The 116,587-nt window shown below is 41.6% G+C and overlaps 8 protein-coding genes across 16 annotated transcripts; 2 read left to right on the top strand and 6 right to left on the bottom strand.

Annotated features, from left to right (window-relative positions):
• Positions 1–16,992: 16,992 nt before the first annotated feature.
• Positions 16,993–36,309, bottom strand: LOC310802359 (calcium-independent phospholipase A2-gamma-like). Its single transcript, XM_083666664.1, has 10 exons — positions 36,172–36,309; positions 34,413–35,747; positions 33,301–33,450; positions 32,555–32,706; positions 32,220–32,314; positions 30,559–30,730; positions 30,199–30,256; positions 29,363–29,557; positions 20,108–20,303; positions 16,993–18,802 (listed from the first exon to the last, which is right to left on the bottom strand). The coding sequence occupies exons 2-10, from the start codon at positions 35,679–35,681 to the stop codon at positions 18,522–18,524; spliced, it is 2,568 nt and encodes an 855-aa protein (XP_083522790.1). The 5' UTR covers positions 35,682–35,747; positions 36,172–36,309; the 3' UTR covers positions 16,993–18,521.
• Positions 36,310–37,301: 992 nt separating this feature from the next.
• dnajb9a (DnaJ heat shock protein family (Hsp40) member B9a) lies at positions 37,302–39,941 on the top strand. Its single transcript, XM_083666594.1, has 3 exons — positions 37,302–37,439; positions 37,809–38,035; positions 38,223–39,941. Exons 2-3 carry the CDS (start codon positions 37,819–37,821, stop codon positions 38,654–38,656), a joined length of 651 nt encoding a protein of 216 aa, XP_083522720.1. The 5' UTR covers positions 37,302–37,439; positions 37,809–37,818; the 3' UTR covers positions 38,657–39,941.
• A 358-nt stretch (positions 39,942–40,299) lies between these two features.
• dnm1l (dynamin 1-like) lies at positions 40,300–54,494 on the top strand. Of its 2 annotated transcripts, XM_083666593.1 has the most exons (19): positions 40,300–40,504; positions 43,598–43,742; positions 46,849–46,895; positions 47,525–47,596; positions 47,789–47,875; positions 48,014–48,176; positions 48,432–48,552; positions 48,720–48,851; positions 49,057–49,263; positions 49,449–49,569; positions 49,740–49,895; positions 50,128–50,217; positions 50,317–50,409; positions 50,525–50,578; positions 50,859–50,936; positions 51,468–51,611; positions 51,866–51,975; positions 52,225–52,384; positions 53,066–54,494. In XM_083666593.1, the coding sequence occupies exons 1-19, from the start codon at positions 40,403–40,405 to the stop codon at positions 53,120–53,122; spliced, it is 2,139 nt and encodes a 712-aa protein (XP_083522719.1). In that variant the 5' UTR covers positions 40,300–40,402; the 3' UTR covers positions 53,123–54,494. The 2 variants fall into 2 exon arrangements, with proteins under 2 accessions (XP_083522719.1, XP_083522718.1); XM_083666592.1 differs by lacking the exon at positions 50,859–50,936.
• tnnt2d (troponin T2d, cardiac) lies at positions 54,082–57,717 on the bottom strand (the record flags this gene model as incomplete). Its single annotated transcript, XM_083666508.1, has 11 exons — positions 54,082–54,170; positions 55,070–55,107; positions 55,688–55,778; positions 55,963–56,075; positions 56,273–56,386; positions 56,555–56,632; positions 56,721–56,837; positions 56,980–57,037; positions 57,247–57,268; positions 57,402–57,419; positions 57,711–57,717. The coding sequence occupies 11 exons, from the start codon at positions 57,715–57,717 to the stop codon at positions 54,125–54,127; spliced, it is 702 nt and encodes a 233-aa protein (XP_083522634.1). The 3' UTR covers positions 54,082–54,124.
• A 2,090-nt stretch (positions 57,718–59,807) lies between these two features.
• cald1b (caldesmon 1b) lies at positions 59,808–90,637 on the bottom strand. 8 transcript variants are annotated; one of them, XM_083666126.1, is made up of 17 exons: positions 90,595–90,637; positions 78,241–78,347; positions 70,635–70,772; positions 69,984–70,446; positions 69,849–69,887; positions 69,061–69,753; positions 68,516–68,557; positions 68,250–68,383; positions 67,766–68,015; positions 67,402–67,527; positions 66,694–66,737; positions 66,431–66,509; positions 66,114–66,251; positions 65,909–66,004; positions 64,173–64,241; positions 63,222–63,258; positions 59,808–61,763 (listed from the first exon to the last, which is right to left on the bottom strand). In XM_083666126.1, the coding sequence occupies exons 2-17, from the start codon at positions 78,312–78,314 to the stop codon at positions 61,747–61,749; spliced, it is 2,439 nt and encodes an 812-aa protein (XP_083522252.1). In that variant the 5' UTR covers positions 78,315–78,347; positions 90,595–90,637; the 3' UTR covers positions 59,808–61,746. The 8 variants fall into 8 exon arrangements, with proteins under 8 accessions (XP_083522252.1, XP_083522253.1, XP_083522254.1 ...); XM_083666127.1 differs by lacking the exon at positions 90,595–90,637 and adding an exon at positions 78,806–79,383 and having other exon boundaries at positions 68,516–68,548; positions 69,055–69,753; XM_083666128.1 differs by lacking the exon at positions 90,595–90,637 and adding an exon at positions 78,806–79,383 and having other exon boundaries at positions 68,250–68,380; positions 68,516–68,548; positions 69,055–69,753.
• Positions 90,638–94,179: 3,542 nt separating this feature from the next.
• Positions 94,180–95,676, bottom strand: bpgm (2,3-bisphosphoglycerate mutase; the record flags this gene model as incomplete). The annotated part of the gene is made up of 2 exons (XM_083667433.1): positions 94,180–94,421; positions 95,076–95,676. 2 exons carry the CDS (start codon positions 95,674–95,676, stop codon positions 94,255–94,257), a joined length of 768 nt encoding a protein of 255 aa, XP_083523559.1. The 3' UTR covers positions 94,180–94,254.
• A 1,296-nt stretch (positions 95,677–96,972) lies between these two features.
• Positions 96,973–102,242, bottom strand: LOC310801810 (troponin I, cardiac muscle-like; the record flags this gene model as incomplete). The annotated part of the gene is made up of 4 exons (XM_083665963.1): positions 96,973–97,341; positions 97,532–97,705; positions 101,919–102,008; positions 102,138–102,242. The coding sequence occupies 4 exons, from the start codon at positions 102,240–102,242 to the stop codon at positions 97,261–97,263; spliced, it is 450 nt and encodes a 149-aa protein (XP_083522089.1). The 3' UTR covers positions 96,973–97,260.
• A 3,884-nt stretch (positions 102,243–106,126) lies between these two features.
• LOC310802215 (troponin I, slow skeletal muscle-like) lies at positions 106,127–109,764 on the bottom strand (the record flags this gene model as incomplete). The annotated part of the gene is made up of 7 exons (XM_083666507.1): positions 106,127–106,314; positions 106,411–106,584; positions 106,683–106,772; positions 107,108–107,239; positions 107,355–107,396; positions 109,431–109,520; positions 109,660–109,764. 7 exons carry the CDS (start codon positions 109,762–109,764, stop codon positions 106,228–106,230), a joined length of 720 nt encoding a protein of 239 aa, XP_083522633.1. The 3' UTR covers positions 106,127–106,227.
• Between the last annotated feature and the right edge of the window lie 6,823 nt (positions 109,765–116,587).

The following is a 116,587-nucleotide window of genomic DNA, read 5'->3' as shown; positions in this document are numbered from 1 at the left end:
TGGAATGCAGAATGCAAATGGGTGGCGTTTTTTCACAGTCAGTCATTTCATTATCACATCACAACAGGCTGATTAGATATGCCCACACTGTCATATTTCAAAGTGTTGTATTTCATTTTGACTAGTGAAATATATTTTTATCCTGTCTCTATGGGTTGTCCTACAAGTAATCAACATCTGATTGAGTAGGGTTTGTGGTACAAAATGCCAAATGCAAATGCCAGACTAGGTGCCCTAAAACATCTACGCCTAAATAGGCTTTAAACTCAACTGAATGCTAAAGGTAATGGATTCCAATATGTACCTTAACCCTGTCAGCTAGCATTACCATACACATTTAACAGTGAAAAAGCATTGATATTGATCAAACTCCCATTAGCACTTTGAAGCGACCCTTTATAGGAAACACTTGTAGTGGATTCCTTTAAAATGTTTTGTTTTTTTAACCAAATGGATCCTGGGCCTGCCTGCACTTCCCTCACGGGTTGATGCACTGACGGTGATACCAGACTCCATTAGCACCAATGTCAAAATTAACTGATCGGTTGTTGAGGAAGCATAAAATGGATGGGTGACTTAGGAGTTTGGCCTGCTTTCTTAGAACACAAATATTGTATTTTTACTTTATGAGTTCCAAGGGGGGGGCTTACATTTCGTAAGTAATTTATTCACTTCATGAACGTCAGGCTTAAGGGAGCTGGAATTTTGAGGAGTCTGTAACAATTGAGCTTTTCTTTCCAAATCTGCATAATTATTGAGGTTAATTCAACACAAAGTAGATGCTTGCATGCCATTGTCTTTGAATATGCCTGCCACTGCTTAAGTGAATTAATTACTTACAAAGCAAGCAGACAGATGAGAGCTGAATGCAAGATGTCATCTTTGAGACTATAGCTAGCTCCTGGAAAAAAATAGGCCTCCATGTGGGTAGTCTGAGAGACAACAGCATTTCTATTTGAATGCAGTCAGGCCTGAGCCCTCAGTGACACTATTTCTCTGGCATCTGTGCTACATGCTCACTGATCCACAGCCTAGAAGGAACCCATTCCTAATGTGTTTCTCTACAGTACCCTTCACTTCATTAGCACAGCACACATCACCGCAAAGCTGTGCTAACAATGCACCTCACACTGAGCCACAGAAACAAGATACCTGGAAAGGATATGTATTGTATTCGGTAGACTAACTTGATGACAGCATCATGTCTCCACTCTGTTGCAGTATGTAAAATGACACATTTCTGCTGAGCTGGTAAAACACACTTAACAAAAAGGTATTGGTAAATTTTTAGCTTAAAATGAATTATCCAAACAACTGTCATTCTTTGCAAGTCTATGAATAAGATCAGGACTAGGATAAATGCACTTAAATATGTGCCTGTCATTTAAGCTCCAAGTGGCCCAGTTGTCGTCTCTTGGCTCTTAACATGGCTGATGCATGTTCTTGACATGACTCATGCCCAGGTGGTCCATCTGAAGGGAGGGACCAAAGAGAACTCTTGTCAGGGTGGATAAGCTGTCTAAGTGGGGCCACAGCGGCACAAACACAGACCAGAGTGCTCCCTGACTCCAGCCTGTGTCCTTGGCTGTAAAGTCAGGTGGTAGGCCTGCTCAGACCAACCTGTCTGGAGTAATACTAGGTCTTTCAAGCCCTCTCTCCTTGAGTGGTCAATTAGCCAATAAGAGCACTGACTGAGGACCCAAGGCCTTTCGGTTGCCGGTAAGTCGGCAGGGGGGGATGCATCATCAAGACAAACCCTTAAGACAGACGACTCCAATAGTCTCCAGGAGTCTCTGAAACCCAATACAATCACACAAACACAACAGTCAATCACACAAAGGAAGCTAATCATTTAACTGGAGGGCTTTTTGTTCCCCAAGTTAAGCCTCTAGTCATATTATTTGAGCACTTTCAGCTGAGCTCTTGATTTGTTGACTCATGGAGCGAGACACTGCTATAGGATCAGTCGTTCCATCTCTCTGACAGCACCTGCTATGTTTAGATCAAACTGAAGGAAAAACAGCACCAGAGAAAGGAAAGGAGTGCTGATAGCAGCATCGCCACCTTACAAAATGTAAAGTGATGTTGGGCTATTGACATTTTTGGAGGCTCTACTTTTCCCTCTGCATTTTTAGGAGACAAAAGCTGAAATCCGAAGTTTCCTGCCCACTTATCTGGCGCTCGCAAGTGCTGACAGGCTCATTCTCCGCCATGGTAATCTATGTATTCTCCCATGGAAGAAATGTCCTGCCCTTATAAGAATAGCCTGGATCAGCACTTTACATTGCATTTCCTCCTAACATAAAGTGATCACAAAACAGGTCTGAGTCGCCCGCTCTTTTTTGGGCAGTGCACTCATTATAGAGTGGAGAGTCAAAAAGCCCCACACCGTGATGGGTATTCTGACCCGGTGTGCCTTTCACATGGTAAACAGTTTCAGAAGGTCCCTGCATTGTCCTGCTATAATACAGCATCTGCTTTATGGCATGGAAAAAATGCATTGTCCCCACAGGGGTGGCAGTGAAAGAGCCATTGAGGGTAGCAGTGGCGGGACTCCTCCGGAGCAGCAGGGCTTTGACCGTGACACTGCTAGCTGGTGGGTGGTAGTCTGGTCAACCGCCCTGTGTACAGCCCCAATACATCCTGTGGTTGAGAAAGAGACCATCCACGGAAAGAGCTTTGAACAGTTCAACCTAGTAATGCGAAATCGAGCAGCTCTCATATGACTGCAGGTGAACAGAGGAACATCATGTCAACATCAACACTGTATGTCAAGGAAGGATACTGCATCACAGACTGTTCAATACAAGCTCTAACAGGCCTCCAGATACTGTTTCCCAGCAGAGTCCTATGGTCTGAGTCAAATATGTTGCTGGGACCATATATACTGAAAATGTATGCACTCACTGTAATGTAAGTTGCCTTGGATAAAAGCGTCAGCTAAATGGCATATATTATTATATTATATTATTATTATGATATTATTATATTATTGTATTATATTATTATATTATTATTATTATTTTAAAGTGCTGCAGTGTGCTCTGGAGCAAGGCCAGGTGGGAAACAGACACTATGCAGACAGAGAGAGAGAGATACCCCTTAGCTCTTACTTCTCCATTAAACATTTAGAGCAGCAGGCCTTTGCTCTCTGCGACACTGTGGTGTTGAAAGCTACTCCATGGGCCTCAGGGGTGTTGGGAGCCCAGAGGAGGTGTTGGCTGTTGGGAGACTGGGCTAATTACTGTGCAGTTTATAGAGGGAGCTATCATATATGATATGATGAATATCATAGAGAGCTGAAATCCACCAATATGCTCATCCATATTACTATGACGATAAATACACTTTGTTATGTAATGCTCAGTCTTACTGTACATAGGTAATATGTTTGACTTTACCTGGCTTTTTATTTTATGTTTTTACATTACTGAGTTTGGTCTTGACTCAGGGATGAGTTGGAGGTAATGGACAAGGGAAGGCTGAATGGTATCATAGCAAAAGCCACTTAAGCACCGCTCTGTTTACTGGCTTAGCTTAGCCATGCTCAGTGATTACGCTAATTATAGTGATCCGCAAATGTTGATGCTAAACAGATGACTAGCAGGGTTGTACTGTCTGCTGGATTCAACAGCTTTGGCTCCTGAGGGCAACTTAGGATCATCCTCATTGGCAATAATGGGGGTCTATGTAGCTGACAAACACAACAACATTTTCTAATATGTAATCACTGATTTATTTCCTTCAACTTTAGGTTATTTTCTTTCACTTCAAATAGCACAATCTCAAATCAAAGATCCATGCTAAATGGGAAATTAACAATTGAGTGCTATGTTTCTTTCTTCATTATTTCCATATTAATCGCTTGTCACAGTTGTGGTTAAATTTAGCATCACAAAACACAGAAATGTGAGGTCGCTCTGGTTTGGATTCACTGAGGCACAACGTAGGGGAGTTAGGTATGCAGTGGTCTAATGTTATGTAAAAGAGTCACTTTTAGACCATTTTACCATGTCTGATGAGAAAAAGAACCGCCATGTCAATCAAACTGACTGAGGCGGTATGACAAGGTGTCCCTTTATTATCCCTCAGTCCCAAACAATATAAGTCAGATGTGAAGAACAGGACTGTGCTTTCAGATATTATAGACCAGAATGGATCTCCATCACAGTGGTGCATTATTAGATCAATGCAAGGCTTTATTTAGCTTCTCTTTCACTGCTTTCGTCAGCCATTTGAAATGATGTGATTCACCAAAGTTGTCTTGGATAGGCACCTGCCACTGCTCCACAAGCTCTATTTCCACTGGAAATTCACATCTAGACTCTCATTTACACTAGCTCAATGGTTCTGAAGGGCAAGGATTGAAAGAGACCATAATACAATAGTTTCAATCTCATATTTTTGAATTCATTCAAGGACAAAACACAAACAATAGCAAATCCTGGAAACTGTTGTGCTACTGTAAGAAAGGAAGCCATTGTTTGAGTAAAGTTACCCATAAATGAGTAGTGGAATATTGAAACACTATATTAGCGGGTATAGGCCCTGTATAACACAGAGACAGGTGGGGAGGAGGGAGGGACATGGTTAGAAACAGCCTTAGGCCTCCAACAGCTACATTGTTTGCACCATCAAAGCCAGAGCCATATTTCAGACAGTTTAGGTGGTGCACCCCGGTGAGATGGAGAGCAGGCTCCGGTCACTACCTCTTGTCTCTCTTTCACCCCACCCTGACCCCTCATTCTCCTCCCATCCTCCTCACCCCTTTGCTACCCCCTCACCTGACCTCATTTAGAGATACATGAGGCTTTAACCTTTGCAAAAAGAGTGTCCTGGTGTGCATTAGCCTCTTCAAAATGAACAGTTAAATAGTATGACTGTAGTAAGCATGTACTTTCATTCATGGCTCTCAAGCTAAAGGAAACTAAAGGAAAAAGTCAATAAAGTTTACAGGCAAATTATACCCACATCATAAAGCTGTTAACAAAAGGAGGAACTACATGTTGTGTTCTATTTACATGCAGAACTAGATCAGAGGATGGGGAGGATTTAAGTCTGAAAACCCCTACAGAAGCAGGCTGCTAGCTCTACAGGGTGTCTCCCTCCTAGTCACACAGTCCACATCAAAGTGTGGATGTTTTTAGATATGGCAGGCAAACTCAAGAAAATTCAAGCACTTCACTCTATCATTATCTCAGCAAAACATACATGGCGGTAACTACAAATAAAACTGTGACCAAGTTAGTTTTTAATCTAATATACTTTATAAATCTGAATGCTAACAGTTTGTTGTTGACACAGATGTGGATAGATAGATAGAATCCCCTTACCCCCAGGTATAGAGGAAAGGGAACTGAGATTGATAGAGGTGGTTTACGTGGGAGACAGAGAGGGGCTACAGGCAGGGGGAGTAGTGGGAGTCATGTTGTTGTGTTGATCCGTCAGCAGTGGCGTCAGATTAGGGAAGCGTAGTTATCACTCTCTCCCAGGGTTGGGCTTGAGTATACGGGCCGGGTAATCCAGAGGAGTTTGACTTGGGGCGCCCAACGCTTTAATTGGATTTTTTTCATTGAAGAAGAGCATGGAGAATCCAATCAGCACAACCCCCATGTAGTTAGTCTATTCTAGTCTGCTTGGTAACTATCAGTGTGGGAATATAACTCTATAGTATAACTATAATATTTAGGATGCAAATTTAGGAATCACAGAAAAACATAAATTGAAATGTACACGCATAAATAAATGAATCAGATATCTGCATGTATGTTCATACTTGGCTGTAGGCTTTAGTTTTCAGTATTAAGCAGCAGTAAGATGTGCTACTCCATCTCCATGAATCATAATATTGTACCTTTTATCAGTATGAAGTATCGATGTACAACAACTGAAACTTGAGAGTCCTGTGTCTCAAATAGATCTGATGAGTTGTGTTTCAGGTGAACAAAACAGTGTGTCTTCCGTTACCACAGATGGGTGTGTACCACATCCTTTTCACAGCCAGGAAGAAGAGATCACACACCCCAGAAAGGAAATACAGAACCACTTTTCCCTGTGACTTCTGGAACAAACAGTTGGACCAAGCACAGCACATATTAGCAAACTGAGGCACATTCAAAGTGGAGGTTTGTAATGTAACCGTAGTAATGTACGAGATCGGAAATGAATATTCTATGGTATGGACTCCAGAGAGGACTATTGAATGGCCTTCAATCATCTCCTAAAGAGAGCAGCAAGGTTCTCTGTAAAGATAAAAAGCACTTCTAGAGAGGGAGAGAAAGAGAGTCAAGGTGTGTAGAGATCAGAACGTAATCTGCTCTTGGGGAGGTGATTGTTCCTTTAATCTGGGAAGCTCAGCGATAAGCTCAGATTCTAGAACCCAATTTATAATTCTATAAGCGCACTGATATCATCCCCTCAAAAGATGCATAGGAAATGAAACCACATTAAATCTTCTATATCTTTCAGTCATCCCCCATTCCATCATGTAAATTGCCATTTCTAATTAATAAGAGTGACAAATGTAAAATTCTGTAAAATCATAGGGACCACATATACTGTAGATTGTTAACATTAGCTTAGTGTGAAATGTACCTGAACTGCGAGAGAGCCACACTAGCTCCTTGAGCTTTCCTACATACAGCATAGCCACAATTCCATACATTATTCTACAGTACATTTGATGAAAGGGTTTCACTTTGACTTTGAGCTGACTCTTCTACATACCTCTAAATGTCAAACACCATACGACTTCAAAACCAGCTATATGAATTCCCACTCAATGACCCATCACAAGTGGCCATAAACTGAAAGCGTTTCATTTTCCTTCCGTGGAGGCATGCACTCTGTCATGCAGTAACCCCTTTGAGTAACATGTCCGCCACGGTCGCTCCACTCAAAGGGAACTGTGGTCATGTGTCATTGTACTAGGGGTGCAGAGAGGCCCCAAACCAGCCACCCTTGAAGGCCCAACCATTAGGTCTGGTTCAAACTGCACTCCTTTCAACCTCAGCCAACACTCAAATAGTATGACAAAACAACAGAGGAGATGCCTGCTAATGTGACCAAAACACCATGGTGAATAACTGACTCAACTCAAATACATTTAGGAACACATTACAAAGAATAGTAGCGCTTGTAGCTCTGTCAATGTTCAGCAACTACATTTGAAAGGACCAGATCCGCTGGGTAGAAGAGGAAAAAGACCCTGTGGCATCTCCACTGCTTTGTCGAATCTGGTGCCTGCCCACAATCGACCCGTTCTCAAAGCTCTAAAAATACAGCCCAGCAACCAGGGCGTGTTGAAAGGCCTGAGAGCCCACAGACAGACAGGCCTCCGGTGCCCCAGACAGACCTCAGACACGCTGGACATTTGATTGGGTTATCAGTGCAGCCAGCCTCTTGAGGGGTCTGATAAATTAAGTCTCCATTCGTCCATCGTCCTCCTCACTGCTGAGGATGGCAAGTGGAGGGAATTATCTTAATGACAATGACATTCTTTCAGCCACCAAAGAGCTAGGCTCTCTGAGAAGCAGGGAGGGACAGACATGGAGGAGATTACACTGATTGCTATTCCACTGTAGTGTTTGATCTTACATTGCTCTGGCATAGGGTGTGAGTGCAGCCAACTCTTCATGGCTGTTGTCCTGGGTTTTGATTATCAAGTCCAATTCATGTTCCAGTTTTCTCACACAAAGTGGCGAATTTTGTGGTCCATGAAACAGAACAAAAAAAAAACTTTTGGACCCCTTGAGATGAAGACTATCCATGTGCATCTATCAAGAGCAGTACTATGCGTTACTAAGTGTAATATATATATATATTTTTTTTAAATCAATAAATGACATCTAAATCCTTATATCTGGATTATGAGTAATAGGGTTATTCATAGTATCAATTAAAATCTATGATAATGAGATGACTGCTCATAATGATCATTATGTGTATGAATATTAGGAATACATAGAGGTATTAAAAGTCCTCTCAGATATGGAGAAAAACAACGTTCAGTGTCTTTCTCCCCTTTCCAAGTGCTAACTGGAGAACTCAGCGGCAGCACACTGGCCAGGCAGCACACTGGCCTGAAAAAGAAGAATTTACCATAGCTGACAGAGTGAATTAGGCTCCTGGCAAACATGTCTAATGCTCATTGTTCTGATGCTGGAAACCATTGGTCTGTTTAAATGTCTCTCAACATGTGACCTCAGAATCCCTCACCGATTGGTGTTGTAGAGAAAGGGGGGACTGGTTTTACAGCACTAATTTTATGATTCTAATGGGTTTTTGACCTCAATCTTCTCTAATCATTTTGAAGCCTAGACAAAGATTATGTGGGTATAGATTATGCTTTAAACAACACGCAACACGAGAACAACAGAAAAACACACCCAGTGGTATTAATTTGGTTTAAAATCTGAAAGGACATGCACATTTATCTTGTGCTTGAATGAAGAGGAATCTCAGATTCGAAGTAGGATTTATTTACCATCCCATTTCTTTGTGATCCCCTGGGAGAATTTTCCCAGGATTCCTGTGACTGTGTTTGGGAGGCTTTAAGGGATGAAAAAGGGGGAAGAAAAGCCCTTTGGTCTCAGCACCCCAGAAACGGGATAGAGAGCCAAGCTGTCATCCCTGTTGGATTAAGGGCCCTTCAGCGGTGGCTGTTGAGCTGCTAACATGGTCTCTAACCCTGGACTGGGGTCTAGGGTCTGGGGAGGTGGGGTCAAAAAAAGGAGCATTAAGGAACCTGCCCCAAATGAGTCAGAGAGGGGTCACTCAGCCTCCTGAACCATAGCAAAGCCACTTTGTGAATATGTCACCTTTATTCACATGCTGACAGCTAAGTGTCCCCCTCCTTCCTGTTGAATCAATCACTGTTGCATGTGCCCGAACCAGGCTAATCTACACTCCCACTCTACTTCCCACACAACTCCCAAACACCGCGGTGAGCCATAGTAAATATACAGTGGTTACATTGAATAAGAGGCTGCCGCAGAGTGGAGCATGGGAGTGTGGAAACCGTTGAGTTTAATTTGCTCTTCCTTAGCACGGCCGCTCTTTAAATCTCCAACTTGAAAAGCGGGATAAGGGCTGTGGTGGCATATTTACTGAGCAATTAGACAACACAAGTGGGCCGAGCCGCTATGCCAACAGAGGGGGGGGTGGAGGCGTTCTTCTTAAGCCTATGCAAATGGAAGGAATGAAGCATGAGAACGTACATGGGAGCGTTCAAGTGTAGGGCAGTGCTGGTGGGGCAGTGCCTCCTATCCTGTTGTCTGTGTTCCCTCTGTTCTCTCAACAGTCAAGCAGAGAAGACAGCAACATTCTACTGGGAGACTCTCCAAAGCAGCTGTCTCTCACACATCTGTGGGCCATGAAGGGTTGGCCAGAGCCTGGGGCTAGGGCTGGGGCTGGGGCTTGGGCCTGGGCTTGGGCCTGGGCCTGGGCCTGGGCCGGGGCCGGGGCCGGGGCCGGGGCCGGGGCCGGGGCTGGGGCTGGGGCAAAGGCTGGGGCTTGGGGCTTGGGGCTGGGGCTGGGGCTGGGGCTGGGGCTGGGGCTGGGGCTGGGGCTGGGGCTGGGGCTGGGGCTGGGGCTGGGGCTGGGGTTCTCCTCTAGAAGGAACTACAGTGTGTCCAGACAGAGCTCCAGCACCCAGACTTCTATTGTGGTGCTCCTCAGTCCCTGACGCAGCATCTCCCTCCAACTTCACAAGAAAAGCAAGAACAACAGTCCAGCTATCGGGGACTGAGAAAACAGACCCCCCTTTGTTCGCCCTGCGCCTTCTCAACATCCTATTGAGGTACATGATCCCCCCAAAGCTTCTAACCCCTCCCTCCTCTCCCCATCCCTCCTCCCCTACTCTCTACTGGGTGGTAATAAAATAGCAAAGTTATTGTGAGGACAAGCATACCCTTCTTTCTTCTCTTGCATCTTTATCTTGTTCATATCACAGAGAATAAATTAAGCAACTAGAGTATAGATGTATGTCCCCAGTTAACTGGAAGCTCAAGTGGGTTTATTCACAGAATCAAAGATGGTTAGCCTGTCAGGCAGTCTATGGGGGAGAGAACATAAAACCCACAACATCACATTTCATTATCCTCACCACCCACTTCAAAAGGGAGCTCTTTGCAGTCGATCCCTCACAGTTAGTTTGAACAAAAAAGAGCATTGCTCTGTCTTTGTTCTAACTAAGGGGTATAATAACCTCACACGGCCAATAAGTTTGTTCCCCGGGTAACCTTGAGTGATTGGGCCTGACCACTATAATGGTGTAATAACCTGACATGGGTGATCAGTCAGTCACAGTGGGCTGCTGAGGGAGAGTAGGACTGACCACTCCTGCTGTATCATCTGTCCTAGTAACCACACCACACTATGGCTTGAGACACCTGACCACTTAGCTAAACATCTAGTTAATATAGAGCACACATAGAAGCATATGATATACTGTAAACAAAATTACAAAAAGCTTTAATTATCATTCATGTTAGATTGTCTTACAACCAGCCAAATAAAAGCCAATTAAAATTCAAGCATATACTGTGAGTACTGCCAGAGCCATTTAGCAACCAAAATAAAACAGTCAACGTGTTTAATTAATTCAGGCAATCATTTTTAGGTCCAGCAGCATACAATGCATGGATCACCTACATTCCCCCTATTTTTCTAAGTCATCAGTCTTCATCCACTCAGGATAATTTAATACAGGTCTATGATGTAAACAACAACAGTTGCAGCTGTGTGGAGAGGGCTCACAGGAACGTGTCAATCCCCATTAGCTTCAGTGTCTAACCGAGTGTGAAACTCTAATTGCACTCACCAGCTTTCCACTATTTTATCATATTATTTGAGTGTGAGTGTGTGTGTGTGTGTGTGTGTGTGTGTGTGTGTGTGTGTGTGTGTGTGTGTGTGTGCATGCATGCAAGTGTGCGTGCATGCATGCCTTCATGCATCCATACATACACTTGTATGTGTGTGTGTGTGTGTGTGTGTGTGTGTGTGTGTGTGTGTGCGTGTACCCGCCCATACAGACTGTAAATGTGTAACAGTGGCACTTCAAAGTATATTCCAGTATGTGAGCAGAACCACCTATCAGAGGGACACCAATCACACTGTGGTCCCCTAATGAGACATTCATTTGTCCCACACCAAAGGGTTAACAGAGTCTCCATCACTGTCACTGTGACACCTGCATGGCCCTGTGGGAACACACTCAGACCGTGGTGACACTAATGGATGTACATGGGCCTCCATTAGTCCCCTGAGATTCCTAACACCAGAGGAGGGGAGCATACTGACTACATTCACATCATTGTTGGATCATCTCCTTTCAAAGCAAGAATACACCCCTCTACAACCTGAGTGACCCGTGATGATGCATTAATAAACATATACAGGTATATCCTGTGGTAGTTTGTATTACGCAGGAGAAATGATAACTAGCAAACATAAATGTTGCTGACAACCTATGAGATGCTCAGAATCAATACTGTAGGTCATGGTTGTTGTTTTTTCAAAACCTGCAACGTCTGCAATGTCATAGCCTACTTTTCAGAGTACAAATCTCTGCCCTTATGAAACGGATGCACAACTGAAAGTGGTCTTCAAAGGAATACAAAGACGTATCATTAATGTTATTGGTCATAACTTTTAATCAATTCCTCAGACGAAACAACTATGACATCAGCATGACTGGGGCATGAAGCCTGAGTGTATGTATGAGACACATTGTCCTGCCATTGGGGGAGTTCACAAGCGACTGGCAGACGACATAAGAGAACGAATCACTTCTCACAGAATAGTCTGCGTGCTTCTCCAGCCCACAGGGCCAAATAAGTGGCATTTTCCCTCTGCCACCCAGGCCTTTCCCATACATAGCTAGTCACTGACTGGTTCTAGGTCATCAGTGTGACTGGAACTCTCACAATGATACCACAGCTTACGTGTGTCATGATAATCCCTTGGTTATGCAAATCTCTCTGTAGTGTCGTTTCCAAAAGTGGGAAAGTTAAATTTGAGCCAAATATGTAGGTCACTACAGTATGTACCTCGTCCCATTTTCAAACATTGGCCAAGTGAGCTTTGCATTGTCCAGTGAAGTCGACACAAGCAGTAGCAACTGTGGCAAGAGCTGGTCTCGGGGTCACGCAAATGTCAAAACACTAAATTGGTAACAAACCTGAAAATATGGTTGGATAACAGTAATAAGGAACACAACAATAGGAGAAAAATACACATAAAGACAGTTTTGTACATTTGGCGCTCTTCCAAAATTAATGCAAAGACCTGCCATACGGTAGGTCAGGATATTGTTATCTACTTCAGGAGATTAACAATAGACTGCTTAGACTGAATAAACATTAATAGAAAGTGTGTCAGCCTTTTCATAGAACAGCTAAAAGAGCGCCACAGACAATAAAGCATTAGTCATTCGCATTGTATTAATTGGACTATCTGACTGGAAAGTGAAAGTGTGTGGCGTGTGTTTGGGTGTGTCTGAGTGTGTGTGTGTGTGTGTGTATTTGTGTGTGTGTGTGTGTGTGTGTGTGTGTGTGTGTGTGTGTGTGTGTGTGTGTGTTTGTCTGTCTGTGTTGTATGGAGGATTGAAGAAGGGGGGCTTCTGGGTGGGTACACTATGAATGAAGCTCTGACAAGGGGGAGACAGAGTGGGGGGAGGTGGGACTGGGTGGGAATGTTTTGCCAGTAATGCAATTGTTTGGTTTCAGCATTAACGTCCGAAATAAATTACATCAGATGGAACATAAAAATGTCCTGGATCTATCATAATCACATTTGCCTCATGTTGAGAATAGACTAGATAATAGACGAAATAGACCAGACGAAACAGTGGCCAAAACAAAATAAAATAAATGAATACAATTATATTATAGAAACAGGACAATTTTACTATGATCATTTAGCAGCATAAAATCGATATATATATCAAACTGTGTTATGTGCATAGGCTCAATTTATACAACGACATTATACGGGCCACTGGTCTCGCTATAGACATTATAGCCTAACCAAGATTGAAAACCCTGCAATAATAATAACACATATTTTGTTTTCAGATTTTAACATTGTGGTTGAGCGCAGGGTTGTCTCTATGATTTTCACTATGTAGTTGATTGTCAGCTTGAGTCAAACATTATTGACTTGACAGCTGAGCACAGGACGAGGCAGTCACAGATGTGGGATGTGCACCTGTTTTGAGTAGCCTACCTAATTTATGGTTTGCTTAAAAAGTCAGTGACTATCCAGTATTTCCAAATGTCATTCAGTATTTCTCAATGCATTGCGTCCGTGAATACGCGACGAATGAGGACAGTTTTTGGATACACACATCCTACATTCGCTGAACAACTCTAATGACTTACAGATACACGACTTGTCCAAAAACAGTGTGTGCTCACCTTGTCTACTGTAGTCTCAACGGTGCTCAACGCGATGGATGCTTTCAGCTATCTTCTCCTGCGACAGATATCTCTCCTGTGTGTATTTACGATGGAGCCCTGTTAAGCGCCGAGCTTCCACTTGCCTCTGCTTCTACCACTGGTCCTCTCCTCTCCCACCAGTTCAGACGGGCGCGAGCAGGGACACTCTTTGCGCACGCTCTATGCGCGCGCTGCAGCGCCGCTGCCGATGAATGGTGGCATCGAGACACTGAACCATTTTGGCAAAATATAGCCTAATAGGCCTGGTAATAATAACCGTACATTTACAGCAGTATCACAGATGGACAACAGCTGGATCATACAAGCTAAAATAATGTAGCATGCTGTGTTATAAATGTTTACCACTGTACCATAATCCCCCTCTTGAAATGAGTGAGAGGCTTTTGCCAACTAATATTGTGTTATATTGATGCATTAAAACAATGCTCGAAGTTCATACACAAAACAAAATGTTTAAACAAAAACTGGGCACCGGTAATGTACTGTTCTTTCTCAAACGTTTAGCTATAGGCCTTTTATCACTCGATCATGATTCCTATGCTTTATTTCCGCTACACTGTTGAGAGGCTGCTCGTCTCAAGCGTTTCATTGTACCATTTACATCTGTATCCTGTGCATATGATAAATATATTTGTCTTTTTTTTTTCTTAAAAACCTTATACAGACAATATAAACATGGACATCATCATCACCTGGAGACAGTGAACTACTTTCCAGCTGTGATCTGTGGAGGACACTAATGGCTTTGTGCAATTTGCATGTCCTGGTGCACTCCACTATTTGCCCTGAAAGCAGGATTGCACCAATAATCATATGTAGCCAATGGGATCAACCAAGGTTCTGGTGGTTATGTCATGTGACTCCAAAGGACATTTCCTCGCAATTCAGTCTTGAGTCAGCCTGGCATGCTCTCCCAGTTCATGTTACACATATGCATTATCTCTGGCTTAGCAAAATAAGCCATCTGCAGCCAGAGAGCCAGGCACCGCATTGCAAAAAAGTTACTCAGTTATTATACTGAGGGATGAGCCTGGTTTGGCAAAAAGACAACGTACTTCCCTTCATTTTTCTTTTAACTGCCACACACAAGCTGTCTTACGAGTGGCCATATTCAGTGATGTTTTGGTGTTGAGTTCTGGAGCCTAAAATAACAAAGGATGACGCAGGATGACATGAAAAGCGGTGAAATGTCCTTTTCCTCTTATCTCCAAGCCAATTGTTCTGGCTCACAATGGAACAGTATGAGGCTTCCAGATATAATTATCTGGAAAATAACCCAACCAAACTGATCCAATGAGAGATTTATATTATAATCGATGGAAAAAGATCTCTCTGCTTTCATAGTCTTTCAGTCATCACATGCATAACCTGCTAAGGCTCCCATCCTCTTCTGAGCCCTGCAGCTCCTCTCATTATCAGCTGTATGGGGAGACAGGACTGCCCACATCTGCCCAGCGCCACATTAGGAAATATTGTAATTTCCCTTGCCTCTCATCTCAGACTGCCTGAAGATATGTCTGTGTTTACTATATGAATCCAATTAAAATATTCACTTAATTTATGCAGGTAAATTATCTGTAAAATACTCTTAGGAGTTTTTGCAAGTTCAAGTGCAGAGCATGTACTGTATGTATATTCATCATGTCATTGTTGAGATAAAAAGCACAATAATAACTTCATTTATCACTTGTATCCTCATTAGTTTTCATATGATGGTCGAGGGGTAACATTCTACATATGAATCAGATGAATTAATGCAAACTGAGAGCAGGCATCACCACCAGTCCAGTGTTCCTGAATGAACCAGTGTTTATTCACCTTATCACAACAACACACAAAACTGTCAAACCAACCATGAAATAACCTGGCCTTCTCACAAATGTGATCCTATCTGACATGATGATTACCTAACCAGATCTCCCACAGACCACTGGAATGAACTGAAGCTCAAAAAACACATCAAAACACACAACAGTCTTCTGTCAGTGACATGACACTGTATGCTCATGCAAGTAACGTGAGAGTTATGACATGGACCTCAAGAGCAGTGAATACAGTACAGATAGATAACTCTCCTCTTGTGTTTATGCACACAGGCATAGAAGAGAGAGCTGAGATACTGTGTAAGCAGAGGCATTCACACATCTCATCCGCCTATCCACCACTCACTGCAAAACCAATTAGAAGCTAATGAGCGGGGATATTCACTTCAGCTAAATTTGAGGCATAATTGAGTAGCAGACACCTCAAGCATAAACAACATTACGTAAGTGCTCAGATGGGAGAACACTGCGTCTGTCAAAATTCACTCAAGATTAGTTTTTTTTTTTACTGAGTTTGAGAAGAAGCACATTGATATGCAAGTCCCAGGGGCTTGGCTAAAGGTGACATGAAATCAAATCATTAATGTGATTATTGTTGTGTGGAACAAGTCTGTGAGTCGATTCCATTTACATCAGAGGAAGATGTATTTCCTTTGAGCCTATAATTTCATTACCACTTCTACACAGAGTGGTAGCAGCATTTACAGTCTGCCTGACTATGTAAACACATACGGGGGGCAAAAAGGCCACCTGAATTTACTCAACACACAACAGTAGTAACCCTTTGATGCCGCCATAGTTTTAATATACAGTAGAGGTATATAGCATTACACCTGCCATGGTGTGCTAGCCAGGCCTCCAAGCTGGGGAACAAGAATGCTCAGAGTCTGTACTGGCATATCGGAATGTACCTTTTATCAAGCATACAGTATGAATATATTTATTTAAAAAAACAATTACTGTCATAGGAGGACAATCAATGACTACTACTGTAACTGCAGCAGTGAGAGATGTTTATATGGAGCTAATATGCTGTAGAGGAGCCAATGTATCTTGTAATTACTACTGAGTACTTTGTGTTGTTGTTGTTGTTGTTGTTATTGGGTGTCCTCTGACTCATGTGTGGCCCTCTGTGTTCTTCCATGCGTGTCAGCAGGTGGTAGAGAGTGGTGCCTGCCTGTGCCCAGTGTGTTTATGCTGGGGGGTAATGTGAACCATTATAGGCCAGCTCTGTTACCCAGGTGTCTGAACGAGGCATGCATAGTCATATTCTACTGTCACCTTCTCCTGGTCTTCCACATGAAGGTAAATGCCTTCAAATTACCCTCATCCTCACCCTCACACACACACCAGCTGGCGGGTGCTCATGTGTCCCAATAATTATGCAGGTACTGTATGAATATGAAATCCCATGAAAGCTCAGCCGAATCCCAGTAAATTGAGCAGCCACGGTGAGAGTGTGCATATCAGTATGTATCCATGTTGCAGTGGAATTTGCAATTGGTTGTGAGCACCTGCCACACTTATGTTAAAACATGATATAAATCTTTGACAGCAAAACAAGGACATATCCTACGTTCTTAAGACAATGAGCAAGTTCTGACTATGCAAAACAGCAGTACTCAAAAGATAACCATCATTCAATCTACATAATAAATGAGACAAGACACAGAGAGCTTCTGTGATGGATTTTAATCACACACACACACCTAAATCAACATCTGCATTAATTTTACCTTCGGTCCCGGAGTGATGATAAAGACATCATTATTACACCGACTAGAAGGTCATCAACCTCAACCTGCTTCCTTTGACAGTTGAAATGACTCAAATGAACCTGTGTGTTTCATCTATATTACCATAAGGAATAGCAAGACAACTACTGTAAAAGGGGCGGAGCAGCAACAGCAGTGTAAAAAGTAGCAGCCTACATTTAATACAGTCCCTCTGCTAAACCGCCATGATTCAATCAAACTAGGATATAGCATGTCAGAGTGGGCCTGGGAAAAAGCACTTCAAGGTAGGATGGAGAAAAGAGTAACTGGAACACGGCACATCGGAGATGGGTAAAGTCTTCATTAACTGTAGTAGAGCCACAAAATCAGTGCTCATACAAAAAAAAGGTAAATGCATTTTGGAGAATAACAAAATCTCAGCTTTGATTAAAATCTCCTCTAAAGCTAAAATACAGCATAGCAAGACTTCATTCATCATTTCAATCGTAATGCATTTCAAACTATATCTACAATTTCAAAGTACGCATAGTTGAGTTATTATACTAAAGCATTCATAATACCACACAGAGGAGTGAACATTTTGCAGCTTATATGCCCTTAAAAAGGTAGCTTTGAATAGATCCCTATTCTGTGCATTTATGTAGTTCTACAGTACAGTAAGATAGCCAGGTCAATGGCTAATTTCCTGTTACGATCATTCATGTATTAACAATTTATACAGTAAACAGTGTGCCACAAATTACACCCTTGTGTACCAATATCAGCAACACCAATAAAACCATCAAATACAAGCACTAGATGCATTGGTGTAAAAAGTGAAAGATAGACAAATGCCAAACAACCAGTTATTATAACTAAAGGAATAGTGAGTCAATTGCATTCTCTTCGTTCAAGTCGTTCAAGTAAAACCTTGATATCCAACTATGACCAGCTAGTGACTTTCCACTATTTGTTTATGTTCCTGTTACAAGTGGAGTTAATTAGTGGCAGTCTGGGTTCAAGTCAGAGTGAAACAACAAACTACATTTAAATCAAACAATGTCCCATAAAAATGTTTCTGAAAATATAAATAAATACAGAGTGAGGATGAATTGGTTGTTTTAAGAACAGACTTTTTTTAACGGTTAAAAGTGCTCCCTTGGCAAACGAACCAGTCAGAGGATGTATTGTAGTCTCTGAACATCTTATCAAGTTGTAATAAGGTGAGAGTAATAAGGAGCATTTGTTAGGGATGTTGACAGTGTTTCACCATACACAGAGCTCCCTACCCGGAACATTTCTTTCCTTTGAAAGTAACAGTCCTCCCATATCAAGTGCTGCCAGAATAGTATCCAGACACACACTTACAGGTTATGGTCCCTGTAAATGGGTGTAGTAGCGTGAACTCCACAATGCTAACCTCACTATCAAAGTCTATGGGATGAGTGAGTAGGTAGGGAGCAGTGTATCTATACACGACAACATTTATTCTATATTCTACAGAGCATTCTCTTCTGTGGGGTCTAGAGCTTGGAGGAGAAGGGCATGCCATTGCCGTTGTACATGTCTGCCTTGAGCTTGGCATACTCAGCAAGCCTCTGGACGGGGCTCTTGTCCTGGGTTAGGATGCGGGCGGCCTTCTTCAGCTTCTCCTCGTTCCTGTCCAGGTAGCGGAGGCACTCGGCCTGTAGCAGGTTGAGCTTCTCGTTCCGGCTCTCGTCCAGGGCGATTTCCTCGTTCATGTAGGGGTTGAAGCGGAAGTATGTGTGGGGAGGGAGGAGCGCATCCAGCATAGTGTGGACCTCTGGGGACATGGAGGATGAGAATGGAGGCTAGAATTGAGATACACTCACATTCACACTCTCTCTCTCTTAACAAACACACTCACATTTTTACAAGTGTATAAAAATACATGACATACTATATACAATCACGCACACAAATAAATACATATTAGTCACAATATTTTTTTTAAGTCTGAAGTAAAAGTCAAGAGGGCATGTTTGTCAAAGCCATTCTGTCAGTACATTGACAGGATTTCATGTTTCAGAGGGCTAACATTTAGGGGTGAGAAACATGCGAGTGCCAGAATCAGGGTTATTTCAAGTGCAGGCGCCTTGGTTTTGTTTTCCAGAGTGTATTCAGTCATGGATGTATTGAAGGTCCATGTCTGGAGACGTAAAAAAAACATGCACACACAAGCTCACAATAATAAGCCAGATGTCTGAAGAAGTCAGCAGCTGTTTGAGTCAACGCTCCCAAAGAGAACTGAGAGAGATGCCTAAGCTAAGAGTTTAGACATGGATTCCATTCAAGAACTGCCCATTTGATTCTGTATAACAGAGCTCTTAATATACACATCTGGAGGCTATGTTCGTGTGTATGCAGTTTTTGGGGCCAAACCACAGCTCTTATGTGATTACTATCATTCTGTGACTAATTATCACATCAACTCATATCACACTTGCTCTATTAGGATTGAAAAAAAGAAGCCAACATTGTACAGTAAATGAACAGCCTGGGTAAACAAACATAAGAAAATTGCCCTTATCTCTGGCTACACCAACACAGACAGAGCTCCACTGACAGACTGAGAGGGGATGAGGATGCAGATAAGTGTTGGGCTGGAGAGTGGTTTTGAAAGAAAAGAGGAAAAATCTGGGCTGTAAGCGTGTTAATCTGGAGAGCAGGGGAATTTAATCCCAAACTCAGAAGCACCAAACTAAGAGCAGCAGCAGAACTCATCTAGGTCACACTGCACAACAGCTACTGGGAGGCGACTAGGCAAAAACGTAGGAAATTCAGAGGCTCCCCCATGTCCAGTAAGTGCATTTGTGGTGATAAAACAGACAATAGTGGTGGCAGCATTGTAGGATCACACTATGAGGAATCAAGTATCCGTGTGCTTATACTGAAGAGACAAAAAATAGCGAAATAGTCTCTTGTTAGTGAGATAGTGAGGGGGTGTTAGAATCATGAAGTTGCACAATAAAGAGATAGTGGGTTTGTATCAAGAATGTATTGCTTCCCATTGAACAAGAGGGATGTGCTACAGGCTCTAGGTAGCAGTTCTCAGAAAGTAGAGTACGAGGGTTCGGATGGCACCTACCCTCTGTGTCGGTGGCACTGCTTATGACGTTGGTGATCTTGGTCTTTAGGCTGGTGTAGGTCGCACTGTTCTTGCTGGAGGTCTCCAAGCGCCCCGTGCCCAGAGACACCACACACTGCACAGGCGTGTTGGGCCACAGGCACTTACACTCGTGGATGGCCAAAGCTGTGGGGTTATTGATCAGCAAGCCTCCATCCTGTAAATACAGAGACACAAACATTACTATACTTAATTACTACATTTCACAAATGGTGTTGAATGCGAAGGCTATAGTTATGTGCATCAATGAAATTGTTATTGGGTACAACCATAAGAATGGTAGGAAAGGCAAAAAAAAGTAAATAGACTACATTAATGATGAATATTGCAAAAAGCAAATTGGAGCAGATCTGTCAAGTTTAGTTTTAGTACAGCTTTTAGCTCTAGCTGGACACAAACAATACAGCTTCCCCTCACAGTTTCTGTCTGACTGGCTTTGGTATCAAGCAGCCACCCAGGCACAATTTGGTGTGTCTACCCAGGGCAATGGGGGGAGTACGTAGAGAGGAGAGGCTGGGGGAGAGGAAGCTGTTGAATAGGCATGAGGCTGGGGGGCCGGGGGCTGGCTGCAGGATCAAACACAGAGGGGCCAGTCCTCATTAGAGAGGCCAGGCTGGGGGGTGGGAGCTCTAGGGCCTGGGGTGTCTGGGGACTTGCCGGGGGAGAGTGGGTAGTGCATTTGTGTGTGTGTGTGTGCGTGCGCGTGCGTGCGCATGCGTGTGTGTGCGTGCATATGAGTGTATGGGAGGGGCAGCCAGGCCTTTGGGGGTCTGTCCCATCTCTCCATCCCACTCCAACAGCGCTGTGGCATAATGAGAATGCTCCCTGTACAAATCAGTGACGGAGCACACGGTATGATGAGGGATATGAGGGCTGCCTACCAAGATGCAGGTCTGTTAATCATCTGGGGAGCTGGACTGAGAAATTGTGTCATTGCCTCAAGGTTCCAGATAAAAAAAGAAAGAAAGAGGGAATTGGATATGGGAGAATGAGGCCCTAGCACAATGCGTTAACCCTGTGGAGAGAGCCCACATTGATAGTGGCCAGCAAATGAGTTGTGTGATCTTTAGCTCCGTGGATCACAGGCCAATAAAATGAAAGAGAACTGTGAATGACATTGAGGAAATGCTGGACATGTGACAAAGCCCTACGACCAGGAGAAAATTAATTTAGCAGAAGCTAGTAGCTAAAAATGGAATGGAGTTATAAGTTATAATTAAAATGACAAAAACCAACCTTTTGGGTCACTTGGAGTCACACGTCTCATCAAAAAGGCTATTATTAATGTTAACACATTAATCATTTAGAACCTGATATGATATTATGTTTAGTTCAGGTGTTATTTGTTTAATACACATTCATAATACTAGATAATTAACCACCTAACCACTAGGATGTGCCTGCGTCATGGACGTGGTTTTCCTTCTCAGTTATGATAATGCATTGAGCATAAGACATTTATGGTTTTTTTTTACCGCAGTAACATTATATGCCGTTTGTACTATGTAGTCTGCTGTTTCTTCTATCAGGGAATAAAGCACAGCTTCAAAACACCTCTCGGCTAATAATAATGCTTGCTCTGATCAAACCTTCCATAAAGTACATTAAAGAACCCGAAGCTCTACCAGTGTGTGGTTGATGATGGTGATGTGTGTGGCAAGCTTTTACACAGGCATCATTACTGTTGTAGCAGGAGAGCCTGTGGGGATTCAACCATCAACTCAAAACGTTGTCTTAGAGACATTTTTCCAATTATTGCTCAAACAGAAGCTCTGTAGTGACACTAAGGCACCTCAATGAGCACTCATCTCATCTCAGTGACTGAGACTGAAGTCAAACAGAAGCCTTCCCGTCCTGCCACACAAAGCCTAGACAGGAACTGCTGAGGTGGCCGTTTGCACCGCCAGAGCACGTCATTATACGGCAGCGGGGCGTCTGGCGGTCCGAGGAATGAATCAGGAAAGGGGAGAATCGTCTGGATTGCCTCCTAATGGAGAATGAGGGAGGGAATAATGCTGCAGCTAGCACTGGACGAACCCAGCTGGAAACAAAACAGCTCAGCACTTTTCTTATCACTAACACCACTGTAACTCCATTTGCTACACTCAGTGGCAATTATGCCTGCAGTCTGGACGCAGTTGTGGCTTCTCTCGCTTGATAGCTGGAGGCCAGTTTATGAGAGCATAATGCCTCATACACAGTCAGTGTGGCAAGCAAACAAGCACAGAATCTTCAAGCTAGCTGAGAGTAGAAGGCCACCACTTGTCTCAATGTCAGTGCACCTGTTCTCATTGTTTTACAGCTAATGGACAGAGAGACTTGAAGCAAAGAGGTTTTTTAGGCACTGAAGAAGCTCCATGGTGCTACTGTACTGGAAGACTGGTGTTTTTTGTGCACTGTGGTTCTTTTGGCAGAATCAACTATTCGGGAGCTCATTTGCATCCATCATCTCCATCTACAGCTGTCACCAACAAATAAGCCTCCATGAGGGAGAAACTAATTGGCAGACTTCTTGGACCAGGACCCGTGCCATCACTGCGTCGGGGTCTTTTGGGGCACTTTTCATCTGAGATCCATACTTGGACCGTTGCCACATTCTCACACAAGGGTTTCTTCTTCAGGCTGGGGCATATTAGGACGGGGGGTTTAAAGTTAGAAACAATGATCTACTTAAGGGCAAACTGTGCAAATGGGCTTTGCACACAAAAAAGCCAGACTCAAGCTGCCTGTCAAACACTCAGCATGAGGCAGGTCAGAGGTCACTTCCCTTCATGGGGATTTGGAGCTGTAACGCTCCTCTCACTCTAATGCCTGTATCTCATGGCCAGAAAGTGGTGCTTCTGAAGAGGTCAAGTCCTCTCTATAGAAGCTATGTGACAGTTTAACCCCAAAGCTGAAGAGAGAACTTCTTCGGGGGGGGGGGGGGGGGGGTGACGACAACCCATGAGGACCAACATGTGAAATTCATCAACATATCAAATTGGGTGTCAAATGAGCTAAGAGTCTATAGTTTTTAGATATATACAGTACCTAATCGGTACCAGAATGACCAAATCAAATTCGTAACAGAATCACTGAAATTAAATTGGCTACATTCACTTGTTGTGCAGGTTGTACATAACCTTTTCACAAAGCGTTCTATACTTAAAGGCCCACTAAAGTAAACATCTTAATTTCCAATGTTTTGGTTTGAATTTTGGCTTCCAGATCAAATTAGCATCACCAAAATATGAAAAAAAGAGGTAAACAATAGTATGTAACCTAACATTTACCCAGAAATGATTTGATATGGAAATCATGTAGTAGTACCTACAAACCACTGCATTAAAATCCTCATCTCATGCTCCAATAAATGGAGACTTCATTGCTGTTGAGTACAGTGGGGAAAGCAAAGCCAGCAAATCACACAAATATGTAACACAAGTAACTCCCAATGAGAATGATGACATACATGTTGTACACTTCTACAAACAGGACATCAAAAGATTTATCTTCATCATTAAAGAGCGCACATATGGTGTGGTGTCCCTTAGACAGATTCTTAGGATCCTTCCCACACTGGTTGCAGATAATAAATAATGTTTTCATTTTGCAAAGGCTCTCGAGGCAAACTAGTAGCAGATTGGGGGTCTCTGTGTGCTTGTATTTTACTTTTTCAAAATATTATTTTTTCCTGCCAAAAGTAAAAGCTATTTTCTTTTGGTATAATCAAGAAAACGACACTGACACAATTTCGAAGGCAGATGTGTGTTTTCTTGTATTTTGTTTAGTTTGATTTCAATTTCCCTTTCTAATGTTATACAGTGCCCACCATAAGTATTGGGATTTTTCTTCTTTCTGAGAATCTCTACTTTAACCCAATAGCAATTGTCTGATTTAAAATCCTAACTGTTGGAGTATATAGCAAAAAGATGGAGAAAAAAATGCTTCCTTTGCACTGTATATAAGTTGATAAAAGAATATTGTATATTTCTAACTTTGTGTCCCTATTTTAGCTACATCATCATGTTCAGAAAGACATTCAAATCCAGAAATTAAGCATTTCTGTTGGGGCCCCATGCAGTCATTCTGTTACCATCATTCTGTTACTCGATGTAAATCCACTTTACTTACTGTAGCCAAGCAACCAAAATAGATATTTTCAAACTCAATGTATCATATGATGATGATATGATCACATAAACTCTACACAAACACAAAGATTTTATGGTCATTCTGTTACCAAACTTTAAGTCTGCACAGTTCTTAAAGTAAATGTGTTATTTTTTTTTTTTTTTCAGTTGGAATAGTTATAAGTAGTCCTTGTGCTTAGATACATGGTTTATTAAATTTTGCTATGAAGGGTTTTTGTTTGGCATACGTTTGTAAGTGAGAAATCGAGTCCCAACATCATTCTGTTATCGTGGAATTGCCCTGGGGTGATAGCACTACTGCAAGCATAAATGGTCCTCTACGCTGGTCTTGACTGAAAGAGAGCTTTCGTACAGATCCACCAGGGGCATATCCCTCCGGTGTTGTTGGCCCTCTGCTTCAGGCGCCAATGGTTGATCCACAAGTCAGCTTCTTAATTTCTTTCTGTGGCCTGACTAAAAAACAGAGTTCTACTAATTAGGCTGCATACTGCACCTATGGGAGGATGTTTCATCACTAAAGCCTCTGCAATTAAACAGAATTATGTATGTGTAGAAATCATTCCCTGGTAGGAACTCTATCGTTCCAGAGTACAAAAGTGGCACTAAGATGATTAGGAATGTGATGTAGAGATAAAAATGAAGACAAGTACAATTTAAGGGATGGGTAGCTGCTGCTTAAAATGATGCCATTGCCATTAAGTTTTGGCAGCTTATCTCCATTGTTCCACTTTAAACCGTCTTAGAGGGGAGTTGTGATTTAAATGGGAAAGGGGCGATATCGTTGTGATCAGTAAAAGTCATTTCATGGCTCAGTGTACGTCAGCTTCTATTAACGATGACTGTGACTTCGTCCTCACTCACTGTGCGTGCCTCTTCCTCCCCCTCGATCCCATGGCCATGCTCCAGTAGTGCCTTGTGTGAGGGGGTCAAGATAAGCAGCCACACGGCACAGAAGAACACAGGGTTCTCTCTAGCCTTAAGAGGCAGGCGATACGTGCGATTGACAGGGCAATCACTCCTCAGCTTCAGTCAACTGCTGTAGTCATTAGGAGCGCCACTCTTCCTCTCCGAGCGTTGATCACTGACGGGGCTTGGCTGAGGGGCCCAAAGCTACAATGCTGCCATGATTTAGCACAAGCCTTTGGCAATGAGGCATCCTTCTGAACAACGTTTAATTGGGAAAGGGTTACATAAGTCACGGGCCATCTGATGCTACACAGTGCGTCACAATGGCAGTCCTGTTTCCCTGAAATTGGTCATTGCAAAGAAATTCTATGGATGATTCATTCTTTATGGTCATATTCTGCTATGCCATCACATGTATACTGAACAATGGTTATCCCATGGTGTTCCCATGTTCAGTACAAGGTGTTTCCATAAATACCCATACAAACTTCCATAGTAAATCATTGATTATGTCATCATCTGGTAGATACATCTGGATAACAACTAATGCATATAGAGGTTATAACCAACAAGGATGAGACAGACAATAGCATTAGTGTGATGTGTCACCATCTAGAGTGGGGTGACTAGGTCAAGTCAGGTCTCCATGCCACATTTTGTAATTACGCAGACTGCTTCTCCTCTATGACCTTTGGCCTAGGAGGCCGGACGGGTCATCATGAGGTTCAAGTTGTCATACTCAGCTGTGAATGGAGGAGGGCTCCATCTGTGTTGGACACAGAGAAGAGTGCCAACTATGCCCTCAGGCCAGGAAAAGCAATTTAGCAATTTTTTCTTTCTGCAGGATGATTAGATAGCCTTACTTAGGATAATGAAATAATTCAAGGCAAAATAATATCTCAATACTGAGCAGCAAGAAGTATCAGTATTTGCCGATTGTGTTACGAGTAATCTGTAATCGGTATTGGCCCAGAATGTTCATGTCGGTGCATCACACACACACACACACACAAAGTACTGAATCATCTCTGCCTGCAGTGACCCCTGAGATTGGAGCGTGTGACAGCACTTGATATGACACAAATGGGAGTGGTCCAGAGACTCCCTTCAGGCATAACAGTCATATTTGGCTGCCTCATATAGAGACTGCACATTTTCACTATCATTGTCTATCATAATAAGCAAACTGAGGGGAGTGTAAGCTAATTTCCCAGGTGAGCTCAGCATAAGTGGCTGAATATGCACTTGCATATGAATGCATTCATAAAAGTATGCAATTGACTGAGTTCTTGTTTAAAGAAATCTCATTTGAGTCACTGCAGTAAGAGGCCCATTAGGTGCATAGGCAGCACTGTGAGGGGTAAGGGGGTTAGAGGTGGAGGGAGGGAGGCAGGCAGGCTTTCACACAGAAGTCAGTCAGTCAGTCAGTCAATGTAATCAGTGGACTGACCTAATCCCTAAAGAAGTGTGCCAGCGCAATCAAGTGTGTGTGTGTATGTGGAGAGTAGCAACAGAAAGTGAAAAAGAAGAAAATGTGTCTGTGTGTGTGAGTGAATGTGGATAATAACAGTGTGTGTGTGTGTGTGCACCAGGGAAACAGTGAAAGGAAGCCTGTGTCTACAAGCTCCATCCTCCTGCAGGCACAGCTCTAAGGGCAACACAGGAGGAGCTGGCCCTGATTAGGAGGAGGACTGAGCTGAAAGCACTGATTTATCCTTCCATTCTCCTCCCAGCTTCATCTGTGCAGCACTGCACTGATGTGATGCCAGGCCAATAACTGCTCCACCTCTGGCCAATGACACAAAACAGCAAAGAAATAAAGGTTTGTACCCAGAAATAGCATGTAGGATTAGCTGCATGTTGTTGTGACAAACAAAGTCTTGCTATGATGATCAAGCTTTTCTCTGTGATTCTGCATTTTCTCCCATTTCCATCTAAATAAACAAGAGTGCTGCATTCATCAATCAACCTCAAGTGCTTCATGAGTAAGGCATGAGTCTACTGCCTTCCCTCTCTGAGATCCACGAGTGGGACACAGAGTATGGAGTATAAGTGGCGAGGTGACAGCCTCCATTCTGCCATGCTGTGTGGATTCTTTCTGTTTGGATGGCGCCGTGTTGGGGGATCTCTGGGCCTGAGTTGGAAGTGAGCTGCGATCCCAGGGCTCTGTCAAAGACTGAAGGAGGTGGACACAAACATGCCCATTCCTCACCCGCGCCTCAGGAGACGCCATGGCAACCGGAGAGAATTGGGCTTTCTCCATTCCATGCATGCCCTGGCATCCTTTGTCAACTTCTGAGTCTTCTCTACTTCTGGGGTTGTCAGAGCAGAGATAACAGAGGCTTTGATGTGGAACATGCTCCTCCTCCCTCTCACACTCTCCCTCTCTCTCTGAGGCATTCTCTCTATGGTTATGGTAGCAAGTGTTGTGCTGTGATAATGCCTTAGCCGCCCTGCTTCAAAGGTCTTGCTCCCAGTCACAATTTCCTCATGTTTACCACAGTTTGAATCTAAATCCTGTCAGTTACAAATTTCCATTCTAGTTGGATGAATCTGGGAGACATTTAAGGGGACAATCAAAACTTTCTTCAAAGGCTGTTTGATAATTCCAGCATTCGTTCAGCAGATGGCCACAGCTGTTTTCTTGCACTTGGGACACAAAAAAGCGATTGTGCGGCCCTGGGAGTTGAGCAGAATACTCCGTGGGCGCCCATGGTAAAGGGCGAGATGACTCCCTCGCTGGGGAATCCTGACATCACACAGACACCACGTTATGCTCTGCTGCCACTTGGGCTGGTGCCCATTTCAGTAGAACACCCAGCCAACAAATAGGAGCCTTGGCATCTGGCTGCTGGGCTTTATAGACCTGGCTTGGTAGCGTGCTTCACTTTGACTTGTTTAACAATTGTATGAGATTTCATAGTATATCCATCCAAACATTACAGATTCAGCAGATGATATAAACATTACTGAAATATATTAGATGAAGAAATACTACAATATGATTTCAAATTCCCTGGTTTAAATGCAGATTTTTCATTTCCAATTTTCATAGAAATAGTACTTCACTTATTTCTTCACTTTTCCACAGCAGTGAAATTATGTCAAGGTTGCACAATCAGGGCATTGTATCAAACATGTTTAGCTACCTAAGGTGTCCTACTTTCCCAGTAAGAGGTTTCCCAGTTAGCGGGTTAGCTAGCAGAGTTTTTGACAAACACGTCCATAATTAGGTTGTCTGCTCTTTGGTTTATAACAAGGCTGAGGTTGCAGTCAAACGGTGCGCTGGGCTAATGTATGCACCTCTGACAGGAGGATGAGACCTGAAGAGGGAAGAGTGAATGGGAGAATTCCCAACACAGCTGGGTTTTCATCAACCATTCCCTTTCATTACCGAGCCTGTGCTTCCCACTCACCTTCACACCACTTCCAATTAAGAGTGTTAAGGCATGGGATTCCACCTTTGATGCAAATATACATGTGTGCGTGTATATGTGTCAACATCAAGGTTTTACAGTATGTGTGTATGCTGTAAGTGTTTACTGAGCCAAAGGATACTGCCAACATGGCATGATGTCATACCTTTCTTACATAAAACACCACACATCAGCTGTAGTTGAACATCATGATTTGTATGTCCTGTATGTCTCTGGCAGTCTTACTCAGGAGTCATGACCAAGCCCAGCCCTGAGAGGACCATACCGTAAAAAGGGGCGAGGGGAGGCAGAAGGGCTTTATTGATCAGTAAAATGCCTGAGAGTGGAGGGTAAGTAGGTGTTTACTGTTGTGCTGTTTGGCTAATGCATGCCTGTTTAGATGTATGGAGTTAAGTGTCTCTAATTCTGTCTGACTCCACACTCTGTCAAAACATAACTGCCTGGAAACAAACGCTGACAGGGTTGAAATTGAGTTCCTCCATTTTACCCCACTGATGATTTTCACCCAAAACTCCTCAAACGCATTGCATGAGGAAGCATGTATTAAAACTGATGCCATTACATGACCTGATAACACACTAATGGTCTCACTCAGTCCTTCTAAAGTAGAATACTGGGATGGGGGATACAAGCTCAATAATCTTGTTACCATGACTGTTACCACTCCTGCTCATATTGACTGAGTTATCCTGTTGAACCAATGTCCCTGCTGGTACCCCTCATTGTGAGCTTGGTCTTACCTGGTGGAGGTCGTTCCCCAATACAAACTCCTGGAAGTACCCAGGGGCAGCAGAGGAGGCGCGAATGGCCTGCCACAGCTTGTGCTGGCAGCCCCCCAGATAGTGGGAGCGAACCCCCGGCTGCAGGTTGTAGTTCCTAAACACGTAGGCCTTCAAAGAAGTACCCCTGTTGACTATGGTGCTCACTGCTGCCACCTGTAGGAGGAGGGAATGTATGACATTTGTTTTTTCGAGTTCATCTTTGATAAGCTGATGGTGTTCTATTAGCAAGTTATGTCTAAAGTCTAAATGTATATTGATAGAATGTGCAGCTATATCCTCCACTTAAGTAATATACGGGCAGTGATGGTGTTCGCATACACATTCCATAATATGTCAATGACCAGATTAAACAGAGCAAAACAGAACATATGCAGTACAGCAGATCATTGAATCAAAGGATAGTTTTCAGTGAGTTCATTCTGAAGTTCCGAAAAATGATAAAAGACCACTACTACATGATTCATTACAATAAGCTTATGGTGTAAGCATGACATGAAAAGCAAGCACACTGACACACAGTATAATGGACATAGTATATCCGGATGGAACAACTAATTTACTCCACTGCCTAGCCTCAGCCTGGCTGTCTTACATGGAATTAGTGTGAATTTTGTCAGCGACCTGGGAGGAGCAGTGGAGCAGTAGAGAAGTGAAGTAGAGGTAGGACTATTCCGTCAGACAGTGGCCAAAGGTTTTGTCTATAACCACATTATAAACACCATGGAGGCCCTATCGTTAGCCTTGCCAGCTCAACACATGGGAGAAATGAGTCACGCCGTGTTGAGAAAACTCACCTTTGGGCATTTGGGGTTTCTTGCCGTCTCAATCATAAGGTCAGCCCCCATTTTCTCTCTGTGGTGGATAGGAGGAGCGTTGTTACTTGCCTTAGCTTACCAGTAGAATGTTCTCTGGTAGACTACACATACTGTAGCTCCTATCCATATGATGTTGTTAGCATGTGTAGATAGAGTGTATATAATCTCACTGAAGCTGTGTGTCTCAGCATATACAATACACAACATCTACTATGGACGCCAAGATGCCATAAGATTGAATGGGCAGTTGAGCTCTGACAATACAGTGCCGTGTGCTGGCGTGTCTCAGATTTGAAAGAAAGTGGACAGTTGCAGGATGATGCAGACAGTGGAACTTACTTGAGGATATTCTCCCAGGTCTCACTGTCGTAGAAGGCGTGATTCCAGCCCATCTTCACTGTGCCCACGATAACATTCTGCTTGAAGACATCAGAACCCAACTTCCGGTAGAGGTCCTCACACTCATCCAGAGGGATTTGGAACACTCCCAGCATGAAGCCTAAAATGGCACCTGAAGGAGCAGCACATGCACACCCTTGTAAATGGGAAATATACCAGCTTCAGTCTCACTCTGGAGAATCTGTCAACAATGAACAAGAGTTGCTAGCTAACAAAGGATCAAATGTAAATCTCATTCTTCCATTCCTCTCTGAACCAGCTTGGGTAGAGGGCTTATGGAGAGAGACTGGACGGAAGGCTAATTGCCTGATGGATTATCCGTTATGGGCATCATTACCCAGGGATGAACCATTCACTGCCACTGGATAGGATTAAAATGGCCGCCACAGGCAGATCACTACTGCTCTGTCACATCAAGTCTGTCTGTTTATGCTCAATGATCACTACTGCTAGCCTCCTGCAGCATCAGCATTATTACCTTTACTGAATAACCACAGCCCAATCTCCCTTTCTCTCTGCTGCACCAGTAACACCACCACCACCACGTCACCACTAACCAGACCCCTGACAAGCCAGTCCTAAACCACTGTCTATCTGTACTTTCACCAACTCCTTTCTAAATCAACCAAAAGCACCTAATCTGTATGTGAATGCTTCTCTACACCCCCTTTGGAGCTCGACCCCATGAGGTTTGCCCCCCTTCCACTAAATTGAGTGTGGGGCAGCCACCGGGCACCAGGGGTCCCCATCCCAGAGTTACCATGGTGGGCCTGGACAAGGCGTGCTAGTGTACAGCCAGATGTGGCCCAGATGTGTTCTTAATATGTGCACTTCACTTTATCTAGTGAAGGGATTACCCAGCCGCTGACACACACACACACACACACACACACACACACACACACACACCATCTGAAAGCTAGCTACCTCCAACTGGTATGGGATTAGTGATATGGAAAGTGGGGTGGGCAGGGGAGAGCATGGTCAGGGCAGATAGGGAGTTTTGGTGGCAGATGCAGTTATACCCTTTTTGGAGAAAAAGCATTAGACCTATGATGAGAGAATTAGCAAGCCTGTGGACCTCATGAGAAGCAGTGCGGCATAGTGAACAGCACCCCTCTGTGGTGGTTAGACATAATAAGCCAATTGAACACTATGAAACAGACACAATCAAAACAAGACATGATCATGTATGGCTACATAACACAGACAGTTGTTATGTTGGCTTTGTTGAGTCTTTCAATATTTTTGGCACACTTTCAGTATTAATCAGCCAGTCTATGGGTCTTGGATATAAGTCTCTAAAGGGAAATGAGTTACTGTCTGTGGGATAAAGAGGAATAAATATGAAAAGTAGAACATAATAGAATAGACAGAGGATTTGACACACAAAATAAATAATGTCCGGGGGGGTGTGGAGCAGGTCAGGGTGCAGAAAAATTAGAGCAGTTCAGGGCTGAGGCCGAGGCAGAGCAAGAAGTGGGTCACCAGAAGATGGATTCAGCCCAGTTTAGGCCATGATGCTGTAACTCAGTTAATGGTAATCCACCCCCCCCACACACATACACACACACACACACACACACACACACACACAGTACCTGTGCTGACACCACAGATGTAATCAAAGAGTTGATAAATGGGTTTGCCTGTGAGAGCTTCCAGTTTGTGAAGAGTCTGAAGGGCAACCAATCCTCTGAAAGTTAGCACACACAAACAGAGATGCACCCATGGGTCAATGAGAGGACAATGGAAGCACAGATATAGATTATCTAGCCTTACATTTATGTGGGGAGACAGAACACATAACACCCTCCCCACAGTCAATAGAATAGAACTTGGTTAAACTCATAATCAGTAGCTACATGCTTTAGGCTACAGTACATGTTCGGCAACATAAAACACACACACACAACTGATTACAGTAGTACTGTACCTGGTTCCCCCTCCATCTATGGACAGGACCCGTATTCCGCAGCCTTTGACAGGGTTGGTGTAGCCCACGAGGGTGAGGGCCTCACTGACTGCTGCCCTCAGACCTGGATCACTGGCTTGTCTCAGTCGTAGGAGGCATGGGATCGCCTTCTCCTGAGGGGTACAGACAGCAGTAGCACCTCCAGCATACATGATACACACAGACACAACTGTGCCTCTCTCTAACCAGACAATATAAAATAGTCAGTGAGAGAAGTGAAGAATTCTTATAGACCAGTCATCTTCTTCATACATTTGTTGTGTTCTCAGTTAAGCCTTGATTGAGCCCAAACATTCCCAGGGCAGTACAACGCCCTTGAGTGAAAATAGATAACCTGTTAAATAAGTCACTCACCACAGATAAGGGTATCTGTAATGTAAAATATAGAACGTGACATACAGTACAGGACAGTTCTCACATTAAATAGCGCACATAGCAGCATGTCACCTAATATGCTGCCATCACAAAACTGACATTTAGGAGGGCATTGGAGAGCTTCAAAGAGCAAAGACAAGCTTAACAGCTGTCCCAGATTCATGCCAGACACAACGTGATTATGTACAGTATGCAGAAAAACAATGCTGTGACAGTATCCCAGAAAAACTTGCTGCACTGCAGTTAAATCATAAAGGAAAATTTGGTCTCTTTTGGTATGTTAAGATCTAATCTTAAAAATGGACACAGTGTTGAAGTACAGTTGTTACCACCTTGAAAGCCACACCACGAGTTTCTGGGAAGTCCATGAGATGGTAGCTGAGGTCCTCCACCCTGTTAATGTAGACCCTCACGTCTGACGCTCGGTGCAAGGCCTGGACCAAGGCTCGGGTCCGGTTGTCCACACTCACCCTGGCAATGATCTAGGAACAGCACACAAAGACCAAGAACCCAGTTAGAATCTTGCTCAGCCATCCCAACCAAAAGTCTAATCCACTAATATCTTACCCATGGCCTGAGCTGTTGACTAAGCCCATAGGCTCACAACACACAGGCCTAATTTGGTTATTGACATGCAGTAATCAAGCTAAATGTTTATAATGACTACATGTATCCATGTGCTTTTTGTGACAGAAAATTTGCTTTACTTAAATGTTACAGCTAGTTATTTCCCACTCTACAACATACAGAGTCTAAGTACACGTCTTATATAGGCCCATGATTCCAGAAGGGTTATGGAGGGTTATTTTTGAAAAGGGATTCTAGGAACCTTCCAGCTAGCACGCTATCACACATCATAACTGGTAGGACATATTAGTCCTGGCAGCCTTCCATAATATGCCCACTACATACAACTATGACCTTCTGACATGTTTCCATTAGTCACATGTTTCCAACAACTCACACATTGTTGGCATCTGTGACTGAACTACAAGAGCAGAAGTTTACGGTTTAGTTCCCGCAATAGGAACCCATCAGAGCTTCTCTATTAAAGAGATGCTACAGGACTTTTGCCGTTAATTCTTTACATAAAATGTTGACTTAAGTGTTGATTATATGGTTCATAATATAATGTTAATGACTTTCTTATCTTATTAGACTACACAGTCCTCAGTTTAAGGCCAACAAACATTTGCAAAAAAAGCTTTGGGAGGTGTGGCCTTCTCTGTCCAATCCAGTAATTTCGTGACAATATTTCTGTCTATTAAATAGGTCAGGTCTGTTAGGCTATTTTCTGCTAGATTATTCAAGGAAAAACCGGGACTGAGATTCTAACACTATGGAAACAAGACAATGTCTTCCACATGGTTTCAGTCGTGTATATCAATATGAACAGAAGAGACATAATTTCTCCACACTGTTCACTGATGTAATGTAGACCTACCTTCTCTCTTTGGAGCAGCAGCCTCCTGGCTTTCTCTTCTGCAGCCCTTTCTTCCTTATTCATTAAGACCTCCACTTGCTTTGTTGATGCATCAGCAGGTGGGGGCTCCTCCTTTTCCACAGCATAAATTTTGGGCTCAGCCCGAAATTTGGGGACGAGGGGAGTGATATAACTCCCTACAAAGGCCTGGACAGCGGGACCAGAGTAAGACAGGTAGTGCCCTATGCCTTTCTTAGGAGATGATGGGACACTTGGGCTTGGGGCAGGTGTAGCAGCAGCAGACCCTGAGGCCATTTTGTTGGACATAGGCACAAGGTCACTAGATTGGTTGCCCTGACTGGAGGGAGAGGAATTTGCACCATTGTCTTTGCTGTCCACTTTCTTTTCATCAGCTTTTGTAGTGCTACCAAAGTATGCGTTAACATGGTGGGCAAGGTAGTTGTAAGTCTCATCCAGGTTGACAGATATGGAGCTGGGATGGAAGAGTGGCATGGTCTGTTGGGAGACAATGGTGTTCTTGGTCTCAATACCTGATGTTTTGAGCTGTTCTACCATCATAGCTCTGTTGGCTTGGACAGTGGATGATGCACGCTGCAGCCTCCTCTCCCTGAGCTCAGGGACACTGGTGGCTGGCGCTGAGGTAGTGGCATTTTCCTGTGCAAGGTTAGGGGGAGGGATAGAGGTAGAGGTACTAATGCCAGGCATAGTGGGAGGTGTCGGAATAGGAGCAGTAGCAGGGGTAGGGGTAGGAGTCATAGCAGAGGTAGGGGTTGGGGCAAGAGCTGGGGGTGGGATAGCTGTACCTCCCTGAGCCTGGGATGTTACCTCAGGGCTGGCTTCAACCTCTTTCTCTGCCTGGACGGCATTGGGTTTGAGCCGGGCTATCTTGGAGAGGAGGTCAGTGTGAGTCCCACTCACAGCTTTGGATACAGAGCCCAGGGTACTCCTGATGCGCGACATCAAACCAGCAGACCAGTGTGAGGCTGAGGTGTTCAAATAGAAGGCGCTGGTGTGGAGTCCAAGCCTATGCCTCACCTGGCTAGCTCTGCAGAGCCATCCATTGCGCCATCGACTCTTGGGGCTTTGAATGTGTTTCCAGCTGAAATAGCCAACTCTATGATTAAGATGTTGCCATACATGAAGTCTACAATAATGGGTTTTCAACGGAGACAATGGAACTGATGCTGGTCTTTGTACCGGTGTATGCCACAAGTTAACTGCTCGACTCACTTTCAGCACACAGGTATCTGGAGCCCCTCTAAGAGTCATTCCTTTGGGTCTTACAAGACAGGTTTCATTGTATTCCTCTGAGGAGAGTTAACACTTTCTCGCCAGCTGTGAACAACAAAAAGATTTGCAATGCATTATGGGTTTAACATTGAAATTCCATGGTTTCAGTGATGTCACGCAAACGTTGTAATAATATCAGATAATCAAGAATGTTGTGATTTTGCACAACATAGCCAGCTGTCTAACCAAGACTATGCATTTACTCTCACAGGTGCAACGTTGGCAACTGCCTAGTTAACTACTATTGATAGCTCTGCGGACTGTTCGTCGGATAACAGTTACCGACTGGATATTAAAGATAGCTAGCTAGTTACAGCAACGAGACCGTATTGTTACTGTTATCAGTAGACAAGCAGTCTAGCTAGCTAGTGTAGGTTATTTGTTACTGTTAGCTAGCTAGCTAACGTTAGCTAACTAACTAGCTAGTATTTTCCAGGCAGAAGCATAAAGAAGGTATTCAATGACATACCAGGGTCCTTTAGCTAGGTGGTTTCAGGAAAAACGGAAGAATTTCGTATACCAATCGTAGCTAACAGATTACTCAAATTAACTGGTCGATTTTCTAAACATTAGCTGAAGTTCACTAGCTGTGTAATGATAATACCGGGGTCATTCGATTTGATACGACAGCTCGCTCAACAGAAAAACAGCCGAGAAAAACAACAATGGTCATGTGGTATTTGACGTGAACTGTGATTGGCGTTTAAACACCTGCCCCTCAAGAAATCGCATGTCGATTGGTTAGAGATCACTACCACATTATGTAGCGTGCAATCCAAAATGCATTTTTTTTTTTTACCAATGGGTAAAATAATGTGTTCATTGTAGATAATCCTCTAAGAAAGCCAATGATCCAAACCGCATGTGTCCATCATAATCCGTTCAAAGTTTATTTTAGTGTTTACCCGTTAAGGATGGCTAAAATTAGGGTGACTAAATCAATGGAGGCCAGAGAAAAAAAGTGGTTCAAAATCTTGTAAAGCTGTATAAATGCAGTATTGTTTACATTTGCGAAACAATTCCAGCTGAACAAGTATTTGCCCGACACCAGTTTGTCAAACATTGAATAGTTGTCGACACTAGATGGCAGCAGATCAAATACATCATATCCCTGTCTGCAGATACTCATAATGGTGCATTGAAGACCAACTCGGAAACTCGGAATTCCCACCTGTGATCTCGGAACTCCGAGTTCGGAGCATTCAAGTGATTTGAGGTCGGAAATTCCAAACATGAACGTCCGCAGGTGATGGCTAATTATAACCACTTTAACTTACAATATTGCACGTTTGCAACTCTCCAAATCCCATGCACGAAAACAAACTTCAGTGTGTATTCAACACCTTAGAAACACATGGTTGTTACATTTCCATTTCACATTAACATCATGTTTTCTGAAAATCCTGCCATGCTCGCGGTTACTTTCATGTTGACATGACGTCCTACCTGTAGAGAACTACAGGTTGGAAACCCACTCAGAGCTCCTATTTTCTAATTCTACAATTCCTTGCTTGTCTTGAACGGCCCATCAAAATAACAGTCTCAAAAGGTCACATGGTACTAAATTGACCAATTGAATTGCGAGTCGTGTGATGCGGCTAGCTAGCTACGCTAGCATACAAACAAACAGCCAGTAGCTGTAGCTAGCATATATATGTATATGTATGGTATTTGGCTGTAATCAACAAGACTAGCTACCTCATCAACCTCGTTTGGTGTCTCTGTAGTTGAGCAAACGTAAGTTCAGTGTTTTCGTCGGATATTTTAAACTTTAATAATCATTGTATTGTTTCGCAACTAGCGCTCGAGCTAGGCTAACCCAACAAAAAGAGCAAAGCCTGGTTACAGGGCTCTGTGCGTAACATTGAACTTAGACATACGCTTGCAACTAACTAACTATTTAGACAAGTTGTATTCTATGATTGAATAAGAAAGTATACACGGGAAAGGACGACCAATGATGACCACTAGATTTACACTATGTATTACTTTTGCATGCGACAAAGGTCATTCTGACTGCATTGCAATTTCTTGTACCACCATGATGATGCTATTATTGTGTCATCCAATTGCTATTTTCTCATTCATTCCCTCTCTCCTTCACAGGGTTACTACCATGGCAACTGCTCAGTCAGCCTTAACGTTTGCAGTGTGCATTTTAATGATAACAGAGCTAATACTTGCCAGAAAGGACTACTACGATATCTTGAGAGTTACTAAAGATGCCACTGAACGTCAGATAAAGAAGGCATTTCACAAGCTTGCAATGACGTATCATCCTGATAGGAACAAGAGCCCAGATGCTGAGACAAAGTTCAGAGAAATTGCTGAGGGTAACGTTGGATCTTCTTAATATTGTCTTTGTTTGTGGAGTCTTAGAATAAATATGTATTTTCTGATGTATCATATTTTAATGTGTGATGATTAGGTCTAAATAACTGTCAGCATGTTTTTTTTGTGTATGCCTACTGTTAACTAAGTGATGACTGAAACATGTCTTTGTAACTCTTTCATGTACAGCATATGAAACATTGTCAGATGAAAAGAGGAGACAAGAATATGACCAGTTTGGACATAGCACATTCTTTAATGGGGGCACGCAAGGTGACAATGGGAAAAATGTCCACCAGCCCTTCAACTACAACCTTGATGACATGCTCAAAGACTTTGATATCTACAGCCAGAACAGGCATGTCCGTCACAAGAGACACTTTGAGGACCACTTCAGGGCCCACCAGGAGGCCCACAGTAGACACAAGAGACATTTCCAAGGGATCTTCGGAGCAGGTGCCTTTGATGACATGTTTGATGACATGGAGAAGATGTTTACTTTTGACAGGCACACTAAGCGGACTGAGAGCAGGTTTCAAGGCACAGCGAAACAGCACTGCAGAACAGTGACACAACGCAGGGGGAATATGGTAACCACATATACTGACTGCACTGGGTCCTGATAAAAGAGAGCAGAAGTATCCACAGCTCCTAGTCTTTTTCCACAGCCACCATGTCTGGTATGTGAGATGTCACTGCTCCCAACTAGCTAGACACCTGTGGTGGGGACAAGCTATTGTCTGGTAAATGTTAATTTATCAGTTTGCTGCTGTGACAAGTGTTGGTCATAAGTTTTTTGTTGATTCAAAAGTAAGTGGCTGGTTGATGAAAATGTAACACTTGATCAGAAACTCAATTTGCAACAACAACATTCAAGCACTGAACATATTTTGCAGCATATTGCTTAATGCACATCAAATATAGGTCTGAATGTAATGTGGTAGATGAGACATGTTTTGGATAGTGCTCAGACATTTCTTTCCTTGCCAATTGTCATTATATATCCGATGTAGTATCCCCCTGAAAATGTACATAGGTTCTTCAGAAGTGCTTTTCAGTTGTTCTTCCCTTGCTAATCTGAAAGAGAAGTTAATACTAGTATTTGTACCTTAAGCACCATCAACTGTCTGTGAAAATAACCCTTTCCCTTGTTTTATTTTCACTCTATATTCAGCAAGCATTGTTATTTGGCAAAAAATGTTTCTCCAACCACAACCAAACCTACACAATATCTGTGTGCATTTGTAGTTTGTATAGCCTGCATAGACCCATTGTGAATCCTGCCTCAATTGGAACAAAACGAAAAGCAGAGCACAATAACACTGTCATTGCAACAGTGTTCCTCATCTATCAACCAAAAGCAAAAATGTCAGCAAAATGTTAACTCAGTTAAAACATGCAGGTCAACAATTATGCATAGTTTTTATGTCAAAAGTGTCAGTGGTTTATGTTACGGGATGCCCACTTCTACAGTATGTGAAATTAGCTGAAATATTGCAGGCTTACACGTTCTTGTTTGTGAAAGGGAGCACAAAGGGAGCACAAATACTGTTAATGACTGATTTTCACTCTAGCATGACAGGAATATTGTCAACATTCATGCAGACCCCTTGAATTTGAACTCGGTGTAAATACAAGGCACAATCCAGTGGTGTTAATCCCAATATCACCTGTTACCTCAACTTTCATTCTGTAGACTGGAGATCTGTTCTCTGGATTTATATGTGCAATATTTGAAGCCAGGTCCTCTCTTTTATATACTTTTTTTCCCACTGTTACTTGTTGTCTTTGCCATTGTGATAAGTTGATGCAGACCCATAGCACTTTTATTACTTTAATCCTATGGATAAAATGTTTCATTTTGACAGAGGGTCATGGTACCTAATGGAGAGCAAATCTGATCTGAAAATAAAAGATGAGAAAACAAATTTGATGTGTTTGCTGTTCATTTTAAATTTGTATTGGGGTAAAAGCAAGGGATGCTCTTCCAGTAAGTGTGTGACACCTGGCTCCAAAGATCGTATAACCTGTTTTGATACTGTACAAAACCTCATCCCTAAATATTTTGGTACCTACTCCCTAGTTACGGAAAATAATTTATTTCCTTCTACCTGGGTGCAGCATGAGTCATATGTGAAAACTTGGAAATGTAGTTTATGTTTCCAATATCTCCGTAGCAGTAGCTTTATTTGTGCCTATGTAAAACTCAAAGTCCCATAGTGCAACGTTGAATTATTTTGTGCGCAGTTGTTGCCTTGGCCGGGTTGGTTAAATGGTGGCTGCGTGAGGGACATTGGATGACTTTGTGCCCGTATTTAGCAGGGTAGCTGGCTAGTTAGTTCATTCATTTTACAGTTACCATCAGAGCTATGGAGGCCCTTATTCCTGTCATAAACAAATTGCAAGACGTGTTCAATACAGTTGGTGCGGATATTATCCAGCTGCCGCAAATTGCTGTAGTTGGAACACAGGTAAGAAGCGCTAGCAAGATAGCATGGCTTACTACTGGAATTGAATTGTGTTTAGCTAGCTGGACTGATAGCAAACTTTGAGTTTCATTTCGAGACTTGCGGTTCATCTTGTAGCTAGCTAAGTTTGTTGAGAGCATACAAGTACAAATATACGTTTTTTCAAGGGAAAGCTTAAATTGCTCATTGTCCTAACTAGCTGACGTTAGCTTATCACAGGGTATTGACAGCTTTCGTTAGCTAGATAGCTAGGCTATAATACTAGATTGCTTGTTAGCTTTTGACACTGTTAGCTATCAGAACATGCAATACAATCAAACGTCATGGAACGTCTATACTATAGTATACTCGGCAGCTGGTGTAGTCTTATTATGGCCAAAGTAAGCAGCTCGTTTTTGTTACCGATCATTGGTCCTGATTCAGGACATGTTATTGACATTTTGGTTGCTCTGTTTTCAAGAGGGTGTCCTCACTTGTCCTGTCTGTCCTGTCCTGTCTGCCTTTGAAATATTATCTACTTGCCATTGAGATCTGAGACCCGAATTGACCTACGCTCCTGTTTAGAAATCAACATTGATATTGGCTTAGTATGCAGTCATCAATTGCAGTGCTGCTCACCCATTACCATCCTACATGTTATTATCATACGTACAGTGCCTATAGAAAGTCATCATACCCTGTGAAATCTTTACCTTTTGTTACATTACACCCTGGAAATTAAAATAAATCAAATCTAACCTTTTTGAGCTGTATGTACACATTATAACCCTCGTCATCAAAGTGAAAATAAAAATGTTAAAAATTCTGGACAATTATTAAGAATGAATTAGTGATATACCTGATTTGGTTAAGTCCCTTAGAGTATACCATTATAAACTTGCTCAGGTGCAACCAATCAACTTCCAGATCAAACACCAGGCTAATTGCCCCCCACCTGACATCAATTGTAGTGGTTTTGATTACTTCAGAATAAAACCAGCTGTTTCTTGAGGATTTTACTACTAGAAGTGCATGGTTCTGCAAAGAATTCACCATGGTTGGAAAAGTACTTTCAAAAGGCCTCCGGGATAAAGTTGTAGGAAGACACAAGTTAGGTGAAGGCTACAAAAAGATTTTGAAGGCTTTAGCTATCCCTCTGAGTACCGTTCAGAGCATCATTAAGAAGTGGAAGGCGTATGGCTCCACCAACACCTTGCCTAGATCAGGCCGTCCGTCCAAACTGGATGACCGAGCCAGGAGGACATTGATCAGAGAAGCTACCAAGAGGCCAAAGGCAACTTTGAAGGACTTACAAGTCTTTATGGCTGGGACTGGTCTGTCTGTGCATGTGACAACAATCTCACAAGCTTTACACAAAGCTGGCCTGTATGGCAGGGTAGCAAGAAAGAAGCCTTTTCTGAAAAAGTGCCACAGTCAGTCTCATTTGTGCTATGCAAAAACACACCTGGAAGATTCTGTTGCCATGTGGGAAAAGGTTTTATGGTCAGACGAGACTAAAATTGAACTTTTTGGACTGAACTCCAAGCGCTATGTTTGGCGAAAACCAAACACAGCACACCACCCAAAACACACCATACCTACTGTGAAGCATGGTGGTGGCAACATTATGTTGTGGGGATGTTTTTCTTCAGCGGGGACTGGGCAATTGGTCAGGATTGAAGGGAAAATGGATGCTGCCAAGTACACCCAAATTCTTGAGGACAACCTGCGTCCCTCTGCTAGACAGCTGAAGATGGGCAGGTCATTCACCTTCCAACATGACAATGATCCTAAACATACCGCCAAAAGAACAACGCAGTGGCTTAAGGATAGAAAGGTGAATGTCCTTGAGTGGCCAAGTCAGAGCCCTGACTTAAGTCCGATAGAAAATCTGTGGATGGACTTGAAGAGAGCAGTCCATCGCTACTCACCACGGAATTTTACTGAACTCAAACAATTTGGCAAGGAAGAATGGGCAAATATTCTCCAATCTAGGTGTGCAAAGCTAGTAGAGACATATCCAAACAGATTGTTGGCTGTAATTGCAGCAAAAGGTGGTTCTACAAAGTATTAAATCAGGGGACTGATGACTTTTCCAACCCTGTTATTGTTTTTCATTTTTTATAAATTTTCAGAACTGTTGCCTTTTTTTCATTAGTTTGATGTTGTATGGCTAAATTTGTACATAAAGCTGGAAAAAGCTTTTCTGTTTTTTGTACGACAAATATAGTAACTATTTCAAAGGGGTATGATGACTTTCTATAGGCACTGTACATTAGACAACTTTTGAGGAACTGGTAGAGAACTGCATCATTAGACAAGCATATAATTTCAACCTTTTCTCATAACATTAATGAGCAAGTTCTTTATTTTGGTCCTCTCTCGCAGGCCAGTGGAAATAATGTATTGACCCTTGCCCCACAAAGCTTGTGTGTGTGTAGCCTAATAGGTTTACAGTGGTGTCCTCTTCCAGGCATGTTTACCTTCACTGGTCGGTGGTCAGCTAAGAGGAGTTGACTGTCTCAGCCCTTTGGCAACTGTCTGAGGGTGCAATGGCGACAGAAGGACAGCCACAGAATGTGTCGATGGTCTGGCCTCCAGGGGGCTTTACACGCTACAAGGCCGAACCGTACTGTGCTGGCTTAGATATGTTCTTTTCACATTGTCCTTCCAGGACTGTTTCAGCAACTGTGGTGGATGCGTAACCAGGCCAGCACAGCTCAGTTAGGCTCAGCCAGCTCAGTTCGGCTCAGCCAGCTCAGTTCGGCTCAGCCAGTTCAGGTCGGCTCAGCCAGTTCAGTTCGGCTCTGTATTGAGAATTAGATCTGTGCCCTTGCCAGTGCTCTTCAGAGGGCAGATACACAGAGGGACTTATTTGATAATTGCAGGTTCCTGTCAGTTCTATAATTACCACACTTGAATCCGGCCATTCAAAATTAGGCCTACTAGACAACAGGCACTGCCTTACAGTTAACAGCTAGGGAAGAGGTGATATTATACATGTGAAAGTCAAGCCAATGTTACGAAAGACTTTGACTTCAGATAGTGAGTCATTATAATACTGTAGGTCCTCCACTTTCACTTTTGTTTTTAAGTGGTTATGCTGTGTGTTTACAGAGCAGTGGGAAGAGTTCTGTGTTGGAGAGCCTGGTTGGCAAAGACCTCCTGCCCCGCGGCACTGGTGTCGTCACACGTCGGCCCCTCATCCTCCAGTTGGTCCACGTCGACCCAGAGGACCGCAGGAAGACCAGTGAGGAGAATGGTACTGTGACTCTCGCTGCTGCTGCTCTGTCTCACCCACTGAACTAGTGTTTTTGTTGTTGTTCTGAGATAATACTTTTCCTCACCTCACATCCTTGGATGACACTGAATATCCATTAAAGAGTGTATGTCTGTCTGTGACTGGGTGTAGAACGATTAGTATACTTAATTGATGACGTTGATTGTCAATTTGTCTATTTGCATATTTATGACCGACCGTTCTTTGTAGTTACAGATAAGATATGTATTCCTGTGTCATTATTTTGTAGAAACATATTTTCATCCCATGAGAAATAAGCTAATTGATTGTCCACAAATTGGCAAATTTTTATTTTGTGGGATTCATATAATATTCAATAGAATTCAAACATTGGAAGTCTACCTGATAATGATTAAGACATGAGGAATCCAAAACAATGGTCAAAAGTCTCCCATGAACCCTCCAAAGCACTTGTTTGGAACACTTTGTCGACCAGTTTGGAATATCAGTTCTCTATTGCTGACAAGTAATATAAAGCTACGGCTTGGAGTTTTGTTTCTTCATACTATGTAATGTATTTCTGGTTAATTTGGTAATCTGGAGGTTGGCCTATCCAAAGGTATTAGTCATTGAAGTTGTGTGTCTAATGTCCCATTATACAGTGCCAGAGTATGTCCACTAGATAATGCTGTCCATGCTATTAGGGGAATAAATGTATGAAATTGTTTTATTTTTCTCAGTGTTAATTCACAACTTCATCTTCAAATTATAATGATTTATACATATAGAGTGAATAATTAAAGTGAAAACTGTTTTTTTCAATACAACATATATTTCTACAAAATAATTATGCTTATTAGTTTCTAACTACAGAAACCATTTCAGAACAATCTGAAATGGTGGGTGTCATGGCTTATTGATTTGACATGGAATGACTCAACTGTTTTTGACTCTAAAAAAGAAATATGAAAAAGACAAAAACTAAAGAATGCTGAATTGAATTGATAACTGTTTTAAATAAGATCTGACAGCAACTGAGTGATGGTCAACAAAATGGTTGAGGATCAAACCACTCAGTCAGTTAACACAGTCAATGCTTGAGCTATAGCCGTTCAGAACAACAGTAGAGACAACTAACTTTTAAAATGTTGGACAGTTTGGAACACAAGCTGGATGGCTTTGCCAATATGTTTCCCTGTAGAAAACAACTGCCCATGTTCGCGAGCAATAGGGCAAGGTTAGCTGGAAACCGTGACTGGTGTCACCTTTGCCAAACCACCTTTGTTCCATCAATTTACCAACTTTATTATCCCTAAGGAAAAGTGAATGAATAAACAACAGGCAAAAAGGAACAGATATCGCTTCTCTCCCCCGCTCCGCGGCTCCCTCTCAGTGTGATATGTATCATCACACACAAAAGCGCCTTTGCCTCTCGCTTCCATGAATCTGCTTTGGGATCTGCGATCTGCTTCGTAACTCCTCCGTTATATAAATACCCAAGCGCCCAGTGTAGACATTTTTAATACATGCGCCTGCAGCACCAACGACAACTCACTGTAGAGAAATTTGGCATAGTCATAGATCGGTTCTCTGTATCGGACAAATGAAAAGAATATCGGATATGATATGATCAGTGTCCAGTCAATCGGTCCATCCCTAATTTGTGTTCACAGTGTGTGTGACTCTGTCAGGATATGTAGCAATGAGTATTAAAGCACCGGGGATGTCATAGTGAATGATTCTGGAGGGCTGTTGAGAAGTGCCATGTTAATTCAGCAAATATTGAACTCTGCAGTCCCCAGCAGTCAGCTACATTAGACATGAGGGAATCTTCAAAGGTATATCCCCCTTGTTTGCATTTAGGCTAAGTTTTAGAGGCTTCTGCCTCTGAAACGTTTCCCCAAAACTATCCCCAATAGAAAGCAAACCAAACCTTGCTATGTTTATGGAGGAGAAATTCTGCCACCTTTTTAAACCTGTGTCCTGGGAAAAGTCACAGGGCTGCATTGCTGCAGATAGCTGTGCAGGGGCTGCAGCTAACCCTTTTCTCCTGTCATCTCTCTTTAACCGCAGATCCTAATTCCTGGAAAAATGGGCGCCTTTACAAAGGTCTCCTTTTCCTTGTTCCTTGCCTATTGTCTGTGTTTTAGCAGCTTCTACTCTACCCTTTCTTTTTGCCCATTTTGCCCTCATCCTGCCTCTATTGATTTCGTAGCCTCAATTAAGCTGCCAAACTCTGTGGCTGAGCTTAATTCAGCTCACACAAGGCCAATAAATCCAGTCTCTGACTGTCTATAAATGTAAGTCTGGGGAAAAAAATACAATTTCAGTAAACCAGAGAATTCATAATCACAGTGTCATAACTTGTTCAGAAAGGATGGTAAGTATGGTCTCTTCAGGCTGAATCAAATGTTCAGCTCAAATCTACCCCGACTCAAACCCCTCTTAAAAGGATCACTTCACCAATTTTGAACATCACATTCATTATCTCCAGCACCATACCAGTACCATATATACATATGTGAATATAGTCAGAGATAAGAGAAAGAGTTCTAAGGAAATGCATTCATTTTCAGAAACTACAATGAGTTTCCAGCCAGTGGGAGTGTGTTTGTGGCTGTAGTTTTGAAAATCAATGAATTCAATAATTTGACATCATACGGTAGGAGGTAATTCCCTTAGGACCTTTTTGTCTTTGCGATTTTCTATATTCTCTAGTAAAAAATATGTTTTCACATATGTATAACTAACAAATAGTCCCCACTCTAATTATTTCAGATGAAATAATTGCCTTGTTTAGTAAAATAGACATAGTAGATCTAGATAATCTAGATAAAAATCTACTCCTAAAGTCTGTGCTTCCCATAATACGCCACGCTTCATAACGCTAAATGTTTTTCACTGTAGTATTTGTTTGTACAGATGTCTGGCCCTATGCTGTGTGCTATTGGCCCTTAGAGCATATTCCCATCCCAGCTGAACAAACAAGCACATATATCCTCCCTGAGACCCTTAACATGATGAGAGAACAGTCACAACACGTATCTTGATTGTACTGCCCCAGATTACATCTGACAGACAGGCAAGGGATGACTCTAACTGTCCTGTGGTTGTGTTCTTCCCATAGGTGTTGATGGCGAGGAATGGGGCAAATTTCTACACACCAAAAACAAGGTAGGCTACGTCTCCAGTGTTCAGAGCCAGCAGGCTTCTGAGAAAGCAGTCCTCTGCTTCATAGTCTTCTCACTGGAGTTCCCTTTCACTGCTATAAATAGACGCACGTGAACATTTGTTTAACACTGACCAGATATAAACATACACAGTATTGCAAAGCCAATTTTATAAGAACAGTGGAATAGCTACTGTAGATGATATTGTGGCTTCGTTTAGAGGTTGTTCAGTAGGAACTATCTGTAATCATATTAGGCACACATCCTCTTTGTGACTAAAAACACACAGGAGGATGTAGGTCTAATGTCCTCTTGAGGGAATAGGGCAGAATATACAGGAGGGACGTGTGCAACTGCTTTGCTCTAGATGGCTCATTCATGCCTGAACAGAGAGGACCTTGTGATGTGCTATTAATGGCACTGATGCTGCCCCATGACAAAGGGCACTTTTTTAGTTTCTGGTAACATGAATTCTCAGATGCCCAACCTTTGTTTTGTGATCTCCATGATTACATTTGTAAACTTGCATACCAGTAGAGAATTTGTTAGAATTTATTAATTGGTATTTTGCAGACCTGTTGGGTCTGATAGTATAGCAAATCCAATTGAAATAGACATTACTTGTGTTTTCAGATCTACACAGACTTTGATGAGATCAGGCAAGAAATTGAAGCTGAAACAGAAAGAATTTCTGGCAATAACAAGGTATGTAAACAACTGTATTTGTTTTTGTTCAGTGCAAAGGCCAACTGAGAACTATCAAAGAATAATATCACCTGACCATTTTTAAAATCTGCCTCTGCTATAGGCCTTGTCCATTGAGTGTGTTTTGGGATTGTTGGCTGTGAATGTACACGTGTTTGAGAGGAGCACTGTTGTCTCTCTGACCTCCTCCAGGGCATCAGTGACGAGCCCATTCATCTCAAGATCTTCTCCCCTCACGTAGTCAACCTGACACTGGTGGATCTGCCAGGCATCACAAAGGTGGAAAGCAGGAGTTTTTATTTATTTATTTTTTGCTCTTATTCATCTGTGTATGAATTGCATGCAAAAAGAAATGTAATGATGTGTTATTGACTGGCAGAGGCTTTATTGCGTTTGTGTGTATGCATACTCTTCCAGGTCCCAGTGGGAGACCAGCCCAAAGACATAGAGATCCAGATCAGAGAGCTGATCTTGAAGCACATCAGCAACCCCAACTCCATCATCCTGGCTGTGACGGCCGCTAACACAGACATGGCCACCTCAGAGGCCCTCAAAGTGGCCCGGGAGGTCGACCCAGATGGTATATCTCTCTCTTACACACACACACACACACACACACACACACACACGCTCACTCCACATATGTGCTCTCACTCTCTTTCACCTTCTCTCTGTTACCTTCAATTGGCTTTCAGCTATAGTGGTTTTTCAAAAATACTTTATTCCTACTGTGCCTTGCCTGCCAAAAGCACTTCGACTACTTATTAGTATTAGGGGAACTGTTTTGGTGTGACACTCTTAACATTGGGTCTGGTACTTGTGTCACTGTGTGCAGGCAGGAGGACATTGGCTGTGGTGACCAAACTGGACCTGATGGATGCTGGCACTGATGCCATGGACGTACTGATGGGCAGGGTCATCCCTGTCAAATTGGGCCTCATAGGAGTAGTCAACAGGTCTGCATCATTACTCTTCAATTCAATTTCTACAATACCCTGCACAAAAGGCTAGATTAAGAAAGAATGAGGGCTTTTAAAACACTGTAAAGTACAACTGTCAAACACGTTTTGATTCCCAGAGTTGAGATGTTTAACAACAAAATCTCTTTCATGCCGCCTCCCAGGAGCCAGTTGGACATCAATAATAGGAAAGTGGTAGCCGATGCCATCCGTGACGAATACGCCTTCCTACAGAAGAAGTACCCCTCCCTCGCCAACAGAAACGGAACCAAATACCTGGCCAGAACATTGAATAGGTAGGACATGAAATAGGTGTATGTGATGATCACAACAAATTCTAATTGGTTTACTTTGGATTACATTTAAATGGATTACCCAGTTAAATGAGAAATTGATACAAATACTGTATAAGAGCAGACTTTTAATAATCCATTTAGAACTTTCTAGAAAGTCTATTTTATTGTGAATTCACTAAAATCGCCACCAACTTTTTTCTGCGAGGTTGCTAATGCACCACATCAGAGACTGTCTGCCGGAGCTGAAAACACGGATCAATGTGTTGGCGGCCCAGTACCAGTCCCTGCTCAGCAGCTACGGTGAACCTGTAGATGACAAGAGCTCCACCCTGCTGCAGCTCATCACCAAGTTCGCTGCCGAGTACTGTAACACCATCGAGGGCACGGCCAAGTACATAGAGACAGCTGAACTGTGAGTCACCTCTTCCTTTTGTCATGTTTACACCTCTACCAGTTACTAGTTTTGGCACTAGAGGAGCGCCATGAGTCAGGGACTTGTGTGCTTTATTGTCTTCCGTGTTGGTGGATTAACCATTTCAACACACCTTTTTTTCTTTCTTTAAATGTGTAGTCACGAGTGGTATTTCTCTCTTTCAGGTGCGGCGGAGCGCGAATCTGTTATATATTCCACGAGACGTTTGGTCGCACACTAGAGTCGGTAGACCCTTTGGGAGGTCTCACCACCATAGATGTGCTAACAGCTATCAGGAATGCTACGGTAGGTGGTTGGCTGGTTAAGTTTACTAATAGTAGAATACTGGAATGTGTGGTGCTTGGAACTATATTTTTGCTTAAGTACTTAAGAACACAGCTTCTTTGCTGTGAGTTGTGTGTTCGCCAGAGAGACTGTTGTGTAATTTAGTCTCTATCTCTGTTCTGTGTGTGTAGGGCCCGCGGCCTGCTCTGTTTGTGCCTGAGGTGTCGTTTGAGCTGCTGGTGAAGAGGCAAGTGAAGAGACTGGAGGAGCCCAGTTTGCGTTGTGTGGAGCTGGTGCACGAGGAGATGCAGAGGATCATCCAGCACTGCAGCAACTACAGCACACAGGTACCCTGTTAACACACACACAGCAACCGCAGCAGTAAGGTATACTCTGCACTCTCATAGTACACGTCATACACACCATAAAACGTACAGAATCAGCCGTTTTCACCTCACACACTCACACCAGCCACACATACTGTACCAACCACTGCTTCCTAGCAAGCAACATATACACAAAGTAAACACTTGCTACAACTTGGGACTAATCACAAATGTGTGATGCATCTCTCTGCAGGAACTGTTGAGGTTTCCAAAGCTCCATGATGCCATAGTTGAAGTGGTCACATCCCTGCTCAGGAAAAGGCTTCCAGTTACCAATGAGATGGTGAGTATCTGTTCACCTAGAACTACACCATCCTGGATGGTTTGAAGGGGAATACTGTGTTTGCTGTAAGCGTACCCATTCAAGTTCCTCCTTTTTTAGGTTCACAATCTGGTAGCTATTGAGCTGGCCTATATTAACACCAAGCACCCTGACTTTGCTGATGCCTGTGGCCTCATGAACAATAACATAGAGGTAAGGTCTTTAACGACAGAACAGTACTTGCACACAGGTAGAAATCCTTAGAATCTACTCTATTCTTGACTTAATTTGTTACACAATAATTTATATTAATTTGCTCCGCTTTTAGGAGCAGAGACGCAACAGAATGAGAGAGCTGCCCTCTGCTGTTCCCAGAGATAAGGTACAGTCCTCAGATTTCTACTGCAAGAGCTCTGCATAACAGCTCACCTCTTTCATTCAGTGACTTAGATTTTTCTTATTGCTACAAAAGAATGACAGACTGTTTCTTCACTGTAACAAGCCAATATTTCTAATTTTAACAGCAGATACACTTATTTCACAACTAGCTTGGTCATTGGCCCCATATGGTGTCAGTCACTAAGACCTTCCAGTTCTTTTAGGTACTATTAGTTTTCTGTCCACACCCCCCTCCTCTTCTTCCTTTTTTTCTCTTATTCTAGTCCCTTAAGGGCCCAGGTGGGCAGTCTCTCTCCCCCACTGAGCATCCTACCCAAGAGGGAGAGGGACCTAAGGTCTGTGTGCCACTCCCTCACTGCCTGCTGGTTGGCATGGCCCTGCCCGCATCCAACCCCAACCAACCAACACTCCCTACTCCTATCCACCCACTCACATGCCCCTCCCCATTCCTGTATATCTCCACAACTCGCCTTAGTGCACAGCTCTGAGTGTCCCCTCAATATCCTACAAACGTCTTTGTTGAATGGCCAACCCCCAATCCATGTAACTTCACCCCCTGTGGATGAACCCTGTTACTGCACTGCCCACCTAACTCCTGCATGTAGCCCATTTTGTCTATATTTCAAGAAACAATACCTCACTGAAATGTAACCTGTAGTCTGCCTGCCACTGTGTAAACACCAATATGTCCAGATATGTGTATGTGTATGAATAATCTTTTGATGTTACAGTTGCATCATTCTACCAGCCCAAACCAACCAACCTCCTTTCCTCACTTCCTGTCTTTATATAATTGAGCAGAGAGGAGCATGATGATGTTAGTGACCAATTTCAGCAGGCTAACCTCCTCTCCTGTATGTCTGTCTCACCAGGCTGCAGCAGGAGGAGGGGCAGACCAGGGAGACAGTGGCATGGGGACCTGGAGGGGCATGCTGAAGAAGGGTGAGGACGGCATGTCCCAGTCCTCCCACCCTGCCAGCCCCCAGAAGGGCTACGCCGTCAACCTGCTGGATGTGGTGAGTGCCCACCCCTCCGCTAGTTACACGACAAGGATTGCGTTCTCATTCTCTACCTTTTTCCTGAAGGATGCACTTGTGCACTTCTCCACATGGATTTAAAAGCATTGGATTAATACGAGCATTGCTAGACAGTTTCCACCATATTTCTTACACAAGTGCATTGCCTTTTAACCTATGACCACACTGATATTGACCCCTGACCTGTGAGTAGTTGTCAGTGATTGGTTGATTTGCATGCTTGTCTCCCACAGCCTGTCCCAGTTGCCAGGAAGCTGTCGTCTCGGGAGCAGAGGGACTGTGAGGTCATTGAGAGGCTCATCAAGTCCTACTTTCTCATCGTCCGGAAAAACATCCAGGACAGGTACAGTCCTACAAGTTTACAGTCCTACATGTTTCCATGTTGTTGGGTGACCTTATTTGTGGTTTATGTAAGAAATCTAAAGTTTTGTTTCACCTCCTCTTTCACTCTCTTTTCCCCTTCCCTCTCTCCCACCTCTTTTTCTCTCTCTCGCCTCTCCCTCTCTCTTACCCCCATCTTCCTTGTTTCCCACCTCTTTCTTTCTCCCCCCTCCTTCCTTCTCTTTCTCTCTCGCCTCCCTTCCTCCTGCAGTGTACCAAAGGCAGTGATGCACTTCCTGGTGAACCACGTGAAGGACAGCCTGCAGAGTGAGCTGGTGGGTCAGCTCTACAAGTCAGGCTTGCTAGACGACCTGCTCACAGAGTCTGAGGACATGGCGCAGCGTCGCAACGAGGCTGGAGACATGCTCAAGGTACAGTGCACAGCTTTTACAAGTTAAGGGATAGTTAGCTTACTCTAAACTTGACTAGAATTAAGGTATGTGGTTAATCACTGAAATGTTAATTCAGAGTGAACTATCTCTTTCAAGGGTAAATCTGGGATTGGTACATGCATTTTTGGACTTTTAAATTAATGATATATAGCCATCGATTCTTGAATAATATAACTTAGAAATGCCTCATGAGCCTAGTTCAACTGTCTTACCCCATTAGAACCGAAAATATAAGCTTTACTTCATTGTTTGTAAACAATGTTGTAAAGTAACTGTACAGCTTCAAAACATGGTTAAAACGATCATTTTGGATGGTCAGTCTTTGCATCCAGAGTTCAGAGTGGTTACATCTCCAGCCCCATCCTTCAGCTGTTTACCCCCAAAAAATGGGAGGGTGACCGATGTTTCCCAGATTGCCCCTTAGCATGGTAATAACAGTGAGCAGGTCTGCTAGAGCCTAGCAATATCAGATGGACCAATTATCACTGCAGTGCTGTTGTTTCACCACACTGATTCAAATCCAAGGAAGTTAATGAATAGAATAACAGGGTGTATGCATGTGTTTTTGATTGTATGCGTGTGACTGTTTTCACACCTTCAAGTTGTGCATGTGTCTTTCTATGGGAGTGTGCTAACCACCTTTTCTCATCGTATCCACAGGCCTTGCAGAAAGCCAGTCAGGTGATCGCTGAGATCAGAGAAACACACTTGTGGTGAGGGTCTCTACCTCCATATGCCCTCCCTCCCACGCGGACCCTCTACTCCCTAAGCCCCTATGCCCTGTTCTGTCTCTGACGTCCTGGACCTCGGAGACAGCAGACTTGAAAATGCACTGCTGTCAATTTGTGTTTATTGATGAATATAGTTTTATGTACTATACGGACTTTACCTACATGAAGGGCAGCACATATCAGTCTTCACCTGCATCACACAAGCTCCTGTCCTAAATGGCATCTTTCATATGTAAACTACAGTAAATAATGATGTATGGTTCACTACTGTGTGAGACCTACCGAAGAATGTTTGTCCCTAAATGTAGAGTTAAATTAAAGCTAGAAATGACAAACCTACCAGATCTGTACTCTCTGGCTTTGGATGCTGCAACTTAAATTGTTCATTGTTGTCTTATCATGGTCACTGTTGTCTTGTCTGTGTTTGAAATGTCATTACATGCTAACAGTCTATTTGTTTTATTATTTCCAAAGAGAAGAAATGCAACCCTCTCACACATTTGTGTTTGCCACTGATAAAAGGATATGGATGCACACTAGTATAACCACATAGTTTACACTTGTAAATTCTTAGATTCTGAATTCATTTAATAATTGTTTTCACCTAATATGAAAAAGTGTCATACACTTAACAATGCTACACCAGACCTTTTTCAGAACATGCTCCGGTACATACAAACTCCTCCACTGGATTAACATGTCAAAAGGATTTGTTGTAATATTACATAAATGTGTTATGTTGTGTAAATATTATGTACATTTACAAAAGTGTCATATCAATCTGTCATGAACAGCGAGACACATTTCTTGGGATAACAACATAACTGTAAAAAAAGCATCAGGGTTAATTGAGTGACTCATTTATTGACTTGGTACATTTGATACAGTGTTGTCTGACACTTTGCCAAACTGAACAGAAACGATAAACACACATACAGACACATCGGCAAATCCCTGGAGTCATGGTCTGCCTCTGCCAGTAGCACTTTTACCTCAGCCGGCCGCCCATCTTGCCCTTGCCGCGACCTTTGGCGCTGAAAGGCGCAGGAAAGGGTTAATGTATGCAGCAGCCAGGCTTGGCATTCAGTCAGGTAGTGTCAGTGTTGCCAGTAGGGGTCACTCAATTGCAGCACTTATGTTCACTTACGGCTCAAGTAAATGCATGTACTAGTTTAAGGTTACATGTCAGTATATAGGTACAATCAATTGGCAGTACAGGGTTTTATTTATTTTTGATTAAGTTGTAATTATGCTGAATGTTTTTATGTTGCAATTTCAGACCCTACCGTGTTGGCAATTTGTATTATGACCACTTACACTGTTGTCAGGTTGTCCCCCATTAAACGCATATGAGCTACCATGCAGAGTGTCTGGGTTCAACAGAGTACAAACATAAACACACACACACACACATATATATAGAGCACAGAGACGGGGGCAGACATGATGTAAATAATGGAGTTGAAAGAAGAAATGATTAGCTTCAGAGATGATCATGGCCATTCTTTGATTTCAAGCAGGGAATCACTGTCTTTGTAGTTCATGAGTGAATGATAACAATGTGTCAAATAATGTATAAATGATTGTTTATAGTAGGAGTGTTTCCCATCGTAACCATGACCATTTTAAATGATGGGGAAGTGATGGAAGACGAAAATTTAGTTGTTGACGGAATGGGAACCAGTGACCTAGTCCAGTTAAGATGAATACCAGAGTTCTAATTATAACCCCCCTGTCACATGTCCTAACAATGTGACTCTGAAGAGGCTGGACATTGGGTTGTTGGTGGTTCTTTAGAGGGTGGTTCAAGAAATGGCAAAAGCACAGAGAAAGTAGCACAGTACAATTGTAATTTGATTCAGGTCAAACTGCCCAGTGTACAGTCCCTTCAGAACCCAAGGGGGGAAACAGGCCAATGTGCTCAGATACTTACTTCTGGTGGTCCTGGACCCGAGCGAGAAGCTGGTTAATCTGTAAGGACACACATAAGCCTGGCTAAGCATTTAAATCAACACCTTTAGTGACAGACTGTGGAAACCTGGTGGAGTGAGTCCAGTGGTGGAGAAGCAAGCTCAACGAAGCCCAGCGACCTCAATTTCACCTGTAGTTCACCTGTACCTCAGATGTCTCCCACTATTCCATGGCTTACACGACCATCTTGACCTTTCACATAGCCAACCCACAGCAGGCGAGACTGCATCTGAGACGGGACTACACCTCAGAGGAGGCTACACGGCTGCAGCTGAGACCAGACTACACTGGAGACGAGACTAGACATCAGTGAGGTGACGCAACCTCATGAAAACAGACTTACTGCTTCTGCTGATCACTGACTCTTCTCTGGAGAAGAGCAATCTGAAAGCAAGTCAAATGTTTATACGTGCATGTGTTGTTGTGGATCCCTTCTGTAATGTGATTTTAGATTTTTAGTATTTCAGGTCTGGCTGTATCTTACAGTATATTTCACTGACTCCATAAGATCCTCTTGTAGCTGATGCATACTGAAAAAGATTACAGCGAGTATTGTTCATATTTGTGTTAGGTCACTTACATCATACTTCTGTTTCTTGAGTTTCTCACTGAGATCAAACTTCTCTGCCTCCAGCTCCATCATCCACTGCCACAGCTCATTGGCCTTCTCCCTATATGGAAACAACCAATCAAACACCTGTTTGAAAGAATTGTTGTTGCCTCACTAGAAAAAACTAACCATCAAACATGTTCAGCCATACTGATACATACAGATTGTCATATATTTAGGTCAGTGTAGTCTATGCATACTTCCATAAGGAATAAGTGAATGGCCAAGTAACAATGACATTATACTTGAGTTTGTCCTCGTTAAGATGATCGACATTGAGAGCCTTCCTGCGGTCCGCCAGGATCTTCTTCTTCTTCTCCCTCTCTGTTTGTTTCTTGGCTCCCTTTCTGTTTTCACTCTAGAGGGGAGAGAGGTCAGGCAAATTTAAAAAATCTCAGAAGTGAGATAAAAATAAATGATTGTATAGATACGGTACATTATTGCTTGACTGGTACTGTAGTATTGATGACCTTGGAAAGATCTACATAGATTTTTATAGATGTATATTTAAAAATTGATGATATGGTTTTTGATATCTCAGTACATCAAGCTGACCTTCTGCTGTATGCCCCCATACTGGTGGGTCTTGTTGGTGAGGGCCTTCTTCTTCTTGGCATCATCATCGTGTTTCTTACGATGCTCTTCCTGCTCTTTCCTCTCCTTCTCCTCCTGCAGACCATTAGAGAATAAAGATTTAATTTATCAGATTAAACTATGCTATGTTGTCAATGTGTTTGTTTTCGTATTCAACCCCTGGAACTCAACACGTCAAACATTTGCCTCTGCAATATCATATGTACAGTATGTGCCAATGACAGAAAGTGATTTGACACTCACCGCCACCCTGGCCTGCCTCTCCTTCTCCCTCTCTGCACGAACCCTCTGCTGCTCCGCTCTCTCTGCCCGGCGTTTCTCCTGCACACACACAGAGGTCTGTTATCACTGCAAGGTCATTTGACACAGTAAAAGTACAGTCGCCTCTCTCTCCATGATGCCCACTCACTATCCTGTTGACAAGGGAGATGAGGTCTTCCTCTTCCCTCTTCCTCTGGATGAAGTGAGCCTCAATCAGAGACTGCAGCTCAGAGAGGTCCTTCTCTTGACGCTTCCGATGGATGTCCTGTCATAACGAAAACGGAGCAATCATTAGAACTGACATTAGCTGTGTGTGTGTGTGTGTGTGTGTGTGTGTGTGTGTGTGTGTGTGTGTGTGTGTGTGTGTGTGTGTGTGTGTGTGTGTGTGATTGGATAATTCAACTCACATCAAAATCCACTTTATCTCCATCTGGGATCTTTGGTGCCTGAATGTTTGGCACAAACCTATGGAAATTAAAAATTATAATTATTAATTAATTAAAATTATTATTAAATTATATTATGGAATTGATATGATATGAACTTCTAACAATCAAAGCTCAATAATACACATAGTTATTCAAATGTAATCCTTCAACATCATTATCATCGTTGTCGTCATCATCATCATCATCATCTGTGAAGTCAATGACTTTGAGGATAATGAAACATACTTTGGTTTGGGCTTTGAATCATCTGTAATAAAGAATTGAGAAAACATATTAGTTTGATGATATTGTTAAAAGAAGAGATCCCTTAGTTGGAAACATAAATAAGCTGAATAATGTGGATGCATTTTCAAAACAAATTAAGCGATGTTTTGTCTTACCTGTAGTCTCCTCCTGTGCTGTTGGTCAGAGATGTGTTTAAAGATACATTAATTGCTATGGCATAAAAATATGTTTATTTAACATTAATGGTGGAAAGAACAGTCCTTAAAGACAAACAAAGGTATCTTACCTTCTTCCTCCCTTCAAAGCAATGGTAAGCAAAGAGAATATATATATAAAAAACGATTGTTAGAACATTGAATTAATGATATAACATGATGTGAGGAAATGCCTAAAGAAAGATATGCTCAACATTTCTTCATAATACAGAACATACTGTATATTGTTTAGTCATCACAGCTATATACAATGCATCTATTCATCATCACTTTATCACTACAAGATGATATGGTGAATACAAACACTGAGATTTTAGAAAATTAGGACAAAAGAATGTAGACTCACTGAACTTCCTCCTCCATCACTTCCTCTGTGTCTGACATTTTGTATTATTTGAACCCTGAAATGAAAAATTCACCATTTACTAAAGTACATCCGGTACATAAGGGGAACATCTTGTGGGATGAAACGATGTGGGATAACTAGCAACTGTCTAGTAATTACAGTGTCACACAGCACTCAATCTATCTCTCGACATTTGTGCAATCTGCTCTGTTTTGGTCAGTTGCTCAGAGGACATGTCTCTTTGATGCAAGGGCAGCGGTGGCTATGGGCAGGGGTGGGCTCAGCCCACCCAAACGTGCGTCTTGCCCACCCAATCAAAAGTTTTGTTTTTGTTTTTTTTTCCTGAATTGTTGATATTCCTGGGGCGTGTTTGAATGTTTAATCTCATATTTGTATTTACTGTAGGTCCATATACTATGTCTATGTATTTAGCACTGCCCATAGCCACCTTGCTTACGGTTATTGATGATACTATGAATGTCAACTTTTGCTCATGTTAAATAACTCATGTTAAAATATTCTTAAAAATGCATGAAATGCTTAGAATGCAATGGCGGTATGTAAGTAAGCCATTATCAATTAAGTTTTGCCTTAGATACCTCTCAAAACCACAATTAATAGAGCGGTAACACCATGTGACAAGGGAACACATACTGACACAACACCGGCGCAGAACTGACGCAAATTCAAACGCAGGCGTATTGGCAATTTATGTCGGCAGTAAAAGGTGAAATTACTACAGCTGGAACCCTGTCTCGCCTGCGCTCATGTGGGAGGAGTAGCGTTAAAAGAGGCGTGTTCACGTCAATGAATAGGCAAGGACCATGTGTTGAGCTGAAACATTCTGCCCCTAGAAAATAGCAAGAATATTTCAGACACGCCCTCTAGCGCCAATGCCAGTGTTCGCGTTTGCCCTAAGACTCTTTTTTAAGTCATTAAAATAGTTTTTCAGTGGTATTAGAAATGTGTGAGCGCTTTTACTTCAACATTCCCTATACCCCTAAAAGACAACTTATGGTTCACTACAGTATGACTTTTCAGACGCTCACATTTGTTATGAATGGACTATTCATATAGGGGAGACAGGGGACAAATGTAACAGGGGGCAACCCTAACCCTGATTTTCTCCAATCAGAGTGTTGAAACTCACTCAGTACATGCCGTTTTCTCCCTCCCTTCTCCCCAAATTCTGTCAAATATCTCACCATCTGCAGGTTTTATTGGCAAGAGTAGTTTTTTTGGGGGAAAAAACAACAACAAAAATTACTTTACCCTTTAATAAACTAAAATCCAAATCAACACTGTGATCCAAACGCCCTCTATAGAGACCTATAAATGTATGAATGATAAATAGACAGATGTATGTTTCTTATATCAAATTACTGGTCTAGGTTGAGTGGTCTCTGAGTTAATTGCAAAAATGGTTACAATTGTGCCCTGTCTCCTTTAGGCATTGGCAATTAGTAAAACATGTATATCTAGTTAAATGACATTTTAAATACTAGTACTATTTTAATTCACACATATTTTGTTGTTCTTTAACGCTTTAAGCCACCTGTTCATGACCAGCCTATGTAATATAAACCTACACTTGTTTAAACAATGAATGAAAAATGTAAATGTACATAACAGTTAGTGTCACATGTGATTTATTCCAAAGTATGTATGTTTAAGAAATAACCCTTACCTGAAACTCAGGCAAAGAAAAGAGAGAGCGAAAGAGAGAGAGCGAGACTCCAATTCCTTGGGGGTTCAGAATTCAACCAGGTTCAGGGTTTGGACAACAAGGCTACATAGTACAGCCCTCTCTAGGCATGTGACTCCACGATCCTATGGTTGGTCAGCATGGTAGACACCTTGCCTATTGTTAGATAGTTAGACAATTGAGCCCTGACATATCTGAAGACACACACACACACACACACACACACTTTCATTGAGACTCTTTAACAGCTTTATCAAATGAAAAATACTTCAATTTTAATGTGTTTTATATGCTTCTGAAGAGACAAACCATGACACATAGTAATTACTATTTTATTGCTGTAGCAGGGACAATGGCAAAGCTTCAAACTATACGTTCAAACAAGGCAATCCATTACAATAGGAGTTACTCATAATACTTAACCATTAGCCATTAACTCAAGTTTCGAACAAAACAGGACCATTCACAGAGATAGACAAAAGGCATACTTCATACTCAGGGTGTCACTGTGGAACATCAGTGAGTAAAGTATTTGTTAATTAGAGGCCTAGATACAGTAGGGGTTTAGCTTTACCCTTGACTTAAAAAAAACACAAAAAAACGAATCTAATGTTACTGTAAAAACAGGCAAAGAATTTTAAAACACAACCCTTAAAATGTGTATTTTGGTATTTGTAAACAAAAACAGAGGACATTTGAATTATATTATTATTTCACATATTTGGCTTGGAAATTATGCATCCTTGTTGTTTTAAAACACTGATGGAAAGCCTAGTCCTAGTCTATGTGTAAAAGTGAATAAGTAAACAATCTAAACCTAATCCTAAACCTAATCCTAAACCTAATCTATAACCTAAAGAAATTTACCTGTAGCCTACTTTGGAACAGCTGTTGGATTGCCCTCTGTATTGGCCTTTTCATACATTTTAAAGTGATTTTAAAGTGTATTTGGGTCTTCCCACACCATCAAACCCAGAAATGCTATGGGGGTACTATCCTAAACTGAAGTAAAGCCCACTCTTGGAGTCATTTACAGTACATACTGGTAAACCTGCTGCAGTCCTGGGCATTATATGGATTAGGAAGGGTTTAACACAACCAGTGCTTATTGGGAAGTGGTACTGTAGTAATGGTTTCTGTCATCTCTAGAGCTGAGCCAATCAACAAAAACAAGTCAAGTATTGAAGAGGCTGATCACCCCATATCCAGCTTAGTGGGAATAAAACAACACCAAAGAAACAATCAAATATAAGTCTACTGAAAAACAGCTGTGATGCAATAATCCTACTTATTAATGTATGCTCATTTTGTATCTATCAAGAAACAAAATGTGAACAAATCACAAAAAAGCTGTGATAGTGTATATTGCAAAAAATAATAGGTGAAATACCCCATACATGATAACAAATATGCACTACATTGATTACAACATCACATCACCATTACATTGTGAACAGAGATGTTACTAAGCAAATCATGTGTGACATACATCTATACTGTAATAGGTAGTAGTACATGGCCAGACTGCCAGCTAAGATGAACCGTAATGCAACCAGAAGCTTTTCTAAAGAAGGTTATGACTAGTTGGACAGCAACCATGCTTACTAAAGTCTCTCTCTTCAGGAGAAACATCAAAGTCAACGTTTGAAATAGGGAACCAAGTACTACACTAGTTATCATAGGAAAATGACAGTACTCTGAAAAAGAGCTGTATTTCTTGATTGGGTGTGTGTATGAACAATGGATACATCATGATTTAATAAGGTTCAGTAACGACAATTGTTAGTATGTGGTATGTGCAGTGTTTCCTACAGTATGTCAAAAATGACCCAAATCTGTATGGCATATTTGAAGAGCCCTGAACACCTTTTTAAGGTTTGTTATTATTCTTTGAATTTATTTTTGTTTAATCAAAGAAATTAAGTCAAAGGGTGGCAATACAATAACCTTTCTTATCTCACATAAATTATGTCTTTTATCTCTATTATTTCTGAATTGTGCAAAGGCTTTTTTAACAAAAAAAATACCACATAAGATTGAAGGGCTTTAAATACAGTGCTAATATACATCATTTGTTTTCCTTTGTATCACCCCAACACGCCCCCCCCCCCCCCCCCCTTTCCTAAAACCTCATCTGAACCCTGTTGGAGGTATGAAGATATTTTAGGTGATGGATACACATAGTAGAGTTTCGCATTTGGTCAAGTAGGGTCTTCTCTGGGTTTGCTGAATGGTTAGTGTCCCATGCCTGCTGAGAAAGACAGAGGGAGAAATAAGTGTTTTGTTTTGAGGAAAGGTCACAAGGAAAAAACAACCTGCACAGCCAGGCTTTCTAAATCAGAAATAAGTGATTCACGCGTAGAATAAATCTTAATGCTAAGTACCTGACATCTGACATCTCTGAGAGACATCACTGAGAGAAGTATCCAATCCTTTAGACAAGCTTATCAAAGTTTATCAGGTGTTAATAGAGCTACCATACCGATACAAATGAATATGAGGGCTGTTAATCAAACGTGTGTGTGTGTGTGTGTGTGTGTGTCTGTGTGTGTGTGTGTGTGTGTGTGTGTGTGTGTGTGTGTGTGTGTGTGTGGGTGTGTCGGTGTGTCGGTGTGTGTGTGTGTCGGTGTGTGTATTAGACCCTAGTTGATGCATACTCTGAGGTCCCTGCTGTGACACTAGTTTGAGTGATTGATAGCTGTAACATCGTCATTTGCCCTTCAATTCATTCCCTAGGGAGCTATTTCAGCTGAAGAATTGAGAAGGTTGCAGAAGGGGAGGCGCTATTTAGGGTGACACCCAACAGAGCGCTTTTCCATTGACCCTGCTTCAAGTCTGGCTCAGACAATGGGTTCTTGAGGTCCTCAGAAAGACTGTTGGATTGTAGCCCCATAGAGTAGACTTTGGGTGACACCAAAGGGCAGAGAATTATACTAGGGCGGAACAATGGATAAACAATGTAGCAACTTCATTTACTATGTCTATTTGCTTACTCAGCATTTCTTGACACTTTCTGTTTTGTTGCTCGTCTCATTCAACAGGAAGAATAGGTCTTAGCCTTTCACATTAACATTGAGTGTATAAGCCTGTTGAGTGAGGCTGCTTTGCTGCTTAACGGCTGGTAATCCTCCACAGCACACAGGCGTAATGTGACAATCAAGCAGCTGCACTGAGGCATTCGTGGCAGCCTGCCACCATTCGTCGCGGCATCCGACAGCCCAGGTGGTGTGGGGTGAAGTACGCAGTGCAGAGACATGACAGCCATGTCAGGAGTCTGGGTCGTTCTTTATACTGGGAAACAAGGTCATGCAAACTGCCTGTAAATATAGACCACAATGCTGTGGCGGTGACATTTGAAGGAGCCATGTCCAAAAAGCCCAAAGTGGTAGATTTGATTTACGGTGGGCAGCTACCCTGGCACAAAGGGGGAACTATAGTTATGGCTGCTTGGCTCCATGGAAACTAATAAATCAGCCTGTCAGGTGGACAACTCAGGGATGTCCTTCTGGACACACACACACACACACACACACACACACACACACACACACACACACACACACACACACACACTCTTCTTAACCTCACCTACTTTTGGGACAACACCACAACAGGCCTGGACAAGCCCTGGTTACACACACGCACACACTGACGGGAACACACACACATACATACACATTCATGTCATGGTGTATGAAAAATCACTTACCATTTGTGACAGATTTGCTCTTGCCTCCAACTGTCACCTGTGAACAGGAGGCAAATGAGAAGACAGAAGGTCACTCAAATTAGGTCACAAAAAAGCACATTTTGAATTCATCATATCATATTATATTGTGTCATATTATCATATATCATATCATATAATCTCAAGGGACAATCATTATAGTCATAGACTGGTTTCCTAGAGCAGGTCAGATTCATACAATTCTTTGTCATGCATTTCATAGTGAAGAGTACAAAGGCGTGCACTCAAGAGAGTGACAGTGATAAAAGTGTAACAACTGTGTATTAGCAACCCACTGTGTAGTGTTTATATGCTGTAGAAAGGTGCAGAGATTGGTGGACAGAAATTATGTTCCAGTGCAAATTAGTGTCATTACTGTGTTTGTTTGTGCTTTTTTATCATTATTATCAAATTATGATTAAAGACGACTTTTGGTGTATGATTAGGAGACCAATTTATCAAAAATAATCATATAGAATCACATCAGAGGAGCGACTTCAGAGCCAATAATGCCATTTGTCTCCTCAAGGCTACTATGGAAACTAATCCACAGATGAGGATATGGTGACTGATTGAAGGAGTAAGAGACTGTGTAGAATAAAAATCTGCATCAATTTCATCCAATCAGAATTGAGGTTGTTACTGTGATAGGACAGCTTGTAGTGTTGCACAGACACATATGGTTGATGTTTGACGAAGGGATATAGTGAGAAAGCAAATTGAGACAATTCAGTGTCTGGTGTAGCGTGCGCAAGGTTTAACTTTTGCTCAGAACAATCTATTCAGTACAGTTACCTCTTCCACCCATCCATTAAGTAGACTGCTTAAAACACAGGGGGGGAAAAGGCCACACAACCCCACATCAATGAACAGCCTCAACAACATTGACATCTTTAACACACCCAGGGTACTGTTTCTGATAGACTGGCTTACCTTGGCAGGGGAGCTCTTCTTGGTCTCCCATAGGCCACGCTTGTTGCTGACATCAACAGGTTTCAGGTCCTATAAAAAAAAGCACAGAGCAGTAGGCAACCTGAGGAAGAAGCCACAACCCTCCAAAAATCCAGATAGGCCTACACACAAAGCCGATTATTATCTCTGATTCAACTGAATGTAGTGACTTTCACGTAGGGATGACCCAGCTGTCTAATACAATGTAGGTTTGTTTCATAAAGTACCTGTTTGACAGTTAAAAGCAAGAAGAGACAACAGAAAATTCCAGGAGGAAGGAAAGTCGAAGAGGGATACCAAGAGGAGGAAAACTGCAAAGCTAGGAAAGAGGAAGAAAATAAAATAAAGTATTAAAGACTGCTCAAGAGACAATGAAACAGCAACGAAAAGGCTTGCTCACACATTGAGGAAACATGAAATAAGATTAGTGCTATGCCACTTCTCTCCATAGGAGGGAAGTGTTGTATCGTTGGTGTAATGGCCAAACCATAAAAACACTTGTGGCCAGAAGGGTTGAGACTAAAGATATCCCCTCATAAATTTCAAGTAAGGACAATGTTCTGTGCCAATCAACAATACCTCTGCATGTGCACATACTGTCTCAGGGAGAACTTAATATTAGCTGCTAGCCTGCTGCATAAGGAATAGGACATGGTGTCAACAGACCATTTTATATGACCTCATCATTGTCCTGGATAGAGATCCCTATACACTGTGGTCACAAACAGAACCTCACTATTAAGCAAACTGGCTTTGGTCTAAAGTGTCGAATATTGCCTATTTTGTTGGTTGAAGTTGATTGTTGGTTGAATCTTATGCTGGTTGTCCCATTTGTGAGACTTGACCTTTTGTCCTGATCTAGAAGGGATCTCCAGAGGAAGCTGTTCTCTAATGGAGTCTCAAATATGGAGTCAATATGGAGTCACAATGTCACTGAGATATGTCCCCTTGAGATACTGTTTACACAACTGTACAGTGTGCGCCTACTTGACTTATTCTGTTATTGAGCTGTAAGATAACCTTAAGTAACTATAGATAACTATCAGGTCCAAGGTGAAATTCTGCCTTGAAGAATGGTGTGGAGAGGGCAGGGAGGTATGCTGGCCTCCAGCCATCTGGCACACAACTATACGTTTGCTTTGGGTGCTTGGTCTTTTTCTGACCAGCAGATGTTCACAGTTTTATCAGATCCTTTGTAAAATAAATTAGAAAAACAATGTTTCCACAAATCCTATTTGAACTAATTTACATTCAATTTGACCACAACTTGAAGGAAGGGAACCTAAAGGGAAATTGATGGTCATGCTCTCATATGAATGCTAGAGTATAGTGTAATAATGTCCATGTGGTGGCACTAGACTACAGATAGCGACACAACCCAGCCAAAGTCCTCAACTATTGACTATCTGTGATGAAATGGATAATTAACAGCAACCAACAAGCTGACTAGTGTGAATATAAATTGATGGATTGATAAACTATAACTTTTTAACATGAATAGCCAGTATGCCAAAATATCTTAACTATGTTTACAGTTTAAAGGGAAATCATTTTTTCTTACAAAACATAGGTTTTGCTGTAAAAATGGACTTTCAGATTTGAATATCACTGTATTTGAGCATGTTTCATTCTACAGTATTCCTAGTTGGAACCAGTGAGGTATGTGCTATGGGTACAGGGGGTCTTCTGCACTGTCAGACATTTTGATCAGGCCTTACCGCGGGCTTCCCAGCCACTGCCTTGTCCGCCTCTGGGGGCTTGGCTAGCCAGTCGTTGACACGTCCGGCCACGCCTACTTTAATACCAGCAGCATCCTGATAAGACAGTGGGCAGTCATTCATAGATCGAAGCAGTCAGGACCCTCTCTCTCTCTCTCTCTCTCTCTCTTTATCTCTCTCTTCTCTCCTGTCTACTTATTTGTACCTTATTTGTGGCTGCGGGGCTCTCAGAGGAGTTAAAAACATTCCCTTTCTCCCACATGCTCTTGATGTTGCGCATGCCTCCTCCTCCGACGGGGAGGTCTGCAACAGGAGACTTGGGGGATTTCACATCCTTATTGGTCTGTGGAGAGGAGGGAGCACATCACATCAGGATGAGGTGAAAGGATTGGATAACAGCAGGAATATGCGGGTCCACTTTTACCTGAAACTACATGGAGAGTACACAAACTGCCTTGGAATGCTGTATGTGCTTAAATGAAGAATTTTGGATGCAGTTCATAAACCTACAGTATACCTCACCTGAATGGCAGTAGTGTATTGTTCCAGTCTGTTGCCTATCTTGGAGACAATGGGAGTGTGTGATGTCCTCACCGAACTGCTGTGTAAATAAGTGCACATTGGACATACAGAACATTCAGAACATACATTCTACAATACTGAACATTTTGAACATACATTCTACAATACTGAACATTCTGAGACTACAGCAGTTAACAGCACATCCTAAGGCTTTGTTGGACTAACTGTGTGATGTAACACTGTACAATGCTCTTCATACTCACCTTTTTTGGGCTGACTTGTTCAGAAACTCTGCCCTCTCCCCAATCTGCACACAGAGAGTACAATAGCATGTAAACACAAACATTTGTTGCATATCTGCAGTGTAGTCTCTTTTACCAAGCCGTCTGTCTCTCTCTCTCTCTCTCTCTCTCTCTCTCTCTCTCTCTCTCTCTCTCTCTCTCTCCCACCTCGATTCTTTCCATTCTTGGGCATTTCTCTCTGCACTGAACACAATGACAGTGACTGAGTGTTGTGTCCAGGAGTTACACTGTCAGAGAGCCAGTAAAAGCAGTGCCCTGTCAGCCCCTAAGTAACAGGCTGGGAACCAAGACCGGCTGTTTATGATAAATGACAACTCCAAAACACACACATATACACACACACACACACACACACACACACACACACACACACACACACACTCATCTTGTTACTCCTAAAATACTCCTCAGAGGAAATTCCTGAGACCTTTTCCAAAAAGCCATATTTGAGCACAGTTATGATACCAACAAAAGCACTGTGTTATCCCTGTATATGAAATGCTTTCTGGCAACAGAAAACAACAAATAGAGACAACAATTACTAACGGCCATTACAAACGTACCAGGGGCACTGAGCAAGAAATTGCACCATAAAACAGATACAGTATGGTCTCAGTTAGTGCTACTGAACATACTGTCACAGCATAAATTAGTAGCCTGGTGACTCACCTTGCCTTTGGGGGTGACACATGTGAAGGGCTTCCCGTCAGGTGACTCCTCCACCTTCTGCTTCTTCTTCTCTGCAGCCTCTGCCCTCCTCCGCTCAATCTCCTCCTTCATCCTCTTCCTCTCCTCCTGTCAGAACCAAACCAATGTCTTGTTAGCCCTATCATGTGTGTTTGGACAAGGGAGAGTATAAGTTCTGCCATTTTAATGTATTGTATTGCCATACATATATATATTGTATTATATTGTAGTTATTATGTTGTATTGTATTGTATAGTATTTTATTGTAATATATAAATGGTTTGACATTTAAGTGATAATAAAGCATGGAGGTTCTGTTATATTTGACTCTTTGTTTGCTCCCCACCTCCTCTTTAGCCTTCTTCTCTGCCAACTCTTGTTTCTTCTGCTTCTCCTCCTCTTCTATTATCTTTCTTCTCTCCTCCCTCTTCTTCTTTAGTCCCTCCAACTCCACCTCGGCCCCCTGCTGTTTCTGCTTCATCTTCTCAAACTCCTCGCTCTCTGCATTGTCGCGGCGACGCTTCAGCTCTTCCAGCTTATGCTCTGCTTCCTGACGTTCCAGGTCCTCTGCCTCGGTAGAGCGTGTGTTGCCAAGACTGGAATACACACACACACACACACACACACACACACACACACACACACACACACACACACACACACAAACACACACTGTCAGCTCAGCATCAATATGTGAAAGCCACCTTTCCTTCACTAACAACACACTAAAAAGTGTAGTGATGGTGTGTTCACCATCTCAAACATGAGTGAATAATGGCATAATGGTATGAGGTTCAGCCCAGCTCTGACATCAGTCTGACATCTCCTACCTCAGGGTCTTCTCTTGTTTCTTGAGTTTGGCAGCACTGACATCATGGAGACGTCCATTCTGCTGTTTGGAAAGTGGGGTGGTTTCTTTCTGTTCAGTCTTGAACGATCGCTTTTGCTTTTCCTCAACCACACACTGCATCAAACATTCAACGACATAACGAAGATAGATACATTGCATGTATTGAAAACTATAATAAACAAATCTATAAACATATTGAAAAAAGATGATGAGATGGTACTGTAGATATTTGACTCTTGATTTTACCTGGTCCCGAAATCCAGGTCTTTTCGGCTTCTCCTCAACTACCTTGGATCGCAGGGACAAAGTGAAATTAAGGAAGAGAAGAGAACTTAAATAACAATGTCTTTGTATAAATGCGTAGGCGAGAAGCCAGCTGAAATGTCATACAGTGCTGTTGCACTCAGGTCTGCAAAGTGAATGCAATGCAGCGGTTTGTTGATGCAGACCACAGAAAACACACAAACACACACTGTGAGAACATTGTGACAAAACCTGGACACAATTCAACCCCAGTTATCAATGATGCAAGCAACACACTGTGACCACACTCTGCTCAGTGACCACACCTGGAAGCATGGCATACCAGAGTTGCAAATCTGCCAAATATATGCAAAGCCTGGATAACCCAAATATGTAATCCTCTGCATTAATAAAAAAAAAAAAAAAAAAAAAGAGAGGGAATGTAATTATATATCTAAAATATGTATAGTAATCTATGAGGAACATTGGAATTATCCAGGATTTTTAGGGAAGCTTTGAAAAAAAAGCCTTGAACGTCACACAAATACCTCCTCTTTCTTCTTAAGAGGCTCTTTCTTCGCTTCAGACACTTTTTTCAAACTGACAGGTTCTTCAATCTTCTTCTGAGGTTTTGCCAATTTGTCTTCAACCTCTCTCTTTGAAGTCAAAGGTTTTTCTTCCACCTTCATAGATATTTTCGATTTTTCTTCAACATCTTTCTTGGGTTTTGCAGGTTTTTCTTCAACCACTTTCTTGGATATTTGTGATTTGTCTTCAGTGTCCTTCTTGAGCTTACCAGGTTTTTCCTCAAACGCTTTCTTCGATATTTGAGATTTTTCCTCACTGTCCTTCTTAGCTTTAGCAAGCTTTTCTTCAACCTCCTTCTTAGGCATTTGGCGTTTTTCTTCAATCATCTTCTTTTGTGGTAAAGATTTTTCTTCTACCTCTTTCTTAGATTCTTTTGTTTTGTCCTCAACAGGTTTCTCCTCTACCTCCATCTTGGGTACAAAAGCTATTTGAACCTCCACCTCTTTTGGTGGTGCAGCAGGCTCTTCTTTGACCTCATTCTTTGATACAATGGTTTCCTCTTGGACCTTGGCCTCATCTTCGCTCTTTGGAAGCACAATCTCTACTTCTACATCTTTTTGAGAAACATCATGTTCTTCTTCAACATCTTTCTTTTCTAAATCTGATTTCTCTACCTCTATGTCTGATATCACAGGCTTCTCCTCAACATCTTCCTATAAGATAAAATGCATTCATGTTTGGTCAATTTAAGCACAGACAATAACCATATCTTATAATTATGTCTAGCAATGTTTAATCATTACCATACCTCATTTCTGGCTAATCGCCTTTTCTCCTCAAAAGATTCCTGGAAGAAACAGAAGGGTATCAACACAAAGGGCAGAAAAATAGAAAACGAGACACACTCATATTCAACTGTTTTGAGATATAAAGAGGAAGTTACCTGTTTTCTCAAGGACCTTGATTTTTCCTCTTCCACTTCCTCTTTCTTCTCCTCCACCACCTCATCAGCTCTCTTTGGCTCCTCTGGCTCAGGGGTGGGTGCAGACTCCTCCTCTTTTGGGGTTGCCTCCTCTACCTTCACTTCTTCCTTGTTGTCTTCATCCTCTCTCCTCCAAGAGTTGGTCTCAGAGGTAGTCACCTCCTCCTCTGAGGGTTTCTCCTCCTCCTTCTCCATGTCTTGGTGTTGCCCTGTTTGACTCAAGGGCTGCTCCTCCACATCGTTCTTATTGCTGTCTGTGGCGGTGATGGTGGGGTCGAACTCTTTCTGTCTCTCCAGTGCCTCCTTCATCCGCTTCTGCCTGCGCTCTTCCCTCTTCGCAAGGCGATCCAGCAGGACCTGGTCATCCTCACCACCCTCTGCTGAGCTCACAGCGGTGGTGGTGGACGAATCAGTCTCTGTCACACTGGACACAGGAAATAAATCACTCAGTCACTACCAGCTATGGATTAACACTGGAGCATAGAATTCGATAAACTATTCCTCTTTTTATTGTTGTAGTGGGGAGGAGACACATAGTACTTTTGATGGGATCTTTGTGATATAAGGTGTAAAGGACTAGTGGAGGATTAATCTCCTCTGAGTATTGTCCACCTTTGAGTGTGGTTGACCTCTGTCACAGTGCTGCCAGACTCCTCCACCTCCTTGTTCTTCATTCGCTCCTCGCGAGCCCGTCTCCTGCGCTCCCGAGCCGCCTCCTCGTCATCATCATTGGTTGTACTGTAGCTCGTCCTGAAACATGCCAAGGTACACACATACAAATACATGTGAAATTAAGACCACTGTTACTATTGTGTTGTAATTGTATCTTCCTTAAATACCATTCTATCGTCATACTGTTCTGGGTAATATACTGTATGCTACTGTAGCATTCAAATGATTTCCCCCTAAAGTGGTTTACATACCAATTGCAAACAATTTCTAATTATATTGAGTGTTTTACAGGATGACATTTATTGGTGCATAAGCCCTACAAAGTTCCTTACACCCTGAGGAGTTACTAAGACTTTAAAACCAAACATGGAGACAGGGGGACTGAAGTACATTCTGTGCCGTTTCTATAAGTAGACTCAAATACAATGTAAATGTATGTTTATTACTGTATTGACAGATACTGTACACAGATACTATACTGTGTGTTGGGTCTGAGAAGTGAAGAGGGTCTGAGAAGTGAGACCTCCTTTTATGGCACTTGTGTATGTGTACCTTACCTACTGTATAATCCCAATTTATTTTTATGTACCAATGTGTACGATTCAGTGTACACATCATGGTACATCACATAGCCACAACGTTAAACAGAGCTGTCAAGAGGTGTTTCATGTGTAGTGGGGGAGGAGGGTGTGGGATAAAGACCCTATAGAAGCAATCATAAAGGGCAGGCTTGAATGTTTACTTAAAGAGTCAAGGGAGTATCCTTCTTGAGAGCTGACCCAGCATTAGACTGCACAATGCTATGGTCTCACAAACTATTAAAAGATTAATTAACATTCTTGTCAGTCAGACACTTGACCCTGTACTGATCCACTGTCGGGGGCCCCAATCCAATTTCCTCCTACACACATATACACACACCACATACTGTCAGGATGACCTCTAGAGCTATTACTAAGATGGGAGATGAATGCATCCTGCCATGGTAGAGCAAGGTGAGTTTGATAATACACACTAAGGCATCTGTGTCAGTGAGGGAAATGTCACAGAGATGAAAGAGAGAGAGAGAGAGAGAGAGAGAGAGAGAGAGAGAAGGGAAGTCCAGGGGGAGAGACCCCCTCAGCATCCTTACAACAAGGTTCATCAGCTGGTCTCAGCCAAGGAATAAAGAGAGAGAGACAGGGAGATAGAGAAAGAGAGAGATGTAGAAGGGAGATAGAGAAAGAGAGAGATGTAGGATAGAAAATGAGAGAGATGAGAGAGAGTTCCCTCCAAAAAATGTCTCCTCACTCTCTTGATTGCCTCTCTCTTTGTCATCTCCTCCTCTTCCTCCTATTCACCCCTTCTGCCCCTTCAGAGACAATACCCAATGACAATCCTCCCAGTGTTAGTGTGGCTCCGTGGCTGGTCTATGAAGCGTGCCATGCCGTGTCTTGCCTTGCTTAGCCATGCTTTATGAGGCGGGGAGAGAGCTTGAAATGGCCCATTGATAGAGGATGGTTATTATTTCCCCGTGCTCTTCCTGACTCACAATGATTTACAGATGTTGCAAAGGAAGAGCGGCATGGGAACCACAAGAATTCTCTCTCCTCTCTATGAAGAAACAACAATCGGAAAGAAAAAACGGAAATCCAACACAATCTCCGACACAGGTTTTCCAATAACGGTAAAGGTCGCTCAGAGGAACCGTAAAGGGAAGCCAGTATTTCTCCTCAGAAGTACAGTAGACCTACTCTCATTCAACTCACATTACAGCAATGTTACATATTACATGTTACAACAGCATTCATGCTGTTGTGAAGAATCCACACTGACATGAAGAATATGGAGTAGGGGACAGAGGGAGTACAGGCTATTTGGCAAACAAAAAGAGAGAGAGAGAGAGAGAAAAAACTCCATTCAAGTTGTCAGAGTCTGGAACATTCCAGCTGAATATTTAGCTCTGAAATAAAAACAGCAGTCAAAACATTCCAGCGTCTGCGGCGTTTCCTTGGGCCCAAGCGGCCGTGCTGCAGAGAGGCTGTACTGTGAAGCAGGCCCAGTAGAGAACAGAGGCAGACCAGGAAAGGCAGAGCAGGCAAGACTGTGAGAAAACTGCTGGCCCGCCCTTTTGACACAGACTGACCAGTGAAGAGGCTGCCTGCTGGGACATCTGATAATGCATGCACAGGACCTGAACAAACAATACACTGATCTAATGTGTTGAGTGGTAAGATTACTTTTATGGTGCATGACCCCACTGGCTGCCAATGAACTTAACCTACAGTTGAGTTGTTTGCATACTGTACACACTGGTTTCAAATATGAATACAGTGCAAAGGCACTCAATGAGATGTAGCCCTTATGCTAATGGTCCTGCGCGTGTGAAGCCTATACTGACACATTGGACAGGATATGGTCTCACCTAGCAAAGGATGGCTGCATCTGGACATCTCCATGATTACACAAAGAGTGACCATAGAGAAGCAAACCAGTTCTTTAAACTCTCCATCTGAAAAATACAGATGCAGACTTAATGAGGATAGGAGAGACAGGATGATGGGACTGGAGGAAAAATGCCTGATAGCGTAGGAAACAAACTTCATCTGTAAGTTTTCTTAGAATGATATGACATCTTGGGAGCGTTGTTCATAGCCACCGCCACTGTCTACTTTCCCAGCTTGTTACAGTACCATTGTAAAAATTGCCCTACTGTGTAAAATATACGGTAGCCTGACAACATCAGTTAAAGCAATCAGATCCAATGATTTTTGACCGTTCGTAGGATGGGTTCTCCCTAGTACTTAAGTAGTGTGATTTTAACTCTAAATTTGTCAGTAGAGTGCTCTGTAATCCCAAATGTGTGAAATATTCTGCTGTGCTGCATATGTGTTGGACTGATCAAAGAGAAACATTCATGGGAATGGATGTACTCAAAATCCCAGTCTCTCAGCAGGCAACAGAACAAATTTGTCACATTTAAGCCTGTCATTATCGGGTAGCAAACAAACTTGTTAAAAAAATATCAAGAAGAGCAAAACATAAATTTAAAAAGTACCCAATACTCTATTCCTATCCAAGTTAGGTGTTGTTGCCTGAGGCCCTGTTGTAGTATTTATTTGATTGTTGCTAGATTGATTAACAGCCCAAAGACAGTATTATTTGAAAGCAATCAATCAATGTTTATTTATGTAAACCAAATGAGCATTATCATATAGGTCCTTCCTACAGAGTCTCACGCCTATCTAGCCCCAATGTGTGACTAGACTACATTTTACATGTGGATGTTGTTGGGGTTCAGTCTCAGATTGGTAGGCAACAGGGGATGTTGTTGGGGTTCAGTCTCAGATTGGTAGGCAACAGGGGATGTTGTTTGGGTTAAGTCTCAGGTTGGTAGGCAACAGGGGATGTTGTTGGGGTTCAGTCTCAGGTTGGTAGGCAACAGGGGATGTTGTTGGGGTTCAGTCTCAGTTTGGTAGGCAACAGGGGATGTTGTTGGGGTTCAGTCTCAGGTTGGTAGGCAACAGGGGATGTTGTTAGGGTTAAGTCTCAGGTTGGTAGGCAACAGGGGATGTTGTTGGGGTTCAGTCTCAGGTTGGTAGGCAACAGGGGATGTTGTTGGGGTTAAGTCTCAGGTTGGTAGGCAACAGGGGATGTTGTTGGGGTTCAGTCTCAGGTTGGTAGGCAACAGGGGATGTTGTTGGGGTTAAGTCTCAGATTGGTAGGCAACAGGGGATGTTGTTGGGGTTCAGTCTCAGATTGGTAGGCAACAGGGGATGCGACTTAGCTTCAAAGGTAGCAGACCGCTAAACAACAACTCACGTCGCGGATTTGAAGACATTTCTACAGATAAAACCGCCTCACATTGTGGTCTTATCCTTTAGTTTTTAGATAGGGTTATAGTAAATTGGAAAGAATTCCCCTGTCTCAAGCATATCCTGATTTCAGCATTCGGAAAGATGGCCACCAGAGAAAACACTTACATTCACATGACACTGCATTCACACCTGCTTCACTGTCATTAGCAATATTTTCTCAAACTCATTTTATTTATCGTCTTATAAAATTTAATAAAGGTTAGAAATGTCACAACCACAGCACAGCAGATTGCTGTGCACGTTAATGCACAGGTCGCAAGTGTGAATGCAAGTTTTTTTTTTTCTGGTGGACATCTTTCGGAATGCTGAAATCGGGAAATGCTTGAGACAAAATAATTCTTTCCAGCTTTCTGCTACTTGAGAGGAAGCCCAGTCAAACAAGCATTTGAGGGTTCGGATTTTGAGTGGATGCAAAGTTGTTTATAGCCTATGCCATGGACTGTATGTGGATTGGAGACACCATGGAATGTTGCATAAAACTTTGTTTAATTTCATTATGACAAAACATAATGTGTTATACAGATAATTATCAGTAATGTGGTACTTTTACACTTTTCTAAACAGCCTACAGTGATGTCAGCAAAATATGATGACAATACGATGTCACAGTAGCTTCTAATGCCCGTGCCCCACCTTACCGACCACGGAAAATCACAAAAACTGGAAAATAAACAAAACTACGCAATGGAGGAAATTCTAAAGTAGACCACATCCCGCTCACAGGCAGTCCGGTTAATTTAAGCCCAAAACCACACCAATTGGCCCAGAACTGCAAGAGATTATTTGTTGCACTCTCCTCTTGCTTAGAGCATTATATAACAGGTTTACAAATTTAAAATAGGCTACACATACTACAATATCACATCTCTCTCTCTTTCTCTTTCTCTCTGTCTCTCTCTCTCTCTTTCTCGCGCACACACACACACACATACACACTCACACACACACACTGGCTGTAGTTTTGCTGAGAGATATCAGCATTTTTTAAAAGCTTAAACTGTCATTTAACTAGGCGTGGTCAAATTGGCAGCTGCAGTGATGCATTGCAGTAAATCGTGACTTTGTCTGGGAACAATTCTGCGAGACCTTCAATTCCAAAAATAAAGCCTGGCTGGTGCCTGGGTACCGTCTGCTTAGAGAAATGCATCTCATAGATCTAACATAGTGAGCCTTTTTTCTACTCCAATATCTGCTTAAGTACCACTTGTTTTTACCCTTGGATGATCACGGCAGCAATTTAAAGCTGTAACTGAATGCTAAACACAAGAAATGCATCTTGACTAAAGAATCCCTTCTTGTGTTCATGTGTTTCTCTCCACTATAGATGAACCTATCGCCCCGTGGTGGGGGAGGAGTGAGATGAACTGGGTGTACAGTAAACTGGCCCTGGATACTGGTCTCTGTCAGCACCGAGCTCTGCAGGAGAAGAGCTGCTGCATCCCAGGCACACAGCAGTGCTCTCTGGCAGAGCCCAGAGTCAGAGCTGCAGACTGAGGCCCTCTCCAAACAGCACAAGCAATCTGCTCCCTAATGAGTGAGCAAGGCAATGGAGCTCATCAAGCCATCATCGCCTGAGCACCATCCAAATCCTCCATGTCTGCTACACAGGACCAACACATGGATGTGCTCAGACACACACACACACACACACACACACACACACTGTAGTGTTACATAAAAGCAAGCACACACATACAGTGCAATACACATTGACTCATGCACGCGTAGGCACACACAGATGTGCACGCACACACACACACACACACACACACACACACACACACACACACACATACACACTGGCCATGATCATTCTGCATCTGTCTCCAAACCCATATATGGATGCTGGATTATGGGAGGTACAAGAGGAAGGGGAAGCTGGTATGAAGCAAAAGGCCTCATGACTCAACATTCAGAACACACAGGGCTTCCCAGATCATTCAAAACAATCTTTAATGTGGTTCATAAGACATCCAAATACTAAATTCATGAGCTTGACAAAATCATTCAGGTTTTGTATTTTAAGTAGGGCAGTCCCAATCATATTTTTTCTTCATTGGATAGAGACAGGAAAGTAAGGAGGAGAGGGCAAGTCAGCAGAGCATAGACTAGATTCTAACCCATGCCGACATGGGCATATGTGTGCACTGTAGGCCATGGTGCTAGACCACCAGGGGGGGGGGGAGTCAGACCACCAGGGGGAGGGACCACCCCAGACCACTCATTTAGGTTTTTGAGTTGCTGGATTACAGGAAACATGTAAATATTGACAATAAAAACTGATTTCCAAAATAGAGGAAAGTGTAAAAGAATCTGTCCCGTTAATCATAAGCAGAATTGATGGTTTGCTTGCCAATGGTCGTTTGAATGTTACAGATAAACAATTGGACATGGGCAAGCCTACATCTGCTCAAGTTAGACTGGCTCAGAAACTGATGTTGAAAGATGGACACTATAGCAGACAGCATTTTCTCTGCGTAATACCCTTAGCAAAGAAAGATGTGCTCCCCTAGAAGAAGAAGAATGTGAGCCTCTAAGGAGCCAAAATCATACAATGCTCTGCCAACAGAACATTTATAGGGTTTGTTTGTTTGCAGTAAGTCAGTCAGTCAAACAGTCAGGTCTGGAGGATGATCAACACTGCTGAAACTAATCAGGCTGTGAATCATGGGGTGGGAGATCGGCCGAGAGCTGTCTGGGATCTGTGTGTGTGTGTATGTGTGTGTGTGTGTGCAAACCTGACTGTGTGTGTATGCAGGTGTGTTTGATCCCCTGTCCAATGTTTGAAGAAAGATCCACCCTATCCTCACTATCCTCGCATGATGAATAGAAATTAAATAAAGATCCTTGCAGTCCTGATTACCTAATAGTCAGTGATTGTCGGCACATTAATTACAAAAACTATGATCTGAGTAGAAGTGAGCATATCTGTAATTGATCTCAAGACACCTGAGCCTATGTGGCGAAGGGGGAGAACAGTGGCAAACAGTAAAATGCCCGGCCAGTTCAACGATGCAGAGATGAGCTCACTGGCTCCAGCTTGGCATGGACATCAGAGGACTGACTCTAACTGTGCTTTAGGAGCAGGGAGCTCAAAGGGAGCTCACAGTGGGGCTCAAAGCTCCGGTCCTGCAATCCTGATCCACCGTATTAGATCCATATCAGATCCTCCATATCTTGGACTAGCTCTGCTGATGTCATTCCTAGGTACAGTATTATAGAGAGGTCTATCCTAGACCATAGTAGGACTATATGTATGCAGCAATAGACATCCATCCATCCTACCTGGCGAATCCAAGCGGAATGTTATCACTCAACTAAATAATGAACAGAATAATCATGCCCGGGGCGCTTAGTGGCGTAGCACACTAATGCGTTTACCACGTAATCGCAAGGTTCCTGGTTCGATTCCGACCCTCAACTTATCTTGCATGTCATCCCTCCTCTCTCTCCCATCCTTCCTGTCAATCTCTACTGTCTCTATCCCAATAAAGCAGAAATGCCCTAAAAACATATTTAAAAAAAATAAAATAAAAGAATGATCATGCCCAATGCACAACATGCAGGTATCAGTGTATTCCTGAGACCCCATCAACCTCGCCCACTGTTCCATCTGGATTCACTGAACTTAGCAGGAGTCTGTGTGTGTGTGTGTGTGTGTGTGTGTGTGTTTAGATAGAATCACTCACTTCTCTCCCTCCAGACGCATCTGTTCACGCCTCTGCCTCCTCAGTTCCATGCGGTTGTCAAAGTCGTCATCCATGATGGGGAGGGAAAGTTTCTGCTTGTGTTTAGACTGAAAAGAGACCATAAGCAGTGAGCTTAACATCATTCAATTTCCATAAAATGAGAGATCTTATTACAAATGTCAGCATGTAACCTGTTCTACAGATCTAATTTGAGTTATTCTTCAATGCATATCTAATCCCTGATTTTCTCGAATCAGAACTCTTAGTTGTCACAACGTTCTAAAGGAGAACTCTACAGTCCAAACATCAGATGACGAAATGTCCTACTCATCTCATCACCATTCCAATCCTACCGCTCTGGGACAACACAAAATGACCATGCCAAGTCAATGAGCACAAAGTAAAAAAAACTAAACTAAACACAAGATGAGCCTTCAGTCAAAACAAAGACACACTAACACTAGCTTGACATGACTCAAGGTAGGACCACCCATGAAATACTCAAAATGATGACATTTACTCTATGGGCTAGTGTAGAGGGAAAAAGTCCCTGAGTATACAATACCTTAGCTGTGGTGAGGCTTAGTCCATGTGCAGCACTCCCTCGTCTCTCAGTGTATCAACTCTACAGTCTGGTTTATATCTCAGCCCTGCAGCAGCACAAAGAATTCCTGCTTACTCTTTCAGCAGCTATAACTACCAGAAAAGGCAAAGCCTGCCTCTTCCCTCTCTCTCTCTCTCTCTCTCTCGCTCAGTCTCACTCCCTCCTCTGCCTTACTCTCTTGCTCGCTCTCAACTCTCCCTCCCTCCTCTCCTTCTCTCTTGAGCAGACTGTCTCCCAGAAACTATTTTCACTTGGTTTGCCTTCTCCCTCTTTCACACGCTCTTGATGCCTCTTTCTCTCTCTCTCCTTCTAGCTCTGTCACTACAGTATTCCACCTCCATCCGACTCTTCTCTAATCTCTCCTCTCTCCCTCTCTCTCTCTCTCTGTTTCTTGCCCCTCTGTACAATACTGTACCTCCCTCCCAATCTACCTTTTCTTTTTTAGCCTGCTTTGTTTACAGAGCTGTCACTGGTTAGCTAAACTCAGCAGTGCTGGAATCTGACGTTGAAGGCAGTCTCTTCAATTGCTTCCTGCACTGAGCCAGTGAGCCTTCACTTCCTCTGAGTTGCCAAAACTACCCGGCAACATCCTTTCCAGCCCAGAGAGTGGACCAGTGTAGGGGCAGGACTGTGACAGGAAGAACACAAAAAGCGGGATACTGCCCCAACACAACACACTGATGCAGTCAGTTATGTAATACTGTAAGCCTATAAATGCTGCCAACTCACAAACTCCAAACTTCTGATAGAGGTCTTCTGAACTGAAGTGCAAAATCTGTGCATTAGTGTGAATGCTCAAAAATTCTACTCTCAGTTTGAATGAACATGAGTGGCATATGTAATAATACAATGGCAGTCCTCAGACTATGAGGATAAAAAGGCTCCAAAAGAACAGAATTATGGTCTGGTTTCTTCACTTGACAAACTCCACACTGCTGTATGTCTGACAGGAGGAGGAGACCACCCAGGCTTTGCTTCAGCTGGTACAGTATAGAGGCAGGAGAATACATCTCTGCTTTAGTGTACTTACATTGTTGAAGTTGCCCTTGGAAATAATTCAATGAACTAGTTTGCCTCTCGATCCCTTATCTTCAAAGACTTCATTAGCCCACTGGATAAACGAGATAATCCTAGCCTGCTGTGGATTTGTATGGCACTTGTATTCAAACTACTGCCAATGAAATACTCTTTTGATACTGACTTGGCGTGCCACTGCCAGCTCCCTCTCATTTCACTTTGAGCAGCTGAGTTTTACCATCCACTCTAACAGTCTGCACTAGGCTCTGCCAATAATGTCTACAATGAGTTTACTAGGAGAATACTGCAGCAAGGAAACACAATGTGTGAAATCTGGAGGACTGCAAATTCAATCTTTGACTTCTGTTTCGGTCAGTGGGGGAAGGAAAAAGTGATCCCAACAAAAACAGTCCACTTCCAGACATTCTGGCTTAGAAAATCTAATACAAATAAATCCAAACAGCTTGTGTGTGTGTTTTGTTTACAGCTCCAGTTTCCTGTGCATTTTTTGAACATCCCAGAAGATAAGCATTCAAGAGAATATGAGCATGTCAGTTGATTTAAGAGGAAAGAGGCTATACAATCAATTTCAATTTGTTTTTGGAAAATAACACAAATCCCAGTAGTGAAATCAATTAATATCACCCTAAAACAGATATTTATTTGGAGTTAATGTTTGGTATGTTTGGCTGCTTTGTGTGTGTTCCCCCGTGCAGAGGCTGTTACTTGTTCCTCACAAAGCAAAGCCAGCAGAGCGAGCCTTTCTTTCACTAGACTCTGCTTTTCCCAGCTGACCCTCCACGGTGTGGCCTGCTCTTACTGGAGCGTGTCATTTTCTTTTCAGCACAGTTCTGTCCCCTCCAAAGTAAAGGGACTGGTCAAGTCAAAAGGACCAAATATTGACCAAGCCTTTGCTCAAACCTTAGCTTTTGTGTGGGTGGTCCTGTTCATGCACTCTAGTCAGAGCAATGCCAAAGACCCAGTGTCACTAAACCAGACAACAGCAATAACAGAGCATGATTGAACAGCGCACACAACAAATTTTACTCTGCTCATTGAGTTCATTGTATCTATGAGTCATCCATAAGCACATGTGATCTATTTGATTATAATGGAGTCAGATCTACTCCCAAAATAACCAGATACCAAAGTTACATTTCTGAAGAAAGCGCATTCATGGAATACAGTAGCATTCCAGAGTTAGCTTTCCCATTCCTCTATCCTCTCTCTCTCTCACTCACTTACTGTATCACCCTCACTTTCGCTCTGAGCCTGCAGAAGTTTGAGGACGTGCTGTTAGGGGATGATACAGGGAAAACTTTTGTACTGTTTTCTCAACCAAACTATGCACCTCTTAACAGGATAAATCATTGGGAATGAAGATGAAGTGATCTCATTGGGTCATGTGAACTTCCATCACTCTTCATCTTGCAGCCCCACCTCATAATTATTTTCCATCTTCATGTTGACAAGCTGCAACTGTAAATTCCACATTAGAGTGACACGACAGGAAACGTTTGTGACCTTTCAGTGGTCAGCGATTAAGAAGAACAGATTGTGTTCATACATGGCCATATGAGGCAATGCAGGCCTTACAGTACAGAGTACCTAGTTACAAATGGTCCACTTCAATGCAGTCCCAAATCTTAAGGGTCTTATCTGTGAGATCCCATCTTGTGAAGAGGCCACCAGGACTGAGCAGTGCATTATAATGGGACACTAGTGTATGCTGGTTTATATTTCACAATGACCAACACTATGTACAGTCACAGTCGACAAGAGGCTTGTATACGATGTTAGTGTGTGTCTGTCTATCTGCAGGTCAAGGTGAAAGGTATAGGGGCTCCTGAGGCTCACAGACGCAGGTGGTCAGGTGTCAGGGGTACCCAGTCATCCCCACACGGCTACGTACAAAGTCTGACTCCCCTCCGTCCAGACATCCTTCATGATCACACAGTGTCCCCCTCAGTGGATACATGAAGTATTCCAGCTATGTGCACTCTGAACACACAGCCAACATCAGTCTAGGGCACCTTGTGACTGGCCGACGTATACTGCAACTTACTGTATACTGATATCATCATCCTCATCATCACCGTCATCAGCAGTAGCAGCAGCATGAGCTTTTTCTTACTTGATTTCATGCCAAAGCCACCCACTGCAACAATTATAGTGGTTGTGTATTTCTATTTCGTCTGTCCTTTATGGCACGCCTAAGAGGGGACCCTTGCAGAGGTCATTGCAGCATACTGCTCAGGCACATGACACAGCTCTATCCATCATTCACATGCAGCTGCACTTATATGGGACCAATTAGGGCTGGGTGTGATAAAGGCTGTTCTGTGTTTCTTTGAGTAGAGGGGCGGTGGCACAGGGCGGCAGACACAGGCTGACCAGCAGCCTAACAGTACTCATACATGTCAGAACACTGCTTTTACTGGAGCTCAAGCCCTGTTTGGCTTGGCCTGACTCCAGCAGAGCCGGACGTGTATAAATCCTGGGCTTGGATGGGGAGAGCCTCCACATGTGCAGAGTTCAGAACTCCTACTTTGGCAGCCTGGCTTGTCTGCAACCCCCCCACCTCACACTCTGCCCTTCATCAGACGGCTGATTGGTTTAGACGTCTATTGGTGTGTTGTCTAATCTCCTCCTTCACTTGCACCTGAAAGGATAACACAGCTATGATGGATGACAGCATAGTTAACTGGTCATCTTAAGCCTGGGTTACACAAAGAAACTTGGACGCAATTTAAGTTGCTTGCAATAAAGTTGTACTTTCATTGCTCAGTGTGTCACCTTGAAAATTTGCTTGTAATCCACTTGAAACTCACTTGCAACTCATCATGGAATAGAATATTTCTCATTTTATGCAACTGATTTTATGCAATATGCAATCATTGTATAGATATAGACAACTCATGACTCGTAATCGAACGGCCAGATTTTTTGGATGAACAGTGGCGGACAGATCCTCACTGGAGCGAGTTTGTTAGTTACAGCCTGGTTACACCAACATATGCATTTTCCCGTATGCTTAACATCCACATATTTATTTATAGAAATTACTATATAAAGTTATTATTTCATGTTAATTCAAGCAAGATAGATTCCCCCCAATCGTTGTAAGGTTTCTTCTATACAGTAGTTGCTGTTATCCCAGCAGCGAGACGAACAGACGACCCATCTCAATTGCATAAATAGCAACTTGGCCAAAAATTATAAAAGCTACAGCTGGCTAGCTAGCTAATAATCAGTCTCCCCCAAATATATGCATATAGTGGTTCTCTTGACATTTAAATGACAAATCCCAGCGAGATAACGGTAACCATATTGCTGCAGTGTGATATCGCTGCATGACAAGCCATGACTCACGCCACGTACACATAGACTACAATGAAATTATTCCGATCCGACCAAAAAACTGATTGTTTTCCTCCCTGCATTGCGCAGTCTAGGCGGAAGTCCATTGGTTTCAATGGGATGCCGTGCGTACAATTGCGACTCGGCAGCTACAGGACGCCACGTGCACATAGACTGCGACAAAATGATTGCGATCCCTGCTAGCATGGTGTGGTGTGTGGGGGGTCGGACTGGGTGGTTTTGAGGGGCACTGCAATTCCTCATTCAAACAAAATACGATTTGAATAAAAGCTAACGTTGTTAGGCTAACCAGTGCTGCTGTGGTGTTGACCGTTAGCTTATAGTATCACAAAGTAGTTTTTAAACTGACTTCCACCGGAGTGTCGCAGCACCTACGAAAATTGACATCACATAAATTAATAAGTCTAATAATCTCATCATGTATGCATGCAGTGCATGTTATAGATTGCCCATGTTATGTCCAGCTTTCCTACCACAAGGTAGAATCAAGTGCACAAATCATTCCCACATGACGAAGTCTGAGGACACATTCTAATTTACACATCTGTAACTGATTTGACTTCCCGGGCATGTCGCCCTCTCCTCTCCTCGTCTCCTCCTTCTGTGGCATTCTGAAAGTCATGAAAAAGAAAGCTGGAGCGGGGCAGGACCGGAGCACTTTCCGTCTCTATGAGTGAGCTGCTTCAGGGCTGGCTCTGGCTGCTCTCATGTCTCTGGCTATCCATCAACCAATCACAGCCCATTAAACTGACCAGACATTGCTCATAAATATTCAAACATACAATAAAACTATGGAGATAGATTACTGCCAATATTATTGTAAATCAATAGAGTACAATTCACAAATGTGTACCATGATCTGTAAATAAAACACACAAAGCACAAATAGAATTTACTATCGACACACAAACACCTCTTGATTTGTATTTGTAAACCATTTAAATAAATGCTAAATGATTTGCAAATATGGCTAAAGATGAGGGAATAAATGCTCTTACATTTGAAAACAAATGTCACAAAGTGTGAAACTAAGCTGTGACAAACATCTTTCCAAAGTTATAAATAAAAGCATTGCTTTGTGTAGGTATCCAATCATTTCAATACAACACTTTAGCCTAGAACTGTTGAATCTGCATTTGCGGATCAAATTACGTCTGTTGATTTGTTTTCATTTGCTTACAGAATTTTGGCACTAACATTTTGCTTCTCTGTGGAGAAATGATTCACAAATGCATCTCAGTTGGCTCTATTCAACTAAACATCTTTGCTGAACCCTGTCATTGTGGCCGTTGTCAAGCATGCCAGCTAGATGAATACCCACGCTGATAAACTATTTTAAGTAGATACACAGGGATGTTTAGGTTGGAATAGAGCAGGTAAAAGCAGCCTCATCAGCTAAATCCATGCCTGGGATATTGTGCAATACATCGTGTAGCATGGTAGGTAAATGGTTAGGGTTTTAGGGTCGTCCCAAGAAACCCACTTGGCATATACCTGTTGCATAGCTGTCATTCTGTGTTTATACTTTATACAATGACCAAAATTGAATGGAATGTTTATGATGTCTTTACAACTTGTATCAAACAACAACCGCCATCTGTGTATAAACCATAGTCAAAATCTATGGTATAAACCAAGTCAATGAGAAAGGATGTTTTGCAGAACACTTTCACCAGGATGTGAGCATCATCAGCCAAAACCAACTAGATCTTGAGTTGATTGAAAAAACATCTGCTCGGTCTCAAACTACTGACAATGCACCTGCTCCCCATTTAATATATTTACTGAGAAATCTTCAGTTACCTTACATGAATGTCACATTAGGAAAGCATTCAACAACAATATTACTTGCCACAGCTATACAGGAGTAGAAAAAGATTCTTGGAGATTGAACAGACCTATGCGTGAGCCGATAGCAAGCAGGTTTCAGTGCAATTTCAGAATGAGTTATTTAATATATTATGTGTTTATTGTGCTTTCATGTCAAGATTCCCATTTTCTGAGAGAAGAAAGAGGCTCCTACATTCCGAGACAATCGTTTGTATTCCTGGAATAGCTTTATGAATCATACCTATAATCAACTCCTGATTGAGGATACCTGGGCCATGTGCAATTGATAGGTACTGCTTTGTTGAAATAAAAATTCATTTTTCAAAGTCTCAGTGTAGCAGTAGCCTATAGCCAGCATTGACTGTCAAAAGGAGACATAGTTAAATCACAAAGTAGCATGTGCAAGTTACTGAAGCCAACTTCGGAAAATTCTAGATTCTTAGCAGGCTACTGTAGTTCACAACTGAAAGTATGAGTCTTGTTCTTGGAATTTGAAAATAGTCTGACAGTTTTTTAAAAAGTTCCATTCGAAAATTAATAATTAGATTAACACATAGTACTTCCTTCAGTCTCTATATATTCCTGTGTGATATATACCCCATGTGTTATTTGGATACTGTCTAGGCTTGCAATCACTCATTAGATTAAATAAATCTAATTTACAGCATGTCTGCTAGTTTATTAATCAGCAACATCAAAGTAGGGCACAGAAACAATATGTTATTTTAAAGTCCCCTATAAATGCATAATTTGCATTAGCATTGGCAATTAAAGGCTAAGCAACAAATCACATCAGGAAATATCCAGCATAAGAAGTGGAGGCAGCTGTCTGCTGGCAGATGTTCAGCTCAACAAGGCTCTCTCTCTGCTATACAAGTAACCCTGGAAAGAGCAGGACTTCATACACAACTCCATAGATAGCTCAGACAAGGGGGATTCACTATCACATAATCAGGATGACAGCATCCTTGTTAAATGATAAAGACAGATATTAATAGATAAATAAACATGTCAAAGAGGTGTGTGCAATCAATCAAGAAAGCACAGTTGCTTATGCGTGTTGTTCCACATGACCAAATATGGTCCTATAGGAAAAACCCCTTTTCCAGGATGCAAAGTCCCAAATGTTTGTAAGATGCAAAGTACCTATGACATTCTCAGCTAAATCAGGGAGAAGTTAGTGTAGAATACAGTATGTTTGAACAGGAGTGTGTACTGTGGTTGTTACAAAGCCAGAGATACAGTAAAGGTCCATGCGCCCTTGGGTGGAAACTGTACCATGTAAAGATCTCTAGAGAAACAAGCTTATCAGTGGGCCTCCCTTTTCACCTCTTTACCTCTGCACCTGGCCTTTCTGGGCCCACTGCGCAGGTATGTTTTTTGTCACACACAGTAACACAGAAACTGACAAGCATTACTCTCAGGACAATAAAGTCGAACCGAGAGACCAGCTGCAGCAGAGCTTGGAATAGTTTGTTTATCTGTCATCAGCCTGTTTTGTCTGTGATGATAGGTTACCAACATTGACCTTTAGAACTGAGACATTTCATGGAACAAAAAAAGCAGCACTCCTAATGAGTCTTGTGACATTGGTGTTCAAGTTGTTGACATTCAAATTAATTCTTGGGTTGGAGTTTCTTCTTCCATAGAAATAGATGCAGCTATGTTCCGCATCACATAAACTGAAATGGCTTGCTTACTATCCCTCCTTATATGGAAGCACGCAGGCAATGTTACTTGTAGTAGCATAGCTTGGCATGGCCATGAACAGAAACCACGGTTTACTCTAAGAAATACCTCCAGCTATCCTGACTGGTAATCCAGGAATAACTTATTTCCATTGTGATGTCAATTAATCACTTTTCCATATACCATTGTTTGTCTGTAAGTCTACAGAATGAGATAGAGGAAGATAGAGTTGAAGAAGTAGCTGAAGTAAGCTGATGGACCTACTTATCTTAATATCCCAAAATGTGTCATCATCATCATCATCATTCTCATCATCTTCACAATTAATAACTTTATGTGATTTTCCTTTCCTGGTGTTAAGGAAATTGAACCTTTGTAAATGGCTAAGTACCCTGTTGGCTGAATGATGGCTGATGAATGACTCCAATAAAGTCATGCTACTCACACTGACCTCTCTCCCTCCTGTAATTTGTTCATGTAGAAACCATTTCCTCTCACATTTAGTGTCACACCTGTGCAACCACTGAATAGACAGCCTCCTGTTCCACTGAAGGCACACCACTTATCACCACAGAACTCTATTTCTCCACTGACAGGCTGAAACACTAATTGTTATAAGATATATTATAAGATCGTACTGCGGCACATTCATTTTCTCATTTTGTCAATGGCGGAGTATGTGGCTCACCAAGTGTTGCAAACAGTGTTAAATTGGCTAATGTTTCTTTGACTATTCCTTAAAGCACCATAATTCCATGTGGAATTCCCTACAGCAATGTATCATATGATTAAAAAAACAAAGCAACACATCAGTCAATTCCATAATGCCTGAATATCAGAAGCCCAATGTGTGCAAACAGACACCACAATCTGTGCAGACAGTGACACCATTATTTTAATCAACATACTTTGTTGCAGCTTTCTTATGGGGGAGGGAGGGAGCCAACATCTCATCCTGAACTAAACATGTAATTAAATTCACATTTAAAAACCTTTATGGCAGTGTGTACCCATGGGTACTCTCAATGATGCACAAAGAGGAGAAAAGAAAGAAAAACAGCTGAAAGTCCAGATACAGTACACTAACAGAATAACACAATATTTCTGATCTTTGAATGGTCTGCTTAAAGGCTGGGATGAAGATGCAGAGACATAGGTGTATCAAAATGAGACAGATTCCTGGTATGGTGTTAAGAGAAAACTATGAAAACGGTAGGGACCATGGGTAAGTACTGAAGTGCATGTAATATGCCTTCTACTCTATGTGCATTCTTGAGGTGCCCTACCAGGTTCTCTAGCGTCTGCAAGAGTAGGTTTGGATTATGAACGTGAGCATTTACAACTCCAGAAGGACTACTATAGGCTTGTCTACAGTATGTACTGTTAGTTGGCCTGGAGGCAAGATTGTTTCACATCGCGTCTACAATTGATGATACCAGTGGTGAATACACCAATTATTCCCTGAAGCTGTATAGCAGCTGCCAACCTAGTAAAGGCCTTGGTCCAATGTGGGGAGAACCTCTTTCCAATGACTGAGCAGAGGAAAGGATGATCTTGTAGGAGCCCTAATTGGAGCCAAAACACATTCCCCGTCCCCCAGGAGACAGGGCCATTGTTCATCAGCAGACTATTGCTCACACTCCACCAGAACGTGGTTCTGGCCTCCATTCTCAATACCATCTAAGGAATAGAAGCCTGACTTGGCATGTGCACTGCGGCACACAGCTTTTCCATTGCAAGACGCCTGCTTAATGTATGACAAACAGAGTGTTAAGTCAAATTATAGTATCCACTCCTTCCCTGGGTAGAGCAGATGCAAGGGCTAATCCACAAGGAGGGGAAAAACAAGGAATTCTCAATTTTTTATGTTACTGGCAAAATGTCTGCAAGCTACTGACAACGTATTTGCACAGACCTACATCAACAAAATCCATTGGTTTCATCTTACTCTGACATCACGATGGAAGAATGTTCAATTTGCTATTTCTCTGTCATCCCTTGTGCTCCACATAGCTATGATTATACAACTCAGTGTGTGGTGTTAAGAGTTGCTTCCAAATATATATGCCTTAGAGGCCAAGCTGAAAAACTACTTCAAACATATTGAGTCTGTGGCTGCTTTCATACCCACAGACTGCCTTTCATTATTCAAAATTATCACCACTGGAATTGGAGGTCTAACTAAGCATTACATTTTAAAAACAAAGCCTCTGATTCACAAGGTGTTTGAGACATGTGCTTTAGTTCAAGAGATCTGTGACAAGACTAATCTTTCCCTCAATTTTATTAAATGAAAATTGGAATGCAGATGGCATCCTTGGTAAATGCATGTTGAAAAAAGAGTATATATTTATATTCAGTCTGAGAAGGAAGAGCTAAAATAAACATGTGAGAATGCAAATACATTAAATCACTTTTCCATCATGATTTCCTATCCTGTGATTTAACTTTTTGCTGGTAAAATGCCAATAGTGAGCTGACAGTCTTTCTTCTGCTTACAATGTGCATTGGCTCATATTTATTCAGCATGACAAGGATGTGATCTAATCTGAAGCTACAATAGCATCTTGCAGGATATAATGTCTTCATAAATGCTAAAAACTATCAAACGTACTACTGTACATGCTATTTGAGCCATTATTTGGCATACCTCTAAAAAGCACCAAGGACACCCAAAGGACAAGCTCACTGATCAGATGGACTTTGAGTTTGAGTGTTTTGGTGTTACACCCTCTGTCTGAGGGCATCAGACTCCCTATGATCCCTTATTTCCCATAGAGGCCATCAGACTCCTGAAGCACAGGGCAGTACTCCTAACATCCTGTACAAGCCGTCCAAGCTCCATACCAAGCCCTGTTAACACTATGCAGTTATTGTCACATTGTCAGTGGCTGATGTTGGGTTGCAGGTCCTACAAATTAGTTACTCCAGTGTCACTTAAATGTAATTGTGTGTGTGTGTGTGTGTGTGTGTGTGTGTGTGTGTGTGTGTGTGTGTGTGTGTGTGTGTGTGAGGTTGTCCAACAGGTTGTCTAAATAACAGAGCTGCCCACGCCCGCACGCACTTCATCTTAATATACTCCGTCGCGTGCGTCAACATGCTGCTGCCTCTGAAATAGAGATAGAGTTTACGCGATTGACAGCCTCGACGCACGCAGAGCCTTTTTTTACGGACGCGGCTGATTAGGACACAAACTGATTATAGTGGGAGAGATCTGTTTTTCTCCTCGACGCTCGCGCGTGCCGCGGACAATTAGGATGCGTTCGTCTGTTATTTTGACATCCAATGTCTCCTAATTGGCTTCTACAATGATCTCAATACTTCTGTCATAATACAGGCTGGGAGGTTCAAATTGTTAATATGTCAATATGTTTTAATTTATTTCAACTGGAGGGAGAGCTGACAGAACTGATCTTGCAGCTGCAGCGACAAAACAAAATCTTACGAGAGTATCTTACGAAATCTTACGAGACCCGTGTCCATCTGTCTCGACGTGTCAATCTATGTCATCAAGGTAATGTATCAATCTCACCGTTTATTTTCTCGCTTATTTGTTCCGAGAAAACGTCTTAAAATGATAAGGCATGCATCTGTCCATAGCCTCAACAAATGTATTGATAACTCACTTATCCTAAGCGCGAGGGGTGGCCGGAGCGAATGTCCTGTCATTGCAACTTGTGTTTCTTAATTTGTATTCACACCCGTACCTGCATGCAAATACCGTTTATGTTCTGACGCGTAGACATGAGTGGCCATATTTGTCACACAACACCACCGTGATGCGCAAGTTTTGGTGTAGCATAATAAAATACACTTAATAATTGAAAACGTACCTGTCTTGCAGAGTAAAGTTCAGTTGTCTTTCTCAGTTTGAAGTCACAGCTAGAAAGCAAGTTGAAAGGTTATTTAAAAAAAAAAAAATGTTTTCCCTTAGCCACGCTAACTCGCAACCTCTTGCCCCTCCTCACTGGTCACTACTCACGTTTTTCACACAAGATGTTTACTTTTGAGATCTCTCTCTCTCTCTCTCTCTCTCTCTCTCTCTCTCTCTCTCTCTCTCTCTCTCTCTCTCTCTCTCTCTCTCTCACACACACACACACACACACACACACACACACACACATACTCTCTCTCTTTTTCTGTCTCGGCATATTTGGCATATAACAGTTGCACCAACTCCAGCAATCAGCAATCATGTCTATAAAGGAGAGAATTGTTCGTGTAAACAGAGCACCATTGTGAAGGTTACTCACTCTCTCTCTCTCTCTCTCTCTGCAGTCTAATGGGGAACCAAGGAACATTTTTGCACAAATTTGGACTTCAAAGCAATTCATTGACCAAAGAATTTGGGCATATAAAACACACATTTAAGAATGAAAGCTGTCTGCCTGTAACATAATTTATGTATATTTTAACCAAGGGTGCTTCTCTCAACAATTTGAAGGAAAGTGAAGAAAGTTGACAGCAATCATCCTCATCAGATAGCCATACAGCAAAAATAAGTAGGGGACTGTGATCTAGTCCAGGTGGGAATGTTGATGATAAGATTTTCACTGTTATCGTGGTTTGACCATGAGAGAGATGCTACAGTACCATCAAATTTAAATGCAGTTACAGGCTAACAACTAGTCTCTTATAACCAAACAAGCTTCTTTTTTTTTTAAACAAGACTTGAGGTCAAGACCGCTTTGTAATCTAAGAGGAATCTAAGTACTATGAAACGTATGAATAAATAAGACACATGAAAATCCTTTCCAGCAGCTGACAAAACTCAGAATGTGTACCAGAATGTGATGGGGAAGCTCCTACCGTACATGAAAATATTGCTATTCCCACAGTGCCAACATCTAATCGAAACTACTCAAGTGTCCACCTAAATGAAAGAGCAATACAAAAACATCTTAAAAAAACATATTGTACATTTAGTACACGTCATATAAGTTCTACCAGAACTGTTATCTAATATTCAAAGAGTTAATTGGTAATTAGGTAATTGATATATTACACCATATGAATAAAGATAAAAACACATACTGAATGCTTCACAGAATTCAGTGCCTAAACAAATGATAAAAATGCCCCTACTACAGTTCTGTTATACATTTACACATAGGATACAGTATCCTTCTTATATGGTTTTGAATATTGTTTGGCAAACTTGAGCTTTACAAGCAAAACTGAACTGGATCCTAAACTGAAATAAATAAAGAATTATACAAAAGTAAGTGAACCAACTTCCCTTTCCTATATCTTTAACTGAAACAGTGGTCAGATCCTCATACTGTATACCTTAGATGCAATGTTATTATTGCCACACGAGGGAGGAATCATATTGAACACCATGTTCTTTTGTTTCTCAGTGTTACACCCAGAGTGATGGTTTCTTGTATATTCCCATCATATGGCACATAAGGGCACATAGCTAACTCTAAAAGTGTAGAAATGCAGGGCCACTCCCCCCGCATCCGCCTGTGGTCACTGACCAGGCTCATTTGTGTAAGGGCTACACTGGGCTCCAGCCAAAGGAACCAGTTGCTAAATTGGAGCCTTGGCTTCAGATCCTAAGCAACATTCCTTCATTTTGTACCCTATTTGTTACTGCATCTCACTTCAAGTCTTACTATTATGTCAAGCTTTCAAAGCATCATCATTCTCAATCGCCCAAACAAGCATGCAATGTAGGTCTCAGCCATGCTTAAGAGACAACAGCCATGATAGTATTGGGTACTTTAATTTCCCTTTTATTCCACCATGCAAACCTTCAAAAGGTTAGGTCAAGTTTCAAAACTGAGTCAACTTCTTCATATAACTGAATATGTAGGATGACTTTGTGAACAATACGTATTAGAGAACTGACGAAAGTACTTTGTGCCAATACATTTATGGTTTTAGGAAAATGTACACATTATTTTAGCATTAATTTACCTAATAAACTGAACAGTACAATACTGTACAACACCAAATATGGTATTTATGACAATGACACAGCATAAGAAAATCAATAAGACAAATGGACACGTACAATAAACAGACATTACAAAATGACAAAAAACAAAGCATTTCTCTCTTCCCAGTGTAAAAACAAACATCACAGTACAGTGGTTCCCCACAAATAGTTTACAAATTACATGTAACAGTAATTACTCACGTGAGATATAATGTAAGGAATGTTTAGTTTTCAAAACATTTTCACTCACATTAGTAATAGTGCATGTACAGAGAACAAGTGCTACAATCATTACAAGTGGTTGTTTGGTTATCAATTCACATTGAAGATAACATTTGAAATCGTTTAGTTTAACTCTCAAAAATAGTATGTTAAATACCACTATACAATAGATGTTAAATTCAGAAGGGGATTTATCAAAAGTGTTGCATATATCCTCCTTGATTTTGAATTTTAAGATCAGGTCACTTAGTTTGTGGATATATTGTCCAATAAAAGTAAAAGTACCAATAAGGTGCAAATATAACATCTTTAGTATTCAATTGCCATCACCAAGTGGCTTTAATCATTGTATATCTGTGGCTAACCTATACCATAACTTGTGGTAAGAATACTCTTAGAGTAGAAATTGGATCAAATGTTATCTTATAAAACATGGGATGGCAGGATTTCAATGGTACAGTACAACACATTTGCAGCATTTCTGTGAAAAGCAGTCATCTTGGAATGAATAGCTTGGCTGTCAATCTCAATGAGGTAATATTTGTTAATGAAGTGCGTTTTTTTTTCCTGATAAATTAAATTACTTTTATTGGTATGTGCTGGCTCATAGTGTATTCTGTCACATTACAATTTCAACCAACCTGACCTAGCCAAACACTATGATTCCAAAGCATTTCTCCATTGGAATCGTGCAACATAGTACGTAGCTACCCCAAACCATAACATGGAAGGCACATGTGACAGAGGTTTCAAAATGGTTAGCTTGGGACATAGTAGTACTCCAAATATGTCTCAATGTAACAGTAAGCTAAAACTTTCAAAATACTTCAAGATTAGACATAAAATAGATCAAATATAGATCCTGCATCTTCATCATATTGTAAAATCTATGCATGTTAATGATCACTTTGAGTAGGTTATACAAGAACTGAAACTCATATAAACTTAGAACATGGAAGGGAGATTATTTGCAATATTAACCAGACACTTCTTCCATGTACATTTACTTACAGTTCCATATTCCGTTTCAACTCTCTTCTTTCGTTCCATCTAATAAGGCTGTACCTACCTGTAGAGTCTGGATTCAGTCCATACCCCAATTGTGCATTAATTCAATTAAGATTAAATACACTGTCACTGTAAGACTTACCCTTAACTCTGATTACAGTCTATCCTTGCTATTGAATAATCTGATTAAAAAAATTAAACCAAGAATACAGTTTTGAATGAATTTGATTAAAATGGTGCATAGGCAACCAAATACGTGCTTTAGGGAAGTTCTTAGGAGGTGTGTCTTACAGACAGTTGACAGGATTCAGACCGATTATTTGGCCTTCCCCTGGTCCTCCACCTTTTTGATAGCTGCCTGAATCTTTTCCTGGTCTCCCAGAAGTTGCCGAGGTTTCACTGCCCGAAGGTTCTCATCCAACTCCAGCAAAACTGGTATCCCTGTGGGTAAAGTCACGTCGACGACATCCACATCTGAAATACCTGTTGAAATAATAGTGATACTGTTTGTGGTATTCTGCTGCTGCAAACCCTCGATAAACATTTAGGGGAAGTCTGTACAGAGGTTGTCAAATCTTTCTTCTATAATATATGGTCAATTTAGACCAAATCAAAATTAACAGAAAAAAATAAGAATATGATAAAGTTAAAATAACTGTAAATCTATTAATAAATGTTTAAAAATAGATTAGCTACATTTTTTCCAGCAAGTGTTGGTACTCTATGATATCTCTTATGTAACTGCCTTTAAAGTTGCTCAGTGGCCAGTGACTACAAATGCACACCCCAAAGCCTGTGGGTGTGCTGAAAGGTCAGTGTAGATTTCATCTCATGGCAGCAGTCAAATGTAACATTAACTCAGTGCCCTTTTTGTACAAGTTCAGCGTGCCATTTCTGGAACTCAAATATGTTCTTCCCAATTATAACCGTCACTTCCCAAAGTGACGGTTATCAGCTAGACTAGAATATAGCCTAGGCCTAGACTTCTCCACTAAAAGGGCCCATACAGTATGTGGATTACAATGCAAGTGAAAGAGAAAGTGGCCAGCTCATGCTAAATCTGTACAAAAGCTGGGAGAATAATAGCGAGGCAAACATTTGGCCTAATAATGGTGCTGATGCAGTTGAGCGGCATACCTTCCAGGTGCTTCAGCAGAGCCCTACAGCTATTGCCATGGCCAGAGATGAGCACGGTTCGACCACTCCTAATCTCTGGAACAATTGTACCATTCCAGTATGGCAGGAGTCTCTCCAGCACCTCCTTCAGACTCTCTGATTGGGGAAGATTCTCCTTTGACACATCACAGGTGCTGTACCTGCGGTCATTGTATATCTCCAGGAAGTATGGGTGGGATTCATCAATTGGGGGTGGCGTGATGTCGTAGCTCCTTCTCCACTGCTTTACCTGTTCCTCTCCATGGTTCAGTGCCATCTCTGCCCGGTTGAGCCCGATCAGGGCGCCATAGTGGCGCTCATTCAGCCTCCAGGACTTCACTACAGGGACCCACTCCTGCCCCATGGCCTCCAGCACCAGCCATGCTGTGTGGATAGACCGACTGAGCAGGGAGGTGAAGACCATGTCAAACTTGTAGCCCTGCTCCTCCAGGAGGTGGCCACAAGCCTGGGCCTCCTTCACTCCGTCCTCACTCAGCTTCTGGTCCACCCAGCTGCAGAAGCGGTTCTCTTTGTTCCAGGCCCCTTCCCCATGCCTCAGCAGAAAGAGTTTGTACTTGGACATCCCAATGACAGGAACCTGCACACACACACAATTCATATGCTGAGGAAGCTGCAGCCATTACCTAGAACAAAGTGAAACACTCTCTATTATTATTAACAGCTCAGCACTGTATAGAGCTATAGACTTTTCCCATATTAATTAAATGTTGGAGGGAAAGAGCAGGCTAGCTAGCACAAGCTGTACTAGATTAGCTGCTTCAGTACTGCATTAACATGTCAATTATTTGCCTGAAAAAGGTTTGAGGTTGCCTTAATGTCAGGCATTTCAAGTGGCAGAATAAAAAAGATGGCAAATGCACGACGTATGCAGGATAATTCCTATTACATGAGACACGTCTGTCTGATATTGCACCTAAGAAAAATGTAGGCTACTATTGTGTAAAGCCTACAATGCAATTAATACCATAATAACATAACACTATTCCTATCAACAGTTACGAAAGCTAGCCTAACGTTAGCTAGCTAAAGGCAACTGCCAAGCAACTGCTGGATGCCTTGCACTGCACTGCACGTCTCATCTTGGTCCTTGTTAGGAACCCAACGGACACGCTCGCACGAGGAAAACACTGCATTTTCCAGTGTGTGCTGCAAGCATAATTGTGAGGAAAATGCATCATAGCAATACAGTAATATGAATGTATAGCTTACCCTGCGTAAGTTTCAAGCTCGGCCCAATTGTCGTGCAATCGTGACTGTTGACAGCAATTTGGATCACCATCGAGGGCAGTCCCAGCCGTCGACAGTCAAGATATTTATCATCCAATCGAAATAGTAACTCGCATCTAAGGGCGGGACTATAATTGCGTGTGTAATCCATATAAGGACTGATGTAAGCCTCGCGCTGAAACTGTCAAGAGGGAGTCAGAGCTCTATGAGGGAGTCCGTTCACACTACAAGGTAACGTTCATTGAACGTGGCTTGACAGTAAAGTATCTAATGTGATTAGAATCCATCTTGGCTCACATCAGCTTACAATGTACTTTACCTGCAAAACATATATTTTTGGGGAACGGGACACAATATCCTCTCGGCCTACACATGTCTTAACAACACTCTCTGGCAACTTACATTACAGGTGTGTGGATTGTGTATTGTCAACTGCTTCGTGAAATGAAATGTTGCTGATGCTGATACAAGTGAACCAGATAGTGAAGTGCTTTATTGTCAGTGATACAAAACCACTCAACATAGTGCATCGCACAGCCTACATCATTTTTTGTTTTATTGTTCTATTTTGTACATTTTTGTACAGTTAATATTTTGCTTATATATATATTGTTGTTTTTTATGTCCCATGCACCAACCTCACCAAGTCAATTTCCTGTATGTGCAAATATACATGGCCAAGTAAAAGAATTCTGAATTCTGATTCTGATCACACACAATCAAATAAATAACAATATTTCATAACATATTATATACAAATAATACATTATTTTCCAGTGAGTGAGTAGAATAATTATCATATGACACACAAAAATGTGTCAATTCAGTAACAATTCAGGAGACTCTCATGTAAAAATTGCTTGTGTCTTGACTGTCAGTTTGTAAGGTAAAATGTCATATGAATTCATTGCTCCGATGATTAAGAAGCAAACATCTTCTTCCTGCCTTCCATGCCAGACATAGCATCCACATTCTTACGCCAGTCAGTCACCTCCTCTTTCTGTGGGGAGGATAACAAAGTGACTCACACATGTGCCAATTAACAACACAGTAATTGCACTTGAACAGAAGCAAATTCAGTCTTTCAAACAAATACATATCATAGAGGTTAATTAACTGAATGATTTATTTAATACTGGAGGAGTTTGAAGTTTTTGCAAACTGAAAAGCATTTTTGTTGTCTCCCTTACCTTCTCCTCCTCCTTCTTCACAGTCTTGAGGTTGGCCTTGAAGTCTACAGACTCTTTGACCTTGGAGCCCAGCAGTGCTCCCAGCATGGCATCTGCAGACACTCTCACTCTCTTTAGAGCAGGTCTCTTCATTTTGCCCTTCAGCTCAAATATCTTCTGATTCAGATCCAGAAGCTAAGGCAAACATAGTGTATTATCAATATTAACTTTAACCATTTCATACATCTTCAGCTCATAGATCTTCTGAGACATGTTTTCAATATATTGCCAACACCAATATGTACACTAGCACAAAGGTTTGCTATTCTCATTGTGTAAAGCTACACATTGTCAAATGCATCACATACATAACTTTCACTTTTAAAAGATCCATTGATGTGAAATGTAACAATAATTAAATTTGAGCAATGGCTACCTCTATGTCATTTTTTGACACTTTTGCAGCAATGTCATACCGCTCCTCATCAACAACATCAATTTTGTGGTGCAGTTCCTTACAAAGATTCTGTGGAAAGAAAACTTGAATGCTCAATGGGTTTGACATTTAAGCATAGTGTTTTACTTATTTACTATCAACAGTTCCCTGTTCATTTATTATAAACATACCCTTGCAACTCATAGAACTTGAATATACTGTATCTGTATATGCTAACACAGTATACTCAAAGCTCTGAATATGTGTCTCTATTGTACCACATACTCATGGTACCTGATTATACCCCATATAGTGCACTCATTGTACCTGAATAAACCTAAATATAACCATACAGTGTGCTCATAATACCTGAAGGTCCTGCACAGACAGGCCTGACAGCTTGAGAGGTGGGACTCTCTCACTGAGAATTCTCTCTCTGTCTTCTATCTTCTGCTCTTTGTCAGCAGCCACCATAGTCGCAGCCTTCTTCAGAAGTTTGGTCTGGGATACAGCATGTTATGCATAATCACAACACTACAGTGTACATTTCACACAAGCTTAGCCTACTTTATGAAAAAAACCGCCAATAAGTGCCATTGATATAGACATATTCTATGCAAAAAGGAGTCTATAGTCCTCTATAATTACTTGCATTATGAGATTTATGCTGACTTTGGAAGTAATTTCTAAGCTACTGTTAATGCATGTCTTATGATTACTCCACTCTGCAAACCATGGTTCAGTTTACACACAAAAACTACCTTCAAGAAAAGTCGGCGAGATGCAGTGATCTTTGGCTTGGGTTTCTGAAAAGGAAATACATTAAATGTTTCTAGAGCATGTTGATAACCAGTTTGATTTCACTATAAGAGCCTCAGGACACCTAGATTCTAGTAGAAGTAGTAGTAGTAGTAATAGTAACACTATTCACATTTCCTGTCCTGATTTGAACATACAAATGAACTTACCGGCGCCCTGAACCAACATCAGTCGATTGGTTAAAAAGAAAGAGAGAAAGAGAGAATGAAAGGCACACACACAAACATGTCATATTTATGTTCTTTTGCAGACTATTTACTTTATATTTTGACAGCAATGTGATAAAAGCCAGGGTACTTACGCTTCAGACATGATTGCAGTTCTGTGTGGGTCTTCTGTCATTTCACAATGTGAAAAAAAGAAAACGTCAATTCAATCTCACAAGTAATCACAAGCTTTTTGAAGAATCTGAGGGGTTTTTTAACATACAGCACTGCATCAGGAATCCTAATCCTGTTTTTCACAGAGGGCAAAATGTACTATAGCATCCTAAATACACTGTATGTTTGGGGCACCAGAAAATGATTGTTTTGGTTGTGTGACAATATTAATCTTGTCTATGATGGAGTTACAGTATTAGCTCAAATAGACAGATTACGGTATTTGTCTAATTTTATATCTCACAAAAAATAATTTCAGGAAAGTTACTGTAGTAGACATCTTATTTCTGGTCATCTAACAATTACACCTCTACTATTATATTTTTAAAAATGCAATGACATTGTAATCCAATCAGTTTCTATAGTAAAACAATTGTCACATGCATCAAATGTACAATTTCTATGCCACATTATTACATATTAAATTAACCTCTATGTAGAGGTGACTGCTCAGTGACAGCAAGCTGCTGTCATTACAGAACAAACTCCTCTTCCACAATCCCATTTACAGTGTCCTCCATCAAGGTACTGCGTTTGCTGAAAACTTACCTTTCAGGTGAGGAAAAGCTACTTGTTGTCTTTGTGAGAGTAGAATAGAAGGACGGAAAGTGGGTAGATATATAGATTCTGAAGATCATGTGAGTGGCTCACTAAAATAGACTGCCTGACCTCACCATTCTTGCTCTGAAATGCTGCACATCCCAAGGTCTGGTGTGTGAATGTTTCTGCGTGACTCTCTATCTGTGACACCCGCTGAGGGGTACTCACATACAATAACCCCCGTAACCAGACTTGAGTTGTACAGTATTGTATGTGAGATTGTAAAAATGTTTTGCAAGGATAAGCAATACATAATATTTGATACACAATCAAGAGATTTCAATTCAATTTTTATTTTTTTATTTATTTTCTAAGCCTTTAGTGAACCACACTGTTTTGCATAAAGTAAAGGTTTACAAATCCAAATCCAAATCCAAACGACTTTAATTACATATAGTTGACTACTATGTCAGTGACTAGTTTTATAATTAGTCAGATGGAACTTTGTCAACATTAAATCATGGTAGCATATCTTATCCAGAACAAATTTGCTATTAATAATAATGTTTGTGAAGGATACTGACAGTTTTGCTTTCTTTGATGGAGCATATACTGTAGTTAGAGAACTGCCTTGTCAACTATTTAGTGACTGACATATGACCCAACAAAGATGGAAATTAACAAGGACAGTGGATAGCACATTCAGATTTCACATAAAAAAAGTTAAGTAAAGAACATATTTTCTTTTATTGGTATTACATTTACATATCAATGTCTTGTCATGTATACTGTCAGAGAATCAAACATTTTAAAAACAAATCAAAACTGTTGATGGACAACACATTTCATTTGTCCAGTAGCTACTGTATAGGGTAGGAGTTATGTGTGAGCCATTTTTCTCCCATCTCAATTCAAAGCTTATACTGCCATCATCAGGCTGTTGGGGATAACTGTACATCAAACATGAGACAACTAGAAATGCTGAAACAACGTTTTTAATGGTGTGCTGTCACTCTTACAACTGTACACAGTCGTTGTAAATAAGGAAATGCATTTGCTCAAACAAAAGAAATATCCAACATATTTTTTATCATACACACTACATCTGCTTCAACATTGTCATGAAGTAATTTAAAAGTATATTTACTATTTCATGTACAAAAAACAAACATAATTGTTTATAAACCACTTCAAAACAATCTTCAATACACATCATTTTGCCACTTTGTGTGATCATTCAATTATCTCTTAAAATCTGTATTGATACCTTCAGTCAATCTCCTTAACGTAGACTTCTGCTGCACCTTCTTGTTATCTCCAACCAGCAAGGTTGTACTTTGATTTTCATCTGCAAGTCATTTTGTAGACCAAATAAACTCAGATGCAATTATGTTTTTGTGTGAAATATGTTGACAGGTGAGGAATTAACATTCTTATTTAAAATAACATTATTTTTACCTTTCAATTTCCAGAAGCATCAAAGAGCTTCTTCCTACCCTCCATACCAGACATGGAATCCACATTCTTACGCCAGTCGACAACCTCAGCTTTCTGTGGGGAACAAAAATATATAATTATCATTGTCTCCCTGCATAATTTGGCTCAGTTCATAGATTTCAATCATGATGATAGTCGCTAGATAACACGTAAAATCAGATATCCTTACAATACATCGCCAGCCTTACCTTCTCCTCCTCTTTCTTCACAGTCTTGAGGTTGGCCTTGAAGTCAATGGACTCCTTGTGCTTAGAGCCCAGCAGAACACTCAGCATGGCCTCAGCAGAGATCTTCACCCTCCTGAGGTTGGGTTTCTTGAACTTGCTCTTCAGCTCAATGATCTTCAGCATCATATCATTGATCTGGGACAGGGGACATTGCACATTTCAGGTATTATAGTCCTATGGGCTCTGTCACCTCATTGACCCTTTTCCTCCAGTTGCACAGTACTACAATAACCTATTCAATATGGCTGTCATTGTTCACGCTTGTTCATTTAACAGCCACCTGGGGGCAGTGTTTGGACATTATTAGGTTTAAACTACATTAAGCAGTCAGAAAAGGTGCAATGGGGTGAGACTATGATTAGTTAATGTTAAAGATAGGTTAACGCAATATTGCACACAATAATGCTATCAAACAGCTCACTAAAGAATGTTATAGACGTTGGGTTATTTTCTGTAATATTCCAACACATTGTTGTTATTATCTCATAGATTATCTCTTACTGCTTTACCTCTTTGTCACTTTTGGTCACCTTGACATCAATATCATACCGTTCCTCATCTACAACATCAATCTTATGATGCAAATCTTTGCATAGATCCTGTCAAAAGAACATAACTTAAAGACAATGAATTTAACACTTTCTGTTTAATACACTCTCTGTGAGAATTTAACATAGGATGAATACAAAAACTGTGTTATGACAATGTTCATTTCAACATTCAAGTACCTGAAGCTCTTGCACAGACAAACCAGACAGTTTGAGAGGAGGAACTCTCTCACTCAGAGCATCTTCTCTCTCTTTTGTTTTCTCTTCCTTCTCAACAATCAACATTTCGGCAGCTACTGTAAGCAACCTCATCTATAGGGAAAGAGTGTAAACATCAGAAAGGAGTGTACAAAAAAAGGTCAAAAGGTCAAAGGGTCGGGAGCAATATCATGAATATTATATATTGCATGCATTCTGCATCTCAATTCTAGCAACCATGCAATGTTTACCTTTAACCCCAGCCTTCGTGAGGAGGAGATCTTAGACTTTTTCTGGAATATTTGACAAATGAAAGAAAAGGTTTATGCTTGCTATAATCATCAATTGTATGATATTTTGGATCTTTTTGATGTGGTCAAAGGTAAAACCACTCACCGGTCTATTTCAGCACAAAATGGCAGAGGAAAAAAAGGAGAGCACATTTTAAACATATCGTTCTATGATATTTTAGTTAATCTTTCAAACGCACACATGAATAAGCATACTTACGCATCTGCCATGTTTGCGTTCCTTTCCTGACCCTGACATTTTAAGAAAAAACATTTTTTAGCATTTTATCCCATTAGAAATTCTGCAGTTAAAGTTAGTTTGACTTAAAAATCTAAGTGCAAATAGTGTACAATGTAATCTCTCTTACATGTCATTGAACTGTATGCTTAGGATTGATGACTGGCTGATTGTCACCTACTCAATGCATGTATTGGCTATGCTATATGATTTATTGTCCACACCTGATAAATCCCCTGTCCAATAAGGTAGTCTAAAAGCCTCAACTCATACTTTCACAATTTCACAAATATTTTCTATTTGTCCACAATTTAAAAGGGGGAGTTAAAGACTGTACTAAATTAGATTTTAAATGATTATTGTAGAATATAATCCACATTTACATTGAATGAAAAAAACTAAAAACTGAATGAATTATTAAAATGTTAACCTAAATCTCTCCAGGTTAGAGCCCTAATATTTCTCAACATAACTGACAAGTCTTGACATACAGTAGGTGGTGATATGAATGCACAGCCAACTAATTCAAAGACATGTGAGTTGATTAAGACTAATTTGCTGTCAGCATTCAGCAAAGTGGTTATCCAATGTGTGGTTACACCATCACTTTTCTTTGAAATTCTTACAGTCTTCTAATTTACAAAATTAGCATAATTGATGTATAATGAAAGGTTATACATTCCCGAAGAACATTTGTATTGCTCTATGTTTGCATTGCTCTGCTTATCACACCTGCATTCCTGTCATACCTAATATATTATCTAATCCACAAAGTTAATGAAATATTAGATATCTAATCTGCCCATTCAAATCAAGTCAAAGTGGTCATTAAGACATACCTTTAAAATGAAGAAAAGGCTGAGAGGATAAGCGGCAGCGAGCTGAGAGGGGATAGGGAAAATATCATTTAGATTTATAGTTTCTATCCCCCGTGTGAATGGCTCACTTATAGTTTCTATCCCCCATGTGAATGGCTCACTAAAATAGACCCCTGTCTGTGACACTCTCCCTCTGACAGTGACATTTACTATTGTACATAGCATCCACACATTGTTCAGGCAGGACAGTGCTGTAATAAAACAATTTTATTGGACTTGGACATTTGGGCGCACGCTGCCGTGTGGTTTTGATGCCATCCATTGGAGGCAAGTGACATGGAGCATTTATTGCCGTGACAACCCATCATCCATTTTAGGCCAAGAACTCAGTGTCATACGTATACCGTTAGCTTTCTGTTCTAATCTTGCTGTCCACCTCTTTCAGTTTCAAGTTTCAAGTGAAGAATCTACGTAAGGAAACCCAAACAGAAGTCCCACAAAACGCGAAGGACCTTAAGCAACTCTGATTCACCGAGAACAATAGTGCATAGTGCATATCCAAGCCAAAGGCCACTGGCCCTGTACCAGAGGTGTTCAATCTCAGGGCGTCTAATATTAGCACTGGACTAAACCAATAAAATGCTGTGGAGTGGACAGGCTTGTATTTTACTTTATTTGATTGATTCTATGCATCTTTTCATTAGATTTAATAGTTTAAAATCATAATAAGATGTAGTACTGTACGAAGCCCATAACCAGTTCTGTCTGACACCAGTGGCAGGATTGGCATCCTGTGTGAATCACTGTGAAGAATAAGTTGTGATGTGTAATGACATTAAGTTGTGTTAGCAAATTAATTTGATAATTTGCTAGAACATCAGAGCTCCACCTCGGAGCTGAGAACAAAGCAATGTCAATCTTAGTTAGGGTTAGGGTCAGGGTTAGGCTTTATTTTGGGATTTAGAATAACAGGGACAGGTGTTAGTCAGTGTTGATGCCATGTAAACTGATCCACCCAGAGCTCATTCTGTATAAATGCTGTGGTAGAAACATAAGGAACTAATCACTCCCAATCATGAGTCAGTGTCAAAGTCATGCCTGCATGGAATTTAGTAGTGCCCCATTGGAAAAAGTACATCAGCATAGTGTTCATGGATCCTATTGAAGGACATGGATCGCTTGAAGATTACCACTCTGTTTTTATAAAGATGGTTAAAAAGATCAGTGATAAAACTCATATGTTTTATATTGTCTTTGGCAGTCTCATTATTGAGAGATCAGATAAAGTGTATAAATAATTTATTCTCGAGAAGAGTGTAAAACATTACATGGCCACTGTCATTCACAATACTGTCCATTAAAAAGTCTCAGAAACTGGGCTTTGTTGTTGAGCCAGTCCCTTCAGTTATGTTAGTGATGGAATGGTGTCCTTAACTCGCTTGGGTCAGACAGGCTGCTTTGAGAGCTGGAGCGACCTCAACCCGATGACCTGTTCCATGTTTAGAAAGGTCATAGATCGTAATGTAGGTCATAGATCTCTCGGCCCCCCTGATTGCAGTCATTAACACATATTTTCAATCTGACTGTTATCTCAGGTGCTATCCCCAAGGTTTGGAAGGCAGGTCATGTGCATAAAGATGGTGACCCCTCCGACATAGATAACTACCGCACAATATCCAAGCTATCTTGCTTTCCAAAGTAGAGTCCTGGTCAACTAGTTGACCTCATTTAAGTCCCATAGATCTCTGCATTACTCCCTTTTTGTGTATAAAACATTACTGCATAACTCCCAGGTTACCTAACCTCATTATTGAATTTCAAAAACATCAATTACCCAACTCGTTCTCAGGGCTCCCTTATGAAAGAGGTCTTGGTCTCAAGGGGACTCACTGCAAAAAATGCTTATGTCTGCTTTGATTTATGAATGTTGTTAAATGTTATGTCTAACTCTGTTCTGCTCAGGGAGTTAAGAGCCCTTTTAAGTTTCAAGACTCACTATCCATGTGAATACACTTATCAGCTAGTTAATTCCTGTGGTCTCTTTGCACACATACAGAACTTTTAGTGCAGTACTTGATGATACCTTGAGAAAGAAGAAGTCATGAAAAAAGTGCCCCAAAGAGTCAATTCTTTTAATTGAAAAGAGGTATTTATTATCATTACTGACACCATCCAGCTCCCAACAACTTAATAGATTACAGCAAAAACTGTATTAAAAAACACAATTTAAAGTAAGTGAAAGTACATAAAGATGCATAAAAGGATTTGTGAATAGCTTAGACATTCAGGGACATCAGATGTTTTACTACTAAGAGAACTGTTACTACCTGAAATTGTACTATTCAAACACGCAAAATATATGTCTAAAATATGGCTATAAGTTAGATGTACTGTACCATGTAAACTAAACTATTGTATAACATTATATGCAGGTGTGGGCATATGTATGTATGTGTGTGTGTGTGTGTGTGTGTGTGTGTGTGTGTGTGTGTGTGTGTGTGTGTGTGTGTGTGTGTGTGTGTGTGTGTGTGTGTGTATGTGTGTTTGTGTGCGCGTTTGTGTATGTGTGTGTTTGTGTGTGTATGATTTAGATTAGTTCTTCCCTCTCCTTGGTGTGTCCTCAACTGAGACATTTTGGCACTCAAGTCATGTACAAAAGTACATTTCCAATAAATTAGCAAGGATTTTGATTACTTTGGCAGGTATGGACAAACTACTACTGATATCTATTGTCCAGCATCAAAGAGCTTCTTTCTGCCCTCCATACCAGACATGGATTCCACGTTCTTACGCCAGTCGATAACCTCTTCTTTCTGTGCATAAAGAAAGAATCATTACAGAGATTAACAGCAAAACTGTTTTCTTTGACCAGGAGGACCAATACACAGTACTGGACTGAGGCATGCTACCCTTACCTCCTCCTTCTTCACAGTCTTGAGGTTGGCCTTGAAGTCGACAGACTCTTTTACCCTGGAGCCCAGCAGTGCTCCCAGCATGGCATCAGCTGAGATCTTCACCCTCTTCAAGGCAGGTCTATTCATTTTGCCTTTAAACTCAATGATCTTCTGAGACAAATTCTCAACCTAAGGCAAACATGGTGTATTAAAAACAAATACTACATAAAGATGAACTTTTAACACAGGTGTGGTGAATAGCATGGGAACGAAATGTGAATAAGTACCTCTTTGTCATTCTTGGTCACCTTGGCAGCGATGTCATACCGTTCCTCATCTACAACATCTATCTTATGGTGCAGTTCTTTACACAGTGCCTGTGAGAAGGTGAGATTGAAGGACAGGCAGAGCACTGCATCATATCCACAGCACAAAACACGCTTTCAGTAGACCATTGCAAAGGCCTTTCAGAGAGTAGTCTAGTTTTATCAGACTGTAGTTCTTTACAAAAGGTCACCCCCAAAATGTTGAAGAAGCATCCTTTGTGCTGATTGGGTCAATAGAATACCAACATCGGGCACTGCATATAGAAAAACACAACAAACCATGTTCTTGAGTGAACATTCTTTTTTTTTCACAATGAATGCTGACATTTTTACATTTTCTTTTACACATGATTGATGGGCTATCTACCTCTGTGACCAGCACATACCTGAAGGTCCTGCAAAGGCAAACCAGACAGCATGAGTGATGGGACTCTCTCACTCAGAGTGTTCTCTCTCTCCAGCCTCTTCTCCTCCTTGTCTGCAACCAACATCGCCCCTGCCTTTTTCAGCAGTTTAGTCTGATATACGACATGGGGAATTAATATGTTATGTGATAATGTGATATGAGTGGATACAAATGTGCTTTGTCAAGTGTTTGTGAGCATTATTAGAGAAAAGGGAAAACAACAATACCTTTAAAGCCAATCTGCGGGATGCAGAAAACGTTGACTTTCTCTACAGGAACAAACAGTACATAGTGGTTAATCAAGAAATCAACATTGTCACAATGTATATTTACAATTGAGTGGTTATAAAAACATACACAGCATAGTTAGCAAACAAGTTTAATATTACTGAATTACTCCACAGTATGTAATGTTTCATCGCAATACTGTGCCTCAATGATCAGTGTATTGTATCACTTTAAGGATCTAAATTCAAATCATAATCCATATAAATTATACAATTCAAAAGATGTCTAATTCACTTACTGGTCTATGAGGAGAATTTGGTCATGAAAAAAACAAAAAACAATTGAACAAGGAGTTGAAAACTTTGAATACCTTGTAAAGGTATGAACAGTTATGATTTCCTCCAAAAAAACGCACATCAATATTATACTTACGCCTCAGACATGTTGGATTATCCTTTGTTTCCTGAAAGAGAGCCAAATGTTCTTAATTAACACGCAAGACAACTTAAGCATCTATACACCCGAGACAATTAACTAGATGTTATGGTTTATCTCTACCGTCTTTCTTAAAAAATTGACAAAAGCATCTTCTTTGTTCACCAACAAAAGCATCAACATTTGTTTCAGCCTCAAAATGTCATATATTTAAATAATATATATTTCAACATGTTTCTAGTTGAGTGAATGCCAGCTGAAACAAAGGATTTAAACTAGACATGGTAGACATGGTATGGTACCATGCAGATACCAAGCCTTTAAATTAACCACAGTACATGCTTGAATACTACAAATTGTTAAAAGAAATATTGACTTACAAATATTTTTGAAAGACATAAATCTAACCCTATGTAATTCAGAAACATCTAATCAGTTATATTTCAATCAAATATCTGTCTTGTTATGTCTGTAAAATATATACAAATAAAGAGGTTATCAAAATGTGAAAGTAATGCTATTGAATTTCTCAGAATATGAAACTGTAAAACTGCATGATCTATACCATAGATGAGTGCACACACAGAGTCTGTATGCTTGTATGCCTGATGATGGTATGAAATCATTCAATAATTTCATTTTGTAATGCCTGATATCAAAGAGTGTGCTCTCATGCCAAATTCCTCTGTGCAGGTTCCCATAATCAAATCATATGTACATGAAAAGAAACATACCGTTTTCTCTTCAGAAAAGCTGGTAGAGTGAGCTGTGCCAGGCATCACTGGGGGACAAGAAAACCTCAGTCAAATTGTATGAGTTCAATGGCCTTCTGTGAATGGCTCACTAAAATAGACCCTCTGGCCATGATCCTTGTGTCCTGATGACCTGTATATAGCAGCAAAACACTATTGCATATGCATCCCCAAATGCAGGTCCCCCACTATCCTCCCACTATTAAACCTTAGATGGGGGGAGAGGGAAGCTTGCCAAACACCTGTAGGGGCCCTCTGTCCAGAGAGTTAATAAAGTAGGAAACAGTGTACTGGGTACATCCTGGTCAGCAGACCCCCCATTGCTGTAGCAACACAACATGTTGAGAGGGATTTGCTCTCTACTGTATGTTTTAAAAAAGGAAACAGAAGGAATCATGGCTATTATTTCCATGTGAAAGAGGAGAAAATACACGCTGGCAAATAAAATTGGAAACACCTTGAAAGTGGTCTAAGGGCCGGGAGAAACTGTAATCCATGGTTCAGAGTTGTTTAAATAGCCACTACTAACTTCAGCTAACTTTAGCCACTACTAACAAAAAAACAATGTTAGTAAACAACTCTGAACCATGGATTACAGTTTCTCCTGCCCCATAGACTACTTTCAACGTAAGGAACCATCTGACTATAAGGTGTAAAATAGTGAACTATCCCTTTAATAACTAATTCAAGCTTATATTGTGCTAAATACCCCTACAAAAAACATGAAACAGGAGCATAAAAGTGTGTATTCCTGCAGAGATGGTCTATTGAAAAGGACCTACGTTCATGGCCTAACCCCTGTTTTTTGCATACTGTCCGCTGCCTACTTTGGACAGGTTTAATGTTGTGTGGATATTCTGTGTGGAAATTCTAGAATAGATAGAATACCTCTATCTCATTTTTGGACACCTTAACGTGCATGTTGTATCTTGCATCATCTACGATATCAATCTTGCGGTGTAGATCTTTACAAAGTTCCTAAAAGAATAGGATATCATGTAAGTCTTTCACTCATATCACAAATTAACTAAGGCAATAGAAAATTCTATGACCATTTAATTGCAAAAAAACACCATATCATCCTGGGCAAAATACATTTGAACAGCTGATACAGTACCTGGAGCTCCTGTACAGACACACCAGACAGTTTTAGTAGTGAGACTCTCTCATTTAGGGCGTTGTCTCTATCACGTTTCCTCTCCTCATACTCAGCCACCAGCATCGACCCTGCCTTTTTCAGTAGTTTGGTCTAACATAAGACAACACAAATAGTTAATCTCTAGTTGTGGCCTTTGGTAGACAGGTATACAAAGTACTTTATCTGCCTATTTAAGTACATTACAATTAATTCTTAGGCATTAATATGGGTGGCTGTCTCCATTCTAAATTGTACAAAATAGTGATTATCCCCATTCTAAATCAGAAGCAGTATTCTCACAGTCTGTGAGCACATGAAGCGGAGCCATTCTGTGGAGGCAGTCATGGTAGTGTCACAGAGAGGATAGAGAGTGAGGCCTACTGTACCTTTAAGTGCAGTCGGTGTGTTGTAGAATACTTTGGCTTGGTAGGGCCTCCCTTTGCTCTCAAAATAGCCTCAATTCTCCACGGCATTGATTCCACAAGAAAATTCCTTTGAGATTCTGGTCCATGATGACATGATTGCATCAATTCCTGCAGATTGTTCAGGTGCACTTTCAAGCTGTGAATCTCTCATTCTACCACACCCCAAAGGTTTTCTACTAGATGACTGGGAAGGCCACTGAAGAACACTGAACTCATTGTCATGTTCATGAAACCATGAACATGACAACCTTTTGCTTTGTGACATGGTGCATTATCATGCTGGAAGTAGCCATTAGAAGATGGGTAAATTGCGGCCATGAAGGGATGAACATGGTCAGCAACAATACTCAAATAGGCTGTCGCATTCAAGCGATGATTGATTGGTATTAACGGGCCAAAAATATGCCAAGAAAACATTCCCCACACCATTACACCACCTCCACCATGAGAAGGTGTGCCGGTCTTTTTACACCATTGACAACAAACAACAAGAGAATAAAAGTTAATTGACTGCATTTGGATCCCAAACATTTTGACTAAGATTTCAATCACTAAAGAGGTTATAGTCACTACTCACCCTTCAGACATGGTTGCTGTGGTTAAGATTCCCTGAGGAATAGATTAAAGCATGTGTTTACAGCTATAGAAAACAGTATGCAAATTAATTTCTTTACCAATCAGCACTGATTTAAAAAAAAAAATCAAATCACACTTTCATTCTAGTCTTGGAGTCATCTTAACCTGTGTCTGAAAAACTAGCCCGGTACAATAGTAACACTGCAATGAGTTATCGTTTTGATGAGGGATTAGAGGGAATTACTACAAGTCTCTTAAACAGTAAGGGCAGTTTTGTGAGACAGATTCCATAGCTAATTCAATTTAGGCCTGGTTGTCCCCATTGGCCTAGCTCTTCGGACACAGCTCCTAGTATTTTAATGTGCTCATGCTTCCCTTTCTTATCAAGGGCTTGAGTGGGGGCTCCTGTCTGGCTATATTTGACCACATTGCTACCATGCTTTCCTATGGCCTGGATAGCAGCTGTGGCCTTGATGATGCCACACAAGGCGCAGCTGTAGTGAGGTTCTCTTTCAACCCCTCACTATGGGGGGACACAGTTGTGTGTACCTTTCACTGAAGACCCCTATTCAATCATGCCTGGTACAGTCTGGTAACGCTTGCAAGTGATAGCCCCACCTATCATCCATCCTAATAAAGGGATGCTGCAAGCGCGCCATATCATTCTTTTCCACTCTTCACTCGCTGACTAAATTTAAATTCTATCTGAGCAATGGTTGCATCATTTTCTGCCCCAACCCTCCCCTCAATGGAGGACATGAAAAATAAAATAACAATCACAATTCTATTTAATGTACAGCTATTCACACTTTATTACACTTAGACACATACATGTACAGAATATAGACATTTACAAATTCCCATCACTGCCTGTATTGGGTTCACAAGTGAATGAGCCAATCAACTATCCATTCCATATCTAGTTCTAACCTTCCAATGTCCACAGGTCAACCCACTTTTTTCAGTATATTACCATTTTACTATTTCCACTTGCAATACATCCCTCTTTCTACTGTGGAATTTCATGAAGGCCTTGAATCTCTCCATTTGTATAAATTATCTCCCTATAAAAATTTTTTATTTTACCTAAGAATAGAATCATATTTCCCAAATGAGTGGGTCTGGTCCCCCATACTGATATTAACAACCATTCCTGGACTTGAATCCAAAAGTGAGCCACCGATACCAAAATAGATGTTCTATTGATTCTGTTTCCTCATGGCCAAATATGCACAATTCAGCTGACAGTTCAATGCCCCAAATATTCTTCTTCAGCATTATTGTAGCAAGAATTTTATATAAGAGTTTAAATTAAAAAGAACGGATTTCTGGGTCCTTCAACTTAACTTAACTGTTCCACTAACAATCCTATGATTCCCCCAGGGAGTTAGGTTGTCTCTACTGGAATCCTGTGGTTGAGCTCAACGCATACCCAAAATAGCAATACTACCAATTGGCCTCAGACAATTGGCACGCTAGCTATGATCTACCATTAAGTGTAGCTTAATTGCTGTGCTGCTTTGGTGTGTGGGTGAGTTTTTTCTCTCGAGCAAGAATTTACTCTTTCGGTTGTTGCCACCATTGCCACCCCCTCTTGGGGAGAGGCATTCGGATACTCATGCATATCAACGATTAGCTTGTATGCATGGATTCCGAGGCACAGGCAGCCCACAGCACTACTGCAGTCGCATCCGCTCGACCTATGCCTAAAGATGCTGTCTTATGAGACGGCATTGTTATTCGTCCTGGCTACAGCCAAGTGTGTGAGTGACTTGCATGCGCTATCAGTCCAGCCTACATGCACTCAGTCTGCCCCTGGTGACGCAGGTTACGTTACACCCTAATACGTGCCCTAATGCAGCGTTCATTCCCGAGATCATATCCGCGGCTTACCACAGCACACTGTAGTATTGCTCCTTCCATTCCCCGCCCATTTCTATTGGAACAAGAGCGTATGAATGGCCCCTGTCCGGTGCGCACGCTGTGTGCTACTCAGATAAGACTCATTCAGGGTTTATGATCAGTTGTTCATCCACTTGGCGAACCCTGCCAGGGGTCTTCACAGCGCCTCTCCCACTGGATCGTGGGGGCCATTGTGAGGCTTGCATTCTGGGAGTTTGCAGCCCCCTGAGGGGATTCAGGCACTGTCCACCTGGAGCCAACTGAGCCTCTCCTCATACTGTAACGTTTTTACAGCCTGGACGAGACTACGCCCTCTGTGGCACATTCCGTCGTTAGAGCTGGTTTGGAGACTGTGTAATGTGGAAAGGGTACGTTCTTGTATCTCTACAGGTTTCTAGTTCAGACCAGGCAATCGGGGCGTTTTGCAGTCCCATAGTGAGGGGTCGAACTAAGTTAACTGAAAGAGAACTAAAGGTTACAAATGTAATCCAGGTTCTCTGAAGGAAATGAGGGAGACTCCTCACCTCATTTCCCCTCTCGTGCTGAGCTTGAAGAGTGGTTCACTGGATTAAATGGCACGCTTGCATCATCCCTTTATTGGGATGGGTGAAAGGCAGGGCTATCACTTGTAAGTGTCACTGGTCTGTACCAGACGTGATTGAATAGGGGTCTTTAGTGAAAGGTACACAAGAGTGTGTGTCCCATAGTGAGGGGTCGACCTCATCTCTTTTAGAGAACCTGGGTTGAGAATGATCTATTTGTCTGTTCATCTCTCTCTCTTTCTCTTTCTCTCTCTCTCTCTCTTTCTCTCTCTCTCTCTCTCTCTCTCTCTCTCTCTCTCTCTCTCTCTCTCTCTCTCTCTCTCTCTCTCTCTCAAATGTTGTTAACATGCTAATGCCTCCAGCTATAGGCTAAGCTTCAGGTTACATATTTCCTCACCGAGATATCATGGGATCATGTTGAGCAAACAGGGTCAGAGCATTTGTTTCAAGACCATAAACAGGTACTTTCATTAGATGCCCGACAAAAACACAGTATATCTTAGGCACTGAGTTTAGTGAATCATTGTCCAGTCCCATGTGCCTCACATAGAGACGGTCGGACTATAAAAACAGAGAAAGTGTAATACAAGAGTGTCAATTTATGTCAACACAGATAAGTCTTCTGGCAGATGCCTGTTCACTAAACTGTGTATTTTTAAATTAACGATTTGGATCAAAATGAACCGCTCATGGCGGTTTCAAAATTGGAATGTGCATTGAAACAATACCCACACACTGTACAGGGATCAAACCCCTTCATCTATGTTATGGTCTCAAATAGCCGGGGTCTCAAATAACTTGATGTTGTGTAAACTAATATGGCCCAGGCATACATTCAACAGTGTAGAAACACCTGCAAGAGGAGCCAGGAATTAACACACAGCCATAGTCACAGATGTAACTTTAGAGGTTAAGCCAGTTCAGCATATACTCAGTTTGATCCAGTGAATGAAGGGGATACGATGAAAGATTTCCCTACACATTCTTATAGTATCTGCCTTTTATGACTGGCACTATCTGGGCAGTAAATCCCACATAAAAATGTTTTCATTTCAACAAGTTCAAATCTTTGCATTTGAATCACATATGGATGTCAATGAATATTATATATATATAAACCAATGAAGGTTTTTAAATAAATTATAGACTACATTCATTGGTTTGTCTTTTTAATTATTATAGACCTACATGAGACCCAAAGAAAACTTACATTAAAATGAAAAGCATTCAGCACTGGTTCATTCAGTGCCCTGACTAAAATTAGTTACTGATGCCCCCTAGTGATCCATATGTGAAACAATGCATAAACAACTCTCCACTCACACTAGTCATTATGGGGGAGTGTACTAGCCAGTAGACCCTCCTCAGAATAGTAAGCCCTGAGGAGGGTATACAGGCTACACATTACTATGGTTTTGAAATTGTTGCCTGCTGTACAAAATTATGCAGAGTTAGAGAAAATTATATGGAAAATTCACCTGAAGTTTTGGGCTAGAAAATTAACAATACTGAAGCCTACAGTATTAACTAAATATTGATGTTTCCGAAAGCCATTAAAACCCATGAGACAGGAAGATAGACATACATATGTTTAACCACAGGATATCCCTTATTTAGTAATTTCCTGCTAATTCAGATTTTTATCTCAGCAATGTAAACCTAAATCTGAAGGCATTTCCTTGTTCATGACTGTACATGTACTAGCTGTCTTGCAACATATCCTAAGTTGAATGATAAATATTTGTATCAAGATACCAGCCTCACTCAACAAATTTTCACACAGCAGTTCTTATGCTGCCATGACATTACCTTAAAAGAATTGTGGATCTAAATCTGTAAAACTGCAGAACGTTTATCTGGGAGAATGAACTTGTTCCCTTTCATTTGTTTGATAGTCTCTGCTGGACTTACCATGTCAACTCTCAGGATTCTTGAAGGGCCACTGTTGAATTGTACACAACAGGTAAGTTCTTCACAGTTATCACTTTGTTCTTTGCAAGTATAAAGGAAATGGCAGCGCTTGGTGGCGTACCACACTAATCGCATACCACATAATCGCAAGGTTCCTGGTTCGATTCCGACCCTCGACATATCTTGCATGTCATCCCTCCTCTCTCTCACCCATCCTTCCTGTCAACCTCTACTGTCTCTATCCCAATAAAGCAGAAATGCCCTAAAATATATATTAAAAAATGATTTATAAAGGAAATGGCATCATCAATTGTTTTCAATTATCTATGTTTTTGTTTTCCAGGGCTTGCAATGCAGTGTTCAAATTAGTAAGTGTCTTGATCAGTGATACAGTGCACACTTTAGTTCTATTTCTAAAGTCATGGTATCTGATTATGGAATAAAACATCTCAAACTCTCTCAAGACAAGAAAAGTGTCTGTTTTGAAGAATATTAAAGTGTAATGAAAACTGTACAAAATCCAATTTTGTATGACATGTAAAACCAGGCAATGCACAGTAGTAGTCTTGCATTGTTAGTCTGAATTGCACAATTCAATAATGATACAGCCTGAATACAGGACATTTTCATATTGTAACCCCCACTGAATGTACCAGATAACAGCACAGATGAGGGCTGGGTTGAGTCAAGATCCCTGACACCTAATGGTCCAGTGTGGAATCCAGAACAGGTGGGAGTCAGGAGGGGGGAGAGTGGAGGTCTGCTACCTGTCATCACTCTCAGCTGGAGCATGAAGGCTAATGGTAAAATACCCATCCGTTCCCATTGTTTGAACAGTAACCAAAAGGCAAACACCATAAGCTATATATACCTTCATCGTAACGTAGATGCTGCTACCAAATGTGAATCCCTTGCTGAGTGTACAGCAGAGTCCGAATGTATTCATTTACAGTGTTTCAGTGTGCATCTTATTGTATCATGTCTCAGAATGGGCTTCTTAGCTTTGGGGCTGTACTGTACATATCTGCACTTAATTCTCTGTGGCGATTTTTATATTCCTGAAATGAAAGACTGCTGTACAACATGAACAGACTATGTCCTGGATCTGATTCACAGCAGGTGTATTCGTCCTCCGTGGGACTGAGGTGCACATCCTGGAAGAAGCCAATAATAAAAGCATATGCGTGCAATACATTTTCCACAACAAAATAGAAACAATTATGAATCCAAACTATACGCTGGTAAGATATCAATAATTGTGCAAACCTACTAGTGCAACCCAGTGTAAGTATTCTGCTACACTGTGATTTTTTTTTTAGAATGATCTACTAACCAGACATAACAAAGTGAACCTTTGTTTTTCAGTGGACATTTTCATTAGACAGAGTTGTGGTGGACCCCGGGCATACATATTTTGTTTCGGTCTATAATTTACCAAAACCAGATATTGGTGATTACAGGATTGACAAAACCATTACAATCCCAGGTGAGTCAGAAGTGGAAATACAAGTACATTGTGCTCACTATACGTATTGTATTTATGCAAAGACT

Source organism: Argentina silus (genome assembly GCF_951799395.1).
Source record: "Argentina silus genome assembly, chromosome: 3".
NCBI classification, from domain to species: domain Eukaryota; kingdom Metazoa; phylum Chordata; class Actinopteri; order Argentiniformes; family Argentinidae; genus Argentina; species Argentina silus.
Note: the sequence above shows the minus strand (reverse complement) of the source record. Positions and strands in the feature narration are given on the sequence as shown.

What these genes read in the sequence shown, in the direction of transcription:
- LOC310802359 (XM_083666664.1), bottom strand. Translation starts at nt 35,681, where the DNA reads ATGACTCTTAGAGGGGCTCCAGATACCTGTGTGCTGAAAGTGAGTCGA. An exon ending in TGCTGCTCCAAAGAGAGAAG is followed by an intron (nt 33,451 to 34,412) that starts GTAGGTCTACAT and finishes TGCTGTTCCTAG; the next exon opens with ATCATTGCCAGGGTGAGTGT. An exon ending in CAGTGCCACCGACACAGAGG is followed by an intron (nt 18,803 to 20,107) that starts GTAGGTGCCATC and finishes CCATGTCCCCAG; the next exon opens with AGGTCCACACTATGCTGGAT.
- dnajb9a (XM_083666594.1), top strand. Translation starts at nt 37,819, where the DNA reads ATGGCAACTGCTCAGTCAGCCTTAACGTTTGCAGTGTGCATTTTAATG. An exon ending in GTTCAGAGAAATTGCTGAGG is followed by an intron (nt 38,036 to 38,222) that starts GTAACGTTGGAT and finishes TTTCATGTACAG; the next exon opens with CATATGAAACATTGTCAGAT.
- dnm1l (XM_083666593.1), top strand. Translation starts at nt 40,403, where the DNA reads ATGGAGGCCCTTATTCCTGTCATAAACAAATTGCAAGACGTGTTCAAT. An exon ending in ATCTGCCAGGCATCACAAAG is followed by an intron (nt 47,876 to 48,013) that starts GTGGAAAGCAGG and finishes ATACTCTTCCAG; the next exon opens with GTCCCAGTGGGAGACCAGCC. An exon ending in TTCCAGTTACCAATGAGATG is followed by an intron (nt 50,218 to 50,316) that starts GTGAGTATCTGT and finishes CTCCTTTTTTAG; the next exon opens with GTTCACAATCTGGTAGCTAT.
- cald1b (XM_083666126.1), bottom strand. Translation starts at nt 78,314, where the DNA reads ATGGATGACGACTTTGACAACCGCATGGAACTGAGGAGGCAGAGGCGT. An exon ending in GAGGTCAACCACACTCAAAG is followed by an intron (nt 70,447 to 70,634) that starts GTGGACAATACT and finishes TCCTGTGTCCAG; the next exon opens with TGTGACAGAGACTGATTCGT. An exon ending in GTGTCACCCCCAAAGGCAAG is followed by an intron (nt 66,738 to 67,401) that starts GTGAGTCACCAG and finishes CTCTGTGTGCAG; the next exon opens with ATTGGGGAGAGGGCAGAGTT.